Raw genomic sequence first — 144,179 nt, 5'->3', positions numbered from 1 at the left:
GAACTCAACACAAAAAGCCATCAAAGAAAGTCCTGTAAAACATGGAGGTTGAACAACACACTGCTGAATCACGAGTGGGTCATGGAAGAGATTAGAAAGGAAATTCAAATGTTCATGCTATTCAACAAAAATGAACACACAAATTACCAGCTCCTCTGGGACACATCAAAGGCAGTACTCACAGGCAAGTTTATAGCTCAGAGATCTTACATCAACAAATTGGAGAGATCTGAAACCAAACAATTTAATGAGATATCTGAGCCTCCTTGAAAAAGAGCAGCAAGAAAAACCCAATCCCGTAGATGGAAAGATATAATTAAAATTAAATCAGAATTAAATGAATTAAAATCCGAATAAACCATAGAAAGAATCAACAAAACAAAGAGTTGGTTCTTCAAAAAAATTAACAAAATTGACAGACCCTTAGTAAACCTTATCAGAAAAAGAAGAGAACACACCCAAATAAATAAATTCAGAGATGAGAATGGGAACATCATCCCAGAACAATCAAGATTCAAAACATTATAAGGGAATACTTCTCAAAACTGTATGCTAATAAGTTTGAGAACTTGGCAGAAATGGAACTTTTCCTAGCAAATATTGACATGCCGACACTAAACCAAGATGAGTTAAACCATCTTAACAGGCCCATATAAAGCAATGAAATAGAAACAGAATTATGAAACCTCCCAACTAAGAAAAGCCCAAGAGCAGATGGATTAACAGCAGAATTGTACAAGGCTTTAAAAGCAGAGCTCACTCCAATACACCTCCAACTCTTCAATGAAATTGAAAGAGAAAGTTCACTACCGAACTCATTCTATGAAGCTATCAAAACCCTCATCCCAAAACCAGGCGAGGACTCACCAAAGATAGAGAACTATAGACCCATTTCTTGGATGAACATTCATGAAAATCTCAACAAAATATTGGCCAATCGACTTCAACAATTCATCCAAAAAGTCATACACCACGATCAAACAGGATTCATTTCAGGGATGCAAAGCTCGTTCAATATATGGAAATCAATTAGTATAATTCATCACATCAACAGGAGCAAGGATAACAACCACATGGTTATCTGAATGGATGCAGCTAAAGCATTTGACCAGATCCAACACCCCTTTATGATGAAAGTTCTGAAAAAATTAGGAATTAATGGAACATTCCTCAATACAATAAAGGTTGAACATGACAAACCTACGGCCAGCATTATCCTTAATGGTGAAAAGCTAAAACCATTTTTTCTTAACTCAGGAGCGATACAAGGATGTCCACTCTCTCCACTTCTCTTCAATCTAGTATTAGAATGCCTACCTACAGCAATAAGACAAGATGCAATCATAAAGGGGATCCAAATAGGGAAAGAAGAAGTAAAACTCTCCCTCTTTGCAGATGACATGATCTTGTTTTTAAAGAATCCCACAGACTCCACTCCCAAATTACTCAAGCTGATTCAAAACTAGACCTCAAAAATCAAAGGCTTTTCTGTATACCAACAATGAGAAAAGTGTGGCTGAAATTAGGAAAGCAACTCCATTCATAATAGCCACTCAAAAAATGAAATACCTAGGAATTACCTTAACCAAAGAAGTAAAGGACCTCTATGATGAAAATTAAAAACCTGAAAACAGAAATCAAAACAGAACTTAGAAAGTGGCAAAAACTCCCACGCTCCTTCATTGGAAAGTTTAACATCATGAAAATGGAAATACTTCCCAAGGCTATCTACAAATTCAGTGAGTTACCTATCAATATTTCAACCTCATTCGTCAAGGAAATAGAAGAGGCAATCCAAAAATTCATATGGAAAAATAAAAGATCCGAATAACAAAAACAATCCTCAACAGGATACGCACAGTGGAATTCTATGCCTCCATCAGAAAGAATAACATTGCCCCATTTGTTAGGAAATGGAAAGACTTAGAAAAAATTATATTAAGTGAAGTAAGCCAAGCCCAAAGAAACATAAGTCCCATGGTTTCTCTCATTTGCAATATTTAGTGTATGTATGAGTCAAGCAGAAAAGGTCAGATAAGGTGATGTTAGGAAAATGAACCCTAAGATATGTATTTAAATGTTTTTTTTTCTTTCATGCATTTGTTTCTAACGCATTTATATGATTATTTCTTTGTTGCTTAGTTTGTCCCTCCCCACAGCGTAACCCCTCCTTTCACTGTATTTGATGTCAGTATAATTTGTGGAGGGGAAGGGGAAAAACAAGTCGTTTAAATAGGGATATAGGTGGACCCGTTGAAACAATGAGAATTACAAGTTGTCATGTCAAAAACGAACTTTACAACTTTTGTGAAGGAGTGGGGGGCAGAATGGGTGGGGGTGGGGAAACCTGGAAGGGTTGGGAAGGGTAAACAAAGGAGGAGGCTACAATGCTTGATAAGAAATGTACTCAACATATAATTTGTGGACGGGAAGGGGAAAAACAAGTCGTTTAAATAAGGATACAGGTGGACCTGTTGCAACAATGAGAAGTACAAGTTGTCATGTCGATAATGAACTTTACAACTTGAGGGCGGAGGATTGGATGTGGGGGGAAGGAGGATGGGAAGGGATGGGAAGGGTAAACAAAGGAGGAGTCTACAAAGCAATTCAGATCTATTAACCATCAGGTACAAGCTAAAGTGCTTTTAAAATAAACGTGTTCATTTTATTAAAAAAAATGTATTCATTATGTTGCCCATGTAATTGTAATCCCTCTGTACAGTTTTTTACAATTAAAAAAAAAGAAAGTTGAAGTTCTGAAATGTGCAACTATTTTGTTCATGTGTTCTTGATGAGCTGAGAACATATCTTCCGCTTCTGTATAATAAGGCACATTTTGGCTGTGTTTTATGTAATAAACCTACCCAGAACCTATTGTCTCTAATGATTAAGATTTGCTAGGTGATGAGCAGGTGTGTAGATAGGAATTCAACATGAAATCCCCTGCTTTCACTGTATTTGTTGTAAGTATAATTTGTGTAGGGGAAAGGAACAAATAGTTTAAATAGGAATACTGGTGGACTCACTGCCACAATGAGTTGTACAAGTCGTTATGTTCAAAACGAACTTTGCAACTTTGGTGGGATGTGAGGAGGATTGGGAGGGGGCGGGGGGAGAATGGGAAGGGAGTGTGTCAACGTCTAGTGTGTTAGGGTCCCTGGGTAAGGGTCACGAGATCACCAGGACACAGGTGATGCAGAATGCAAACAGCAATTGCCACTGCATGCTGTGCTTTATTGTTAGTGGGTATTTAAAGACAAGCTAGCATGATCTTTGCCAGGATTTAGTCAGGAGACATTCACAAAAAAAATTTCAACAGATACATTGTTACTTAACCTATGAGACAATGTCTTGGTATATTATTATCTAAACTATTAAAGAGCAAGCTCAAACCATTTCTCCAATCTCAGGAAAATGCTTGACCAGCCGTTTGTCTATGCTCAAGCAAGCAGAAGAACTACTTCCTCAGCTCCCAGGAGTCTGTGACATGTGTTTTGAGATAGGGAGAGGGAATATTTTCTTTCTCTAGCTAGGCATGCCAAGAGCTTTCCATATAGTCAAACATAGTCCTCAGATAATCCTGAGGCTGGAGCCTGCATCATTTTGCCCCTTCAACACAGACCTTGAGTCTTCACAGGAGGGGAAGGGGAAACAAAGGAGGGGGCTACAATGCTTGATAAGAAATTTACTCATTGGGGCTGGGAAGGTGACTCAGTGGTAGAGCTCTTGCCTTGCATGCATGAGGCCCTGGGTTCGATTCCTCAGCAATACTTAAGGAAAAAGAAAAAAGCTGGAAGTGGCGCTGTGGCTCAAGTGGTAGAGTGCGAGCCTTGAGTTGAAGACCTGAAGGACAGCGCCCTAGCCCAGAGTTCAGGCCCCATGATCGGACCCAAAAAAATAAAAAAAGAAAGAAAAGAAATGCACTCATTATCTTGCCCATGTAATTGTAACCCCTCTTTATTGTATTTTCACCATAAAAAAATTAAACAGCAAAAAATAATAATATAGGACATTGACTCATTTTTCATTAACACTTTTTTGTTTTGAAACATGATATATAATTAAATGGAAGCATTGTCATGGTCTTCACATTTTTAGAGTCTCTCCCAAGTATGAGCTTTGTCTTCTGTATCTTTGGACACCTTCCTATAGAGATTTCTTTAAATGATTTATACTCAGAATCCTTTTCTTGAGGATAGGTAATTTGAGGAATAAAATTGTAAGGATGGGGTTGGAAATGTGGCTTAGTGGTAGAGAACTTTCTCAGCATATATACATGCCAGGGTTTGAATCCTCAGTGACACATACAAAGAAAAGGCAGATGCTGTGGAGTGGCTCAAGTGGTAGAGCGCTAGCCTTGAATAAAAGAAACTCAGAGACAGTATCGAAGCCCTAAGAGAAAGTCCCAGAACTGTCAAAAACTATCAGCCAGATGCCAGTGGCTCACAACTGGAACACTAGCTTCTAAGCAGGCTGGGATCTGAAGACCACAGTTCAAAGACAACCTAGGCAAGGAAAGCCTGTTAGACTCTTACCTTCAATGAACCACCAAAAGACCCCATGTGGTGCTGTGGCTCAAGTGGTAGAGTGTTCGCCTTGAGCTGTAGGGCTCAGGGACATTTCCGAGGCTTGAGTTTAAGACACACAGCTGGAAAAAATGAGGGTTAATCAAAATACTTTTCCTATTTGATATTTAGGAGAACATTCTGTGGAAAATGAATCTTGATGTACACTAGAATTGGAGTCAGAGCTCAATGTTCTAGTGTAGCACATCCATATGACCAGACTTTCAGGCTCTAGCATTATATCCTTGAGTCCTACAGGGTTCTGAAAGGTCCAATATTGAAAGGCTTAATATGCTCCACAAGCCCTTTGTGATAAGCATTTGACTTGTATTGTTAATGTCATTACAGTTCTGAACCTAGCAGAGAACCACTAGCTCACGCCTGTCACCCTAGCTCAGGAGGCTGATGTCTGAGGATCACAGGGTGAAACCAAACAGGGAGGGAAAGTCTATGACACTCTGACTTCCACTGCTGAAAGGTCAGATGTTCAAGAGCTTCCTGGGTTTTCCTTGGTGATAAGTTACTTGTACTCTAAATGTTCTTAGACTTCTTGAGCTATAGAAGCAGGAAAGAAACATTGTTTACCCATCCTGGGTTCAAATGATATTCTCAGGATCCAAGCCTTACCCCCGTTAGCAGGAAGAACTCCAGTGTAACACTGTATTTGAAGGACAGTAAACAGTTTCAAAACCCAGGCTGGGTGAAGAGACCCAGGCCTGCAGGATTAGGAGGCAGAATGTACACACTAAACAGGGAAAAAAATCACTGCAAAACCCCTTCAATCATTCCAAGCACGCCAGCAATGAGAGGAAACCTGAAACATTTGTTAGAGTTACACCAGGGTCACGCTCTACTCAGTCTCTTCAAACAATTACTAACTAACCTTCCTCCCTCGGGTGAAGGGAGCCTCAGGCTCTCTTTAGGCTAACAATAGAGAGCCAATTTATTGGGGGATAGGGGAGGAACAGAATACAAAAACCCTGCTCTCTGGTCTTAGGGAGTGGGTTTTTGACTCTGTCAGATTTGAAGGCCCTTCTTCTACCTCTGCCAGCCCATTCTCCTTCCTTCATTCTCCACATAATTAATGCAAATCCCCAGTCCAAAGAGAGTCAGGGCCCTTTCTCTACTGACTCCAAGCACCTGAGTTAGAACCTGGCTCTGCCCTCTTGGCTTTGGTTCCTTCGGCTGCCTGAGAAGTGGGACAGAGTCAGTCGTCCTGCTCTATGTTTGTGTGAAGGCGATACTAGTGTCCTGGCACACTGCAGAAGGCCTCATGACTGGGAATTGTTCCCTTCTTTCCTCCTCCAGGCCATATTCATCTATCTATCTATCTATCTATCTATCTATCTATCTATCTATCTATCTATCTATCTATCTATCTATCTATCTATCTATCTATCTATCTATCTATCTATCTATCTATCTATCTATCTACCTATCTATCTATCTATCCATCTATCTATCCATCCATCCATCCATCCATCCATCCATCCATCCATCCATCCATCTATCTATCCATCTATCTATCCATCTATCTATCCATCTATCTATCTATCTATCTATCTATCTATCTATCTATCTATCTATCTATCTATCTATCTATCTATCTATCTATCTATCTATCTATCTATCTATCTATCTATCTATCTATCCATCCATCCATCTACCTACCTACCTACCTACCCACCTACCTAACTAGCTATGTCTTTGCCAGTTCTTGTGTTGAACTCAAGGCCTGGGTACTGTCTCTAGCAGTATGCTACTTGAGTCACAGAGTGAATTCTTGTGTTTTTTGTGTATGTGCTACTGAGTAATCAAACCCCAGGCTTCTTGCATGCTAGGAAAGCACTCTCTAATCCACATTCCCAGCCCCCTCATCTTTTTCTTAGTGGTAGTTTTTACATAAATATGCTACCACCTTACATCTCCAAGTTTAATGTTCTGAATACCGGTTATTTATACGAAACCTAACCTTCTCTTCCCCTACCTGATTTGTGACTGTACCGGCCTTGGCATCATAATAAAATATAAATAAAGACTGCTTAGAGTTTAAGTGCATCATATAAGGACACAAGGCTGGAACCCTAGAAAAGAAAAGCATTGGGCCTGAAATGAAGAGAATGGTGTGGTATGTGCAACAAGCATATCTGAAAAATAAATCAGTAAGTAAAAGCACAAGCATTGCATATGGTCTGTTTGCACTCAGGAAGGTAATATACACACATAAGTAGGTAGAGCACTGATACATAACATGGCCATCTCTTTTTGAATTTTTATGGCCATCCCAGGGCCTAAAGTCAGGGCCTCATATATTCCTCAGATGTTTTGCTCAAGGCTGAGGCTCTACCACTGCCAGAGCTCCACTTCCAGCCATCTAGTCATTAAATGGATATAAGGGCCACCCAGGCTTGCCTGATCAGGCTTGAATTTCCTGCTCTGCTCTCTCAAAGCTGGAGCTCTACTGTTTGGGCTACTGCTACACTTCTGTTTTCTAGTGGTTTATTGGAGATAAGAATCTCACAGACTTTTCTGCTTGGGCTGGCTTTGGATGGCGATCTCCTGAGGAGGCTTCAAGTGGCTTTCCTCAGGGATTCGCCAAGGAGCCGCTCCACACAAAACTTTAGACTAAATCTCGGGAGGCACTAGAGAAAAACAGAAACATGAAGATGTTTCTAGTGTGTTCTAGATACTTCAGGATGGAGACACATAACATTCATAACTATTATATCATTTTATAGGCAAAAAAAACAATGAAGACAGTGTAAGGATCACTCCAGCTTTGGTCCTCTCATCCAGAGACAATAAATTTACTGCAGCTCAAAGCTAAGTGACAGAGCTGGCATGAAATATGGACCTTAGCTCCCAAATCCTATGACACTCATTTCTCACTTTTGGCTTCTAACTACCAGAGGGGAAGATGAGGATAGCAGATTCTTCTCAGAGAAAGCAGCTATAAAGAACATTGGGTAGTTTATTTATACTCAAACCGTTGGAATAACCCTGTGAAGAAGTCAGATTGTCCAGATTAAAAAATGAAGAAGAAAAGAAAGGTAGGTGCCAGTGTCTGCTGACTATACTTCTAGCTCCTCAGACGTATGAGATGTAGAGATTATCAGTTTGAATCCAGCCCAGGCGAGAAAGTCCTTGACATGCTTATTTCTAAGAAATCACAGAAAAACCCAGAAGTGGGACTGTGATTCAAGGGTAATGAGCTACCCTGGAGCAAAAAGAGCTCAGGGACAACCCCTAAGCTCATAGTTCAACACCAGGACCTGCCCCACCTAAAGAGCCTGTACCTCCATGTCTTTGTGTATGTATGGATGCATTCCTATAGTTGAATCTCCAGAGCAGTTTTTGTGAATGTCACCAAGCTAGGAAATTTCTTCTTAATACAATGATTTCATAGCACAGAGATAGCCTTCATGACCATGTGTGTTCTGGGGCTCCCCTCACTGGGCCCAGTGTAGCTTGAGGGTTTCTCTGCACCCCAGGCCTGCTGGAAGAAGTCTCTCAAATTGTCTGAAGACTAAAGGCCTCACTCCTGTACAGCTATGTAACAAACAACTCCATCTGGGCCAATTAGTGAGAATGAGTGCAGGCCGACTCTGAATGTAAGGAGAAAAAGGCCTCGTTGTACCCCCAAGCTCTCTCCCCAGTGCTTTGTTTTGACAGGAAGCCTTCATTTGTGCCACCTCCCATGGCAGGCCAAGTTCCCTGCACTTATTCTGCCTTTGTGAGGCTATGTTCTCGTGTTCATATACAGTGCTAAATGTAATTCAGGAGTCCTTCAGGAACACAACTAGGGCACGGAACCTAAGGAAATGTTTCATTGCAGATGATGATGGGTCTATGATGCCTCTCCTAGTTTTCCAGAAGCTTGGGAAATCCAAGCACATGTCAGATATCACAATACTTCCTGTCATATTGGGCTGGTGAAGCTCATCAGGTTTTGAAACAATTGACATCTCCTAGTTTTGCTGTGGATGGCTAGGTTTGATTGTGAACACAGGGCCTGGGGGCGGACCATGAGACCAGAGCAGAAGACTAGTGCTTTACCATTTTGTGTCACAGCTTCACTTCTGCTTTCTCTCTCTCTCTCTCTCTCTCTCTCTCTCTCTCTCTGTGTGTGTGTGTGTGTGTGTGTGTGTGTGTGTGTGTGTGTGTGTGTGTGTGTGTGAATACACTAGTCCTGGAGCTTGAACTCAGGACTTGAGCACTGTACCTAGTTTCTCTTGTATAAGGATAGCCCTTTCCACTTTAGCCACAGAGCCACTTCAGGCTTTTTCTGGTAATGTGGTACTGAGAAATCAAGCTCACAGTTTCATATATGCAAAGCACTCTACCCCTAATGCACATTCCCAGCCCTCTACTTCAGGTTTGTTAATTTGTGTTTGTCTTTTATTGTTGTTGTTGTCGGTTGTAGGAGTTGAAGTCTGAGCCTGGGTGCTGTCCCTGAGTTCTTCAACTAAAGTCTTTTGCCTTACCATTTGAGCCAGAGGCTAGTTCAGGATTTCTGGTGGTTCATTGGAGCTAAATGTCTCAAGGATTTTTCTGCCCAAGCTAGCTTTATACCATGATCTTCAGATCTCATCCTCCTGAGTAGCTAGGATGACAGGCATGAGCCACAAGAACCCAGCTTCCACTTTAGTTTTCTTAGTGGTGAATTGGAGATATAATCTCATGCGACCTTTTGTGTCTGGGATAGTTTGGAACCCTGATCCTCAGATCTCAGCTTCCTGAGAAGGCAGGATGACAGACTTCAGCTATAGACCCCTAGGCCATGGCACTCTGCTGCAAGGGGGTCCTTGGCTCCACGTGGTAGAGTGTTATCCATGAGCCCAAGAGGTAAGGGTCAGTGCTGAGGCTACAATTTCAAGGTTCATGTCTGAGAAAAACAAAACAAAACAATTGTCTGCAGGAGACAACTCCCCCACTCTTTAGTAATACATAATTTTGTCCCTGCTATGGGGACATATCTGATCCTCAATATTCTTGTCTGCATAGTCACCTCAATTGTGGAGCTCTTACAAGGACCAGATGAAAGAATGCACCCTGTGAAGGACACAGCACATGGCACTCTTTGAAGGACACAGCACACAGCATCATGTGATAGACACAGCACACAGCACCCTATGAAGGACTCAGCACATAGCTCTATTCCACAAGCTGTTATTAGAATTAATGTGCTTTCATCAGTATCACCATTCTTTGAGGAACATTTCATAAACCACACAAGTTCACATCACATGGTTTAGTGGGATGGTTTTTCTGGGGGGATTACCCATGGGGCTTGTACTCAATGCATGGGGATACTGTTCTAATACCATTTGTTCAAAGCTAGAGATTTACCACTTCAAGCCACATTTCTAGGAGTCTCACAGACTTCCTGTCAGGGCTGGGTTTTAAAGCCCCCTACTAGCCAGGATGACGGAGGTAAACCAGCAGTGTCTGGTTTCTTAGAGCTGGGTTGCAGCGGTTTACATCTGGCTAAGTCAGATTAGGTGGCAGCTGTCAGCACCAGACTCCTAGCCTGCTCTGTGGTGAGGTATTTGAAGTCCTGGCCTTTTATAGTTGCAAATAGAACATTCTACCTTTTTTTTGGCAGCAGCACTGGGCCTTGAGTAAGGGCTTAGATACTGTCCCTAAGCATTTGTGCTCCAGGCTAGAACACAAATGATTGAATGACAGTAGAACTTCTGGATTTTCTGTTTATGTGGCACTGAGGAATTGAAGAGAGGGCTTCTTGCTTACTAGGGAAGCACTCAACCACCAAGCACCAGGAGTGAACGAAGTATAAATAGAGATTGTTATATATAAATATTATGTACACAAAAAGAGAGATATCCCTATATTATTAACTTATAGATATTACTGCTAATTATTAGATATTAAATAATGTCTCCACTTAATGATGTGTCCCAGTTGAACAATTAATAAAGCATTAATTAAAATTACTCAATATCCTGTTATTGTTTATCATATGTGTACATATATACATACATATATTTACATATTTTATAGAATGAGACAGATGTCTATATATAACTAAATTATGCATCATGTGTCACTACCAAATATTAGGTATTTAATTATGACTCCATGCAATTTTTATTGTTAATGCTTAATAAAATAATAATAAAATTTAATACACATCCTATAATTATAAGATCTAATTTTATTTACAATGATACACTAATTCAACCCTTCATCATTTATTGTAGTGACAATATTCCGCCTATGACCTTTATTACATTTATGACATCCTATTATGTAGCATATAGATTTGCACCCGAATTATACATCCTACCTGATACAGAGCACTTTCAAAGAAAAAGATAACGTGTCATGCTTGGCTTCTCACTCCAAGATTACATTTTTGTCAGTGCTGGAATCTAAACTCAGGGCCTAGAAGTTCATGAATGGGTGATTTTCAGTGCAGCAGCCTCTAGCCAATTCAGCTCCTAGTCAGTTCAGAGGCCCTGAGATCGAGCCCCATATGTTGACTCCATATTGTGCTTAGTGTAGTTATTCATTTTTTTATTCAAGTATTTACCATTTATTTTATTGACTGTTATTACACATGGAATATTTATTACATTTATTACAGAGGATATAGATTTGCCTATGTATGAAACTTCACACCTGACACCCAGGACTTTCACAAAAAAGGAAAACATGTCACCATGGGCTTCTTACGGCATGATTCATTTTTTGTGAGTGCTGGCATCTGAACTCACGGCCTACAAGGCTCAATGCATGAATGGGTGATTGTCAGCACTCCAGCCTGGTGCATATTGAGCTGACAAGTAGTTCCCAGCACCTGAGATCGAGCCCCAGGGGTTGATAAAATAAGAACAGATTGACATGCAGATGGTATTATACAAATAAATATACTTCTTTATAGAGTGCCAGAGATGTCTATACAATATTCAGTTATATATGCTACATTCCTACCAAATCTTAGGTATTTATTTTGACTCCATGTAATTAATATTGTCTTCATCCTTAATGAATTATTAATTAAATCAATCACTGTCCTGGAATTATTGTGTCCATGTAATTAATAGTACTTTTTTATTGTGTCAAAAATATTCAGTAAAATCCATCGGCCTCCTAAAATCACTCTACTTTTATAATAGTATCATTCAGGAACAAGTAATTCAACCTTGACATTCATAACCTTCCAATGGTATTCCTATGAATAAGAATGAGACATTTAGGATCTCCCTCCATTGGTAGGGGTCAGGACCAGGCATCTAACCTAGGGCCTATGTTGCCATGTTGGCCTATGACTTCCCTGGAAGTCTGCCAGCCTTCAGCAATGCCAGGTTACCAACACTTTTCAGCCATGTCATTTAAACCCAGGAAGGTCAACTTGCAAAGAAAAAAAATGTAAAACCTGCATCTATCTTCAAGTGGCCTTTTTTTTTTTCCTGTGTCTTTTTTTTGTGTGTGTGTGAACATACTGTACAGAGGGGTTACAATTACATGGGCAAGCTAATGAGTATATTTCGTATCAAGCATTGTAGCCTCCTCCTTTGTTTACCCTTCTCATCCCTTCCCAACCACCCCCGCCCCTCCACCAAATCCTCCCCCCCACCAAAGTTGTAAAGTTCATTTTCGACATGACAACTTGTACTTCTCATTGTTGCAACGGGTCCACCGGTATCCTTAAATGACTTGTTTTCCCCCTTCTCCTCCACAAATTATACCGACACCAAATATAGTGAAAGCAAGGGTTATAATGTGGGGGAGGGACATACAAAGCAACACAGAAATAATCTTATAATTGTATTACAAACAATTGCATGACAGAAAAAAAACAATTAAATACATATCTAAGGGTTCATTTTCCTAACATCACATTATCTGAACTTTCCTGCTTGACTCATACATATACTAGATATTGCAAATAAGGGAAACCATGGGACCTATGTTTCTTTGGGCTTGGCTTACTTCACTTAATATAATTTTTTTCCAAGCCTTTCCATTTCCTAACAAATGGGGCAATACCATTCTTTCTGATGGAGGCAAAGAATTCCATTACATAAATATACCACATTTTCTTGATCCATTCATCTACTTAGGGGCATCTGGGTTGGTTCCAGATCTTAGCTATGATAAATAATGCTGCAATAAACATAGTTGTGCTGGTAGCTTTAATGTGGTCTTGTTTGTAAACATTTGGGTAAATGCCCAAAAGTGGGATTGCTGGGTCATTGGGGAGCTCTATGGGAAGTCTTTTGAGGAACCTGCATACTGCTATCCAAGTTTACACTCCCACCAGTGAAGTAAGGTTCCCTTCTGTCCACATCCCCTCCAGCATCTGTTGTTGTTAGAGTTCTTGATTTTTGCCATTCTAACTGGAGTGAGGTGGTATCTCAATGTTGTTTTGATTTGCATTTCTTTTATGGCTAGGGAGGTTGAGCATTTTTCATGTGTCTATTGGCAACCCTTCTTTCTTCTTCAGAGAAGTTTCTCTTTATGTCTTTAGCCCACTTATATATTAGGCAGTTGTTTCTTTGAGGATTTGTTGTTGGGGGATTTAATTTCTTAAGTTCCAAGTATATTTTAGATATGAGACCCTTGTCCGTTGTATGGCTACTGAAGATCTTCTCCCAATCCGTAGGGTTTTTATTGATCTTGCTAGCTATGTCCTTTGCCTTGCAGAAGCTCTGCAACCTCATGCAATCCCATTTTCCAACCTTTCTTTGATTTGTTGTGTTTTCGGGTCTCTATTAAGAAAATCTCAGCCTGCGCCAAGGAGACCTACGGTTTCTCCTTTTCCTTCCTATAAAGTTTTCAGGGTGTCTGTTTTGACTCCGAGGTCTTTGATCCATTTGGAGTTGATTCTGGTGCAGGGTGATATATAAGGATCTAGTTTTAGTTTTCTACAAGTAGTTAACCAATTTTGCCAGCACCATTTACTGAAGAGGCTGTCATTCTTCCATTCTATTTTTTTAGCTTCCTTATCGAAGATTAGATGGCTATAGGTCTGTAGGTTCATTTCTGGGTTTTCAATTCTATTCCATTGTTCCTGAGGTCTGTTCTTGTGCCAGTACCAAGCTGTTTTGATTATTATGGCTTGCCACGCCTACTCCGGTGGAGTCTGCTTAGCATGGAAAACCTGCTTTCAGACCTGAGAATGGGGCTTCACAGAGACCTATCTCTGAGAATGGGACTTCACCGAAGTCTACCTCAAAGAATGGGGCTTCAAAGAGACCTACCTCCTGGAAAGGCTGGCAAGCCCCTGGGAAAGATGTGTTGCTGTTCCTATTTTTTTTTTCTTCACTGTATAAGAGGGCCTATTAATCTTTTACTGTTCCTGCTGCTCATTGTACTTACTCATGGTCAATGTTCCCTTATTCAAAGCTCTTTAGAAACATAGGTCCCATGGTTTCCCTTATTTGCAATATCTAGTATATGTATGAGTCAAGCGGAAAAGGTCAGATAATGTTGTGTCAGGAAAATGAACCCTTAGATATGTATTTTAATGTTTTTTTCTTTCATGTATGTGTTTCTAACGCATTTATAAGATTATCTCTTTGTTGCTTTGTATGTCCCTCCCCCACATTATAACCCCTGCTTTCACTATATTTGATGTCAGTATAACTTGTGGAGGAGATGGGGAAAAACCAGTTGTTTAAGGATACAGGTGGACCTGTTGCAACAATGAGAAGTACAAGTTGTCATGTCCAAAACGAGCTTTACAATATCGGTGCGAGGGGCGGGGAGGGGGGGAAGGGGGGGAAGGAGAAGGATTGGGATTAGGGGGCAGGGGGGAGGCTGGGAATGGATGTGAAGGGTAAACCAAAGGAGGAGGCTGCAATGCTTGGTAAGAAATGTACGCATTATCCTGCCCATGTAATTGTAACCCCTCTGTACAGTATGTTCACAAATAAAATAAAATTAAATTTAAAAAAAAAGAGTGTTGACGACTCCAACATCTGATGAGTGTCTGAAAAATATGACTAACTCACCAGAGGTAAGTGCTACCCTGAAAGCCCTTCTTATGGAGGCTAGTAGACAAGTCATAAATAAATATAAAAGTATTGGGGGTTTCACGACGCCACTTCAACAGAAGGAATTGTTGGTAAGAGATTTGCAAGAAGCTGTAGGCGCGGCTAGAGCAGAAAGAATGTATGGCAATTGCCGGGAAAACTACTTAGGAGAAAGAATTTCCTGTTACTCTCTTTCATTTACTAAGAAACTTGCTAGATCTAGGCCTCCTTGGTGCTTACTATTAAAGAAGGAACAGGAAAGATTTTATGGGACAGTTAAGGCCTCTATAAAAAAAGGTAATGGTTAATTGGTGATAAACATGGAAACCCATTGTATTTCTTAAAAATAGAGATAAGCCGGAAACAAGTGACTATCAGGCGACCAGCTGGTGACCACCCAAGAATGAAGCCCTGGAGCAAGATTGTGTAACCTTTTGCCCTTTCTCATGGAGACTTTTGTTATAAAAGTTTGTTATCCTCTGGATTAAATCGCACTCAGCATCCACTCCTCTTGTGTGTGAGTTGTCTGTTTGCCATCTCCCCACCTATTCCAGTTCCTCCACTAGGTGTCCTCCGTAGTCCCGACAGAGCCTGTCCGCGGCAATGACTCGAGTTTGAAATTTGATACTGATATTCCTCCAGCAGTGTTCTTTCCATTGAGGAGTGTTTTTGCTATTCGGGGTCTTTTATTGTTCCATATGAATTTTTGGATTGCCTCTTCTATTTCCTTAAAGAATGATGTTAGAAGTTTGATAGGTATCGCATTAAATTTGTAGATACCCTTGGGAAATATTGCCATTTTCACGATGTTAATCTTTCCAATCCAGGAGCATGGGAGGTTTTGCCATTTTCTAAGTTCTGTTTTGATTTCCTTTTTCAAGATTTTAAAGTTTCATCATAGAGTTCCTTCACTTCTTTGGTTAAGTTATTTACTAGCTATTTTATTTTTTGTGGGGCTATTACAAATGGAGTTGCTTTCCTAATTTCAGCCCCACTTTTCTCATTGTTGGCATACAGAAAAACCATTGATTTTGGGGGGTTAATTTTATATCCTGCTACTTTGTCAAAGTTTTGAATCGCTTGAGGAATTTGGGAGTGGAGTCTATGGGATTCTTTAAATACAAGATCATGTCATCTGCAAAGAGGGAGAGTTTTATTTCTTCTTTCCTTATTTGGATCCCCTTTATGTCTGCATCTTGTCATATTGCTGTAGCTAGGCATTCTAATACTAGATTGAAGGGAATTGGATAGAGTGGACATCCTTGTCGTGTTTCTGAGTTAAGAGGAACTGGCTTTAGTTTTTCATCATTAAATATAATGCTGGCTGTAGGTTTGTCATATACAGCCTTTATTGTATTGAGGCATGTTCCATGGATTCTTAATTTTTCCAAAACCTTCATCATAAAGGAGTGTAGGATCTTGTTGAATCCTTTTTCTGCATCTATTTAGATAACCATGTAGTTCTTATCCTTGCTCCTGTTATTGTGATGAATAATATTAATTGATTTGCGTATATTGAACCAGGTTTGCAACCCTGAAATAAACCCTGTTTAATCGTGGTGTGTGATTTTTTGGATGAATTGTTGAAGGCGATTGGCCAACATTTTGTTGAGAAGTTTTACATCAATATTCATCAAAGAAATGGGTCTATAGTTCGCTTTCTTTGATGAGTCACTGCCTGGTTTTGTGAAGAGGGTTATGATGGTTTCATAGAATGTGTTCGGTAATGAACTTTCTCTTTTAATTTCATTGAAGAGTTGGAGGAATATTGGTGTGAGCTCTGTTTTGAAGGCCTTGTAGAATTCTGCTCTAAAACCATCTGGTCCTGGACTTTTCTTAGCTGGGATGTTTCTTACTGCTGTTTCTATTTCAATGGTTGATATGGGCCTGTTAAGATGGTTTAACTCATCTTGGTTTAGTTTTGGCATTCCAATATTTGTTAGGGAAAGGTCCATGTCTGCCAAGTTCTCAAAATTATTAGCATAAAGTTTTGAGAAGTATTCCCTTATAATGTTCTGAATCTTGGTTTTTTCCGTAGTGATGTTTCCATTTTCATCTCTGAGTTTATTTATTTGAGTGTGTTCTCTTCTTTTTCTGATAAGATTCGCTAAGTGTCTGTCAATTTAGTTTATTTTTCGAAGCACCAACTCCTTGTTTTGTTGATTCTTTCTATAGTTTTTTTGGATTCTAATTCATTTAATTCTGATTTAATTTTAATTATTTCTTCACGTCTACTGCATTGGGGTTAATCTTGCTGGTCTTTTTCAAGGAGGTTCAGATGTCTCATTAAATTGTTGGTTTCAGATCTCTCCAATTTGTTATGTAGGAGCTCAGAGCTATAAATTGCCTCTGAGTACTGCCTTTGCTGTGTCCCAGAGGAGCTGGTAATTTGTGTGCTCATTTTTGTTGAATAGCATGAACATTTGAATTTCCTTTCTAATCTCTTGCATGACTCACTCATGATTCAGCAGTGTGTTGTTCAGCCTCCATGTGTTACTGGGTTTTCTTTGGTGGCTTTTGGTTTTGAGTTCTAATTTTATTCCGTTGTGGTCAGAGAGAATGCAAGGTATAAATTCAATGTTTCTGAATTTGGACAAGTTTGCTTTGTGGAATAAAATATGGTCTAATTTAGAAATGTTCCATGTGTTGCTGAGAAAAACGTGTACTCTGATGCTGCTGGGTGAAATATTCAGTAGATATCTGTTAAATCTAGTTGATCTATGCACTACTTTGATTTGCGGTTTCTCTGTTGAGTTTTTGCCGAGTTGATCTATCTAATGGGGAGAGTGGTGTGTTAAAATCCCCAACAATTAATGTCTGGATCTATGTGGGATTTAAGGGAAAGTAGTGTTTCTTGGATAAATTTGGGTGCTCCATTGTTTGGCGAATAGATATTTAGAATTGTAATATTTTTGTGAAGGAGAGATCCCTTAATCACTATGTAGCGACCTTCTTTATCTCTTTTCAAGAATTTTCATTTGATGTCTTTTTTATCTGATATTGGGATTGCAACTTGTGCCTGTTTAAGGGGGCCGTTTGTTTGGTAGATTTTGTTCCAGCCTTTAACATTAAAATATGTTTGTTTTTACGGGCAAGATGTGACTCCTGAAGGCAGCACATAGAAGAATCTTGTTTTTTAATCCAACTAGAAAATCTATGTCGGTGAATTGGAGAGTTAAGTCCGTTAATATTGAGAGATAGGACTCAGAGGTATTTGGGTGTTCCTGCCATGTTATCCACCTTCTTGGGGGTTGCGAAACTTGGGTTCTTTCTATGGTTTTTAGATTCTCAGTTTGGGTACAGTTTCTTGGCCTTTATTGTGGTCTTGTTGGTTTTCTATGTGTAGGACATCTTTAAAAATCTTTTGTAGGCAGGTGGTTTAGTGGAGATGTATTGTTTCAATTTTTCTTTACTATGGAAGGTTTTTATTTGGCCTTCAGTTATGAAGGAGAGTTTAGCTGTGTACAGTATTCTTGGTTGATAGTTGTTTGTTTTTAGAATATGCCATACATCATTCCAGGCTCTTCTTGCTTTGATTGTCTTTGCTGAGGAATCTGAGGTGATTCTAGTTGGTTTCCCTTTATAAGTGATTAAACTTTTCTCCTTGACAGCTTTCAGGATCTTTTCCTTGGTCTGAGTTGATCCTGTGTGGATTATAATGTGACGGTGGGATGTCCTATTCTGGTCTGGTCTATTTGGCGTTTTAAAAACTTCTTGTATCTCAATAAGCCTATCTTTTTGCATGTTTGGGAAGTTCTCTGCTAAGATCCTGTTAAACAAATTTCCTAGACCATTAACTTCTGTTTCTAGGTGCTCCTCTACACCCATTATTCTTAGATTAGGCCTTCTGGTAGTGTCTTCCAAGTGTTGGATAAATCTATCATGTTTTTGGACTTGTCTTGGATGCTTGTATGTTCTTTCTCCATAATATCTAGGATGTCTTCTATCCCTGAGATTTGATCTTCTGCATGGTCTAACCTGGTGTCAAGACTTTCTACTTTGTGTTTTATTTCTTTTCCTTCTAATTAGTCAGCTTTGATTGCTTCACATTCTTTGTTGAAGCTTTGTTTTAGATCTTGTATGAACTTCTGTACTTCCTTAATTTGATGTTCAGTGTTTATTCTCAAATCACTTAGTTGATTGGTTATGGTTTCCTTGGGCTCCCATTCCTTCTGTTGGGTTCCATTCAGCATTCCCTGTGTGGTCTCCCTGACTTCCTTCAGCTCTTTTTTAATGGATCCCATGAATGCCTGTAGTGATCTTTGTGTATTCTCATACTGCTTTCTCAATTCCTGTAATACTCTTTGCTTAGCTTCCTCCCGCTCATGCCATTCCTGTAGTTCTCTTTGAGTGTTCTCACCCTGTTCACGCCATTCCTGCCTTTCTCTTTGAGTATTCTCAAGCTGCTCACGCAAATCCTGTATCAGTTTTTGTGTAGCTTCCTCACACTCATGATATTCCTGTATAAACCTTTGGATTGCCTCCTCTCTCTCCCTATCACACTCACACCGAGTCCTTTGTATGTTTTCAATCTCTTCATTTATCATGTTTGCCAGAAGTGTTTGTAGAGCTATTTGGGAACTCTCCTCTGGATTATTCATTATCTGTTCTGGCCCATGATTATCTTGAGTGGAAGTTGAGATACCCGGACTTGCCATTTTTTTTGTGTTTTTCTGGCTTATTCTGCCCATTTGGTATGAAAATAACACCAGTTTTGTGCTAGAACACTAACTTAAGGCAAGCATCAACCAACGTCTGTATTTTCACAGTCAATAGTCTGCTGATACAATCTAATTCAACAGATATATCAATTCAACCTCAAACAACTGTATGTTAATGGGCTACATACTACAAAGAACAACTTGGAAAACCAGAAATTATTAGGTTTAGGGAGAGATGTGGGTAAAAAATAGGAATTGAATGATGTCGGAAGGCATAGGGAGAGTTAACTAAGTCCTAATCTGAAAGCAGGAAATAGGTTGGATAGGATGAAAGTAGAGAGAAAAAAAGAAGAAAGAGAAAGGGGAAAAAAAGAGACCAGAAAGAATAGAAAAGTTAAAATTAATAATATTATGCAGAATCGAAGACAAGCTCTCGAGAAAAGAACATGAATATAATGAGAGAAGGGGAAAGATATAAAGGAGATGTGAAAAACTTAAAAATAAAAATACTTAAAATATTATATAGGTATAAAGAGGTCGTACTTCTATTAAGGAATTTAAGTCTCAGAGGTTTTGAATTATGTAATGAATTTGTGGATTAATTGTGTACACAATGGGGAATAGAGACTAATAATCAACTACGGGTTTATCTGAAGATGTGCAGAACAACAATAAAGTCACATAAACTAGAACGAAAAAGAAAAGGTAAATAGGATAAGAAAGAAAGAAAAAAAGATCAGAAGTTCAGTAGAGGTAAACAAAAAACAAAAATAAATTTTTTTTAAAAAAAGAAAGAAAAAAAAAAGAAGAAAAAATGCACACACATATGTATCCCTAAAATAAAAACTATAAGAGGAAAAAAAAGTTACTGGAAAACAATTTTTTTTCAAAAAGGTAAAAATTAAAAATTAAAAAATTTTAGAAAAGAAAAAGGAAATTTTTTTAAATAAAAGGTACAAAAAAAAAGTTCTTTGGTTTTTTGGAGAGGGTTGGAAAAATTCCTGTATCTCCCTTCTGTCTGTAACCAGCCTCTTGTTGGAGTGTCTGTTCTGCTGGTGGTCCTGTGTCTTGGTTGGTTTCGTAAGTCAGTTTGTTTGAACAGGCAGAAAAATGATCTGCTTTACCCAGGATTTTGCGGTCCTCCTCCCAGATTAGTTCAATGGGAGGGAGATCTGCTCTGAGTATCACATTAGAGGGAGATGGCTTTTTCCTCAAGTTTGGAGATGCTGTGATGAAGGTAGGTTCTGGGTAGAGTTGAGACCTTTCAACAAACAGTAGCTTTTCCCGGGGGCTACTTTATGAGAAACTCACAGAGCCCAGCCTGGGTTTATGTTTACTGAATTTCAATTGATTGTCAAGGCTGCTAAAGGGAGGGGCAGAATCTGGTTCTGATTACCCAGTGAAGAATGCCACTCCTAGGGCTGGCGCCCGACTGGGTGACTTTTCCCTGGGTGGAGCTGAGTCTGGCAGGTCAACTTAGGTTCTTGTGACCTGCTAAATGACTCTAGTTATCTTCCAAGGCATGAGTTGGAGCAAGCCACTCCGCTGAGCTTTGTCGGCATCCAAAATGGAGATCTCCGGTACTGGGGGGGAGGGAGGGGTGGCCTTTCCTCCTCTGCTCCCTGAGAAGGGGTGAGGACGTCCAGCTTCTACTCATGCCGAGTCTTGGTTCGGGGGTCGTCTCTGGTCTGTGAACTGCAGGATGAAGATGTCTGCTCCTTGTTGGTTCTTGCTGGTGTTGAGTAGAATCTGCTCACCCGCTTCTTCAGGCTCCTTCATTCTGGACTCTGTGATTCAGGTATGGCAGGTTCGGCCACTGCTGCCACCAGTGCCTCACCGGCAGTGGCTGCTGCTGGCAAGAGCTCAGATCTGTCTCCTTGCCTGGATTTTCCCTGTCTGTCCTGTGATGGCACACTTGATGTGATTCTCTGGCTAAGCACTGTTCACTGGAACTCTAAAACTGCTTTCTATGAGAGCTTGTTTAGCCTCCAGCTTCTCCTCCACCATCTTGAACTCATCCGCCTCCTGTGTCGTTTTATTATTATTTTTTTCCTGTCAGCCTTTGGGCCCCAGGATCCAGGTTCGGCTGTGGGTCTAGTGGCTGCAACCTAGACTAGATTGAAGCTGAGGCAGAGTTGCCATGATCTGAGTTCAAGCCCTGTCCTTGACAAAATAAAAATATATACATACATACATTTATACATACATACACCTAAAATATTTAAAATTTTTTGAGGCTCCTTGTCTTGGAATTCATGCCATTCTTTTTCTGCTAGACATGGGATTTGAACTCAGGGTCTAGGTAAATCTGTAGCATAGTGGGGGATGGTATGCTCACCATGCCTGGAAGAGAAGAATGTCAGACTTGTTCCCAGGGTCTGAATTCAAGTCCTAGCACTGGTATATATTTTAAATACATGGTTTATATCTACATATACATGTTTACTGCATATTGTAGTTAGTGTAGTTAATTCATTTTATTTTGTGTTTTATTTATTTATTTCAAGAAACCAGAGAACTGTAAAATAACCTGCTCAAGGTTATTTAGAAGATTAAGTGTCAGTGCAAGGGTTTTAACCTGAGTCAGGTTAACTACAAAGCCACCTTCCTCCTGCTTTGCTGCTTTATATCAGAGTTGAGACCAAATTCCGTCCCACACATTGGCATCTGGAAATTGGTAGAGCCTTGACATCTGGTCATGGGTCCTTTGAAGGTGCTGATTTAGTCACTGGATTTGGGGAAGAGAAAAATCCACAGAAAGTCACACGAGGCAAGAACTTATGGTTCACACCTGTAACCCTAGCTATTCATGAAGCTGAGATCTGAGGCTTGTGGTTCAAAGTCAGCTCAGTTAGGAAAGTCCATGAGACTCTTATTTTCAATTAACCAGCAAAAAACTAGAAGTAGAGCTGTGGTTCAAATGGTTGAGCACTAGCCTTGAGCTTTAGAGCTGAGGGACAGCTCCCAGGCCCAGAGTTCAGGACCCATGACTACCATCAACAACAAAAAACTCAACCTAGATATATCAGTGGTAATAAAAGAAGTATATAATATTAGAATCTTTAAGAACTAATAATATAATTTATGTATCATAATAATGTATAAGGTAAAATGTAATATTAGAGTTTCTAAGAATTACATGAATTTTAAGAAATACATTTGAGTACCTACATACAACTAGAATATTGCCACTTAAAAACAGGCTTTTAATCAATTTACCATTATAGGATTAACAATTAGCAGAAAAGCCAGAAGTGGAGCTGTGGCTCAAGTGATAGGGCACCAGGCATGGGGGAAAAATATCTTAGGGACAGTGCACAGGCCCTAATACTAGCACACTCAAAAATAGCAGCAACAACAAAAACCAAAGAAAAAGCATAATGTGAATAATGTTATACATATACACTATATTAAAAGGTTATATACACTATTATTAAAACAGTTAAAAGGTTATATATATATAGTATTATTAAAATAAGGTTATGAATAATATATTATTTTAAAAAGTAACAAGTTTGGTAATGCATATCTATAATCCCTGCACTCTGGACACAGGAGGATTAAGAGATCAAGGCAGTCTGGGCTACATTGCAAGACCCTGTCACAAAAAGAAAACCCAAAACAAGAAGCACTAAAACTACACCAAAACCAAACAAGATATTATTCTTCCTGTATTATTATTATTATTGTTATTATTATGATTATTCCTGAATTCCATTACATATAGAAGTCTGTTTTCTTTTCTTTTTGCCAGTCCTAGGGCTTGAACTCGGTCTGGACACTATTTCTTTTTTCCTTCTTTTAAATACATTTTTTGTAAAAATACTGTACAGAGGGGTTACAGTTATAGAAGCCAGGTAATGAGTACATTTCCTATTGAGCATTGTTACCTCCTCCTTTGTTTTTCTCCTACCATCCTTTCCCTCCCCACCTCCCCAACTACACTCTCTCCCTCCCCCCTTCCCCGCTTAAGTTGTAAAATTCATTTTTCAATATAGTGTCTTGTACATCTCATTGTTACAATGGGTCAATCTGTATACCTATTTAAGAATTTTGCTTTTTCCCTTCCCCTCCCCAAGCTAGAGAAGTGTATATATAAGATGCAGGGACCGACGTCAAATACAGTGAAAACGGGTTATACCATGGGGGAGGAACATAGAAAGAAACAAAAAAAAAAAAAAAACAAAAAAACACATGTTTCTTTGGGCCTGGCTTACTTCACTTAATATATTTTTTCCCAAAGTCTTTCCATTTCCTAACAAATGGGGCAATATCATTCTTTCTGATGGAGGCATAAAATTACATTGTGTATATATACCACATTTTCTTGATCCATTCACGTACTGAGGGGCATCTGGGTTGGTTCCATATCTTAGCTATGGTAAATAATGCTGCAATAAACATAGCCCTGCTGCTAGCTTTAATGTGGTCTTGTTTGTGAACATTTGGGTAAATGCCCAAAAGTGGGATTGCTGGGTCATAGGGGAGCTCTATGTGGAGTCTTTTGAGGAACCTCCTTTCCTGCTTTCCAAAATGGTTGAGCACTCCCACCAACAATGCAGTAAGGTTCCCTTCTGTCCTTATTTGCAATAACTAGTATATTTCTGAGTCAAGCAGAAAAGGTCAGGTAAGTTGATGTTAGGGAAATGAACCCTAAGATATGTATTCAAATGTATTTTTCTTACATGTGATTGTCTCTAATACATTTATAATATTATTTCTTTGTTGCTTTGTAAGTCCCTCCCCCACAGTATAACCCCTGCTTTCACTGTATTTTATGTTGGTATAATTTGTGGAGGGGAAGGGAAAATACAAATCGTTTAAATAGGGATGCAGGTGGACCCATTGAAACAATGAGATGTACAAGTCGTTATGTCGAAAACGAACTTTGCAACTTTCTTAGGGGGAAAGGGGAGAGGAGTATTGGGTGGGTGGGGGGAGGATGGGAAGGGATGGGAAGGGAAGGGGAAACAAAGGAGGAAGCTACAATGCTTAATAAGAAAGGTACTCATTATCTTGCCCATGTAATTTTAACCCCTCTGTATAGTATTTTCACAATAAAATAAAAAAATGGAAAGAAATCACATGGTACATTTTAAATACATTAGGAACAATAGCAAGCAAGAAAAAAAAAAAACTTCTGTCCCTATCTTGGGGTTCATTTCGCTTAGACTCCACATAGAGCTTCCCTATGACCCAGCAATCTCACTTTTGGACATTTACCCAAATGATCACAAACAAGACTATACTAATGCTACCAGCACAACTATGTATATTGCAGCTAAGTTATGGAACCAACCCAGATGCCCCGCAGTAGATGAATGGATCAAGAAAATGTGGTATAAATATATCATGGAATTCTATGCCTCAATCAGAAAGTTAGGAAATGGGAACTTTTGGAAAAAACTATATTAAGTGAATTATGCCAGGCCCAAAGAAACATAGGTCCCATGGTTTCCCTTATTTGCAATAACTAGTGAATGTATAGGATAAGCAGAAAAGGTCAAAAGCTCTGTACATAGGACCAAATAAGATGATGTTAAGCAAAATGGACATTTTCTGAGCTTCTTTTGCTCAAGGTGATCACTCTACCACTTGAGCCACAGCGCCATTTCTGACTTTTTTGAGTAGTTAATTGAACATAAGATTCTCCAAGAGTTTAAAGCCTGCCTAGGCAGGCTTTAAATCATGATCCCCAGAGCTCAGCCTCATGATTAGCTAGGATTACAGGCATGAGCCATCTGCACCCAGCTGCTTATTCTTTTAATGGTACCTGAGAGAGTGTGGACACTCCACATGCACATGCAAGTTTTAGAATTGTTTAATTGTGCATAAGCTGACAATTGGAAGAAAATTGTTGGAATCATTAAAAATGTGTTTCTTCCAATGGATCTTTCTCCCCCTCCTCTTTCTCTCTCCTTCTCCCTCCCTCCCTCCCTCCTTCCTTCCCTTTCTCCCCTCCTCCTCCCTCTCTATCTCCCTCCTTCCTTCCTCCTTCCTTCCTTCCTTCCTTCTTTCCTTCCTTTCTTTCTTTCTTTCTTTCTTTCTTTCTTTCTTTCTTTCTTTCTTTCTTTCTTTCTTTCTTTCTTTCTTTCTTTCTTTCCTTCCTTCCTTCCTTCCTTCCTTCCTTCCTTCCTTCCTTCCTTCCTTCCTTCTTTCTTTCTTTCTTTCTTTCTTTCTTTCTTTCTTTCTTTCTTTCTTTCTTTCTTTCTTTCTATCTTTCTTTCTTTCTTTCTTTCTTTCTTTCTTTCTTTCTTTCTTTCTTTCTTTCTTTCTTTCTTTCTTTCTTTCTTTCTTTCTTTCTTTCTTTCTTTCTTTCTCTCTCTCTTTCTTCCTTTCTTTCTTTTGTTCTCTCTCTCTCTGTGCCTCTGCCTCTGTCTCTCTGTCTCTCCTCTCTCTGTCTTCTCTCTCTCTCTGTCTGTCTCTCTCTTCCTCTTTCTTTTTGCAAGTCCTTAGGCTTGAACTCAGGGTCTGGACACTGCCCCTGAGCATCTTTTGCTCAAGGCTCTACCACGTGAGCCACAATGTTACTTCCAGTTTTTTCTGTGTATGTGGTACTGAGCCATTGAACCGAGGGTTTCATGCCTGCTAGGCAAGCACTCTACCACTGAGCCACATTCCCAGCCCCCTTTTTTTTCTTTTTTTGTGAGTAGACAGCCGTTTTGCACTTTTTCAAAAAGGCCACAGAGATGAAATGCTGGAAATATTAGAGAAATTATTAGAGACATTGCTGGGTAGAAAGAGTGCTCCAAATGGGAAGTTCTTTGATGAGCCCCATGACATTTCAGGGTTGCTAAGGAAATTCTTTTTTTTTTTTTTTTTTTGGTCTGGTCATGGGACCTGAACTTTGAGCCTGGGCACTAGCTCTTCAGCTCAAGGCTAGCGCTCTACCACTTGAGTCACAGCGCCACTTTCGGGTTTTTTTCATTTTTGCTTATGTGGTGCAGAGGAATTGAACCCAGGGCCTCAGGCATGCAAGGCAATCGCTGTATCACTGAGCCAACTTCCCAGCCTGCTAAGGAAATTTTTGTAGCAGGTTTTTTGCTTCCCCACCCCATCATCAGTGAAATAGTCAGTAAATGAAACAATGCATCTGAGCATACTCAATTGCTAGGAAAACAAATCAGCTGTATAAAGGACTTCTCTAATAAGAAGCAGAAGAAAGATGACAGAGCTGGGTTGTGTTCTGTTCCCTCGGGGGAAATTCTTTGGTGATGAGCTTTTCCAAGAGCCCAGGGCTGATAAACGTCTCACCTCAGGAGTTCCTGCCCAGGCTGTGGACATTAAAAACCTGACACAGAGCAGAGACCAGTCCCACTGGCTCAGGCAGAGACTGCAGGGCAACAAATACAGATCCAGTGTGATATAGGGACTTTTTGAACACCTTTAAGTCTAAAGAACTGGCAACTATTCCTGAAATAATAACCCCAACTTCTTTCATGAGTTGAAATTACTATAATTAAAAAACCGCAGCATTTTCCCTACTGAGGAATCAATATTATTTCAATTAGTTTAATTCTGTCTTTATTCTTGCAAAAAAAAAAACCCCAAACCTTCAATGTCAATAAAATGTGACATACTAGGTGGGAAAGTTAAAATATAGAAATAAAACTGTAAGTAAAACTACTACAGCCTGACTACAGGGTACATGAATGCAGAGTTTCCATGATGTATTAATTTACCATTCCCTTGTAAGTCTCTATTCTACTAAAATTGCTGCCATCGGTTTTTATGGGTACAGTTAGTGCTAGAGTTTGGGTTTGGAGTCGTTTAGTTTGCTTTTTTTTCTCCCACTACCCTCATAGCTTTGCCTATCATTAGGTTAATGTAGAGAGTTGCCTGTTTGAGGAAGTTCATGATGCTCATCCATTAAGGAGTATGTCTTATATGAGATTCATCTAAGCGCAGCCCAAGTTCTCTAAGCAACAAAAGAAAAAACTGATGAAATTCAAGGAAGATTCTGGAAGTATGACTCAATGGATTGTTAAAGCTACTAAGTGATTCACTATTGTAGTTAGGAGGTAAATCTTCCCTTCAAAGTTCATGGATACCATGGGACAAGTGCAGGTTTTACACAAACATGAGTTCTAATTGCTCTGGAATAAAAGATCTTATATATCAAGTCCTAGAAAAGAATGGTGTGAAACATGCTCTCAGGAAAAACAACTAAAAAGACACCATGCTTCTGTTTAGTGTTTAGCAATGCTGTGAATAAATTAAAGTTTTTATACCGTTGGTAAAAAGAGTTTTAACCAAGTTGTTTATTTTAGAGAGTGGAAATTTGATGATTGGTGGTGGGGGCGTGGAGAACATGATGTGACTCATCCTGTCTGGCGTTTATTTCTTCCTCTGGTTCTTTTTAGTCTCTCTCCTACCCAGAATCTTATAAATTGCAAAAATTTTTATTTGCATTGCAGTGGTTCTTATTTTTTTATATCTCTCTATAGCTTTGGGTCATTTTAACTACTTTATACTCACAAGTGATCCCTAGATATCTACGTATCTTAATGAGCCACCAAAATGGTGAAAATAGATGTGTAACTCATGTAGTAGAGTGCCAGACTTGAGCAAAAATCTAAGAACATGAAGCCCTGATTTCAAGCCCTAGTACTGGAACAAAAGTATCTTTCAGTTAGGACTGATTTATATATATATACATATATATATACATATATATATACATATATATATACATATATATATACATATATATACATATATATATATATATACACATATATATATATAATGGATTATTATATAATTACAAAATATGTATAGTTTATTTAGCAATATAAAGTTATCATAGATTATATCCATATTATATTAAATATTATATCTATAGTAATTAGAGTTGTATGTATTTATTTTATATTATTAATTACATTACAGATTGTATCTATAATATCTGTATTATATCTATATATGTCATAGGTTATATCTATGATATATAATATTACATAACATATACTATATATTATACACTATATATATTATTATATAATCTATATCATATTATATCTATAATATATAAATTATATCATAGATTATATATGGCATATAAAAATATAGATTATATCGATGACATATAATACATTATAGGTTATCATAGATTATATATATGATATAGTATAATTGTGTATACATAGTATATACTATAATATGTATAATATGTAGCATGAGAGAGAGCTTTTCTGCAAAGATTATATTTTTTTATTTAAAGCTTCAGTGTTTCAAAAAATCATGTGCTTCTTTAACTATAGGCATATATTAATAATAATAATATTTAATTTTGTAATGAAAACCTGCTGAGGTGAGAATCGGGAGTCAGTGGAATGCTTTACATTGCTCTGAGGAATGGAAGTTGAAACATCATTAAGTTCTAGAATCATGGTTCTCACTATTGGCCAAAGGGAAAATGTGGGTAAGCTGTTCACTAAAAATATCTACAAGAATGTTTATAGAGCACTATTCAAAACAGCTAGGAATTAAGTACCACCCAAATATCAATTACTTTACAATGGATGAGTAGAACAAATATATAACTGAATAGTACACTGCAATAATATTATATAAACTATCAGAATACACAGCAATATAGATGATCTCAGAAATTTAACTTCGAACAAAACAAGGTCTTATTATATAGTTATGTTTATATATGACTAAAATACTGACCAAGCGCTTTTATTGGTACCTTATGCCTATAATCCTACCAACTCAGGAGGCTGAGGTCTGAGGATGTGTTTTGAAGCCAGTCTGGGAAGAAAAGTCCATGAAACTCATTTTTTCTGTTTGTTTTCTTTTTTTGCGTAGTCCTGGGGCTTAAACTCTAGACACATCACATTTTTTTTCTGTGATTAATTGAAACTAAGTGTCTCACAGACTTTGCTGCCTGGGGATGGCTTTGAACCATGAGCCTCTAAGCTCAGGCTCCTGAGTACCTACCATGTACTTGGCTCCATGAAACTTATCTTAAGTACCATAAAAGTAAGAATTGGAGCTATGACATGGCAATCAATGAATAGAAAACAATAAAGAAGGAGAATTTTCTTACAATGAGAGGGTCAACTATAGACAGGAGCTGGTGGTTTATACCTGTAATCCTAGCTACTCAGGAGGCTGAGCTCAGGATGGAAGTTCAAAGCCTGGACAGTATCAGGCCCTGAGTTCAAGCCACATGAATGACAAAAAGAAAGAAAGGAAGGAAGGAAGGGAGGAAGGAAGGAAGGAAGAAAGGAAGAAAGGAAGGAAGGGAGGAAGAAAGGAAGAAAAAAGAAAGAAAGAAACAGAAAGAAAGAGGTCAACTATAATAATATAATTATAATCTTTTCCAATTGAATATGCTATGAAGGAGTTTAAATAGTTAATAACCATGTAAAGACGGGAGCACTATTCTAAGTAGAAATTCCTTACCTTTCTGTGTCTTAACTAGTTTATGTTTTAAAGATGTACATCACTGACATAATTTATTGTGTGTCACAAGAATGTTATCTTACATGCAATTAAAAAGGTTGAATGGTATAAAGGAGAGAAAATCATACTGCAATGAGAGTGGGTTCCTTAAGTATACACCACAACACTGCGCCTGACTGGAAATGCCTTGGGTAGGAAAGCAAAGGGGTAAGTGATCACAAATGAAAGAGACCTTAGAAACTGACAAATTTGATGAATACCCTGTGCAAAACTACTTAAAGAATAAATAAGATGAGATGTACAAGTCATATGTAGAAAATGAACTTTACAATTTTGGTGAGGAGGGAGTGGGGGTGGGGAGGATTGGGTGGGAGGGCGGGGGGAGGATGGGAAGGAATGGGAAGGGGAAACAAAGGAGGAGGCTACAATGCTTGATAAAAAATGTACTCATTATCTTGCCCATGTAATTGCAATCCCTCTGTACAGTATTTTCACGATAAGAAAAAGAAAAGAAAACAATAAAAAGGAATCTTAACCATCCTTTTTGCAAGTGAGAATGCCAAGACTGAATAATTTTAGGGGTTATGTTTGGTAATAAAACAATGGAGTTTCAAGTTTTGTTTCTTGTGATGTATTAATGTGAATATATTCTTGGACCTGGATTGTTTATTTTGTCCCTATATAGAAGCACATACTTATTTAGGGAGGTATCCAATAAAACACTTAGGGTTGATCAGAGCTTGTTAGCAATAAGCTCTCAAATGAACTCAGGAAAATTAAAACGTCTTCACCATTTCTATCAATTATCTCAGATTGTTTAAAATAATCAATTTAAAAAAGACCATATACTGTAAGAAGCAAAATGAATAAAATAAAGATGAACTGTGTTTGGGGGGGAGGGGTTTGCACACACGTGCGTGCATGCCTGGGGCTTGAACCTCAGAGGTCTAGGTGCTGCCCTTGAGCTTTCCCTCTCCATCTTAATTCTACTGCACCATCACTTGAGCCTGACCTTCATCTCTGGCTTTTTGGTGATTAATTAAAGGTAAGAGTCTCCTGGATTTTTCCTGCCTAAGCTATATTTGAACTACAATTCTTAGATTTCAGCCTCCTGAGTAGTTAGAATTATAGGTGTGAACTACTGGCACCAAGCTAAAATCAACTATTTTAATTAAACTTGTGCTTTCCATTTGAAACTAATGTACAGCAAGTATATATATTTCAGACCAATGAAATAAATAACATCAGAAAATAGGAGAATGGGAGAATGCTACCAGCTGTACATTCAATAAGGGTCTAATATCCAGAATTGAAAGATTATGAAATTAGAAGTCAAAGAATTAATAACCCAATAAATAAATGGGCAAAGGAACTAAATACAGATTTCTTAAGAAGAGAAGTAAAAAAGGAAAATAAATATATCAGGAATTGCTGAACATCTCTGGTCATGAAGTAAACGCAAAAAAGAACAAAGTGAGACTCCATTTCACCCCAGTGAGCATGGTCATCATCAAAATTACAAACAACAGATGCTAATGAGGATGAATTATTTGTGAGAATATAAAATAGTGTAGACATTATGGAAGGCAGTTTAGGGATTCTTAAAATAACCAATGTAGAATGATCCAGCCACTCTTGGGAATCTATTCAAATGTTTACAAGTCATGATATGGTAAAGATATTTGCACACCCATGTTCATCGCTGCACTATTCACGGTAGCCAAGTTAGGAATCAGCCTAGATGCCTTCAAATGGATCAAGAAAATATGGTATAGATCCACAATGGAATTTAATTCATCCATAAAGAAGAATATTATTGTATAATTTCAAGGAGATGGATGGAAAAAATCATGTTAAGTGAAGCAGGTATAGCCCAGAGATACAAAGAACATGTTTTCTTTCACATATGGACGTTAGATTTAAAGTATACATATTTATGAAAACACATACAGGGTCATATGCATTTCTTACTAACTGAATAATTACTGTATAGTATATACACCGGAGGATTTCAGTGGTGTAACTGTTTTGAGTAATTTTTACAGTTTAAGAAAATAAATATCAGGAAGATGGAACATGTGTTGTTGGTGAGTGGTGGCAGGATGAAGTCAAGGGAAAGGAGCAAAGGCATGGAGAAAGGAAGAGTGGATAAATGCAATCATTATACTCAATGTACATATTTTAAAAAGAGCTAGGTAGATTGAGGTGATATATGATGTTGAAAGAAATGTGATCCCAGCAGTGGCAAGAAGCTGGGCAATAAAAATTAAAATTCTTGCCACAGTAAATTTCAAATCTTGCCTGGTAATTGATGTCTGATAGGAAAATGTAACATATGCCTAGAGACTGAATTTACATTTCAATCTTCCATGCCTAACTAGTTAACATGTGTGTGTCTGGGCATGTAAACACTTGTGTGTGTGTGTGTTTGTGTGTGTGTGTGTGTGTGTGTGTGTGTGTGTGTGTGTGTGTGTGCATGCTAGTACTGATGCTGAAATGGAGGCTCTGTGTACTATTCCTACGCTCAGACCAGGGATCTACCAATTGCAGCTTTTTCATGGTTAGTTGTACTTAAGAGTATTACAGGAATTTTCGGGACAGTCTGGTTTCATACTCTGAGCCTAATATCTCAACCTCCTGAGGAGCTGGGATTATAGGTATGTGTAACCACTGTGGAGCTTTAGTACTCCTTGATATTGACTTATTGACCAAATTTGTTGTGGTTGCTGCTAGTTACTAAACCATAATCTAAATCCACATGGATTCAATGGACGACTCTACTTTCCCCAGTTCTCCTTAGACAATTATTAACACACTATCGCAGAAATCAGCTTTCACTGACATGAGCATGTGCCATAGGGAGATCATATCTGGCAAAGATCCTCTGATTTAGAACAGAGAGAATCTTCATAGTCTAAGTGCTCATGGTGTGCACCAGCCCAGATACCACAAGGGAGTGTCTATGGACCTTCTGCAGTTGTCAGATGTGGAGGTTGAGTAGAGTATATTAGTGAAGCTGGTGGAGTGAGGGGTGACCCTAAGGCCTGGCTTCCACTTTGATATGATAAGCCATTGCTACCATGTCTAGAGGACATAAAGGGTCCACTCAATGGCCCAGAGATATTGGATACTCCCAGGTATGGCTCTGCCACCAGCATAGGGTACATCTTGACTTTGCACTTGCTAGCTATAGTCCCAACAAGTCTTCACACATTCATATATGCAAGGAGAGCCTTTAGGCTGGATTTTCCCTTTCTTAGACAAAATGAATCCTTTGTTTTCTTCATCTTGGCTCCAAAGATTTCTTCCAATTCTCCCTCCTCTGTTGGTCTTCCTTCCAGGCCAAGGATGTCATTCCAGTCCCAGTGCTTCCACTTCAGCATGTGTAGGTGGGTAGGCTTGCACAGTTAGAGCCTGGTAGTCCAGCCTCTAGTCTAGTCCTGAGAGCATGGGATCATATCCAGGCAGACACAGATTCCAGTCAGGACTACCTAAGTGGAAAATGACAACTCTCTATGGTGGCTAAGGGAGTACCCAACTAGCAACCAGCTAAGGGCTGCTAAGCAGATAATCATTCACAAGCAGCTTGAATTAGAGGACAATCTGGTTCAATGTCCCAATATCAACCCAGGACTGTGAGTAATTGGTTTCTTTTCCTGGACACAACTTTTCTTTTATGCTGTAAGAAAAACAATTCATCTTATAACTCTCTAGTATAAAAACAAACAGAAAAGAATTTTCTTCCATATTATTCTCCATGCTTCCGAGGTAACCCTGGGGACTATCAGGTGATTGCCACCATGTAAGAGCAGTGCTTTAAGAGCTGCAAACTTAGACTTCTTCCATCATCCAGCTAGCCTCTTCTCTTCCCACATTCAGAAAAGGTTCTACCAATGTGTGCTCTCATTTCTGTAGTTGGGCACAATTCATTTATAGGCAAAATAAGAGTCGTTATCAAAACACAGTCTCCAAGGTTAGTTTGGAACGTCCACATCCTAAATTGTCCTGAAATCTCCACAGTAGACATATTTTTGCTCTTAACATTTTTGTGCCTAAGCTAGGGATTAAACTCAGGCCCTGGATGCTCCTGAGCATTTTTTGCTCAGGGATTACACCATATCTCTTGAGTCACTGCTCCACATCCAGAATTCTGGTGGTTAATTTGAGATATGAGTGTGGTGAACAATACTGCACAGACTTGTTCCCAACTGTAGTCCTTAAAGCATAAGTAGCTAGGATTAGAGGCATGAGCTACCAGTGCCTGGCTGCTGCAACTGTTTTTATGTTACCCATAGTGAGGTCTCAAATAGCAATTAACTACCGAGTCCACCATCACTTTTCTTGGTTTCCAAACCCTTGAGAGAGATGACCTCTAATGGAACTGCCTCCTCCATCCCATTTAAGTTTGAAGCTAACCTGTTAAAGCCACAATTCTGACATAAGACCATTTCACTCATGTGTTCCTAGCCTTCTGTCAGAATGGCTTCTCCCAGAACAAACCCTTTCCAGACTAGAGAAGCCTCCTGTGATATTGTTTTGGGACATTTATTCATACAATTCTAAGGATTCATAATTCCAGTCACAGAAAAAGGAAAAAATCCAAAAGAAGGTGACATTACAATGAATCTTGATAAATAAATACCACCAATATATTGAGTACTGCCTCAAAGGCTGGCATGAGAATTTCATTCCTTTGGTATTGGAACAGGGTTTGAAGTCTTTGGAGTTGCAAATTTCTAACACCTTTTGGTTTATGTGTTATGTATTACATAACTCTGATTATAGAAAGAGTGTGAGAGTGAAGTGTTTGTCATTATCTATTATATTGTATACACACACACACATTTTTCAGTTCCTCTGGATATCAAACAGATATCCATTCCATTCCTTTATGTTCTTTGTATTTTTCTCAGAAATTTCAGGTAAGTGTTCTTTAGAGCTGATACTCTACATGCTTTATATTGTTCTTGGCCTCCTGAAGAGCCTCCGGGTTTCAGAAAGGACCAAGTGAGCTCAGAAAGACGAGGGGTTGGAACATATAACAAGAGCTGTTATATGTTCATGTGTGCTGCTGTTTTCAAAGAAGATGAATGAAGGGCAAGCCCATTGCTGATAGGAAGTGCTGCCATCAGAGTTTTTTTCCTTTTACTCAATGGAAAAGTTGAGGAATCATCTCTCAAATGAGGGAAGTGTCTCATGAGTCAGCTAAATGTGGACAGGTGGTGGCCAGATTCAGAGGGTTTGTGATCTGGTGAGGTAATAAGACCTCTACACAGCATCTGAAATCACTACCTGTGATTTCAAACCCAGTACAAAATCACCAGAGACTCAGTCTCCAGCTCACCTGCTCAGCAAGATGCAGTGAATGGAAACCCTTCAGCTGTGAGAACAGTGCTCTGCCCTTCATAGCCCCACCTAGCCAACTGCTGCTACTTTCACCTTAGTCCCGCCCCTCTCTGACCTGCCTAGCCAACAGGAACCACTTTAATGAGGCTCTGTTCCCTTCTTTCCAGAATGCTTCATTTTCTCCAGGGTTTCATTCCTCTCTACCTCCACCCCCTGAGCAGGTGCGACTTTAGCAAGGCTTCACTCCTTTTCCTATCTTTTAAAATTCAAGATGTACTCATATCATGTTACTCAACTGTTTTGTGGTTAATGTTAATTTCTTTCTTTTTCTCTATTTTTTTGAAAAAAAATAATGTGATAACTCGTAGACACATTTGTTTGCACCAATATTGATGAGCTTCTCTGATACTTGAGTTTAAAACCATTTCCCTTTTTTTCCTTTGGCCTGTTGAGCCAGGTTATCTCAGAACTTCCTCAAAACAATTTACTGTGGATCTTCCTAGTCAGGCTGTATGGTCAGATCAATTTTGTTGATTTTAGGCTCACATCACCACTTCCATTGATAAAAGTTTTTCCTTTTAAAAAGCAGAAAAATTAATAATTAGGTCCTTTGACCCAGGTTCACATTAGTTACATTAAATGAAAAAAGCAAATAATTTAATTATAATTTAATTTAATTTAATTTTGGGTCCAGTCGTGGGGCCTGAACTCTGGGCCTGGGCGCTGCCTCTCAGCTCTTCAGCTCAAGGCTAGCGCTCTGCCACTTGAGCCACAGTGCCACTTCCAGTTTTTTTCTTTTTGCTTATGTGGTGTTGAGGAATTGAACCCAGGCCCTCATGCATGCAAGGCAAGCGCTCTGCCACTGAGCCACCTTCCCAGCCCCAAAAGCAAATAATTTTAGATTATGGTAACAATTTTTATGCATTACAATGAAAGTACTTTAAATGTATTTACACACACACACATACACTTTTGCACAAAAATTTTAAACCATGATTATTTTTTTAAAAAAATGAAAATCGACCATAAGTTCTTCAGAATTCTAGTGGCAAAATACATTTTGGCCATTTTATGATTAAACCATGGACTCAATGCTAGAAAAACAGGTAACACCAAACAAAGTAAAAGTCAAACCTTTAAAACAATTTTAATAATAAGTCATACTATCACATTAATTGACCTTTAAATACTTGCTAAAAGTGTGGGGTTTTATAAAAACCAACCACATGTCCAAGATGGCAAAAAAATGTCAGGATGGTAAGAAAACTTGGTGGAACATTAAGTAAGTAAGCAAAGAGAAGCAGGCAAACAGGAAGCAGACAAATATATAAGCAGAAAGACAGAAAGACAGATCACACAGTAACACGGTAACACAGTGTGGATGTACTCGAGGAGAGATAGAGAAAGTTTTAGCTAAGAGAATTTAAGTCAGGATGGCTTGCCTTCAGAGGGAACCTAGAGGAGGTTCCCTGAGACCCTGTCCGCACTTCACCTCTCAAGGGCACAAGCAGAGAGGCAAGCAAAGAAGGGAGGGAGGGAGGGAGGAAGGAAGGGAGAGGGAGAGGGAGAAGAGAGCGAGAGGGAAAGAACACATAGTGGATTTCCTTCCATTTTCTCATGCACTCATGGAAATTACATAGGCTCCATAAAATATTGGGAGACCTGGACTCATTTTTCAGCAAATAGTGGGGCCAGGCTTGATGAACTATGTGCGCTAGCCCATAGGCTTGAGCTTGGGCAAGACCTTGCGGGCCTCAGGCTGTGTAAAAGACAAGCTCGAAAGGAATGTTGAGTAATTTGGGGCTGGTCCCTCCCGCTGATTGGCCCGTGGCACTGCATCTGGCAATCCACTGGCCTGTCCAGGGATTCCAGCCACCCTTAATCAGTAGGGGGGGAGTGGTTTTACAATTGGGGCCCAGGCCCGAGAATGCTCAGAACTTGGTACCTAGATTCTCCACTGAAAATCAAAAACACAGACTCACAGCCCCTGGCCTAGAGAAGTGGCCAGTCGCCCAGAAGAGGGGGGACTGGAAGCTGGGGATGTAGCATGCACAGTCGTGGGGTGGGGAGGGTAGCCTTGGAGGTCCTCTGTGTGGGTCTGAGACCAGCACAAGGTCTGGGGGGAGCTGGAATTCCCAGGGGGAAGAACAAGAGCCACGGGGGGGACCAAGATCAGGGTTGTGGCACCAATGAAAGCTCAAGCCCAAAAGACCCCCCGGAAATCCAAGCACATATGGCAAAGCTTATTGTCAGCAATTGACAGACACCACTGTCAGGGGGTGCAGTAGCCTGTTTATGTGCAGGGGAGTATTATTAAGGGTGCAGGGGTAGAAAGTTCCCCTTCGAGTGGGGAGTGTTCTGTGATTACAGAGGGAAGTTAAAGGTAACAAGCGACCCCGGGAGGGGACTTTGGGGCAACGGCTGTGGCTAGGACTGCTGAGTCACTCAATCTGGGAGAGAGCAGATGACCTAGGGTGCAGCAAGTCAAACCCCAGTGGAGGGAGGTGTGCTAACAGATAGCAGAACACCCCAGAGGGGCAGCTTACAAGAGGGGGAACAGGGAGAGCAAGCTGGAAACAGGCAGGGCTGACACCTGCTGTGGCAAATCTCTCTATCCTGCTGGGGTAGGGACCCCTGTCAGAGAAGGGAGGACGGTTGCTGGCACTGGGCATTAAGGATCTGATTTGCCTGGCTTGTCAGTCAGTGTACAGGCCTGGGCCAGTATTGGTTGCCAATCACAAAGGCTAACTGTCCAATGAGAAAAAGGGGCAGTGAAGCAAGGCATGGCAGCGCCCGGTTCACCTGTTGCTCCATGAGGCCCAAGGTGGGGACAGCATGGAAACTGTTTCTCTGGTAACTTTGGGAACCATTAGGGGAGACAACATAGATGAGAAGACCATGGCGCCTGTGGGTGGGAAACTGGAGGACTGGCTGTGACCCCTGCAGTCCCCTCCGAGGGACCTGAGGCCTGGGTCCTCCTGCCCAGGCCTCTACATCTCCAGACAGGAAATGGGGCACAGGGGGACTGCACTTGCATAGGACAGGAGCTGGGAGAGACTTGAGGGCTCAGTGCCTTCCCTCTCTTCCGTAGGGAGGCTTTGATTGTATCCCTTCAGGATTTGCTGATGGAGCCTCTGAACTTCATGTTTGCCCACATTGCTACACATGTGGCTGAGGACGGAGTGGGAAGAGAGGGGCCCCTCTATGACCGCTTAGCCCCAGTGACTCTCTACAGACTTTTAAAAAGATACTAATTAATATCAGATGCTTGAATGTGCAAAATCAACTCTCCGTCTATAAAAGATTTTCCTTATGATCATCTTGTTTTTAAGGTGACCCTAGAGGGGCTGGGAAGGAGGCTTAGGGGTAGAGCACTCACCATGCATGCATGAGGCTCTGGGTTCGATTCTTCAGCACCACATAAGCAAAAAGAAAAAAAGCTGGAAGTGTTGCCATGGCTCAAGTTGTAGAGTGCTCGCCCTGAGCTGAAGAGCTGAGGGACAGTGCCCAGGCCCAGAGATCATTCCCATGACAAACAACAACAACAACAACAACAACAAGAAAAGAGGATACAAGAGTTCATGTAACTTTTTAGGATGTTTGCTTTCTCCATTATGTCTTTAAACAGAAAGGCTGAAGTCAGAGCTCTGTATCATAGCTACTTATCCAGATGGACTACAGCATTTGGGAAAAATATTTCACCTGTTGTTTTGTCTTCAGGTAGTTGGTCAGACAGGGTAATTCACTGCATTTGAGAAAGGTTGAGAAGGGGCAGTCTGAAAGACACCTTTGGTTCTGCCTGATGGAGAAAGGTTTTGTGTGTTTGAGTGTTGGTGTGCGTGTACAATATGTTTCCTTTTGTTGTCTGTTGTGGGGCTTGAACTCTGGGCACGGTCTCTTATCTTTTTGCTCAAGGCTAGTTCTCTACCTCTTTGAACCATAGAACCAATTCTGTACAGTATGAATGTTAAGGACTGGTCTATGTGCAAGGTCTATCATGTTTGAACAGGAGCATCTTTGTTTTACATAATCACCTTCCAGCCTGTTGATAATTGAGGTTAATGAGGTGACTGTGGTGCAAGACCTCTGTCTTCAAGATTATTGGTGACTACACAGAGTGAACACATGCTTTGCATTGGCTTCTGCCCTGGAGAGAGTGTGGCAGGGCTGAGATCTGAACTTGTGTGGACTGCGCTAAGTCTAGGTGGTGTCAGAATTACATTGTGGGCCATTCAGTTGGGGTTGAGAACAAGTCGTTATGTCGAAAAACGAACTTTACAACTTTGGTGGTGGGGGGTAGGTTAGGGTGAGGAGAGTATGGGAAGGGAAGGGAAGGGGAAGCAAAGAGGAGGCAACAATGCTTGATAAGAAATGTACTCGTTATCTTGCCTATGTAATTGTAAGTCCTCTGTATGGTATTTTCAGAATAAAAAAAGAAACACCACAGGTTTGGCATCAGAACTGTTGGAAGAAAAAAAAAACATGCCAAATCATTATTTCAGTCTCTCTCAGAGACTGATGGCTGTTTAATTTAGTCTGTGTGAAAGAGACTTTTTTTTTTACCATCTTTCATGGTTTTACCTATCTTGGATTCTGAGTTATTTTTTGGTTTTTATGTACTCATGCAGAAACAGTTTACATGCCATAAACTTGCACATTATGGAGAATGTTAAAAGACATTTTCAGGTTGTTTTATTGGTCATTTCTCTCCATATGTCTTGATTTGTTTCTTTTTAAAATAAATTGACTATGCTATTTATGTTGTCTGAAATCTCATTGCATCATAAATTACGTTAAGGAAACATCAATTGTGTAATGATTATGGATGATTCAAAATTAGTAAGAAAATTTGGTAGTACAAACATTTCATCAGAATTTTTAATGGTTGTTTGCATGGAGCTTAGTTCCTATGTGTACTTTCATATTTGAAAATGTATCTCTCTCCTGTCTTTATATTGTATTCTCTTTCTGTCCATTGTCTCTCCATTCCTTCTTTTCCTTACCTCTTAGTACTAGTATTCTGTTTTTAATTTGAAGTTTATATTTTATAGTAAATGAAGTCAAATGATGCATCTTTTTGTATTAGTCTGGTGTTGTATGATACTGCTATCATCCATTAGTTCCAGGAATGTTCACACATGGTATTGACTATATAGACAATAATGCCATATGAGAACAAAGATGTTTTTCTTCTCAAAATACGTGTTACCATATATTTTGACACTTTTTTATGGTGTTGTACATAGACTCTATGTCCTCGAGCATACTAGCTATTACATTAGCTCACTACTAGTAGCATATATTTCTGCCCCTGCATACTGTGGAATTCTTAACTTTCTCTGAAGTCTTCCCTTTAATGTGTGCAATTTAAAATTTGTGATGACTTGTTTCTTCAGATATTTTAAATATGTTGATTTCCATTTTTATTTCAGGATAGCTTGAGAGCATATCACATTTACAAAAGTTATAGCTGTTAGTGTCTATTTGTACATCAGGACATCATCTATGCTGATGAGTGCACTATGTTATTTCAGTAGATTACGCACATTGCAGTTGTTGACATGAAGTGTTCTGTAATGTCAAAAGACTTCAGTAGATGGAGTATGCTGTGAATTGCCATGATGTAATTACGGGTATTCTTGGCTTTCTAATCTATTACTGATCTAGATGCGTCAAAATCTCCACATACAGTCTGGATCTTGATTTTAGTTTTCTATTCCTTTTGTGATTTGATGGTCTCTTTAGCATAATACTTATTAGCATCAAATAAATTAAGGACAATTATACCTCTAGGAATAAAACTTGAGCTTTTAGTCCCTTTATTCCCTTAGTCTTGTTTTTTCTGAGGTATGATTTGAATAGTTTCACATAAATATATTTTTATGCCTTTATGTTATCTATATATCTTCATATTGATTTACTTTTAAAATATCCATATCTATTTACACATAAAAATGTAATACTTTGATTATATAGACCATAATGTTTTGAAATATGTAAACTTTGCCGAATGGACCAGGCAATTGATGTAAATATGAGCTCTTGTCTGTCATTCTGCTGTGGTAAGGTGACTTAAAACCGAATTCCTTGGAGATTTTCCTAGTGCCTTTCAATGTTCTTAACTGTGGTCATCATTTTTTATTATAGATCTGTCACTCTGTTTTTTGTATAGATGAAAATTTGAATCCATTGAATGGTATCTCCAGAACTACTCCACAGCGTGTGTCTTTGTATTTAAAATGGTTTTTCTTGTGTAGCAACAAAATTTTGTCCTTATTTCTAGTTTACTGTCTCTATATTTTAATTATCATATGTAGGTAATTCAAGTAGAAAGTTATCATTGATCTACTGATATTATTATGCATAGTTGAAAGTTTTCTATTTGTTTAGTCCTTACAGATTATGTATAAATTTCTAATGCTTTCTGTGCACTCATTATAATTCGGTGCTTTATGTGTTTTCTTTGCTCCCTTCAGAAATCAAGTATATTTTGTATACTGTTATTGATGTCCGACTTACAGACATATGTATACAATTCATCTAAATGGTCTTTCCTATTACAGTGTACTGTGTCAGTGTAAGTATCTTGGCATGTTCCCAACTCCTGGTGTCCATCCTTTAAATAAATGAAATCATTCACTTTATATTATCATTACTATGAACTCCTTCTACATTGTTGAGGTTCCTATCTTGTCAGAAAACATTTTTTGTGAATACAGATTTGAACATAAGAAGTTGATTATTTTGCTTCACATTCATGTAAGTATTCTTAATACTGCACTTTTGTACTGAGTTCTTAGTATACATTTTCTTTCTATCTAGAAAATTCCTATTAATAGTTCTTGTAATGTGGAAGCTGGTGATGGAGTCCCTTCCTTTTATTGTTTTCTTCAGGCTGTATGATTTCCTTAATTTTATCTTCATGACTTTTTTTTTATTCCTCTTACTCTAGTGACCCATTGAGCAAATGTAATCATGGCTTCCTTTAAGTGACTTTATACATGCATAATTTCTCTGTAATCTTTTTGGTAATTTCTGATTATTTGTTGATATTTCATATATAAACGTATTTCCCCCTTGTTTCTAAGGAATTTTTCATTGTGGTGCCTATGAGCCCTTTCACTACACTTCATACTTGCTAGTGAGTGTTTTCTAATAAGTTTTGTGTCCGAGATTTGTGGGAAATTGTTTCATTTCCATTGACAAATTATTTCCCTGTTTCATTGTTCATATTTATATTATTTCCATTGATATTTTATTTTCATATTTTATTTCTTCCTTGTCATTGGAGAGTGAACATTTGCATAGTAGAATGGTAGAAGTTCAGACCTCAGATTCACCTTTTTCCAGTATAGAAATCTTTGGTTGTATACATGTCGGAGGTGGTTAGGCATTTAGGAAATATTTGTTGTTGTGACATGATACAGGTTGTTGTGTTTGTTTTCACTTTTTCAGTATAAAACTTTTAAAATTTAAACAAACGACTGTTTAAGACTATGTGTTGCAATATCTCAGAAAACATAAGATTTAAAGTCCTATGTTTGAAATCAGTGTAAACTAAGTATCTAATCTTAGGCCATAAACTCAATTTTTTCCTATTTAAATGTGAAAATCTTTTTTTCATCCCAAGGAATCAGTGGCTCTGGATAAAATATTCTCAGTAAAGTCTTTATTAAAAGTTAACCATAACTAAAATTGTTAGACTAATGAGTGCAACGTAGTAATACTGTATTTTAACCTATTTCCTACAAAAGCTCTTTGTATTTTAAACAGCCTTTTCATGTCTCTCTTCTAAGAAGTCAGTGTTTTAGTTTCAGTTCTATGTTTAGAAGGGTAGGCTATCACATTGGAGCAAGGAGGTACACTTCACATGTTTCTTTCAATCTAAAGGGAGAAGAATTGAGGCAGAAGAGGTGACACTACATTTTTGCAATTGTTAAACATAAGCAGATTTTTTGTCACGATACTTAAATAAATAGAAGTCTGTCAGAATGTATTATTTACTTCCAGATTATAAATGTGATGGGTAAATTACTTTTACTTGGCTATTTAAATTTCGTCTTTCAAAGGATTTTGTTTGATTTTCATCAGCAAGCATCCTTGTGTGGACATTTTTTTAGTCAAGAAAAGAAAAGAGAGAATACCTAGCAATAGCAGGTCTGGGAACTTGAAGGCCAATGAGATCCAACGATTATCACATTAATTCAATTTTGGACAAATAAGTGAAAGATTAGGCTTCCCAAACAGATGCCTGGTGATGGACTTCATATGTACCTGTTCTTTTGTAAGTTGATTTGTGTGTGTGTGTGTGTGTGTGTGTGTGTGTGTGTGTGTGTGTGTGTGTGTGTGTGAGTGTGTGTGTAGGTCTTAAGGATTGGAACAAGAGCCTGAGTGCTGTCAGCTTTTGTTCTCAAGGTTAGCATTCTACCATTTGAACCACAGTCCCACTTCTGGCTTTATTTTTGGGTAGATGGAGGTTAGTTGGACATAAAGGTGTCATAGGCTTTTCCTGCCCAAACTGGCTTTGAACTCAGATCTCAACCTCCTGAGTAACTAGGGCTAACAGACATGAGCCACCAGCACCAGGCTGAGTCTTGTTTTTATCACCAATATGTATACTATGTATTGCATTTGATCTTAATATTCTGTCTCTAAAAGAGTTGTTGATTTTAACCTCCTTTGCTTTTTCTTGTGTGTTTGAGAATCTGGTCTTCTGTACCCTCCAGCAAGAACTGTAATGTAAAAGTGTGTGACTTCATTTAATCATGATTGTAATGCAGCGTCACTCTTTTTTGTGACTCACATGAAATTAAGGTGATCAAAATCCAGGGACATCATCCTATGGAACTGTGAGTGGCCTCAGACCACTCATATCTCTGCCTTTGTCAGTGAATACTCACTATAGACATGCATAAAATACATGTGGGAAACTTGCTACCAGTTTGAGTGGCCTGCTCATCTCATGACCTATTATTTAATTGAGTTGTAAGCATTTGAATGTTCTCTTGATTTTTAATGCCTTATGATCACTAATGTTAAAGCCAGAACTTAACCAAGATGATGATGGTTGCACAACATTGACAGGATGTCTTAAGGACTGTCTCTTGTCTCTTTTTCCTTACACGGAGTTAATAACTTGCTGATGGCTACCAGGCACTCTCACTTCTTCATAGTTGATATTGAGGAACTTGTATGTTGTGATGATTGTTAATTGATTGCTACCTAATGGGTAAGCAGTGCTTTAGACAGCAACAGTAATCCAACCACATTGATGAAATCATTCAAATCAAGAAAAAAAAATATAATATGAACTGCAATAGAAATGGGAATATTTTACCATCTCTTGATAAAACATTAACAATTTATAAATATTTGCTAAATAGTATCCCTGTATAAAGGAACATACAATTTTAGCCAATACATTATCATATTTCCAACTTAAAATTAAATAGAAGTCCATTGTCAGTATATAATCACTTGCCTATTAGAAATACAAACTTCTAAAGGTTAAATGAGCAATAGAAAAGAGCTTGAAAGACTGCCATTATGCAACCATGTCTTAAATAGTCTTGTGTTCCTTAAAGATGTATAGAACCAAATAATTCAGTCTGTTAAAAATAATGTATAATGCATTTCTTCTAAAAATAAAGTGTTGGAAATATAACATTTTTGTTATCAAGAGATATAACAACATCAATTGATGATATAAAATGACAAAATGTGTATACATCCTGTATGTTTAATATTTTAAGTGATTAAACAAGAATAAGTTGAACAGTATATCCCGCCATGGATAAGCAAACTATTAGGAATCTACACTTCCCTCAGCTATTATTCCTAAATCCAATTATTTTGATATACAGTTGAAGTGTGTTTTTGTAGAATATGCACTACATTGTTGAAATTCTACGACCTTAGAGAGAGGGAGACAAAGGAAAGGCTGGGGACCGGCCACCACCACAGCCACCTGGGCAGACGGTGGCCACCTGCAGCCCCCAGTCTGCTGACACACGGTGGATGGCCGTGAAGTGAGGCCTTCAGAAGACACCTCCAATGCGAGGAGAAGAAACATGCCCCAAAACAGCAGTGAAGCGCATTTGGCAAAAACCCTGAGAACCAATAAGCAGCAGATAGAAAACTCAAACAGGAAGTGATGGTAGAAGCTCAAAGATGGTCATCTAGGATCCAGAATGCCAAAAGTGGCTGCATGGAGGAGGAGGAAGAGGAAGTCATTCTGACCGAGTTGTGCATTCTGGAACCCAGATGCTGGCTTCAGGGATGTTTTGGTGGAAGGGACCCATTTTCATTAGACCTTTTTGAAGACCCATTTGCTGAACTTTTGGGGACCAAATGGGTCTTGGAGGAAGTGGGAAGCAGGGTGAAGGCTTGTGTTACTCTGCCTTCCCGGTTTCCTTCACCTGGGTCAGTGGGTCATGGAGGCCTCTCCCTCGCCCCCGTCTCCTCCGTGTCATTTGGCCATGGTGGGATGGGCAGCTCCAAGTCCACACCAATGTCCACTAACACAGTTAACGGCAGGGAAGGAGCTACCAAGAAGAGTAGAAGAAGAGTAGAATGGCCAAGAAGAGTAGAAATTGAAGAATATGGTAGGACAAGTCCTTGCCAATACAGAGGTCAAGGTGGGGCAAGAGGAAGAAGCAGGAGCAGAATAAGGAGTCGGAGAAGAGGAAGCTGACCACAGGAACCGAGAGCCCACCTATGCGCCCTGGGTCACAGCTTCTGCCTGACTAGATGGCGATGGCTAGCACGCACTCATGGATTGGCCGGGTCAAGGCATTGCAGGTGGCCTGGTAGATGTTTGGGACACAGCCTCGACTCATTCCTTAGATCTTCTCCAGCACTAAACCCACGAGCGTGTTCTTTGAGTGTCGCAAGGTTCTGTCTGGTACTTTTTGGCTGAGATTTTGTAGTGGTGAAGTTCAGGAAGGTACAGCCGGAAGCCGGCCACATCTCCGCACCTGCACCTTACCCGTGGTGGCATGATGTTATGGCAACTCACCCCGTAACTTAAGGGTAACATAAATCATCAGTTCTTCTTCTTGTCCACAGTAATATGACAGCACACTGTTGGCTATCTTAATTGCTTCACTTGTAAGATCATTCCTGTAGTTGTCACTCTCTCCAACTCCAAATTTGACTGCTTAATTTTTGCTAAATCTCATCTTTCTCAGATGTGTAATTGTTCTTAAGAAGGTTTTACTCAGTGATTCTGTCTCTAGCTTTTACAGGTATGGCTTATGCTGGCGAAAACCAAGCTGGTTATTCACACACACACTCACAGGCACACACACACACACACACACACACACACACACACACACACACACACACGTATGCAAAATAACCAGCCGTTGGGCAGATGCTTGACCTGAATGCTTCAGTTGCACACTTAGGTCCCTGAAGAGGGCCTCTCACTCTTGCACAGTCTGCTGAGCTCTGTCCTTGACTCACTCCCAGGGCGTCGCTGCTTCCCCTCTTTTCCTCCAAGCACCAGTGGCTGTGTGTGTGCTCCCTCATGCCTGTCCCTATCCACACGGCCTGGGTCACTCCACGTGTGCTTTTTCCCCTGGGAAGTGGTGACGGCGTTTAGCGTGTCGCACACCACCATGGGGAGATGCTATGATACCCCTGTGGTGGAGGTCCCGGCTGTGCCTGGCTCCATTGGACGTGGTAAGGCAGTCATGGTGGGGCAGGTCGGTATTAAATACATGTGGAAAATGTGACCTTCAAGGCACATGAAGAAAAATAAAAGTAAGAGAGAGAAGGAAAGAAAACCGAAACAAAACATATTGAAGAATATTGGCAAAAAACACACGTAGGAGTGTAAATACACAATTATCAAACAAAGTATGCTCTACCAAGTATATAAAAGCCTGGAACTTCATCATGAGAACAATATTAATGGATTTCATTGAGGATTAAACAGCATAGTGATGTGTAGGCAAGAAGCTAATGTTCTTTAAAATTTAGAAAATACTATAATTCTAGCTACTCTAAGAGCTAAGATGTGATTATCACAGTATGAAGCCAAACTGGGCAAGAAAGTTCATGAAAATGTTATCTCGTTAACCACCAAAGAGCCAACAGTGGAGCTGTGACTTAAGTGGAAATGCCACAGTTTTGAGTAAAGAAACACAAACAACAAAATCAGAGAAAGTACCCAGAATTTAAGTTCAAGCCCCAGTACTGGCACCAAATAGGAAATTTTAGGCAAATGGTTAAGAAAGCAATATTAGAAAACATGTCAGCAGAGAAAATATAGTAGTTGACATGATGAGATAATAAAACACATAGAGAATAAATTTCAAATTTACTTGGCTCTGGCTAGAAAAATGAGTAAGAGTCATTTATTCATCGAAGTTATTACAACAATATAAACTAATATCTGATGGAAAAAGGAATATATTTGACCTAACATGTAAGTTTCACCTTAAGAGGGTGTATTTCTCCCGGCATGACTTCTGTCCCGGAAGCCAAGCAGAAAATTTCTATCTGGTCTTAACAAGATAATGTAGCACTTGGGGGCAAAGATACACCCCAGTAGCCCTGCACTAGACACCAAGATGGAGAAGATCTCTACAGCCACCATGACCTCCCCCTTGGCACTGTGGTAGACAGGCAGAAAAGTGAGCCAGACAATGCAGAACAACAGCATGCTAAAGGTCAGGAACTTGGCCTCATTGAACGTATTAGGCAGGTTCCTGGCCAGGAAAGCCAAAGTGAAGCTGACCAGAGCCAGGAAGCCCAGGTATCCCAGGACACAGTAGAAAGCAGTGAGGGAGCCTTTGTTACACAGGATGATGAGGTGGCCATGTTCAGAGTGTGCATCTGTGTCAATGAAGGGAGGAGAGGTTCCCAGCCAGATTCCACAGAGAGTCACCTGGATCAGGGTGCAGATGGGGATGATGAAGTTAGGAGCTCCTGATAGCATAAGCCACCTCATCCTTCTCCCTGGAGAAGTGACCTTGAAGGCCAGAACCACAGTTACAGTTTTGGCCAAGACAGCAGAAACAGCTACAGTGAACACAACTCCAAATGTGGTCTGTTGTAGAATGCAGGTGCTGGTGTTGGGACGGCCAATGAAGAGCAAGGAACAGAGGAAGCAGAAGATGAGGGAGATGAGTAGGATGTAGCTGAGAGCTTGATTATTAGCCTTGACAATGGGAGTGTTCTTGTGTTTCACAAAGACCCCAAGAACACCTGTTGTGAGTGTAGATAAAGAAAGAGCCATGCAGGCCAAGGCCATCCCTAAGGGTTCTTCATAAGTCAAGAATCTTGCAGCTCTTGGGAGGCACTGGTTTCTCTCTGTATTGGCATACTGATGATCTGGACACCTCATACACTGCTCCATATCTAGTGAAGAATTCAAATAAACATTTATCCATTTCCAATACTTAAAAGGAAATTAGAAAGTCCCTCTCTAGAGACAATACTGACATGTGAATACTTAGTAGCATAAAGTAAATATTACCAAGTATTACCAGACATGTTCACTATTATTTTTATGTCTTCGTCATGTTCCCACACTCATTCCCATATTCTCATATTTTAGTCTGATTGAAATTCTTTTGCTTGTAATGACAATCACAAATATTGTTTCTTGCCATTTCTAATATCCTATGAATAATTTTCTGTGCCTCTTCATGCTGCCATAATTCTCAGACATGTGTGCACAAGTCAAACCTCTTATTCAAAATTGTGGGTAGTAAAATTTTGTAACTTCCTCTATATTCGCTGTACAATATAAATTGGACAACTGTGACCCTTCCTTGAAGTTGTTATATTTGTCTCTTCTACTCACCTATAGAGGATGGAGAAATCACTCTTTGAAACTATAAAGTCATGCTATGCACAACACTTTTGCCTGCTTCTTACACCAAACCAAACCCAGAGTATTTTCTCCATTGCAAGAACAGTTCTAAGATCTAGGAAATAAAGATATACAAGATCTGTGTTTTCTTTGTAGTCTGAAAGTAATTTTGAAGAAGATGGGGCCCTAGTGCTTAAAAAGATTTGCACTTACTATGATAGAAGTTAAGCTTACATTACTGAGTATTTGAATAAACATATATACAATAGACCAGAAAAAAATAATCTTATGCATAAATCAGAGTCCATGATGTTTTTTTTTCAAGAAGAATCAACCAGTGTCACAATTAGATGATTAAGTGAAGGAAGGAAGAATTTGATTCTGTAATCATAATATACAACTTTTGCATTGGCTTGCATGGATTGGGGATACCAGCAAAGAAAATGAATTTTTCACTATGGCATGAACTTACCTGACCCATTAGCAATCTCATTCTCTGAGCACGGTGTGCAATCAAAGCAACAGGCTGCCTTTTCTTCCTGAGGGGATTTCCTGAATCCAGGACTACAACTCTCACTGCAGGCAGATTGAGTAGGCTGAGGACAAGCAGATATGTGTCAGTAATTGTTTAGACTTTACATAATGCTCCAACAATCCATAGTTTTAAAATATTGAATTATTAGAACTGAATCCAAAGGGGGGACTAAGTTTGCGACTGGGCAGTAGGGCAACACCACAACTCTCCCCAACCAAAAAGAGAGTTCAAGTTCCATCGCTTAATCTCCCCAAGAGACTGGCAACAACAAAAAGACAAACACCCAGAGAAAAACCCAAGGAGGAAAAAAACAGAATAAGAGAGAAAAAGAAGAATTTCAGACAAGAGAAAAGCGAAGACCCCTCCCCAAATCTTTACTGGCCACACTGCTGTGTGTGAAGCCGCTGCCACCCCAGCCCGGTGGGGGCTGCCAGAGACCTAGAGACACAAGGGTTTGTCTGCAGGTCACCCACACAGAAGCCACCTGAGGTACCGATGTTGGACTTGCTGATCGCTATGAACAGAGAAACCTCTGAGCCAGGAGCTTGCACAAAAATCCCACCCCCACCCCTCACTGTATATCTGAGCAGAGAGGTTCCATCCCATCAAAGCCAGTCTGTACGACTCGGGGAACCCCAGAGCTACACTGGACGCCCACAGAACACCAGAGCAGAAGACCTGCAAGGAACCAGTGCTGATCCAGAGAGCACAAGCAGAGATAAACCCCAGTGCTCAGTGCACGGAGGCCCCTCCCCTACTTCTTGGGCAGATGCTGGAGGCCCACCCTATGGTGCAGACCAGAAAGCATCAACTGAGACAGAGACAGAAGAGAAACATGCAGAGCGACCCTGCCCATCCCAGCCCACAACCACCTCAACTGAACTCTGATTGCAACAACAACCAATGACCTACATCACACAGAAACAGTTACTAGCTCCAGGGTGAGTACCGTACAAGGGACAGTGTATACCTCAAGGGAGACCACAGCTGGTGGGAATCCCCAGAACCTGACCCAGCCTCCCTATCCCAACATCTGGACCCCAGGACCCACTAAAAATGGGAACTTTTCGAGAGCTCCATCAGCCCATGGAGCACACTCAGCTGGCCAGGCTAGAGCAAGAGTGCCCCCGGAAGGGACCTTAAATGCCCAAGCCAGGAACACCACCATTGTGTCAAGACACCCAACAGTGGAAGAAATTTGAACTGTGTATTCCAGGCTGAATAACCTAGGCAGGATACACAACAGCACAGGTCCAACCGGCTTGCCTCAGGGTAGGGGCTGGGACCAGGCCTGGGAATCCAGTGCCTGAGCAACACAACCAATTCCTCCCAACAGAAATCAGAAGCTGAGCATATGCCTCAGCAGAGGGGAGAAAAACAGGGAACTGCACCCCTTGGGAAGCACGCCTGTGACAGAAAAAGACCCGAGGGGTCAGGACAAGAGAAGCCCAATCCGCACCATAACCTGACCCATATATTTTAGGCTGGGAATTGGACAACACAGGCCACGAGCATCTGATAATAGTCATGATCTTAGGCTGGTAAGGTGGCTCAGCAGTAGAGTGCTTGTCTTGGGTGCATGAGGCCGTGGATCTGATTACTCAGCACCACATAAGCAGAAAGGGCCAGAAATGGTGCTGTGGCTCAAATGGTAGGGTGCCAGCCTTGACCTGAAGAGCTGAGGGACAGCACCCAGGCCCAGAGTTCAAACCCACAACCGGCCAAAAAAAAAAAAAAATCAGAAGCCCATAGCAGACTCCAATATCTGGAAGAGTGCATCCAGCACATCCGATCTCGCCAAGAGCATCTGTAGGAGCAAACAGGAGCAGTCTAGGCCGTTCAACCTTCTAAAGGCGGGAACTGCCAGTGATCTACAGCAGAGAGCCGAGAACCCCTATGTGGTTCAGACCAACAACTGGAGGTTGGCCCCCAACAGAACCGAAATCAGGTACAGACTCTCTCTACCAGCACAGAAACAGCAACCAAGCAATGACAAACACCTATTGAACAAAACAAAATTTCAGATTAGTTTCCAATAATCCCTGAATCACCTGCAAAATCACAGAGAAAAATTACAAGGTTTATCAATACCCAGGATAGCAAGCTATCTCCAAAAGCAAGCAGCCATCCAGGGGAGAGCTCCAGTGGGAGCAAACAGGAATGGAAGACAAAAGCTATATCCAAGAGATGCTGTGGGCAATGACTCAAGAAATAAAGCGAGAAATAGACCAGAAATTGAAAGAGCACAGGGTCGAAATATTGAAAGAGATGCAGGATATCAAACAGGAGATGTAAGCAAAAATAGAGGCAGACCACACCTCACTACGAGGTGAGATTAGTGCCAAAATAGAGGCAGTACACTCCTCATTAAAAGGTGAGATTAGGACTTTGAGAATCAATATTGAATCCATAAATGAGTCCATTTCCTCCATGCAATCCACAATGGAAGCCACAGATAACAGAGAGAATGAAATGAAATGTAGAGTGTCAGATACCGAACACAGAATATACCAACTGGACCAAAAATTTACAGATATGGTAAAATCACATAAAATATGCCGAAGGGAAATTCAAGAGTAAGCAGATAGTGCCAAGAAATTTAACTTTCGTATAATTGGAGTGGACGAAGGTGAGGAATATCAAAGCAAGGGAATGCAACACCTATTCAACAAGATAATCAGTGAAAATTTCCCCATCTCAAAAAAGAACATCTTACCTACAATACAGAAGCATATAGAAAACTTAACAAGCAATAACCCAGGAGAAACACTTCTAGACACATTATAGTAAAAATGATAGATCTGAATAATAAGGAAACAATCTTGCATGCAGCAAAAATGAAAAAGGAACTATACTACAACGGGAAAAATTTAGAATCACTGCAGATCTCCACACAAACACTGAATGCAAGAAAGGCCTGGGAAAGTACCATACGAGCCCTGAGAGCAAACAACTGCCAACCCAGACTGATGTACCCGGCAAAGATAGCATTCACATTCGATGGAGAACTGAAAATTTTTAATAGCAAAGAAAAACTAAATGAATACATAAACATTAAGCCAGCATTACAAAGAATACTAAGAGGGGGCACACAACCTGAAGAAAGCAACCTGGAACAGGGACCTGTACCCAGACAGGCAGTAATAGACGTCTAACTGAGCAAACACAGGAGGAAAGGAAAGAAGAAAAACTTAGGAAAACAAGGAATGACAGGGACCACAATGCATCCCTTTATACTGTCTTTTAATATTAACAGGCTTAATTCGCCAATCAAAAGAAAAAGAACTGCAGACTGGATCAGAAAACATGACCCATCCATCTGTTGCCTTCAGGAGACCCACTTCTCAGCCAAACATACAAACAAACTCAGAGTGAAGGGTTGAAAAGGATCTACCAATCAAATGCCCCCAGTAAGAAAGCAGGTGTAGCAATAAAGCAGGTGTAGCAATCCTGATATCTGACAAAATGAACTTTTCATTGAATTCAATGCACAAAGACAAGGACGGACACAACATACTAATACAGGGAACAATCCAAGAGGAGAATATTACTACCATCAACTTACATTCCCCAAACATTAGTGCACCCAAATATGTTAGGCAAATACTCTCAAACTTACAGAATAAAATAGATCCCAATCTGATAATACTAGGAGACTTTAATGCCCCACTCTCACCAAAGGTTAGGTCTACCAACCAGAGGATTGGCAAAGAAGCTACCGAGTTAATTGAGGCAATACTTCATGTGGAACTAACTGACATCTACCGAGTATTTCACCCTGAATCAACAGAGTACACATTCTTCTCAGCAACTCATGGAACTTTCTCCAATATAGACCATATCAAAGTTCATGCAAGGAACTTAAGCAAATACAAGGTGATCAATATAATCCCCTGTATCCTATCTGACCACAGTGGAATCAAACTAGTTCTCAATAAAAAAGCATACCGCAGAAATTACTCAAATACATGAAAATTGAACAGTACACTTCTAAGCAATGCCTGGGTAATGGAAGAGATCAAAGATGAAATTTAAATATTCCTACAACTCAATGACAATGAAAAACCCATCACAAAGAAACTTGTGGACACAGCAAAAACAGTCCTGAGGGGCAAATTTATTGCCCTCAGTGCCCACATCAAGAAAATGGAGACAGACCAAGTAAATAATCTCATGTTGCAATTAAAACAGCTAGAAAAAAAAAGAAAAAAAATGGAACCTAAAGTTACTAGATGGAGCCAGATAACCAAACTAAGAGTGGAGATTAATGAAATAGAGAATCGGTGAATCATAGCCAAAATTAACCAAACAAAAAGCTGTTTCTTTGAAAAAATAAACAACATTGATGGACCACTGGCAAGATTAATTTAAAAAAAGAAGAGAGGAAACCCATATTAACAGGATTAGGGATGCCATGGGAAAAATCACAACACATACCCAAGATATCCAAACAATTTTAACTGACAACTTTCAAAAGTTATACTCTCTAAAGAAAGAAAACGTGGCAGAAATGGCTGCATTTTTAGAGTAGCACAAGTTGCCCAAACTGAGCAAAGAAGTAAATCAATTAAATAAGCCAATATCCTACAACAAGATACAGGAAGCAATCAGAAGTCTTCCAACAGAGAAAAGCCCAGGACCAGATGGATTCACAAGAGAATTCTTAAAGACCCTTAAAGAAGACCCTTAAGATCCTTAAAGAAGAAATAATACCCATACTCCTCAAGCTCTTCAGAGAAATAGAGAAGGAGAGAGCTATCCCAAACTCATTCTATGATACTAATATCACACTTATCCCCAAATCAGACAAAGACCCAACTAAAAAAGAGAATTACAGGCCAATTTCCTTGATGAACAGATGGAAAGATCCTTAACAAAATTCTAGCTAATAGAATCCAGAAAAACATTAAAAAATCATACACTACAACCAGGTAGGCTTCATCCCAGAGATGCAGGGATGGTTAACATATGTAAGTCAATAAATGTAATCCAACACATCAACAGAGCCAACGTCAAGAATCAAATGATTATCTACACAGATGCAGAAATGGCCTTTGATAAAATTCAACATTCATTCATGCTAAAAGCTCTGGAGAAAATAGGAATAGAAGGAACTTTTCTTAAAACAATAAAAGCCATTTACTACAGACTAATAGCCAATATTATACTTAATGGGGAAAAGTTACAACCAATTCTCCTAAAATCAGGCAAAAAGGCAAGTATGCCTTGTCTCTACTCCTCTTCAATATAGTCCTGGAACCCTTAGGCAAGGCAATAAGTCAAGAAAAAGACACTAAAGGGATCCACATAGGAAAAGAAGAAGTTAAACTATCCCTTTTTGCAGATGACATGATACTATACATTCACGATCACAAAAACTCCATCCCCAAACTCTTAGAAATCATAAATCACTTTGGCAAAGTAGCAGGATACATAATCAACCCACAAATATCAGTTGTCTTCCTGTACACTGACAATGTACAAGTAGAGTGGGAAATAAAGGAAGCAACCCCATTCACAATAACATCCCCCAAAATGAAATATTTAGGAACTAACCTAGCCACAGATATAAAAGAACTATTTAATGAAAACTATTAAAAGTTAAAGAAAGAAATTACAGAAGACACTAGGAAATGGAAAGACCTCCCATGCTCTTGGATAGGCAGACTTAATATAGTGAAAATGGCAATACTGCCAAAATTAATATACAAATTCAATGCAATTCCTATTAAAATCCCAATGACATACATCTCTAAAATATAGAAAATAGTCCAAAAATCCATGTGGAACAACAAAAGACCTAGAATAGCCAAAACAATTCTAGGGAATAAAGATAACATGGAAGAGATATCCATGCCAAACAAATAACAAAGACAGCATGGTACTGGCATGAAAACAGACCCGAAGAACAATGGAATAGAATAGAAGATCCAAAAATAAAACCACAGGCCTCCAGTCAGCTGATACTTGACAAAGAGGCCAAAGACATACAATGGAAGAAACACAGTCTCTTCAACCACTGATGCTGGGAAAACTGGGTGGCCACATGGAGAAGACTAAAAGTGGACCCCAGGCTATCATCCTTCACCAATATCAGCTCAAGATGGATTAAAGACCTTAACATTAAACCAGCATCTCTGAAACTACTGTTGCAGGACAGAGTAGGAGAGACACCTGAACTTATAGGCACAGGAAGGAAATTCCTGAACAGAGTCCCAGGGTCACAACAAATTGGAAAAAGTCTCGACAAATGAGACTACCTTAAAATAAAAAGCTTCCGCACAGCTAAAGCTATAACAACCAAGCTAGAAAAGCAACCATCTAATTGGGGAAAAAATATTTACCAGCAATATATCAGAGAAGGGGTTAATATCCAGTACATACAGGGAACTCAAGAAACTAATCCCTTCCAAACCAATTACTAAATGGGAAAGGGAACTAAAGAGAGACTTCTCAGATGAAGAGATAAAAATGGCAAAGAAACACATGAGGAAATGTTCACCATCGCTGGATGTGAAGGAAATGCAAATAAAGACAACACTGAGATGTCACCTTACCCCAGTCAGAATGTCCCAGACCCTCAAGGCAGCCAATGACAAATGCTGGAGGGGATGTGGAGAAAGAGGAACCCTATTATACTGCTGGTGGGAATGTACACTTATACAACCACTTTGGAAAGCAGTCTGGAGGGTCCTCAGAAAGCTAAATATTGACCTCCCTTATGACTGAGTCAAACCACTTCTAGGCATCTATCCTGAACAACAGGAACCACTATACAAGGACACATGCACCTCCACGTTTATTGCAGCACTGTTCATAATAGCCAGGATATGGAAACAAATCAGATGTCCCACCACAGATGAATGGATCCAAAAATTGTGGTACCTATACACAATGGAATATTATGCAGCCATTAGAAATGACAAAATAATGGCATTTGCAGGGAAATAGATGGAGCTAGAAGAAATCATGTTGAGCGAGGTAAGTGAAGAGCAAAGAAACAAATGGTACATGGTCTCCCTGATTATGGCTGATAAATCCAAAATGTTAGGTGATATGACAAAATTAACAGGACTTAAGAAACAAAGGACTTCCACTCATCTGGGCGAATCATTACTAAATAACCCCATGCTGCTGATCACATGTATGGTATATTTGTCTACACTGGAGGGGAACCAGGACGACGACACGGACTAGATGGAATCAGGAAAAAAAAAACATGTAACAGGGATCCATCAGCTGCACTGGACATTGACAAAGTGAACTAAACAACTTAATGGCAGTGATTGGAGGGAGAGAACAAGTGGGAAAGAGGGAAGAGCTGATGCTATGCAAAACAAATGAAATGTACATACCACCCAATGTGGAAGAAATAACTGTATCGCAAAGCTCATAGAACTCATAAATGTTATAGACTGTGATAGACAATTTGCTCCAAGAAAGTTAGAATGTGTTTGTGACTTTAACTGAGCATCACTATCTCACAATACTATGAAATTTGGGAAATTATGTAACCACTTAAACACAATAAAAATTTTGAAAAAATATTGAATTATTAAGTGTTTTATTTCTATACACATAAATATAATCAATGATTTAAATGCTGTTATAGATTGCCAATCAATTAATTACAAAAGTACTATGTGCTACAGCCTTGATCTATAGCCTGTGGAACTATTGAAAATGTGAGACCTTTAAATGTAGAGCTTAATGGTGAAAAAGTATGTTCCAGTGTCCAACCCTATGGAACTTCCTTGAAGTCATGTTATTATATTTTGTCTCCTACTCATCTGTGAAATTGTGAAGTGCAAGAAGGAAGAATACTCTTTGAAGCTTTAAAAGTGTGCTGTAAGATAGGGCACAGACCTCCCCTTTATAGGTTATGTGAACTCCATGCACATAGAATTGTCTTAGTTTTCCAGTGCCCATGAAGTGAGAATCTTCTCACATAGCGTAATAGAAGGACTCCTCTCACCAAAGATGCTTAACCAAATAACCATTGAATGAAACCTCCACAGAAGGGAGAAAAATAACCCTTTCATCACACTAAGTGATTCCTTGAGTACTTTTTCATAATGTTAAAAACTTGTAAAGAAATATGCATTTTATGAGAGTTCCGGGAAGATGGCAGAGGAGAAGCTGGAGTCTAAACAAGCTTTCACATATAGAAAGCAGTTTTAGAGTTCCAGTGAACAGTCCTAAGCCAGAGAATCACACCAAGTGTGCCATCACAGGACAGAGAGTCAGACCAGAGAGGGGAAATCCAGGCAAGGAGACACATCTGAGCTCTTGCCAGCAGCCGCCACGGCAGTGGAAGCGGTGGCGGCGGAGATCACAGGCGCCATACCTGAGCCACAGAGAGTCCAGGGCGAAGGAGCCAGACGCAGCGGGCACGGGGATTCTACTCAATACCAGCAAGAACTGACAAGGAGCAGACATCTTCATCCTGCAATTTGCAGACCAGAGACGACCCAGGAACCAAGACTCAGCGTGATTAGAAGCCTGACGTCCTCACTCCTTCTCAGGGAGCAGAGGAGGGAAGGCCACCTCCCCCCCCAGTAGCGGAGATCTCCATCTTGGATACCGACAAAGCTCGACGGAGCTACTAGCTCCAACTCAGGCCTTGGAATAAAACTAGAGTTATTTAGCAGGTCACAAGAACTTAACGGTGTGACCTGCCAGAATCAGCTCCACCCAGGGAAAAGTCACCCTGCTCTGGTGCCAGCCCTAGGAGTGGCTTTCTTCACTGGGTAATCAGAGCCAGAGGCTGCCCCTCCCTCTAGCAGCCTGAACAATCAATTGAAATTCAGTAAACACAAACCCTGAGAATGGCTCCAGGCTGGGCTCTGTGAATTTTTCACAAACTAGCCCCCGGAAAATCTACTCTTTGTTGAAAGGCCTCAATTCTTCCCAGAACCTAGCCTCATCACTGCATCCACCTCTTTTGTGATACTCAAAGCAGATCTGCCTCCCATTGAACTAGCCTGGGAGGAGGATCGCAAAATCCTGGGTAAAGCAGAGCATTTTACTACCTGTTCGAACAAACTGACTTAAGAAACCAACCAAGCCACAGGACCACAAGCAGACCAGAGACTCCAAGAAGAGGCTAGTTATGGACACAAGGGAGATACAGGATTTTTCCCACCACTCCAAAAAAATCAAAGAACTTTTTTCTTCTTCTTCTTCTTCTTTTTTTTTCTTTTCTAAAACTTTTTTTAATATTTAATTTGTGCCTTTTTTGAAAAAAAAAATGTTTTCCAGTAACTTTTTTTTCCTCTTATAATTTTTATTTTAGGGATACGTGAGTGTGCGTTTTTCTTTCTTTTTTTGTTTTCTTTCTCTTTTTTTCTTTGTATATTATCTTTTTGTTTTTTGTTTAGCTATACTGAACTTCTGATCTTTTTTACTTCCTTTCATATCCTTTTCATGTTTTCCTCTCTTTCATTCTTCTTTATGTGACTTAATTCTTTTCTTGCACATCCTCAGATAAACACGTAGTTGAGTATTAGACCCTTTCCTCCATTGTGTACACACTTAATCCACAAATTTATTACTCAATTCAAAACCTCTGAGACTTAAATTCCTTAATAGCAGTACTACCTCTTTATACCTCTCCTCTTCATACAGCTCCTTTACATCCCTCCCTTTCTCTCCATATATTCACATTCTTCTCTAAATAGATTGTTTTCGCTTCTGCATAATATTATTAATTTTTACTTTTCTATTTTTTCTGGTCTCTTTTCTTTTCCTTTTCCCTTTCTTCTTTTTTTCTCTCTCTCTACTTTCATCCTACCCAACCTATTTCCTGCTTTGATATTAGGAGTTAGTAAACTCACCCTGTGCCTCCCCAAATCAATCTATTTCTATTTTTTACCCACATCTCTCCCTAACCCTAATAATTTCTGGTTTTCCAAATTCTTTGTGGTTCGTAGTCCATTAACATATAGTTGTTTGATGTTGAATAGATGTATTTGTTGAACTAGATTGTATCTGTAGACATTGACTGTGGAAATCCAGACTTTGGTTGATGCTTGCCTTAAGATAGTGTTCTAGCACAAAACTGGTGCTATTTTCATCTCAAATCAGCAGAGTAAGCCGGAAAAACACTAGAAAAATGGCAAATCCGGGTATCTCAATTCCCAATCTTGATAATCAGGGGACAGAACAGATAATGAATAATCCAGATGAGAGTTCCCAAATAGATCTACAAACACTGCTGGCAAACATAATAAATGAAAAGATTGAAAACATACAAAGGACTCAGTATGAGTGTGAAAAGGAGAGAGAGGAGGCAATCCAAAAGTTTATACAGGAATATCATAAGCGTGAGGAAGCTACTCAAAAACTGATACAGGATTTGTGTGAGTAGCTTGAGAATACTCAAAGAGAAAGGCCGGAATGGCGTGAGCAGGCTGAGAACACTCAAAGAGAACTGCAGGAATCCCACGAATGGGAGGAAGGTAATCCAAGAGTAATACAGGAATTGAGAGAGCAGGAAAAGAATACACAAAGATCACTAAAGGCATTCATGGAATCCATTAACAAAGAGCTGAAGGAAGTCAGGGAAACCACAAAAGGAATGCTGAATTGAACCCAACAGAAGGAATGCAAATCCAAGGAAACCATAACCAATCAACTAAGTGATTTGAGAATAAACACAGAACACCAAATTAAGGAAGTAAAGAAGTTCATACAAGATCTAAAACAAAGTTTCAACAAAGAATTTGATGCCATCAAAGCTGACCAATTAGAAGGAAAAGAGATAAAAAATAAAGTAGAAAGTCTAGACAGCAGGTATTGAAGACAGCCTAGATATCATAGAGAAAGAACATACAACCATCCAAGACAAGTCCAAGAAATATGATAGATCTGTCCAACACTTGGAAGACACCATCAGAAGGCCTAATCTAAAGATAATGGGTGAAGAGGAGCACCTAGAAACAGAAGTTAATGGCCTAGGAAATATATTTAACAGGATCCTAGCAGAGAACTTCCCAAATATGCAAAAAGATAGGCCTATTCAGATACAAGAAGGTTTTAGAACCCCAAATAGACCAGACCAGAATAGAACATCCCACTGCCCCATTATAATCCAAACAGTACCAACTCAGACCAAGGAAAAGATCCTTAAATCTGTCAAGGAGAAAAGATTAATCACCTATAAAGGGAAACCAATTAGAATCAGCTCAGATTTCTAAGCACAGACAATCAAAGCAAGAAGAGCCTGGAATGATGTATGCCATGCCCAAAAAACAAATAACTATCAACCAAGAATACTGTAACCAGCTAAACTCTCCTTCATAACTGAAGGCCAAATAAAAATTTTCCATAGCAAAGAAAAAATGAAACAATACATCTCCACCAAACCAGCCCTACAAAAGATTCTTAAAGATGTCTTACACATAGAAAACCAACAAGACCACAATAAAGGCCAAGAAACTGCACCCAAACTGAGAATCCAAGAACCATAGGAAGAAACCAGTTTTCCCAGCCCCCAAAAAGGTGGGTAACATGGCAAGAATCCCAAATATCTCTCAGTCTTATAGCTTAACGTTAATGGAATTAACTCTCCAATTAAGCAACCTAGACTGTCTAGTTGGATTAAAAAACAAGACCCTTCAATCTGCTGCCTTCAGGAGTCACATCTTGGCGTAAAAACAAACACATTTTCAATGTTAAAGGCTGGAACAAAATCTACCAAGGAAACGGTCCCCATAAAACAGGTGGGAGTTGCAATACTAATATCAGATAAAATAGACTTCAAATTAAAATTTGTGAGAAGAAGTAAAGACGGTCAATACATACAAATTAAGGGATATCTCCTTCAGGAGGATATTACAATTCTAAATATCTATTCGCCAAACAATGGAACACCCACGTTTATCCAAGAAACACTATTTTCTCTCAAATCCCATATAGATCCAAAGACACTAATTGTTGGGGATTTTAACACACCAATCTCCCCACTAGATAGATCAACTCGGCAAAAACTCAACAGAGAAACCGCAGATCTAAACAGCTGCATAGATCAACTAGATTTAACAGACATCTACTGAACATTTCACCTAGCAGCATCAGAATACACATTTTTCTCAGCAGCACATGGAACATTTTCTAAAATAGACCACATGTTACGCCACAAAGCAATCTTGGCTAAATTCAGAAACATTGAAGTTATACCTTGCATTCCATCTGACCACAAGGGAATAAAATTAGAACTCAACACCAAACGCCACCAAAGAAAGTCCGGGATCACATGGAGGCTGAAAAACACACTGTTGAATCACGAGTGGGTCATGGAAGAGATTAGAAAGGAAATTCTAATTTTCATGCTATTCAACAAAAATGAACACACAAATTACCAGCTCCTCTGGGACACAGCAAAGCAGCACTCAGAGGCAAGTTTATAGCTCTGAGCTCCTACATCAACAAATTGGAGAGAGCTACATCCAACCATTTAATGACACATCTAAACCTCTTTAATAAAGAGTAGCAAGATAAACCCCAATCCAGTAGACGGAAAGAAATAATTAAAATTAAATCAGAATTAAATGAATCAGAATCCAAAAAAACTATAGAAACAATCAACAAAACAAAGAGTTGGTTCTTCGACAAACTTAACAAAATTGACAAACCCTTAGCAAATCTTATCAGAAAAAGAAGAGAACACACCCAAATAAATAAACTCATAGATGAGAATGGAAACATCACCACAGAAACAACCAAGATTCAGAACATTAAAAGGGAATAGTTCTCAAAACTTTATGCTAATAAGTTTGAGAACTTGACAGAAATGGACCTTTTCCTAGCAAATATTGACATGCCAAAACTAAACCAAGATGAGTTTAACCATCTTAACAGGCCCATATCAAGCATTGAAATAGAAACAGCAATAAGAGACCTGCCAGCTAAGAAAAGTCCAGGACCAGATGGTGTTACAGCGGAATTTTACACAGCCTTCAAAGCAGAGCTCACACCAATACTCCTCCAACTCCTCAATGAAATTGAAAGGGAGAGTTCACTACCAAACACATTCTATGAAGCCATCATAACCCACATCCCCAAACCAGGCAAGGACTCATCAAAGAAAGAGAACTATAGACCATTTCTTTGATGAACATTGATTCAAAAGTTCTCAACAAATTTTGGCCAACCAACTTCAACAATTCTTCCAAAAAATTATACACCACGATCAAACAGGATTCATTTCAGGGATGCAAAGCTGGTTCAATATACGCAAATCAATTAATATTATTCATCACATCAACAGGAGCAAGAAAATAACCATATGGTTATCTCAACAGATGCAGAAAAAGCATTCGACAAGATCCAACACCCCTTTATGATGAAGGTTTTGGAAAAATTAGGAATCCAAGAAACATTCCTCAATACAATAAAGGCTGTATATGACAAAGCTACAGCCAGCATTATACTTAATTTTGAAAAACTAAAGCCATTTCCTCTTAACTCAGGAACAAGACAAGGATGTCCACTCTCTCCACTTCTCTTCAATTTAGTATTAAATTGCCTAGCTTCAGCAATAAGACAAGATGCAGACATAATGTTGATCCAAATAGGGAAGGAAGAAATAATACTCTCTCTCTTTGCAGATGACCTGATCTTTTATTTAAAGAATCCCATAGATTTCACTCCCAAATTACTCAAGCTGATTCAAAACTTTGGCAAAGTAGCAGGGTATAAAATTAACCGCCCAAAATCAATGGCTTTTCTGTATGCCAACAATGAGAAAAATGGGGCTGAAATTAGGAAAGCAACTCCATTTGTAATAGCCCTACAAAAAATAAAGTACCTAGGAATTAACTTAACCAAAGAAGTGAAGGACCTCTATGATGAAAACTTTGAAATCTTGTAAAAGGCAATCAAAACAGAACTTAGAAAATGGCAAAACCTCCCATACTCCTGGATTGGAAAGATTAACATCGTGAGAATGGCAATACTTCACAATGGTATCTACAAATTCAACGCGATACCTATCAAAATTCCAACCTCATTCTTGAGGGAAATAGAAGAGGCAATCCAAAAATTCATATGGAACAATAAAAGACCCCGAATAGCAAAAACGCTCTTCAACGGAAAGAACACTGCTGGAGGAATATCAATACCAAATTTCAAACTCTACTATGAAGCCATAGTAATCAAAACAGCTTGGTACTGGCACGAGAACAGATCTCAGGACCAATGGAATAGAATATAAAACCCAGAAATGAACCTACAGACCTATAGCCATCTAATCTTCGATACGGGAGCTAAAACAATAGAATGAAAGAAAGACAGCCTCTTCAGTAAATGGTGCTGGCAAAATTGGTTAACTACTTGTAGAAAACTAAAGCTAGATCCTTATATATCACCCTGCACCAGAATCAACTCCAAATGGATCAAAGACCTCAGAGTCAAACAGACACTCTGAAAACATCACAGGATGGAATAGGAGAAGCCCTAGGTCTCCTTGGCCCAAGCCGAAATTTTCTGAATAGAGACCCGGAAACACAACAAATCAAAGGAAGGTTGGACAAATGGGATTGCATGAAGTTGCAGTGCTTATGCATGGCAAAGGACATAGCTAGCAAGATTAATAGAAAGCCCACAGATTAGGAGAAGATCTTCACTAGCCATACAACAAGACAAGGGTCTCATTTCTAAAATATACTTGGAAATCAAAAAATTAAAACCCCAACAACAAATCCTCAAAGAAACAACTGCCCAATAAATAAGTGTGCTAATGACTTAAAGAGAAACTTCTCTGAAGAAGAAAGAAGGATGGCCAATAGACACATGAAGAAATGCTCAACGTCCCTAGCTATAAAAGAAATGCAAATCAAAACAACATGGAGATACAACCTCACTCAAGTTAGAATGGCAAAAATCAAGAACACTAACAACAACAGATGCTGGAAGAGATGTGGAGAGAAGGGAACCTTACTTCATTGTTGGTGGGAATGTAAACTTGTTCAACCACTTTGGAAAGCAGTATGGAGGTTTCTCAAAAGACTTCACATAGAGCTCCCCTATAACCTAGCAATCCCACTTTTGGGCATTTACCCAAATGTTTACAAACAAGACCACACTAAAGCTACCAGCACAATTATGCTTATTGCAGCATTATTTACCATAGCTAAGATCTGGAACCAAACCAGATGCCCCTCAGTAGATGAATGGATCAAGAAAATGTGGTATATATACACAATGGAATTCTATGCCTCCATCAGAAAGAAGGACATTGCCCCATTTGTTAGGAAATAGAAAAACTTGAAAAAAATTATATTAAATGAAGTAAGCCAAGCCCAAAGAAACATAGGTCCCATGGTTTCCCTTATTACAATATCTTGTATATGTATGAGTCAAGTGGAAAAGGTCAGATAATGTGATGTTAAGAAAATGAACCCTTAGATATGTATTTTAATGTTTTTTCTTTCATTCATTTCTAACGCATTTATAAGATTATCTCTTTGTTGCTTTGTATGTCCCTATCCCACAGTATAACCCCTGTTTCACTATATTTGATGTCAGTGTAACTTGTGGATGACATGGGGAAAAACAAATCGTTTAAAGATACAGGTGGACTTGTTGCAACAATGAGAAGTACAAGTAGTCATGTCGAAAACGAGCTTTACAACATTGGTGCGGGAGGGGGGTGGGGGGACAGATTGGGTGGGGGGGGAGGCTGGGAAGGGATGTGAAGGGTAAACAAAGGAGGAGGCTGCAATGCTTGATAAGAAATGTATGCATTATCCTACCCATGTAATTGTAACCCCTCTGTACAGTATGTTCACAAAAAAATAAAATAAAATAAAAAATAAAATAAAGAAATATGCATTTTATGACACTATTCTAAATCACCATGTAGAGACTGTGAATGTCTATTTTTTTTTGTCCTAGTCCCAGGGTTTGATATAAGTACATGTTCATTTTCCTTGGGCTTTTTTCTCCTAAAGGTAAGCACTCTACCACTTGACCTGAGGTTCCATCTGAGGTTTTTGATGGTCAATTGAGAAAAGAGTCTCAAAGACTTTTCTGCCCAGTTGGACTTTCAACAGATATGTAATCTTAGACCTGAGGATATCTTTCTCCTGAGTAGATAGGTTTACAGGCATGAGTCAATAGTGTCCAGCCCTGCTTTTTTGGTGGTTAAATGAAAATAAGCCTCTCAGAGAAGATCCTGCTTGGACTGCCTTCAAACCACAATAATTTTATTTCAGTCTCCTAATTAGCTAGTATTACAGGAATAGGTTGCTGGCATCCAACCAGATATACATTTTAAGGCTGAAATTTTCTTATATGTTATCCAACCAGATATACATTTTAAGGCTGAAATTTTCTTACTTATATGTAATTAAAATCATTGCACTTAAACCCAACCCACCTCTGTAGTTCCTATGGCCCAGTGTACCATATCTTCAGATAAAGACAGTTGATGAGCATATGGAGAAAACTTTCCTACTTTCACCTCAAGTTCAAGACCTTCTGGGAAATTCCATATGTTTACAATGTCATAGTCTGCTTCCAATTTCCTTTTCTCATCCAAAGTCACTTGATCTCCAGCAGTATTGTGAAACTGGATGTTCTTCAGAAAAAAGTGCAGCTAAAAGACATACATCATCTTATGGTGAAGTACATCCCGAGTTACGAAAGAAAACCTGAAGAAAAAAAGTTCCTGATTGCCTTTAAATTTTGATGTAGAATGAAAGAATAGTAGAACCACCTAATGAAGCATTCCAGAAGAAAATCTATGGAGGTATGAAAATAATTTTGCCAAATCTTGGTCACTCAGCAAAGGGGTAGATGCAATCTTTTCAAAAGAAACCAAGTCTAGAGAGTCACAAATAAGATGACTCTCAGTCGTCTAGCCATTGTTTCCCACAACCACTAATTTTATGCATGTTGCTAATATGAACTTGGTAAAATTTTAATATTTAAAGTAGAATAAAACTAGGTTCCTTATGCAAAATGTGGATAATTCTTTTCAGCAGGTCATTCTTTTGCTATAAGAAACTCATAGGGAAACTCAAGGTGCATTTATAGTTTTCAAAACATCTGCTATAAGGTAGGGGCCAAAGCAACAGCAATATACACAAGACAATATTTTGGAAATGATCTGTACAATTTTAGGGGGAGGGGGAGGGAAAGTAAGAGAAAAATGAATGAAGGGGTAACAAGTTTGACAAGAAATGTACTTACTATCTTACTTGTGTAACTGTAACTGCTCTGTATATCATCTTGACAATAAAAAATACGAAAAACTATCTGCTATGAATATGTTGAGGCTATTTGTAATTAAAAGAATTTATGAAACATGGAACTCACTTGATCCTTGTTATGGCTTGCTTTTCCTGAAGAGCACAAAAATACGTCCAGAGTACTTCACAGACATTTAAACAAATATTATTTGTTGGTTTTTGGAAAACATACCAAAAATGCTTAAATTTTATATGGCATGAAAACTATCTAGGAAGTGACATTGCGTATGGGGTATGTCATCTAACACAGAAGGCCTTACCTGTGCAGGGGAAGTCACTGCCCCTTCCCTCTTTCCCACTGTTTGTGTTTCTGTTTGATGAAGAAGCAGCTCATGGAGAGCCTGGGCCACAGCATACACAGCATTGTATATATGGTAACTGTCTCCAGACATAGTCGTGTCAAAAATGTGTCCAGGCAACAAATCCAAGGAGGCTTCGTGAGGACAGTTCTCCCACGTTACACAGTCTGACTCTGAATCTGAACAATTAAAAGACAGAAACCATAGCCTCGCTAGGAAAAAGTCTTCTGGATATTTGAAAGGGTTAACTGCCTTGACAAAATCTGTGAATCCCAAAATATCTGGATGATGGTGTGAAAAAATGAGAGGTACATGTAATGAACATAATACAAAATATTTCCTCCTCATGGTGAACTCTAGCTGTGAGTTCATGATACAAACTTTTCCTTTTACTAAAAATTGCTCAATACATCTTACCATATCTAGTAAGGCTTCATTATCACCATGTATGATGAGGACGTTTGCTGAAGATTTATTAATCTGTTTATAAAGTGCCATGACTTTAAAAACATATGCCAAGCCAGAGGTTGGGATTGCTAGCTCAAAGTCTACACAAATTCTATTCTTGTCCATCTCTTCTTTCAATTCAGGAAGAATCCACAAGCCATTCTCATCTTGTGAGGTCAATAGTCCAACCCAGTTCCAGCTGAAATGAAGGAGTAAGGAGATCAGGGCAATGGCTATCGATGTGTCCTTTGAGGCCATCTGATACAGAGCAGGAAAGTTCTTATGGTCACTCAGAGCATGATCAAAAGGCCCAAATGTAAACTAAAGGGAATGAAAATTGGATGCTCCATGAATGAGAAGATTTCTATCCATTATGATCTCACTTATGATATGTATTAAATAACCATTTGAAGTAGGTGGAAGGTAGATTTTTCTTAGTTTAAAAAAATGTTTTTAATAGTTGTACATTTCAATTTGTTCCTACAAAGCTCCTTGATCTTTGTCACTATTTCCATCAACTCATTCAATCTATAGCAACTCTACCCATTCCTTGACTTTCCTAGGTCCATTTTCACACACACATCTGAATATGTATATATATCTAAATATCTATATATAGACATATACATACATATATGTGATATGTTGTATTTTCCCACCCATCTACTCCATATTTCTCTGCCCCTTTGCACATCCCTCTAACAACTTTCCCCAGACAAGTTATGCTTCAATGTTCTAGTGTTAGTTATTTATATCTGTTAGTTGATCAGAAATGTTATACCATGGGATTCCACCTCTATGTGTACCATAGTTTACAGATTAATCAAATCTATTTGTAAATGGATATGTGTGTGTCCTATATTTGTTTTATATTACATGTTCATATTTTAGATTTAACTTTCACATATGAGAGAATACATGTCCCTTTCCCTTTGTGAGTCTGAGTTACATCATTCAACATAATATCTTACGTGCATGCGCACACACGTATGTGTGTGTGAGAGAGAGAGAGAGAGTGTGTGTGTGTGTGTACTATTGTAGGGGCATGAACTCATGGCCTCGTGCACTTCCTTGGCTCTCTCCCTCAAAGCTACCTCTCTATCACTCAAACCACACATTACTTCCTGCTTTTTGTTGGTTAATTAGAGATGTCTCCTTAGTAGCTAGGTTTGCAGTTAGCCATCAGGACACAGCTCAACATATTGCTATACTTTAAAGTCATTTTTCCATTTCCTGATTTTTTAAGAAAATTATTGACAAGGCTTAAAAGTCCAAACAATCTCTTTGTGGCTCTCACTTTTCCAGTACCTTTCCTAAAAATGGTAATGTGGATCTCTATTACTTTGAATACTTACTCTTGATATCACAAAATTTGATAGGTTCATAAATCCAGTATCTTCCTATAATTATCTTCTAACAGCTGAAATGGCACCAAATTAGATACTTTTTTATATCCCTTCACTCCTCCCACTCTCACCTGGGGAAACCTTTACAGGTTCAGCAATATACCAATCTGGGCAGATAATAATCCTGATGGTCCTGTCAGTACTGCTATAGACTTGCTCACTCTCACACAGGAGTAGTTTGGAAGGTTGTCCTTCCCAAAGAGGCTCGTGAAGGGATTTTTAAATGTTTTCCAAGTTTCCATGTGAGCATTACAGATATTAAATCCTAGTGTCAAGTTATGTAAAATATGAGGATTTTCATTGATCTCTTCAATAGCAAAAGCCAAGGCCAAAACAAACTGGTAGTTGTTGAAGATAAACCTGCATAATGAGCATAGAAATTTAAAACATCAATTTGATGGACTAAATACTTGCTTCTCTGCCAATGAATATGTTAAAGCATTATCCCAACTATGATGGAATGCAAATATAGTCTTTTATGCTTGTCTATGGGTTTAAGGACATGAAGGGAATTTGTCATGCATAAGATTAAGAAACTTAAGAGAGAGCTTGCTTATTCCCCATTATCACATGCACCACAGCAAACACTAATGTTGCCCGTTAAACATAGAATAGTCTTTCATGAGACACCAAATATTATCTTGCTTTTTATCTTCGAGTAACTAGCTCCACTGTGTGAAAAATCTTGTGTTTTCGGTCACCCAGTTTATCTTATGTGGTTATAAGGCAGGCTGGACTAAGTAATACATCTTCAATAGTTATTTAAGGAAGATTCTATATTAAGTTTCTCTAACTAACAGACCTGACATATTGAACAGCTCTTCCTGCAATATCAGCCAGAAGACAGCTCAAATACCAGGTGAAGGAATTTTATTCTTATTTATGTAATAAAACCAAGGGGATGAATCTAACTGCAAGCACATCATAATGGAGAAAGAAATGTCCAACATGAAGAGTAATGAAAGAATTGTAAGCTTTACATTGAAATCCAAAGATTCAAAGCCACCATTGTAAAATGCAGTAATCTCTATTGCCTTCTCAATATTGTTAGGTTGAGATTCTAGAAAGACTACAGAGGAATAAAGAGAATCAACACTTTGCTCTCTCTCTCTCTCTGTTATGTCTGTGCAATGGTGTGAGTATGTGTACACACACATTCTAAAGAAATAATATTGAATCAATACATGTTGTTTAAAAAGGAAATAATGGAGTCAAGAAAGAAATAAAAATGTGAGGTTTAACTTGTTTAACACATGGTATACACATACTTGAAATTTCAATTTTAGAAGCCTATCATGTTAATGATGTCTTCTAAACAGAAACAAATAGTAAGCTTGAATAAAGTCTAATTGAACATATGCATATGTAGGAGGAACCTGAAAGTAAGAATGAAGACATGTGGAAAATGATTGGTCAAAAGCTGACAACACTATTTTGAAAAAGCAAATATTAGTGTATTGAGGATTTAAATTTCCTAATGTAGACAATGATAGAAATATGAGATATCTAGAGATGAAAGCTTAATCAAATGTTTAACCACAACACATACTCGTGTACAGAAGCTATAAATGGAACTCATAACACATAAGTATTCCTCTGTTTTCCTAATGGCTGACTCCTCATTAAAATCCATAGAATCCTGGAGAGCACGGCAGACAATCTTTAAAATATTAGGGACAAAAATGGATAAATTGTGTACTAAGATTACTGTTGCCAGCAAAGATATCCATTAGAAGTGAAGGATAAAAGGGTAAAGATATTCCCAGACAAGTACAATTAAAAGAATATACTCCCACACACCTGTTCCACAAAAAAAAAGTAAACAAAGTATTCTATTTGTCATCCAAATTTAATGCCCATGTAACATGACCACTTTGTGAGAAAATCAGAATGGGTTAGACAGCTGTTTGAAGAAGTTTTTAAATGGGAAATGTTTAATGTTTATGGAACCAATGTATACAAAAATAAACAGTTATTTTTACATAGTTAACAGAAAAGCATTCTGTCCAAAAGATTGAACCATTGATGAGTAATAAAAATATTCAAGAATGTATAAAACCTACTAGTCAAAGTGGCTATAAAACTAGTTGAAAATACTCTAAAATTGTAAATGTGCTAGCAAAATCACACACACAATTTTTATGCAGAGGGAAAAATTGTTAATATAATTATATCTTGTAATTACTGTAGAATATAAAATTGGATATCCAATATTACAAATGATAAGAGGAATATAATGCAGTTGCAGTTCCTGTTTGTCTTTAACATTTCATCTTAATATATTAAATGAAAGATTTAATTTAAAATTAAATTAAAAGATTTCATTATGACATTTCTGAACATTCATTTATGGACTTTGATCATAACCCTCTATTGCTTGTATGTTTATTTTCTCTTTTTATTTCATCCTCCTCATCCCAAATAGTTGTTATTCCAAAATAGCTTCCTGCCATCTATTTTCAGCCCAGTAATTACCAGAAAATATATAACAGCAAATGAAAGCTCATAATCCAGTAATCAAAAGACATTACTATTGAACTTCCTTCATAACCACTGAAGGAGAGAAAGAGTTGAAGAAGTTCAATTAACATAGAGAACAAATTACATAATAGCAATAAGGAGCTGTGACCTGTCAACAATGACTGCAAATGTAAATGCATGAAATTCTACCAGTAAGAGCTAAAATGGCTGAATGAATAAAAACTCAAGGCCAAAGGAAACGTTGATGCCAAGAAACTCACTTCACCATCAATGGCCCTCAGTGAGTATAAGAAAGGTCAGTAAATACAATTGAAATACAAAAGAAAGTAGGAGTGTCTATAACATATCCAATAGACTTTAATCAAAGCAATGAAGTGATATTTTGTAATGTAATGATGAAGATATCAAATTTACAAGATGAAGTAGCAATTCAAAATGTGTATTTACATACTATACAATCACTAAACTATGTTAAGCAGACTTTGATAGTCCTCAATATAATAATAGCTGAAGATTTTATGGATGGATCATTCAGACAAAATCAACAGGGAGGCAGCAGATCTAAATTTCACACTTGATCAGAAGATCCTCACATACACCAGCAGAACACCTCATTCAACTTCTGAGTAAAACTTCTCTCCAAGCAAACAATCATGGGTTGGGACACAAAGCCATCCAGATTTTTAAAATGTTGAAAGTATATTGAGCATATATACAAACACATATAGTAAGGATAGAAATTAACAAGGAAAATAAGCATATAACATGAAAATTACATGAATTATCCATTAACCAAAATTAAGTGGTAAAATAATAATTAAGATTATTCAATTAAATTAAATGATTAATGCATAATAAAGTGAATTGTTTTCAAGGCAAATTTCAAGAAATAAACTGTTCCTTGGAACAAATGAAAATGAAAACCATATGGGTATAGAAAAAGGGGAATAAAAGGAAAACATAACCTTTCCTATAAATCAAGAGAACAGATAATTAGCTGAAGCACCTGCACTGCATCTGAAGGAACTAGAAACAAAGTGTTTTTTTATTGTACTGTTTTCTGTTCTTCTTTTTCCTCTTTTTCCATTTTTTCCTTTCGCCTTTTCTTTGGTTTAATCCCCTCTTGTCCTGTTTGTTATTCCTCTACCCTCTGTTTTGCATATAAGCTTATCTAATTTGTGGAAGAGAATGGAAAAAAGAAAGGGTGAGACAAAAGGTGAAACAATTAAGCAATGATACACATTAGACAATATGGCAGAAACTATACCCCTTGTCAGGGAGAGTAGTCGGGATAGGAGAAACTGAAGGAGAATGAAGGAGGGAGTGACACTGTTCAAAAAGAAATATACTCACTAGCTTAATTATGTAACCCCTTTGTATATCTTCTTTACAATGTAATTTTTAAAAATTGAAAATAAAATAATGAAGATAAAAGAAAATTAAAAAAAAAACCTATGGCTATAGAAAATTTAGGAAATGGTAAAAACTTCCGCAAGTTAGTAAAAGGAATGAAATAATCAAGTAGAAACAGTGAGACAAAAGATGTGCCAATTTAACAGTAATACTTACTAGACACTGCTTTGGAAATGAATTTTACATCTTGGAGCGGAAGAGGAGTCAGGAGATTAAGAAGTGGGAGGAAACATGTGGAGGAGTAACATTGTTCGAAAAGAAATGTATTCTTTACCTGACTTTCATAACTATAACCTCTCTATAATCATCTTTATATTAAAATTAAATTCAAAATGAAAAGGAACTAGAGTGTGAAAACACAGTAGCAATAATCAATCAAGCAAAGAGGACGTTCTACAAATCAAAAGGTAGATAAAACTGAAGTAAATATCACGAAGAGCTTACCATCATAGAAAGAAGAATATACTTGGATGGAAACTAGATTTCTCTCTTACTTGTAGGCAGAAAACCGCTCAAAAGTAGATGCGAGATAAAATAATGAAACTGAGGTGTTTCTCTAGCAAAAGGATGGGATGTCAGGGTAGAGAAGACAGAGAGCATACATGTGTACACTTGGAGTTACCATTGCCCATCCTGAGAACAAATTAGTAAATGGAAATACAATGATGAGTTACTTACGGCTTGTTCTGTCCATCTCCAGAATCATCACTTTGACTGCGATCTGTTCCCAAAGTGTAGAGAGGGAAAAACCCAGCAATCATTACATCTCCATCCATGTGTGCTCGTTGCTTCATAGTAGAAAAGCAGCCAGTGCCAGCACAGGACCTGATAAGGAGGGGAAGCTGGAGAAGAACAATTGTGAACATCAAAAGGCTCATTTTTGATGCACCTGCCTAGGTGAAATTCTGGCTGTCAGGTATATATATTCATAAATCTTTTTATTGGTGTCTATGTGTCTTTTATTGACAGAGAGGTACACTCTAGCGCATCTTTCATTAAAGCCTCTGTGAATCCTCAGGAAGAATGGGTAAAACTTCCCTGGGGCTCTGCATCTGCGGCCCTGAATGCAGAGTAAAACATGAATTGAAAACATGTTTGCAGATTCTCCTTCTTCATCCTAAGTAATGTGATTTCCTCCAGGACCTCAGATAGTGATGCCCCAGGGATGAAGTTGTCTTTGATGTATTTGCTCTAATATCTGTGTCAAGGAAATATTTGCATCAAAGTTATTTGGGATGACGCAATCGGATTGCATCAGAATATGCCATTTCAGGTGCATGGTGAAATGGCCAAAAAAAAAAATATGCCAGTGAGATGTCAATGAAAGATATTATTGCATCATACCCTGATGGTAAATTCACACACCTATTATCTAAAACAGCTACAGAACATTGCTGGTTGATTCAAGCAGGTTACAATCCAGATTCAATATACAGAGGTCTCTACAAATGCATCCATTTACCATTGCATAAGGAAGCAACAATGTTCCTGATCTATTGATTGTTTACTTTGTTGTGCTAAAAGTTTTTAGTTTGATATAATCCCAGTTGGTATTTCTTGTTCTTATTTACTGAGCTATTTGGAGTATTAATCAGGAAGTTACTACTTAAAAAAATGTTCCATTTTTGTCCATATTGTAGTGCTTTATCTCAAGTTTTAGCTCTTAAACATCAGGGTGCTGAAAAACAAAGATCATTCACAATATTGGGCATCCTTGGTACTTGGACAAGGTGTCCAGGGAAGATGGCGGCAAGTGTGTGCCTAAAGAACCTCTGTGAAAGGCAGCACTTAATCAGCACATGGGCTGGCCTTGTGTGTACACATGTGGGGTCTATACACCCAGGGGCATGGCTGCCTGGCTCTCTCTCTCTCTCTCTCTCTCTCTCTCTCTCTCTCTGCAGACAGCAATTGCTTCCAGGACACTGAGTAAAGTCCTACAAAAGACAAATTCATCAAAAAAGGACACAATGGAATTATATGCTTCCATAAGACAGAATAATACTGTGCCACTCAGAAGGAAATGGAAAGATGTGGAAAAAATTATATTAAGTAAAGTAAGCCATACCAACAGAGACATAGGTTGCATGGTTTCCCTCCTTTTTTCTAACTAGAATATTCATATAAGTTAAACGTAAACACGCTGGATGTTAAAAGACAAAAAATACACTGGATGGAAAAAGACAAAAAAATACACAAAAACACATGATAAATTATACTGGACTCCAATCATTCACACTGTGAGACCCAAGGAGGATATTCTAAAGAGGGTCATGAATCCCAATAAGTGATTGCATATGAGCATATAAAATGATATTTATAGAAATGAACTCAAAGACTTGGAAATGAAGGTTTCGATATTTTGTTTATGTTTTCTTTGTCTTGTTTTTATTTTCTGTACATTTTGTCTTATATGTAAGTTTAACTCTTTTGGGGAGTGTAAAGGGGGAGCATAGAAATTGTAGGACAAAATGCAGCAGAGATAATCACTAGACACTATTTTGAAAATGATCTACAACTCGTGAGCAAGATTGGGATGGAAAAAATGGAGGAAGAAAGGGTAGGGTTGATGCTGTTCAAAAAGAAATGTATTCATTAATTGACTTACTTAACAGTAAGCCATCTGTTCATCACTTTTATCATAACAATAAAAGAATAATCTTGTAAGATGAAGTATGTATCCATTAAGTGTTTGTAAGAATTAAGGGGATATTGAATTGAATTATAATTGCAGATGGTCCACATAAACTAATGGCAAAAATAGGGCATTTCTGCTCAAAATGAATAGTACAACAAAGATTTTACCTGCTATTTGAGTGAAAGATAGAGTATCTCTATGCCCCTAGAATCATTGTATGTATGGTTTGTCTTCCCTAATGCCATTAGGATATCAAAGTACAACACATTGTCACTGTGACCTGGACAGGGTTAAGTCTTTTACAAGGTGTTCTAGAACTTGACTTCACAGCCCACCCTTTCTGTACACCTACCATAAGTTAGCTAACACCCAGCAAATACTGAACTATCTGTTCAAAAGGTGAGTGCCAATTGTAATACCATGGGACTCTTTATCTGCATGATGAACATAAGGAATAGGCTTGTGAAGTATGTGCTCAGAGAAGCATCCTTTTTGGCTGATGTCAGAACCACGTGTCCATAAACAGTGGTGGTGCTAGCTTAGGCTGGTCCTGTGAAGTGTGCTGTCCACAGATGTGGAAACTTTTCTGTGCCTCTCTTTCCTTATAAGTATAACATTCTCTGCATTTAGTTTCAGTTATATGAGGCAAAAAACAAAGAAGACATTTTTATGAAGAGGACACCAGATTCTATCTGGAAGAAATTTCCTAACCTAGATATATACAGAGCAAGGATAGCAGAGATCAGACTGAGAAGACTCTAGTCACACAGACATATCTGGGGTTGGTTGTCCATATGTATGGAGCACCTACAACATAAAAGCGTTATTTCTAGAAACTGAGCATAGTTTCCTAAGATGATCAGGAAACCCATGCTCTGCTGGGCTTCAGGAAATAGAGAATTCTCTTTAACACTAGAAATCCTGAAGAGTTCAGTAGGTGTGAAGTCCTCAAAGACTCATCTAGACAGAATGAAATTCTCAACTCCAGTTTGAACTTCATATCATAGGACCAACTCAGAAAGTAAGAGTGCTTTGGTTTCAAGGGAGGATAATTTTCTTCAGCATGTTGATGTGTGTGTGTGTGTGTGTGTGTGTGTGTGTGTGTGTGTGTGTGTGTGTATGTGTATGTGTGTGTATGTGTGTTGGACATGGGCAAGCACTAGAGGCCATAAGTGTTGTGATGTGCCCAAGAACCCTGAGGATTTGGTCTTTTTCTACAGGAAGAAGAAGACATAGAATGGTGGGTATTGTTTTCAGCTCTGGATGAGGCTGTAGCTTAAAGTTCAACTCTGTGACAAGTCATTCTCATGACAGAGAAAGGGCATCCTTTCAGAAAAGAATACAGCTACTAACAACATTTTGTCTCTGGCTTCCTCCCTAGAGTTTATCGTCACTACATACTTGCCTCCTCCTCTGTTTTCCCCCTACCATTAGTTCCGTCCCACCTCAACAACTACCACACACCCCTGCCGAAGTTGTAAAGTTCATTTTCAACATAATGTCTTGTACATCTCATTGTTACTATCGGTCAACTTGTATCCTTTTCTAAGCATTTTGTTTTTTCCCTTCTCCTCCCTGAATTAGAGAAGATACAGGCCAACGACAACAAATACAGTTAAAATAGGGGTTATACCATGAGGGGAGAACATACAAAGCAACAAAAAAATTACATGGCACATTATAAATACATTAGAAACTATAGTAAGAAAGAAAAAAGATATTTGTGTCCCTATCTTGGGGTTCATTTCACTTAATATCATCATATATGGTCATATGTACATAGCTTTTGGCCTTTACTGTTTGTCCTACATATGTACTAGATATTGCAAATAAGGTAAACCGTGGGAACTATGTTTCTTTGGGCCTGGCTTACTTCACTTAATATAATTTTTTCCAAGTCTTTCCATTTCCTAACAAATGGGGCAATGCAATTACTTCTGATAGAAGCATAAAATTCATATATATATATATATATATGAATATATATATATGAATATAACATTTTCTTGATACATTCATCTACTGAGAGGCATCTGGGTGTGTCCCATATCTTAACTATGGTAAATAATGCTGTGATAAACGTACTGTGCTGATAGCTTTAGTATTGCCTTGTCTGTGATCATTTGGGTAGATGCCCCATACTGTAATTTCTGGGTCATAGAGGAGCTCTATGTGGAGTCTTTTGAGGAACCTCCATACTACTTTCCAAAGTGGTTGAACAAGTTTTCACTCTCAAAACAATGCAGTAAAGTTCCCTTCTATCCACATCCACTCCAGCATCTGTTGTGATTAGATATTTTGATTATAGCCATTCTAACTGGGGCGGGGTATAATCTCAATGTTGTTTTGATTTACATTTCTTTTATGTCTAGAGAAATAAAGCATTTCTTCATGTGTCTATTGGCCATTCTAATTTCCTCTTCAGAGAAGTTTCTCTATAAGTCTTTAGCCCACTTATTTATTGGGCAGTTGTTTCTTTGAGGATTTGTTGTTGGGGGATTAAATTTTTTGGGTTCCAGGTATATTTCAGATATGAGACCCTTGTCTGTTGTATGGCTAGTGATGATCTTCTCCCAATCTGTGGGCTTTCTATTGATATTGCTAGCTATGCCTTTGCCATGCAGAAGCTCTGCAATTTTATGCAATCCTATTTGTCTAACCTTTCTTTGATTTGTTGTGTTTCTGGATTTCTATTAAGAAAATTCCAGCCTATGTCAATGAGATCTATCGTTTCTCCTATTTTGATCTGTAATGTTTTCTGGGTTTCTGCCTTGACTCCAAGGTCTTTGATCCATTTGGAGTTGAGTCTTGTGCAGGGTGATATATAAGGATCTAGCTTTAGTTTTCTAAAATTGATTAACCAATTTTGCCAGCACCATTTACTGAAGAGGTATTTTTTAGCTCCTTTATGGAAAATTAGATGGCTATAGGTCTGTGGGTTCATTTCTGGGTTTTCAATTCTATTCCTTTTGTTGTGAGGTCTGTTCTTGTGCCAGTACCGAGATGTTTTTATTATTATGGCTTGGTAGTAGAGTTTGAAAATTGATACTGATATTCCTCCAACACTGTTCTTTCTATTATCATTTTTGCTATTTGGGGTCTTTTATTGTTCCATATGACTTTTTGGATTGCCTCTTCTATTTTCTTGAAGAACAAGCTTGGAATATTGATAGGTATGGCATTGAACTTGTAGATAGCCTTGGGAAGTATTGCCATTTTCACGATGTGGATCCTTCCAATCCAAGAACATTGGAGATTTTTCAACTTTCTAAGTTCTGTTTTGATTTCCTATTTCACTTTTTTTTCCCTCATAAACATCCCTCAGTTCTTTGATTAAGTTAATTCCTAGTTATTTTCTTTTTTGTTGGGCTATTATGAATGTAGTTGCTTTCCTGATTTCAGCCACACTTTTCTCAATGTTGGCATATAGAAAAGCCATTGATTTTTCAGAGTTAATTTTATACCCTGCTACTTTGCCAAAGTTTTGAATCAGCATGAGTAATTTGGGATTGGAGTCAATGAGATTCCTTAAATACAAGACCATGTCATCTGCCAAGAGGGAGAGTTTTATACCATCTTTCCCTATTTTGATCACTTTTATGTTTCCATCTCGTCTTATTGCTGTACATAGGCATCCTAATACTAAATTGAACAGAAGTGGAGAGAGTGGACATCCTTTCCTTGTTTGCGAGTTAAGAGGAAATGGCTTTAGTTTTTAACCATTAAGTATAATGCTGGCTGTAGATTTGTCATATGCAGCCTTTATTGTATTGAGAAGGTTCACTGGATTCATAGTTTTTCCAGAGCCTTCATCATAAAGTGGTGTTGGATCTTGTCAAATGCTTTCTCTGCATCTATTGAGGTAACCATGTGGTTCTTATTCTTCCTCTTGTTGATGTGATGAATTATATTAATTGATTTGCATATATTGAACCAGATTTGCATCCCTGAAATGAAACTTGTTTGATCTTGGTGTATGTTTTTTTGGAAGAATTGTTAAAGTCGATTGGCTAAAATTATGTAGAGGAGATTTGCATCAATGTAGATCAAAGAAATGGGTCTCTAGTTCTCTTTCTTTGATGAGTCCTTGCCTGGTTTTGGGATGAGGGTCATGATGGCTTCATAGAATGAGTGCAGTAGTCAACTTCCTCTTTCAATTTCATTGAAGAGTTGTAGGGGTATTGGTGTGAGCTCTGGTTTGAAGGCCTTGTAGAATTCTGTTGTAAATCCATCTGGTCCCGACTTTTCTTAGATGGGAGGTCTCTTATTGCTGCTTCTATTTCAATGCTTGATAGGGGCATGTTAAGTTGATTTAACTCAACTTGGTTTAGTTTCGGCATGAAGATATTTGCTAGAAAAACTTCCATTTTTGCCAGGTTCTCAAACTTATTAGCATAAAGCTTTAAGAAGTATTCCCTTATAATGTTCTGAATTTTGGTTGTTTCTGTGGTGATATTTACATTCTCATCTCTGAGTTTGTTTATTTGGGTGTGTTCTCTTCTTTTTCTGATAAGATTTGCTAAGGGTCTGTCCACTTTGTTAATTTTTTTTAAAGAACCAACTCTTTGTTTTGTTGATTCTTTTTATGGTGTTTTGGGATTCTAATTCATTTAATTTTGATTTAATTTTAATTATAATTATTTCTTACCATCTACTGGATTGAGGTTTATCTTGCTGCTCTTTTTCAAGGAGGTTCAGATGTCTTATTAAATTGTTGGTTTCAGATCTTTGTAATTTATTGATGTAGGAACTCAAATCTATAAACTTGCCTCTGAGTACTGCATTTGCTGTGTCCCAGAGGAGGTGACAATTTGTGTGTTCATTTTTGTTGAATGTCATGAACATTTGAATTTCTGTTCTAATCTCTCCCATGACCCATTGGTGATTCAACAATGTGTTGTTCAGCCGCCATGTGCTACAATACTTTCTTTGGCGGCTTTTGGTGTTAAGTTCTAATTTTATTCCCTTGGATGCCATTTCCTAGCCTTTACTGTGGTCTTCTTGGTTTTCTATGTTTAGAACATCTTTAAGTATCTTTTGTAGGCCTGGTTTGGTGGAAATATATTGTTTCAATTTTTCTTTGCTATGGATGCTTTTCATTTGATCTTTGGTTATGAAGGAGAGTTTAGCTGTGTACAGAATTCTTGGTTGACAGTTGTTTGTCTTTAAGGCATGGCATACATCCTTCCAGGCTCTTCTTGCTTGAATCATTTCTGCTGAGAAATCTGAGGTGATTCTAATGGGTTTTCCTCTATAGGTAATTGATCTTTTCTCTTTGAGAGCTTTAAGGATCCTTTACTTGTTCTGAATTGATGCTGTGCAGATTATAATGTGACGGTGGGATGTCCTGTTCTGGTCTGGTCTATTTGGGGTTCTAAAAGCTTCTTGAATCTGAATAGGCATATCTTTTTGCATGTTTGGGAAGTTCTCTGTTAGGATTCTGTTAAATAAATTTCCTAGACCATTAACTTCTGTCTCTAGGTGCTCCTCCACACCCATTATCCTGAGATTAGCCCTTCTGATAGTGTCTTCCAAATATTGAATAGCTCTATCATATTTCTTGAATTTGTCTTGGATAGTTGTATGTTCTTTCTCTATAATATCTAGGCTGTGTTCAATCCCCGAGATTGGATCTTCTGCATGGTCTAACCTACTGTCAGTCTCTCTATGTTGTTTTTAATTTCTTTTCCTTCTACTTGGTCGGCTTTGATGGCTTCAAGTTCTTTGTTGGAGCTTTGTTTTAGATCTTTCTGAACTTTACTTCCTTAATTTGGTGTTCCGTGTTTATTCTCAAATCACTTAGTTGATTGCTTATGTTTTCCTTGGACTGCCGTTCCTTCTGTCGGGCTCCATTCAGCATTTCCTTTATGGTCTTCCTGAATTCTATCTGCTGTCTGTTTATGGATTCCATGAATACCTTTATGGTTCTTTGTCTATTCTCATCCCACTCTTACAATTCCAGCAATACTCTTTGATTAGCTTCCTCATGTTTTACACAACTCCTGTAAGGCTCTATGACTGTTCTCAGCCTGCTCACGTGATTCTTGTATTTCTCTTTGACTGTTCTCAACCTGCTTACATAACTCCTGTATTTATATTTAAGTAGCTTCTTAATGCTAAACAAGATTCCTGTATTAATTTTTGGTTTGCCTCCTCTTGCTCCCTATGCAAAATTTCAATAATTTCAATCACCATGTTTACCAGTAGTATTTGTAGAGCTTTCGGGGAACTTTTCGCTGGATTATTCATTAACTATTCTGTCACCTGATTATCATGAGTGGGAGTTCAGATACCTGGACTTGCCATTTTTCTTGTGTTTTTCTGGCTTGTTCTGCCCATTTTGTATGAAAGTAATACCAATTTTGTGCTAGAGCACTATTTTAAGGCAACCATCAACCAGAGTCCTATAGTTGCACAATCAAAATGGCTGAAGATACAATCTAGTTCAATAGACACAATCTATTCAACATCAAACAACCATTGATTAATGGGTTAAGAACAGCAAAGAAGGATTTGGCAAACCAGAAATTATTAGCTTTAGGGGGAAATGTGGGGAAAAATAAGACTAGAGGCATGTGGAGAGGTAAAATGAGAGGAAATTTAACCAAGTCCTAATCTTTGAGAGGGAAATGAATTGGACAGAATGATAGGAGAGAAATTAAAAAAACAAAAAAAAATGGAAACACAAAAATTTAAGTTTAAGAAGTGAAACACTTAAAATTACATAAGTTTAAAGAAATTATATTGAGAAGAAAATGATAGGAGGAGAGGAGAGGAGGGATAGAAAAGAAACATAAATTTGTGGAAGCAAGGAAAAAAAACAAATCGTTTAAATAAGGATACAGGTGGACACATTGCAATAATTAGATGTACAAGTTGTTATGTCGAAAAACGAACTTTACAACTTTGGGGGGGGAGTTGGTGGGGGGAAGGGAGGGATGGCAAGGGATGAGAAAGGGTAACAAAGGAGGAAGCTACAATGCTTGATAAGAAATGTACTCATTATTTTGCCCATGTAATTGTAAACCCTTTGTTCAGTATTTTCACAACAAAAATATATTTAAAATTAGTTACTTGAAAATTATGTAGTTATAAAGAAGTAATACTGCTATTAAAGAAATTAAGCCTAAGAGGTTGTTGAGTAATTTCTGGATGACGTATGTACACAATAGGGAATAAGGTCTAATAATTGACAACAGGTATATATCTGGGCATGAGCAGAGCAACAATTAAGTGATGAAAAAAAGAAAGAGAAAAAATGTAAACAACAAAAAAGGACCAAAAGATCAAAAGAGTTTAAACACACACACACACACATACACACACACACACACACACACACACACACACACACACACACCAAAAATAAAAATTATGATAATAAAAAGAGTAACAGAAAACACTTAAAAATAAAAATTTTAAGGGCTGGGAAGGTTGCTCAGTGGTAGAGCGCTTGCCTTGCATGCCTGAGGCCCTGAGTTCTATTCCTAAGCACCACATAAGCAAAAAGAAAAAAGCCGGAAGTGGCGCTGTGGCTCAAGTGGTAGAGTGCTAGCCTTGAGCTGAAGAGCTGAGGGACAGCGCCCAGGCCCAGAGTTCAGGCCCCATGACCGGACCCAAAAAAAAAAAAATTTTAAAAGGTTCAAAAAAGTTCTTTGCTTTTTTTTTGATTTTTGTTTTGGAGGGGGGGAATGGGAAGACCCTGTATCTCCCCTGTGTTTGTAACCATTCTGGAGTTTCTGGTATGTTTGTGGTGTTTGGTTTTCTTATGGCCTGATTGGTTTCTTAAGTCATTTTGTTTGGGCAGGCAGAAAATGCTCTGTGTTAGGCAGGATTTTCTGATCCTCTTTCCAGGCTAGTTTAGTGGGAGGGAGATCTTCTTTGAGTATCACAAAAGAGGGAGTTGGCTGTTTCCTTTAGTTTGGAGATGCTGTGATGAGGCTAGGTTCTGGGTAGGGTTGAGGCCTTTCAGTATACAGTAGCTTTTCCCTGAGGGGCTAGCTCCTGAGACACTCACAGATCCCAGCTTGGAGCCATTCTCAGGGTTTATGTTTACTGAATTTCAATTGTTTGTCTAGGCTGCTCCAGGGAGGGACAGACTTTGGCTCTGTTTACCCGGTGAAGAAAGTCACTCTTCTTAGGGCAGAGCTATCTCTAGAGGCCTGGGCTGGGTGACTTTCCCCTGGGTGGAACTGAGCTGGCAGGTAACTTCTAGTTCCTATGACCTGCAAAATGACTCTTTTGCTTTCTTTCAAGGCCTGAGTTTGAGCTAGCTACTCAGCCGGGCCTTTGTCAGTCACAAAAATGGAGATCTCCAGTGGGGAGGGGGGGGCAAGGGCTGACCTTCCCACCTCTGCTCCCTGATAAGGCGTGAGGATGTCAGGGTTCAACTCAAGCCAGAGTCTTGATTCCTGGGTCATCACTGGTCTGTGATCTGCAGGATGAAGATATATGCTCCTTCTCAATTCTTCCTGGTGGTGAGTAGAATCACCTAGTCTTCTGTGTCAGGCACCTTTGTCCTGGAGTCTCTCTGTTGTAGGTATGGAGGCTACAGCTACCACTGCCTCTGCATCTGCTGCAGCCACGGCTACTGGTAAGTGTTCAGATCTGTCTCCTTGCCTAGATTTTCCCTCTCTGGCCAAACTCTCTGTACTGTTATGGAACACTTGGTGTGATTCTCTACCCTAGGACTGTTCACTGTCACACTAAAACTGCTCTCTATGAGAGAGCTTGTTTGCCCTTCAGCTTTTCCTCCGCCATCTTCCTCCAAAAAAACCCTTAACAATATTATGACATGATATTGTGACATCACATTGACATTGTGATATCACTGTGCCATTCTGTTTTCACAATCCTTTTTGGAAATCACATGTTAGAAAATTCATGGGTTTTAGGACTTCTAGCTCCTTCCTTGAACATTTAAACTCATTGTGAACTAGTAGCAATAGAAATCAGACATGTGATTATAATATTACAAACTAGTAGTGACATCACTATTCCATAGGTGACCTCATTACCACCGTGATATCACTAACCTCTTGCGTCATCACATTGCCATTCAGACATTTCAATCGTTTATGACCTCTTAGCACCTTTGAAAAAGCATATGGCCTTTGTGACATCAAAATTCAATTCTTTTTTTTTTGTTTACCCTTCACCTCCATTCCCAGCCTCCCCCTCCCCCCCCACCCAATCCTTCCCCCCCTCCCCCCCACCGACATTGTAAAGCTCGTTTTTGTCATGACAATTTGTACTTCTCATTCTGGCAACAGGTCCACCTAAATCCTTAAATGACTTCTTTTTCCCCATCTCTTCCACAAGTTATAATGACATCAAATATAGTGAAAGTGGGGGTTATACTGTGGGGGAGGGACATACAAAGCAACAAAGAAATAATCTTAGAAATGCGTTAGAAACACAGGCATGAAAGAAAAAAAACATTAAAATACATATTTAAGGGATCGTTTTCCTAACATCACATTATCTGACCTTTTCCGCTTGACTCATACATATACAAGATATTGCAAATAAGGGAAACCTTGGGACCTGTGTTTCTTTGGGCCTGGCTTAATTCAATTAATATAACTTTTTCCAAATTTTTCCATTTCCTAACAAATGGGACAATGTCATTCTTTCTGATGGAGGCATAGAATTCCATTGTGTATATATACCACATTTTCTTGATCCATTCATCTACTGAAGGGCATCTGGGTTGGTTCCATATCTTAGCTATGTTGGGAGAAGATCTTTACTAGCCATATAAAGGACAAGGGTCTCATATCTAAAATATACTTGGAACTCAAAAAATTAAATCCCCCAACAACAAATCCTCAAAGAAACAACTGCCCAATAAATAAGTGGGCTAAAGACTTAAAGAGAAACTTCTCTGAATAAGAAAGAAGGATGGCCAATAGACAAATGAAGAAATGCTCAACATCCCTAGCCATAAAAGTAATGCAAACCAAAACAACTTTGAGAAACCACCTCACTCCAGTTACAATGGCAAAAATCAAGAACTCCTAACAACAACAGATGCTGGAGGGGATTTGGACAGAAGGGAACCTAACTTCATTGTCGGTGGGAATGTAAACTTTTTCAACCACTTTGGAAAGCAGTATGGAGGTTCCTCAAAAGACTTCACATAGAGCTCCCCTATGACCCAGCAATCCCACTTTTGGGCATTTACTCAAATGTTTACAAACAAGACCACACTAAAGCTACCAGCACAACTATGTTTATTGCAGCATTATTTACCATAGCTAAGATATGGAACAAAATTCAGTTCTTTACTCATATAATCATTATGGTCTAACAATTGAGATCAGCTACACCATTGTTATATTACAAACCCTTGGAGGCAGAATCACCAGTGTGACATCATTAACCGGTTCTTTCCTCATAACTTTGTCATGATGCCCTTGTGATACATAGGCCCTTTGTGATCTCATAATGTTTTTGACTTCATATTTCTAGTATGACATGTGATATTAGAAATACACTCTGATATCTTGAAAATTGTGTCATCACTGTCAGATATCATGAGCATTTTGTCACATTGTGACATCACATACCTGTTGGGAGTTCATCACGTTTGGGCCAATGTATGACTTTGTAGATCTCACAATCCCATTCTGAATTCATATTCTCATTCGGGAGTTAATGAAAATTGAAGTCAAGTATGCCATTGTGACATCATCAATCCACTGGGATATCATAAATCTATTGTGACCTCATCACCATTATGGCATCACCAACTAATTATGACATCAAAATATTATTATGACTTAATATTGTGATATCATATTGCCATTGCAATATCACCTTCTCATTGGGTTTTGCAAACCTATTATGACCTCAACATTTTAAAAAATTCGTGGCCTTTGAGACCATTAACGTGACCTTGTATACTTATGACGTATAAAACAAGACAATCCAATGAGACACATTGAAGAAAACATTATTTACACTAGAAATGGGCCTGCATTTACCTTGTCCTGGGCTGTACACTCAGTGACAAGCCAGCACCAACCACCAAATCCCAGATCTCCAATGGGCAGCCGCACACATAGTTTGGTCTGCAAACCACCACCCCCCCACACACCCAAATTGTCTCCAAAGCTCCAAACTTCAATAGTTAAGGCTTTCTCCTTTTTCCTTACACAATCCTCTTTAGAGACCTTTCGTAATTTACATTTTTTCCTTCCATCACTTACTTCTTCTCTTTAGGCCTCTCCATTATCCATAGGCCTACACTTCTCTGGCCTGGTGGCCTATTGGCATCTTTCCCTTCCTGCTCTCCCTCAAATTCTTCTCCCAGATTTTTCACCTCTTGCTACCTCATCACTTCCTTTCTTCCAGATCTTCCCTTGATTTTCTTCAATTCCAATGCTCTGACCATGCAGCCTATATATAGGTTGAACCCCTTCATCATTCTAGTGGGTCTCCTGCCTAACAGTTTTCAACCATCACTTCACAAACTGCTTGTCCCCCAATCACTTCTTCACAGCTCATCATGTGAGGATGACATCCTACCCCCTCCAGCAGCATGCCCTGACCCTTTGGTGGCATGCCCCGTGCACTCCAAGGGCCAGGACATGGGGCAACATTGATTTCTGGGCCATGCTGAGTATTATGGCCCAGTTGTTTTATACATCCCCCACAGGTTTTCATGTGCAATCAAATCCTTGATTTCTTCTTACCAAATGCTAAAAATTCCCTTCTCTCCACCTAATGAACAGGCTTAAAATGTAAATTTAGTAGAAAACAGAGAAATTATAGAAACACACGTGTTAGCACGAATTAACACTTAGAAAGTCTTATCCTTAAAGGGATCTGCTGAGTGTCTCTGAACAATCCATCTTGCAGCCTTCTTTGTATCTTGGTCCACTGTCTGTTTCACTTGAGACTGATGGATTCAATGCTGTTCTCGAGCTAATTTAATAGGCGACAGTGAAGTTAGACCCACCAAGTAAGGTCCTTGTCACTTTGGTTCCAATTCAGGAGCATGATGCATTTTTACCCACACCAGGTGTCCAAGCAAGAAAGAGTGGGTGGAGTTATTTTTTTTCTTTTTTAAAGTCAACTTCTTAGTTAATTTCACTTACTTGAGGTCTAGCTTTTGAATTTATTGCTGAAGTGAGACTTCCTATAGAATAAACTGCATTTATCACCCCAAAGAAATTTTCTTTCTAATCTTTTTTTGTAGGAAGATGGCGGAGGAGAAACTGGAGGCTAAACAAGCTCTCCCATAGAAAGCAGTTTTAGATTTCCAGTGAACAGACCTAAGCCAGAGAATCACACCAAGTGTGCCTTCACAGGACAGAGAGTTAGGCCAGAGAGAGAAAATCCAGGCAAGGAGACAGCCCTGAGCACTTGCCAGCAGCCACCGCAGCGGTGGCAGTGGTGGCGGTGGGGACTGCAGCCGCCATACCTGAATCACAGAGAGTCTGGGACGAAGGAGTCAGACACAGCGGGCGAGCAGATTCTACTCAACACCAGCAAGAACCAACAAGGAGCAGACATCTTCATCCTGCAGTTCACAGACCAGAGACGACCCAGGAACCAAGACTCAGTGTGAGTAGAAGCTTAATGACTTCACTCCTTCTCCGGGAGCAGAGGAGGGAAGGCCACCCCTCCTCTCCCATTACTGGAGATCTCCATCTTGGATACCAAAAAAGCTCGGCGGAGCTGCTAGCTCCAACTCAGGCCTTTGAATAAATCTAGAGTCATCTAGCAGGTCCCAACAGCTTAACCTGACCTGCCAGACTCAGCTCTACCCAGGGAAAAGTCACCCAGCTCCGGCCCCAGCCCCAAGAGTGGCTTTCTTCAGCGGATAATCAGAGCCAGAGCTGCCCCTCCCTTTAGCAGCCTTGACAATCAATTGAAATTCAGTAAACAGAAACCCTGAGAGTGGCTCCAGGCTGGGCTCTGTCAGTTTCTCACAAACCATCCCCTGGGAAAAGCTACTGTTTGCTGAAAGGCCTCAACCCTACCCAGAACCTAGCCTCATCACAGCATCTCCAAACTCGAGGAAAAATCCATCTCCTCCCATTTTACTAACCTGGGAGGAGAATTGCAGAGCATTTTTCTGCCTATTCAAAGAAACTGACTTAAATAACCAACCAAGAAACAGGAACACAAGCAGACCAGAGACTTCAACAAGAGGCTGGTTATGGACACAAGGGAGACACTGAATTTTTCCCACCCCTCCCAAAAAAATCAAAGAGCTTTTTTTTGTTGTATCTTTTATAGGAAAATTGTAACCCCTCTGTACAGTATGTTCACAAATAAAATAAAATTAAATTAAAAAAATTGTTTTTCTAAATTTTTTTAATCTTTAATATTTACCTTTTTTGAAAAAAATTATTTTCTAGTAAATTTTTTTACTCTCAGAATTTTATTTTAGGGGTATAAGTGTGTGTGTGCGTTTTTCTTCTTTTTTTGTTTTTTGTTTTGTTTTGTTTTCTGATTAGCTCTACTGAACTTCTGATCCTTTTTCTTTCTTTCTTATCCTTTTCACCTGCTCTTCTCTTTCTTTATTTATGTGACTTAATTGCTGTTCTGCACATCCTCAGATAAACCCACAGTCGATTATTAGACCTTATCCCCCATTGTGTACACACATACTCCACAAATTTATTACTCAATTCAAAACTTCTTAGACTTAAATTCCTTAATAGAAATACTACCTCTTTATACCTATATAATATTTTAAATATTTTTATTTTTAAGTTTTTCACATCTCCTTTATATCCCTCCCCTTCTCTCATAATATTCATGTTCTTCTCTGAATAGTTTGTTTTCGAATCTGAATAATATCTTTAATTTTTGCCTTTCTATTTTTTGTGGTCTCTTATTGTTCCCTTTCTCTTTCTTCTTCTTTTTCTCTCCCTCTACTTTCATCCTGTCCAACCTATTTCCTGCTTTGAGATTAGGACTTAGTTAAAATAACTCTCCTTGTCCCTTCCCACATCTCCCTATTCCTATTTTTTACCCACATCTCTCCCTAACCCTAATAATTTCTGGTTTGTCAAATTCTTTGCAGTTCGCGGACCATTAATATATAGTTGTTTAATTTAGAATAGATGTATCTGTAGAGATTCTATCTGTAGACTATTGACTGTGCAAATACAGACTTTGGTTGATGATTGCCCTAAGAAAGTGTTCTAGAACAAAACTTGTGTTATTTTCATCCCAAATGGGCAGAGTAAGCCAGAAAAACACAAGAAAAATGGCAAGTACGGGTATCTCAACTCCCACTCATGATAATCAGGGGACAGAACAGATAATGAATAATCCAGAGAGAGTACCTAAACAGCTCTAGAAACACGGCTGGCAAACATGATAAATGAAATGATCGAAAACCTACAAAGAACTCTGTATGAGTGTGAGAGGGACAGAGAGGAGGCAATCCAAAGTTTTATAAAGGAATATCATGAGCCTGCAAAGCTACTCAAAAACAGATACAGGATTTGCGTGAGCAGCTTGAGAATACTCAAAGAGAAAGGCAGGAATGGCATGAACAGGCTGAGAACACTCAAAGAGAACTACAGGAATCCCACAAACGGGAGGAAGCTAATCCAAGAGTAATACAGGAATTGAGAGAGCAGGATCAGAATACACAAAGATCACTGAAGTCATTCATGGAATCCATTAAAATAGAGCTGAAGGAAGTCAGGGAGACCACAAAAGGAATGCTGAATGGAACCCAACAGAAGGAATGGGAGTCCAAGGAAACCATAACCAATCAACTAAGTGATTTGAGAATAAACACTGAACACCAAATTAAGGAAGTAAAGAAGTCCTTACAAGGTCTAGAACAAAGTTCCAACAAAGAATTTGAAGCCCTTAAAGCCAACCAATTAGAAGGAAAAGAAATAAAAAAAACAAAGTAGAAAGTCTTGACAGCAGGTTAGACCATGCAGAAGATCGAATCTCAGGGATTGAAGACAGCCTAGATAGTATAGAAAACAGACATACAACAATCCAAGACAAATCAAAGAAATATGAGAGATCTATCCAACACTTGGAAGACACCATCAGAAGGCCTAATCTAAGGATAATGGGTGTAGAGGGGCACGTAGAAACAGAAGTTAATGTTCCAGGAAATTTGTTTAACAGGATCCTAGCAAAGAACTTACCAAACATGCAAAAAGATAGGCCTAATCAGATAAAGAAGCTTTTAGAGCTCCAAATAGACCAGACCAGAATAGGACATCCCACCACCACATTATAATCCACACAGGATCAATTCAGACCACAGAAAAGATCCTTAAAGCTGTCAAGGAGAAAAGATTAATCACGTATAAAGGGAAACCAATTAGAATCACCTCAGATTTCTCAGCAGAGACAATCAAAGCAAGAAGAGCCTGGAATGATGTATGCCATGCGCTTAAAACAAACAACTATCAACCAAGATTGCTGTACCTAGATAAACTCTCCTTCATAACTGAAGGCCAAATAAAAACCTTCCATAGCAAAGAAAAATTGAAACAATACATCTCCACCAAACCAGCCCTACAAAAGATTCTTAAAGACGTCCTACACATAGAAAACCAACAAGACCACAATAAAGGCCAAGAAAGTGCACCCAAACTGAGAATCCAAAAAACATAGGAAGAACCCAGTTTTCGCAGCCCCCAAGAAGGTGGAAAACATGGCAGGAACTCCCAAATACCTCTCAGTACAATCTCTTAACGTTATCGGACTTAACTCTCCAATTAAGTGACATAGAGTGTCAAGTTGGATTAAAAAACAAGATCCTTTCATCTGCTGCCTTCAGGCGTCACATCTTGCCTATAAAAACAAACACATTTTCAATGTTAAAGGCTGGAACAAAATCTACCAAGCAAACGGCCCCCATAAACAAGCGGGAGTTGCAATACTAATATCAGATAAAATAGACTTCAAATTAAAATTTGTGAGAAGATATAAAGATGGTCGCTACATACTAATTAAGGGATCTCTCCTTCAGGAGGATATTACAATTCTAAATATCTATTCGTCAAACAATGGAGCACCCAAATTTATCCAAGAAACACTACATTCCCACAAATCCCATATAGATCCAAAGACATTAATTGTAGGGGATTTTAACACACCACTCTCCCCACTAGATAGATCAACTCAGCAAAACTCAACACAGAAACCGCAGATCTAAACAGCTGCATAGATCAACTAGATTTAACAGACATCTACCGAATATTTCATGCAGCAGCATCAGAATACACGTTTTTCTCAGCAGCACATGGAAAATTTTCTAAAATAGACCATATTTTAGGCCAGAAAGCAAACGTCCAAATTCAAAAACATCGAATTATACCTTGCATTCTCACAGACCACAAGGGAATAAAATTAGAACTCAACACCAAAAGCCACCAAAGAAAGTCCCGTAACACATGGAGGCTGAACCACGCACTGCTGAATCACAAGTGGGTGAAGGAAGAGATTATGAAGGAAATTCAAATGCTCATGCTATTCAACAAAAATGAGCACACAAATTACCAGCTACTCTGGGACACAGGAAAGGTAGTACTCAGAGGCAAGTTTATAACTCTGAGTTCCTACATCAACAAATTGGAGAGATCTGAAACCAATAATTTAATGAGACATCTGAACGTCCTTGAAAAAGAGCAGCAAGATAAACCCCAATCTAGTAGATGGAAAGAAATAATTAAAATTAAATCAGAATTAAATGAATCAGAATCCAAAAAAAATATAGAAAGAATCAACAAAACAAAGAGTTGGTTCTTTGAAAAAATTAACAAAACTGACAGACCCTTAGCAAATCTTATTAGAAAAAGAACAGAACACACCCAAATAAATACACTCAGAGAGGAGAATGGAAGCATCATCACGGAAACAACCAAGATTCAGAACATTTTATGGGAATACTTCTCAAAACATTATGCTAATAAGTTTGAGAACTTGGCAGAAATGGACCTTTTCCTAGCACATATTGACATGCCAAAACTTAACCATGATGAGTTAAACCATCTTAACAGGCCGGTATCAAACATTAAAATAGAAACAGCAATGAGAGACCTCCCAGCTAATAAAAGTTCAGGACCAGATTGTTTTACATTGGAATTCTTCAAGGCCTTCAAAGCTGAGCTCTCATCAATACTCCTCCAACTCTTCAATGAAATTGAAAGAGAATGTTCACTACCGAACACATTCTATGAAGCCATCAACACCCTCATTCCAAAACCAGGCAGGGATTCATAAAAGAAAGAGAACTACAGACCCATTTCTTTGATGAACATTGATTCAAAACTTCTCAACAAAATTTTGGCCAACTGACTTCAACAATTCATCCAAAAAATCACACACCACGATCAAACAGGATTCATTTCAGGGATGCAAAGCTGGTTCAATATACGCAAATCAATTAATATTATTCATCACATCAACAGGAGCAAGGATAAGAACCACATGGTTGTCTCAATAGATGCAGAAAAAGCATTCAACAGGATCCAACACCTCTTTATGATGAAGGTATTGGAAAAATTAGGAATCCATGGAACATTCATCAATACAATAAAGGCTGTATATGACAAACCTACAGCCAGCATTATACTTAATGGTGAAAAACTAAAGCCATTTCCTCTTAACTCAGGAAGAAGACAAGGATGTCCACTCTCTCCACTTCTCTTCAACCTAGTATTAGAATGCCTAGCTTCAGCAATAAGACAAGATGCAGACATAAAGGGAATTAAAATAGGGAAAGAATAAATAAAATTCTCCCTCTTTGCAGATGATATAATCTTATATTTAAAGAATCCCATAGACTCCATTCCCAAATTACTCAAGCTGATTCAAAACTTTGGCAAAGTAGCAGGGTTTAAAATTAACCCCCCAAAATCAATGGCTTTTCTGTATGCCAACAATGAGAAAAGTGGGGCTGAATTTAGGAAAGCAACTCCATTTGTAAAAGCCCCACAAAAAATAAAATACCTAGGAATTAACTTAACCAAAAAGTGAAGGACCTCTATGATGAAAACATTGAAATCTTGAAAAAGGAAATCGAAACAGAACTTGGAAAATGGGAAAAACTCCCATGCTTCTGGATTGGAAAGATTAACATCGTGAAAATGGCAATACTTCCAAGGTTATCTACAAATTTAATGTGATACCTATCAAAATTCCAACCTCATTCCTCAAGGAAATAGAAGAGGCAATCCAAAAATTCATATGGAACAATAAAAGACCCTGATTAGCAAAAACGCTCCTCAACAGAAAGAACACTGCTGGAGGAATATCAATACCAAATTTCAAACTCTACTATGAAGCCATAGTAATCAAAAGAGCTTGGTACTGGCACAAGAACAGACCTCAGGAACAATGGAATAGAATTGAAAACCCAGAAATGAACCTACAGACCTATAGCCATCTAATCTTTGATAAATGAGCTAAAAAAAATAGAATGGAAGAAAGACAGCCTCTTCAGTAAATGGTGCTGGCAAAATTGGTTAACTACTTGTAGAAAACTAAAGCTAGAACCTTATATATCACCCTGCACCAGAATCAACTCCAAATGGATCAAAGACCTCAGAGTCAAAGCAGACACTCTGAAAACATTACAGGATGGAATCGGAGAAACCCTAGGTCTCCTTGGTGCAGGCCAAAATTTTCTGAATAGAGACCCGGAAACACAACAAATCAAAGAAAGGATGGACAAATGGGATTGCATGAACTTGTAGAGCTTCTGCATGGCAAAGGACATAGCTAGCAAGATCAATAGAAAGCCCACAGATTTGGGAGAAGATCTTCACTAGCCATACAACGGTCAAGGGTCTCATATCTAAAAATATATTTGGAACTCAAAAAATTAAATCCCCAACAACAAATCCTCAAAGAAACAACTGCCCAATAAATAAGTGGGCTAATGACTTAAAGAGAAACTTCTCTGAAGAAGAAAGAAGGATGGCCAATAGACACATGAAGAAATGCTCAACCTCCCTTGTCATAAAAGAAATGCAAATCAAAACAACTTTGAGATACCAACTCACCATAGTTAGAATGGCAAAAATCAAGAACTCTAATAACAACAGATGCTGGAGAGGATGTGGACAGAAGGGAACCTTACTGCATTGATGGTGGGAGTGTAAACTTGTTCAACCACTGTGGAAATTAGTAGGGAGGTTCCTCAAAAGACTCCACATAGAGCTCCCCAATGACCCAGCAGTCCCACTTTGGGGCATTTACCGAAATATTTACAAACAAGACCACACTAAAGCTACCAGCACAACTATGTTAATTGCAGCATTATTTACCATAGCTAAGATGTGGTACCAACCCTGATGCCTCTCAGTAGATGAATGGATCAAGAAAATGTGGTATATATGCACAATGGAATTCTATGCCTCCATCAGAAAGAATGACATTGCCACATTTGTTAGGAAATGGAAAGTCTTGGAAAAAATTATATTAAGTGAAGTAAGCCAAGCCCAAAGAAACATAGGTCCCATGATTTCCCTTATTTTCAATATCTAGTATATGTATGAGTCAAGCAGAAAAGTTCAAATAAGGTGATGTTAGGAAAATGAACCCTAAGGTATGTATTTTAAATGTTTTTTTTTCTTTCACTCATTTGTCACAATTAAAAGATTATTTCTTTGTTGCTTTGTATGCCCCTCCCCCACAGTATAACCCCTGATTTCACTGTATTTGATGTCAGTATAATTTGTGGAGGGGAAGGGGAAAAACAAGTCGTTTAAATAATGATACAGGTGGACCTGTTGCAACAATGAGAAGTACAAGTTTTCATGACAAAAATGAACTTTACAACTTGGGGGGCGAGGATTGGGTGGGGGGAGGGAGCCTGGGAAAGAGGAAGCTACAACATTGTCACCCATCCATCGTAACCCTTCACTTCTCACACTTTTTGTAAAAATTGAGTTAGGTGATTACATATATTTCACATATTTCATAGTATTGTGGAATTGTGATACTTAGTTAAAGTCACAAACACATTTTAACCTTGATAAGGCAAATTATCATTATCATTATCATGGTCTAAAGTTTGTTACTTCAATGTTCTTTGACAATGCAAATTATTTTTTCCACCTCAGGTGATGTTTACATTCTTTTCCTTTTCCTCTTTCCCTCTTTCCCTCTCATTCCTCCCTTCCCATCACTGTGTTTGGGTTACTCAGTTATTTTTCTTTTATGTCCAGTGCAGCTGATGGGTCCCTTTGTTGTATGTTGTTCCATTTCCCACCTATTCTGTTCCTCCTCTTGGCTTCCCTCCATTGCGTGCACATTTCTACCGTCTACATGGTCAGGAACATGGATTCATTAATGTTGATACAACAAAATGAGTGGCTGTCCTTTTTTCCTCGTGTCCTGTTTACTTTGTCATACTTTCTTGTATTTTGGCTTTACCATCAATGTATCTTGTTTTTTGCTGGGGGGGGGGGGGGTTCTGGTGGTGGGGCCTGAATTCTGGGCCTGTGCGCTGTCCCTCAGATCTTCAGCTCAAGGCTAGCGCTCTACCACTTGAGCTACAGTGAACTTTCGGCTTTTTTTCTTTTTGCTTGCGTGGTGCTGAGGAATTGAACCTAGGGCCTCATGCATGCAAGGCGAGAGCTCTACCACTGACCCACCTTCCTAGCCCATCATCCACGTATCTTTGTTCTTACCTCACTCAAATAATTTGGTCTAGTTCCATCCATTTCCCTGCAAATGCCATCATTTTGTCCCTTCTAATGGCTACATAGTATTCTATTGTATAGGTACCACAATTTTTGGATCCATTTATCAATAGTGGCTCATCTGGTTATTTCCAAATCTTGGCTATTGTGAACAGTGCTGCAATAATCATAGAGGTGTGTGTGTATTTGTATAGTGGTTCCTGTTGTTCAGCGTAGATGCCTAGGGGTAGTATGGCCAGTTCATAGGACTGGTCGATATTTAGCTTCTTTCTTTTTTTTTTTTTTTTTTTCAGTCGTGGGGCTTGAACTCTGGGCCTGGGCGCTGTCCCTCAGCTCTTCAGCTCAAGGCGAGCACTCTACCACTTGAGCTACAGCGCCACTTCCGGTTTTCTGGTGGTTTATTGGAGATAGGAGTCTCATGGTCTCTCCTGCCCGGGCTGGCTTTGAACCGCGATCCTCAGATCTCAGCCACCTGAGTAGCTAGGATTACAGGCGTGAGCCACCAGTGCCCGGCTCGATATTTAGCTTTCTGAGGTACCTCCAGACTGCTTTCCAAAGTGGTTTTATTAGTATACATTCCCATTAGCAATGCAGTAATTTTTTTCTCTCTCTGCATCCCTTCCAGCATTTGTCATTGACTGAATTTAGGATGTGGGCCATTCTGACTGGGGTAAGGTGCTATCTCAGAATTGTTTTTATTTTCATTTCTTTTACAGCCAGGATGATGAACATTTCCTCATGTGTTTCTTTGCCATTTTTATCTCTTCTTCTGAGAAGTCTTTCTTTAACACCCTTGACCATTTCAAGATTGGTTTGTTAGGTTTGTGAAGGGTTAGTTTCTTGTGTTCACCATATATAATGGTGAACTTCTCTTATATATATCTAGTAAATATTTTCCCCAATTATTTGGATTTCTTTCTAGTTTGGTTGTTATTTTTTATCTGTCCCATTTATCAAATCATTCTCCAATTTGTTGTGACCCTGGGAATCTGTTCTGGAAGTTCCTGCCTGTGCCTATAAGTTCAAGTGTCTCTCATACTATGTCCTACAGTAGTTTCAGAGTTTAAGGCTTGATGTTAAGGTCTTTAATCCATTTTGAGTTGATGTTAGTGCATGGTGTTAGGCTAGGGTCCACTTTTAGTTTTCTGCATGAGGCCAGTTTTCCCATCATCAATAGTTGAAGAGGTTTTGTTTCTTCCAAAGTATGTCTTTTGCTCCTTTGTCAAATATCAACTGACTGTACATATGCGGCTATATTTCTGTGTCCTCTAACCTGTCTCATTTATTTTGGGGTCTCTTTTTGTGCCATTACCAAGCTGTCTTTGTTATTATGGCTCTATAGTAGAGCTTGAAGTCCTGTATCATGATTCCTCCTGCATTCTTTCTTTTGCCTAAAATTGTTTTGACTATGCTAAGTCTTTTGTTGTTCCATATGAACTTTTGGAATATTTTCTCTATTTCAGTAAAGTAGGTCATTGGAATTTTGATGAGAATTGCACTGAATGTGTTTATTAATTTTGGCAGTATGGCCATTTCCACCATATTAATTCTGCCTATACAGGAACATGGGAATTCTTTCCATTTCTTGGTATCCATTATGATTCGTTTTTTAAGGCTTTTATAGTTTCCATGAAATAGACCCTTTACATCTTTGTTTAGGTTAATTCCTAGATACTTTTTTTGAGGTTATTGTGAACGGGGTTGTTTCCTTGATTGCCATTTCTGCTTGTACATTGTTGCTGTACAGAATGGCAACTGTTTTAGGTGAGTTAATTTTGTATCCTGCTACTTTGCCAAATTGGTTTATAAGCTCTAAGAATTTGGGGATGGAGCTTTAGGGATCGTTAATTTATAAAATAATGCCATCTGCAAAAAGAAATAGTTTGTCTTCTTCCTTTCCTATGTGGATTCCTCTAATGTCTTTTTCTTGCCTTATTGCTCTGGCTAAGAATTCCAGAACTATGTTGAAGAGGAGTGGAGAGAGTGGGAATCATTGCCTTGTTCCCGTTTTTAGGGGAATTGGTTGTCGTTTTTCCATATTAAGTATAATATTGACCTTTGATCTGCCATGTAAGGCTTTTATTGTCTTATGAAATATTCTTTCTATTCCTATTTTTTTCTGGAGCTTTTAACATGAGTGCTGAATTTTATCAAAAGCCTTTTCTGCATCAGTGGAGATAATCATGTGGATCTTGATCTTGGATCTCTTGATGTGATGGATTACACTTATTGACTTACAAATGTTAAACCATCCCTGCATCTCTGGGATGAAGCCTATTTGGTCATAATGTATGATTTTTTGATATGTTTCTAGATTCTGTTGGCTGCAATTTTATTGAGGGGCTTTGCATCTGTCTTAATTAAAGTGATTGTTGTGTAGTTCTTTTTTGTTGTTGTTGGGTCTCTGCCTGGTTTGGGGATGAATGAATGAATGGGGATGAATTCATAGAATGAGTTTGAGATTACTTCCTCTGTTTCTATTTCTCTGAAGAGCTTGAGGAGTATAGGTATTAGTTCCTCTTTAAAGGTCTTATAGAATTCTGTAGTGAATCCATCAGGTTCTTGTCTTTTCCTGTTGGAAGATTTCTGATTACTTCCATTATCTCATTGTAGATTATGGACATGTTTAATTGATTTATTTCTTCTTGGTTCTATTTGGGAAATTTGTATTTCTTTATTTTCATGCAGGAAAAGAAGTTGATTTTCTGAACTGCTGTCCCCCACCATGCATGGTGGAGAAGCATGCCTGAAAAGGAAGGGGGGATACCTACCTCTAGGCCAGGACTTATCTAAGGCAGGGACAGGAAGAGGTGTGGCCTAGTGGGAGAACGGTGTGGCCACAGTGGATCTTGATGTGATCTCAGGGTCTCGGATCCTCCTAAGGTCAGGTGGTAGACATGTGACCAGAGGTGGCCCAGGATGTGACCTAGAAGGAGCGGAAGGTTACTGCTTCCAGGTACGCCAGTTAACTATGTAACAGATACTGGGAGAAATTTAGGCAAGAGTGAGGGAGGTGTCCCTGTTCAGACCCTACATTCCAGCCTTTTGATTATTAAGAAAAAGGTCGAAGATTCTCTTTGGCTACTTCCTGTTTGCAAGGGGCATCGACATTAGGTGTAAAAGGCTGAGATGTGGTCCCCTCTGGGAGAAGGCAGCATACAACAGCTGTCACTTGGGCATTGCATCCTTAGATGAAGTCTGGAGGAGGCAATTCTCTTGGACAAAGTCTGGAGAAGTCTAGTGAGGAATTGACGGACTGACAAAATACTAGAGAGCAAATAAATGGCAAGAGGAAGGACTTGGGGCTGAAAATATTGGTAGAAATGTCCCTAGCTACTTCTGACTTCTGGAAACTAGGTAGAGAAGACGTCAAGTGACAAAGGCAAGAATATAAATTCCTGTCCAGTTGAAAGGTCTACAGGTACAGACATTAGATGGGCAGTCTTCTTACTTGTATTGACCTCTGGGCTCTGTTAATTTTGAAAGGGCAGGAACAAAGTGGTTAATGTGGTATCATCTCCTGTTACTCCACTCCATGATCCCTTGTTTCCCAGACGGCTGAGGATAGGTTCTCATTGCTGGGATGGATTGTCCCAGTTTGTATTCAAGGAGGTTTGAACTCAAGGCCTTGGCACTGTACCTGAGCAGTTCTGCTCAGGTAGGCTAGCACTCTACCACTTTGAGTTATAGTACCACTTGCAGTGTTTGTTGGTTAGAGATAAGAGGCTCGAGCCATACTTCCAGCCTGGCTCTTTGCAGTTTAGTTGGGAGATGGAGTCTGAGGGATTTTTCAGCCTGGGCTGGCTTTCCACTGCAATCTTTGCCACACTTTGGTGGCACTTTGTTATTTCCAATTAAAGCAACAAGGAGATCAAATAGAATAAGTAGAGCTTACCTGGTCCTTATCAGGAATTGACCAAATATCCTATAATGACAAAACTCGTTAGATGTGAGATTCTTAGCACAGATATTCCCAATATTTTACAATCACATAGTCAGTACTAGACTACAAAACACAAAATAAAAAAGGCAAAACTCAAAACCTACAATTTTTGACAACAATGTTTAGACATCTTTGCTAACAAAGCACATTAGATGGCTCGGCCTCAGTTACCAGGGTCTGTGAAAAGAGCAACTTGTTAGCAAGGTACATTAGAATAGATGAATGGAGGAGTAGTAAGCTTGGTGGAAGGGTCAGGGTTGGATGGGGCCAAACCCTTAACCCACCTTGTGGCCAAGATGGCAAACTCAAGATGGCAAATTTCTGAAAAAATACAAAGAAAGCCTGAACAAAAAATCAAGCTTGGCTAGCCTTTGAGAGGGAACCTAGAGGGGGGTCCCTAGGACCCAGTCCACATCACACTCTTCAGGGCACAATTGAGAAAGTTGTAGAAAAGAAAGGGAGAGATATAGAAAGTTGGACATGAATAGCAGAGATCAAAAAGAACCCGTTAATTTCTGCCATAGTGTCCTGTGAATATCATTGTTGCAATGGGTCAGCTTTTGTACTTCTTTCAATATTTTGTTATTTCCCTTCCCTTCCCCCAATCAGATAAATGCATATACAGGATGCAGGGTACCAGAATCAAAGATAGGAATTGCCATGGATAAAACCAATAGGAAAAGAAAAATGAAATAAAGTAAGAAGAAAGAACTAGCTTCAGTACACTACCTACATCAAGCTTGACAACTAAACAAAAGATGACTTGCTGTTTCTATGTCTTGGAGTTCATTTCAATTAGCATCATTTTGTATGGTCATATATATGCTCATAACTCTTGAGCTATTATGATCCACTTTCAGGAATAACAGGCTAATGCTAACCATTGCAAATGAAGGAAATCATAGAGTTCATGTTTCTTTGGGCCTGCCTTGCTTCACTTAATGTGATTTTTTCCAAGTCTTTCCATTTTCTTGCAAAAGGGATGCTGCCATGTTTTCTGATAGAAGCATAAAATTCCATTGTGTAAATATACCACATTTTCTTGATCCATTCATCTATTGAGAGGCAATTGGGTTGGATCTGTATCTTACCTATGGAAAACAATGCTCTAATGAACATAGTTCTTCTGGTATCTTATTGTACCGTAGTTTGAGATCGTTTGGATAAATGCAGAGGACTGGGATTGTTGAATCTCCAGTAGGAAGACCCCTACTCAGGCAGGCAATCTCACCTAGTCATCCAGAATGACAGAACCCACCACAACAAAGTTGTTCACAAAGAAGCAACTTTATTGAGAATGTTCCTACACTGACCTACCTGTCAGGGCCACAGCACAGGCTCAGGAGCTGATACTGCGACCCCTAGCGGTCCACGTACTTTGTTTTTAAAGGCAAAATTCAGGAAATCAAGCCTGGTCAGGCAGGGTGACCAATGAGATTGTCACACACACAAAAGATTGCACAGTCATACTAGACCACACACAGGTAGTCAATGAAGTTACAATTTGTCACATAATGGATGTTTAAACCAGCCTATCACTTTTGGTTTAAATGACTCACAAATTCAGTGAGTAAGGCGAAGCACACGCAAAAGGCAGAGTTTATGGTAAGCATACACAAAGAAGGAGTTTAATGGAGTTTACCATAAGCACGTGAAATACCTGGAGTTTATGGTAAGCTAGAGATATTGCCAGTAGGAGCCAGATTGCAACCGATCTGTTTTATAGGTCAGGCGGTAACAGAACAATCAAGGTGGGTTAGATAGTTAAGGTGGGGGGGCATAGGGACATTCTTTCCATTCCAGGAACTGGGCTGCTTGGAGCCAAGGTCTAGTAAACATTTTTAATTTTTTTTTTCTCTAATATCCCTAAAACAAAGGCAAATCCTGTACCAGCTGAAGTCTCCTCTCAGGGCTTACTTCAGATCTTAGGGGAGCTCTGTTTAGTCTTTTGAGCAACCTCCATACTGCCTTCCAGAGTAGCTGAACCAGCTTACATTCCTACCATCAGTGTAGTAGTGTTCCCATTTACCCACATCCACCCCCTCATCTGTTACTGTTTGTTCTCTTGATAATGGTCATTCTACCTGGGGCGAGTGGAATCTAAATGTGGTTGTGGTTTTGATTTGCATTTCTTTTATGACTAGTAATGCTGAGCATCCCCCTTCTCTTTCTGAGAGGCCACACTATTTCAGGTTTGCAGTGTCTCAACAGAGGCATAGAAACTTGTATTATTGTATGCTTTTTGTTGTACATTCACTTCACTTGAAGCTTCCAATGACTCCTATAACACATAGTAAAGGTTTATATTATTTCCCTTACTGAAAAAAAAACACCTATTTTCCAAAATCATAGAAAAAATCCCTTTGTCACTGGTCTCAGTGAATTCTAAGGAAGATGCTTTACTGGGAAATTTTATTTGGTTGCTTGTTAGTTACATAACTTAAACACATGTTGAATTTGGGGTTTCCCCACCAAATCTTCAACAAACCAGAAACTATGTTGCCTCATTGGATTTTGCTTCAAAAGTTACAAAATATTTTGACATATTTTTGATTTGGTGTTTTGGAGGTTTTTGGCTTTTGGAGTGCTAGTGGCTAGTACTCAGGCTTGAACTGAGGGTCTGGAGCTCTTGCTTAGATTATTTTACTCAATGATGTCACTGTGCCACTCGAACCACATCTCCACTTCTGGCTTTTTGCTACTTAATTGAAGATAAGAATATTGTGGATTTATTAGATTGGGTTGGCATAAAACTGTGATCCTCAGATCCCACCCTCCTGAACAACTAAGATTACAAGAATGAGCCAGAACCTGGATATGCTGAGGTCTCTATGAGACTTAAAGAAGGGCACATAATTCTGAAGCATATATGTATGGTTATGTATTTCAAAATTAGTTAGAAAAATACACCCTTAAAAAAGAAATCTATAGCCCTCTATGTGTGTGTGTGTGAATGTGTTGAGGGAAATGAGGATGTATCTACTGATTTTGAGGAAAGATTTCACCTAAGGCTTTTCACAGACTGAGCTACGCTCTACAGAATGCTTGAGCCTAAAGTGAGGTAAATGATGCCATCATCCATTCATCTACATCCCTTGCTAACATATGCATATACTGTAGTGTTGTCATGAGTATTTCGTGTATGAGAGCCAGTACAGGGGCATGAATTCAGGGTCTGGATTCTGTCCCTTAGCTTTTGTTTGTGATGCTGTCACTCTACTATTTGAAGCATAGCTGAGCTTTTTTCATTTAATGTTTAATTGGTGGTAACAGTCCGTTTTGCTCAGTTGGCTTTGAACTGAGTTTCTCATATCTCAGGGTTCTGAGTAGCTAGTTTTACAGGCCTGAGCTTCCAGTGCCTAGCATGTGATTATTACTTTCACAAGATACATGTTCACACAAATTCCTTGCATTGAAAGACCTCACTGTTCAGGCTGACTGACAAGTTGTAAGGAAACATGGTTGAGTGGATAAGTTACCAAATGGGCCTCTAGCCCCATTAACATCATTCTGGTCAGTAACTTATCTTTCATTAAGTAAGTACATATTTCCACTTTCACTCTGCCTTTGTTAACAGGAACTCATGAAATGTTTTTGATACAATTTTTAAATATTATATCCCAAACAGGAGATAATATATGAATGTATTTGATAATATTTCAGATAAGGGTGGTCTTTGTATCTGGATGTCTATGGGCAGAAGCCGTCCAACTGGGCTTCAGGCCCAGAGCTAATGCTTCCTGTCTGCTGGTTGCAGAGAAGAAGGTTTTCTTCCTGGCCAAGCTTTGAATTGAGATCCTTTCATCTTAGACTTCTAAGTAGTAGGATAACAAGCATGAACCACCACCAACTGGCTTGTTTTAGAAGCATTAATTGCTTTCCATTCATTGCTTTTTTTTCCTGGAAGGTTGATCTAGACAGACTACTTGTACCTCATGATAAGGTGATTTGAATAATACCCTTTGCCTCTGGCATTTCTGAAACTCATTTCCTCAGTTGAGGGAAATGAATTGGTCTAAAGCCAATAGCATTTTCCTTCTGAGATGTTAGGTCGCTTATTTAAATCTCTTATCCTTTTCTTTGGCAAAACAATCGGGATGTTTATGTAAAAGCCTACTTCTTGAGAGTATTATAGTTAGAAGTTATCATGTGCACACTTTCATATAGTCTCTCCTTTTATAATCATGATTGGGTGATGACTATTGAATTAATTTGATAACCACTCTAGAATTGTTCAGCTTTAATGCTTATTAACTCAAAGGATGATTAAATATATTCAGAATAGTGGAATGTCGCTACTACTCATTTTATATATGTGGAAAGATTATCAGAATTCTTATGATTAACAAAATATATCTTCAAATTTCCAGTGGTAGACTGCTATGCTAACTGGGAGGAGAAAAAGGTGATGCCAGGGCTTTGAAAGCTGGTAATGAAGCAAAGTATCCTGGGAGAGCATTTTCTTTTCTTTTTTTTTTTTTATTATTGTACAGAGGGGTTACAATTACATGCTGTACAGAGGGGTTACAATTACATGCGCAAGATAATGAGTATATTTCTTATCAAGTATTGTAGCCTCCTCCTTTGTTTCCCCTTCCCATCTCTTCCATCCTTCCCCTCGCCCCCCCACCCAATTTTCCCCGCCCCACCACCAAAGTTTTAAAGTTTGTTCTCCACATAACGACTTGTACTTCTCATTTTTGCAATGGGTCCAGCTGATGATAAAATTTCCAAGGTTCATACCAAATATATTGAATTAGAATGCTAAGTGATGAATGACAGCACCAAATTTTATTTGTTGGCTTCTCTGTTTTGTGAAGTCCTGGGATTTGGACCTAGGGACCGAGTGATGTCCCTTAGTTTTTTCCTCAAGGCTAGTGCTCTACCAGTTGAATCACAGCATCATATCCATATTTATTGGTGGTTAATTGGAGATCCGTCTTACCAAATTCCATCTTTGGGCTTGCTTTAAACCTGATCCTCAGATATCAGCCTCCTGAGTAACTAGGATTCCAGTTGTGAGCCACCAGAGCCCAGCTTGAATCACATTTTAAAAGTGTTCTTTACTGAATCAGATGTGTCTGACTACTGTTTTAGCACTTTGGTTCCAGTGGGTCATGTCAGATTTAAACTAAAATAGAACTTTTCTTCTTATAATCGGAAGCATCTAATATCTATCTAATTTATTCTTTCTTCAGTTCTGATCTTTTTCTTCTTTGAACCTTTCCATTCTTATTTCACAAGCAAGCATGTCAGTGCTGTTTTCCTTTTCTGAGGAAGTCAGATCCATTCCCATCAATGGGGGATGTACTTACTGGTTTTACTGCTTGGAGTACCTGCATCTAGATAATTGCTTGGATGATGGCTCTCATATCAACATCCCTCCCCAATGTGAAGTTGTTGCCACAAAATGACCAATTTCAGGTCTTTGATATAGAGAGGTTATCATTAAGATTTCTGTTTTTCTTTCCAGCCTGAAATTGGTAAGGGGGGAGCCACATTCACTTCTTTTTCTCCAACACTCTGTAATAGTGCCTAGTCCTTAGTGCTCAGGAGCCTTACATGGAGATCAGCCTTCTCCAATTCAATTGATCCTAGCTTCTGGTCAGGAGAGCTCTTCAGGCTGAAGTTGATGGCTAGTAGTCATTCCTAGTCATTCCCTCTCATTCTTTCTGCCTTTTGGTGTTGTTGAGTCCACTTCAGGGCAAAATCAGTGCCTGACACCTATTTGCTGCTATGGCAAAGGTGGCTGTGCCATCATAGAAGTTATGGCCATTGTATTGTGAAGCTGTGTGAGGACACCCACCCCTCACAATTTCCCCAAGATATATGTCTCCTTTGCCCAGGAGACCATTCAACAATTCAGCACCCAAACTATCACCAGTTCCTGATAAATTCAGAGTATGTGTCCATTTCCTTTAAAAACAAAAGAAAAAATCAAGACATACCTTTGATGATTTGTCATTGAATTACTGAAACAGAGTATATAATTTTATGTATTTGTAGTCTTTGACCATCTCTCTTGAGCCCTTGCCATATTTCTATGTGTTTGCAACTTGGGAATGGAAAAAAGTTTTAATTCAATATAGTCAGAGACTATAGTGCAGAAGGCTCTTTTTAGAACCTTTTGGAGGGACTACCAACTTTCCATTTGATTTTCTACAGGTGGCCTTCTTGGTACAGGAACTGAGATGACTGTCATAAGATCAGAGGCATGTCCTGATTTCTACTGACTTTCCTCTGGGTTCGGGGCATGTGATCCCACTGCATATGTGTCTATTTGCTACACTGGAGTCACCAGGCCTTCTCTGAAAATCTACGGCTTGGGGTAAGAAATAATAGAACTCAGAACCCAGCTTCCCACATCACTAGGATTACAGGCCTGAGTTTCATGGACTCAACTTTTTTATACCTATTATAGTCAGTTTAATAATACTTATTTTCATTATATTCACTTCTTAGACTGATATATACAAATAAAAGTATATAATTATTCATCTATTTATAACCAGTGTTATATCTAGAAACACACAAATATATTCATATAACTATAATCAAATTATATCACTTCTTTCCCCAATAATATTTACACTAATATTTTATGCAAAAAATACTGAAGACTAAAAAGTTAAATGCTTTGTAATTTGAAAAATCATATTCAATCTTATACATCATATAAAATACTATATATAATATAAAGAATATAATGTGTTTACATATAACTGATTTAATTGTCGAGTTTGTTCTTCTTGATTTTGTGTTTTTTCACATCTGTAAGCCTTCTGTTTTCTATTGATGATGGTTTATACTTTCCAGTATACATATCTCCTATATATTTTGTCAAATATTTTCAGACCTAAGTAGACTTTTTATATTATTGGGGCCAAATTTTTTTCCATATTCGCCCAAATCACAATGAAGATGTTTACAGATTGGAACTCACTGTTGGAAGAGTGTCCCAAATACCACTATAAGTATTGTGGCATTTATACCAATTGATAGATTAGTTTTCTACAACATCTGATCTGCTATGTCCTAGATCTTTGATAGACACCTTATCACCCCCATCCTGGCATGGCCTGGCTTCATTTCCACTCCCTGTGCATTTAACAGTTTGCATTATATCCAGTAGGATCTCTTGTACAGCCTCCTGTCACTCTGTGTTTTCCCTCCCACAGAACACGTATGCACGATGCTTCAGATTGTAAGTTTAAGAGGAAACATATTTAGGATTCAAGAATTCTAGAATATGTCAAAAACATTGACATTTTAATAAAGTTCAAAAAATAAATACAATGAACCTTTTACAACAATCAGGACAAAAAGAAAAATAAGGATTTTCTCAGGAAGGGGAGAAGGAATCTCGAAATCTAGATTGGTCTCTAAGTTGCCTTCAGGCAGAAATTCTGCCTCAGAGTCCTCAAAGGGACTTCCTCATTAAAGACGACAGGATTATCTTCCTGAGTCCAGGTAGGGACAGATTCTAATTTCTGAATTAGAAATTCGATCCCCTGCAAGAGGACAGATTGTTCTGGGTATTCTGTGAGGAAAGATTCCCTGACCTCAACTGAATCAAGATTTTGGACCTCACTTTTTGTTTTTTCTGAAAATAGACCGGGGTCATTTTCCATTAGCACACATTTACCCTGAACATCATGACCTTTTTCTTTTGACTGGTTTGGAGCTGATCTAGCTGGATTGTGAAAATCAATGGGAAACATTCTGGATCGTCTTCTTCTTTGGTGGTATGTGCAGGTACACCTGCATCACATGTGGGTTTCAGAATCAGTGGGATGTCCACAGGAGTCAAAATCTACTTGTGCCTTTCTACAAATTGAAGAAAAAAAAACCTCTACCTTCGCATACTTTCTGAGATCAGTGATGGATTCTGATCTCCATCAGTCACCATAGACGACATCACTGATGGGTTCTTTATCTGGAGTTCTGCAGGAGCTGATCTATGATGATGCAAACCTGAGAATGGAAATAGGTACAGGAGTCTTAGAGTAGACCTTAGACGTTAAGGTGTGACTAAACTTCCATGAGAATCGAATGGGGGAAGCTGTAGAATTTGAGTTTGGACTGATAAGAAGGTAGGGTGTTTTAAATGAATGGCTAATTCCAAGTTCTTTCAAAAGGAGAACAGATATTACCTGGCATGGAATATCCATAAAATGAAATTTTTGCCAAGCTGGGGAGTACTAAGGGCTCTTGACCAACCAGGACCATACCTAGATATGCAGGTTCTATCCCTACTCATGAGCTCTGAGAAATCTAAACAAGGTCTTCTTCCTCTTTCTCTTGGTCTCATGGATCATGGGTTCCTCCACCTAGTCCAGAAGAATATGTAAACAGAAGAGCAGGTCTGAAGAGGGCATGTTGAGTTTGACATACTGTGTAAGTTCTTTCAGGGTGTCATGGTTCTTGGGCTCATAGAATTCATCAGGTTAGAAGTCCATCCACATAGGGAGGATGGAACAAACCATGCTGTGGGAAGATTGATGACAAGGAAAATGAGAGCCCATCTTCCCCATTCTGAGTCTTGTATTATAGCCTCTGTCTGGCAGGACTTGCATGTTGGGAAGTGGGAAGAAACTCCTGCAAGGAGGATGCTCCTCACAACCCACTTCTAGAAATTTCGCAAATATAATCCCATAAAATTCTCCCCGTAATAAGAAGAAAATGTTGTTTCCCCACTGGATCGGACTTGCTATATATACACAACCCTCCCTGTCATCCATGAAAGTCCAAAACCGCAAGCACATCCACAACTATGTAATCTGCTATCCTCTGAAGTGCCAAGCCTCAACCCCCTGGTGAAAATCACAACTGGTGAGCAAAGAAGAAAGTTGACTTTGATTTAGAAGCCTCAAATATACCAAGTTTTCAAGGACAAAACTTGTCTTTGTGCCAACTTTTTCACTTGCTCATCTTCCTCCCAGTTACAGTAAAAGGATCTGTACCGATGGGAGGAGAACAGGAAGTTAACTCTATGCTTCTCCTTTTCTGAACTAACAGGACACACATGGGAATGGCTAAGTCCCACATGGTAATGTAAACATGACAGACAAAAAGTAGAGTTATGTCTATACAATTTCATGGAAATTCTGTGAGGATGCTTATATGCATCTATCCAAATAAATACATCATGGCTCATGCCTCTAATCCTACTAATCAGGAGAGTGAGATCTGAGGATCACAGTTTGAACCCACTCTAGTTTGTAAAATTCTAAAGACACTTAACTTCAATTAACCAGCCAAACACCAGAACTAGACCTTGAGCTCAATTGGTGGAGTGCTACAAATTGGACAACACTCAGGCCCCAAATTCAAGTTCAATTTGCATCCTTTCTTCTGTCTATATTCCTTCAAAGGCCTCTAAGATAGTGATTTCCTAGGTGAGGGTGAACGTTGGTTGCCACTGGCTCATTGCTTTAATCCTAGTCTCTCAGCAAGCAAATTGCTAAGCTTCCACTAGTTTATGAGGTAAATGAAATGTTCTGGCAGCCCAGTCCTAAGGAATCAGCCGGGGAGTGCACTTCTTTGTTTCAAGCCACGTTCCTTTGATAAGACCCCAGTGAAACAGTCTCAGGTGGTAATCATTCCAATATTCTGCCAGGGGGTCTCAATAACCCTCGGTTTGTTGGTCATGGGGCTTGAACTCTAGGCTTCGGTGTTATCCCTCAGCCCTTCAGCTCAAGGGGAGCACCACTTCCAGTTTTCTAGTGGTTTATTGGAGATAAGAATCTCATGGACTTTCCTGCCCGGGCTGGCTTTGAACCGTGATCCTCATATCTCAGCCCTTGACTGTAGTGCTCTACCAATTGTGCCACAGTTCCACTGCAAGGTTTTTAGTAGTGAACTGGAGAGGAGAGACTCATAAAATTTCCTACTCAGGCTATCTGAACTAAATCTCAGGTCTTAAGCCCCTGATTAGCTAGTTATAATTTTGAACCTCCAGAACCTTGTGATAAAGCATTGTTACTGGAGACAGTGGGGTTGCAACTTTTAGTCCACCTTCACAACACTCTATATCATAAAACAACAACAGTTGTAATTAGAATACAATTTAGTGATATAGTCTGCTAACATAACTTTCAGGAAATCTTGGTCTTAATGATTTAGCATCACAAAACCAAACAAAATGAGATAATTTCAGTAGACTCTACAAATTTTTAAATTCCATCTTAATAATTTCAAAACATTATTAGAAACAGGAAAACATTCACATTTATAAGGAAAATGTAAAAAAAGATGAAAGATGGCAGATTATGAAATGGAAAACGTTACACTGCAGGAAAATTATTGCCATGGTGAATATATGGTGGTATTGTCATGGTGAATAAATGATAATGTTCCTCAGAGCAGCAATACATAAATATATATTTACTACACAAAGTCTCACTTGTCTATCTCTATCAACTTCCAATCTCCTAGTGCACATTATCAATGTATTCATGTTTATTGTACATTCCAAAAAATAACTAGCAGAGTCAGGAGGTTACCAAAATACATTAGCTTTAATGTTTTAGGAGATAAACGTGGTAATTATATTGACTATTCTATATCTTAAACATGTAGTGTGCTATCATTGTATCTCTAAGTATATACAAACACTAATTCAGAAACGGAATACAACAACAATGTTTTGAAGGCATATGCCTGTAAAGCTACCTATGTGGGACATCATTTCAGTGTAGTTTTACCTGCAATGCTCCCCAACCTCTGGCACTGCGTGATGGAATATGTCTATCATCCCAGGTCCATGGGGAGCTGAGAGCAGGAGGATTTCAATTCCATGCCATTCTAGGCAAGAACTTCCACATGGCTCCATCTCAACCAAAGAAGGTTCAATACTAACACCTATCTCCCCCACCTAGGTGAAAATAAAAATAAGAGCTTTGTAGTATAAGAAACAAACAATATTAAAAGAAGCCAATAGAAACCATCATGAACAACACAAGCCTAGTGTTTGTTTCTCATACCTGTAATCCTAACTATAGCTAGGACTATATATGTGAGCAAGAGGCACTAAGCAGTTCATCATATTAAAAATGACTATTTGAGTGCTTTGACTCCGAGGTCTTTGATCTATTTGGAGTTGGTTGTGGTGCCGGGTGATATATAAGGATCTAGCTTTAGTTTTCTACAAGTGATTAACCAATTTTGCCAGCACCATTAACTAAAGAGGGGGTCTTTCTTCCATTCTATGTTTTTAGCTCCCTTATCGAAGATTAGATGGCTATATGCCTGTAGGTTCATTTCTGGGATTTCATTTCTATTCCATTGTTCCTGAGGAAACTTCTTGTTGCAGTACCAAGCTATTTTGATTACTATGGCTTTTTAGTAGCGTTTGAAATGTGGTGTTGATATTCCTCCAGCACTGTTTATTCTGCAAAGGATTGTTTTTGCTATTGAGGTCTTTTATTGTTCCATATAATTTTTTGGATTGCCTCTTCTATTTCCTTGAAGAATGAGGTAGGAATATTGATAGGTATCACATTGAATTTGTAGATAGCCTTGGGAAGTATTGCCATTTTCACGATATTGATCCTTCCAATCTTGGAGCATAGGAGGTTTTTCCACTTTCTAATTTCTGTTTTGATTTCCTTTTTCATGTTTTTCAAAGTTTTCATCATAGAGGTCCTTCACTTCTTTGGTTAAGTTAATTCCTAGGTATTTTATTATTTATGGGGCTATTACGAATGGAGTTGCTTTCCTGATTACAGCCACGTTTTTCTAATTGTTGGCATACAGAAAAGCCATTGAGTTTTGAGGGTTAATTTTATACCCTGCCACTTAGCCAAAGTTTTGAATCAGCTTGCATAATTTGTGAGTGGAGTCCATGAATAAGAGAAACCCTAGGTCACCTTGGCACAGGCCAATATTTTTGTAAAAGAGACCCAGAAACACGATAAATCAAAAAATGGTTGGAGAAATTGGATTGCATGAAATTGCAGAGCTTCAGAAAGGCAAAGGACAGAGCTAGCAAGATCAATAGAAAGCCCACATACTGGGAGAAGATCTTCACTAGCCATACAAAGGACAAGTGTCTCATATCTAAAATATACCTGGAACCCAAAAAATTAATCCCCCAAAAACAAATTCTCAAAGAAACAACTACCCAATAAATAAGTGGCCTAAGACTTAAAGAGAAACTTCTCCAAAGAGGAAAGAACGACTGCAAATAGACACATGAAGAAATGCTCAACCTCCCTACCCATAAGAGAAATGCAAATCAAAACATCATCAAAACAACAACCACCTCACCCAAGTTAGAATGGCTATAATCAAGAACTCTAATAACAATAGATGCTGTAGAGGATGTTGTAAAAACGGAACCTTACTGCATTGTTGGTGGGAGTGTAAACTTGTTCAAAAACTTTGAAAAGCAGTATGGATGGATGTTCCTCAAAAGACTCCACATAGAGTTCCCCTATCACCCAGCAATCCCACATTTGGGCATTTACCCTAATGATCACAAACAAGACAATACTAATGTTACAAGCACAACTATGTTTATTGAAACATTATTTACCATAGTTAAGATATTGAACCAACCCAGATACCCCTCAGTAGATGAATGGATCAAGAAAATATGGTTATAAAATATGTATATAATTCCATTATATACATAATGGAATTCTCTGCCTCCATCAGAAAGAATAATATTGCCCCATTTGTTAGGAAACTGAAAGCCTTGGAAAAAAATTATATTAAGTGAAGTAAGCGAGGCCCAAAGAAACAGGTCCCATGTTTTCCCTTATTTTCAATAACTAGTATATGTCTGAGACTAGCAGAAAAGGTCAGATAAGTTGAAGTTAGGTGAAATGAACCCCAAGATAAGGATTCAAATGTTTTTTTTTCTTTCATGCGATTGTTTCTAACATATTTATGAGATTATTTCTTTGTTTCTTTGTATGTCCTTCTCCCACTGTATAACCCCTGTATTTGATGTTGGTATAATTTGTGGAGGGGAAGGGAAAAAACAAATTGTTTAAGTAGGGATACAGTTGGACCCATTGCAACAATGAGGTGTACAAGATGTTATGTCGGAAAATGAACTTTACAACTTGCCTGGGGGGGGACTGTGGGGTGGAGGGGTGGAGAGGTGTGTGTGGGTAAGATAAGAAGGGATGGGAAGGATAAACAAAACAGGGGGCAACAATGCTTGATAAGAAATGTGCTCATTACCTTGCCCATATAATTTTAACCCCTCTCTACGGTATTTTCACACACACACAAAAAAGACAATTTCAAGCCAGGTGCCAGTGACTCATACCTGTAATCCCAGCTACTAATGAGACTGAGATCTAAGGATCACAGTTCAAAAGCCAGCCCAGGAATAAAAGTCCCCATAAGACTCTTACCTCTAATTAACAACTCAAAAGCCAGAAGTGGCTCTGTGGCTCAATTGGTAGAGTGATAACTGACTTGAGCACAGAGTCTCAGGGACAGTGCCCAGGCCCTGAATTCAAGCCCCACAAATGACAAAAAAATATAAATAAACATTTAAATGTCTGAATTTCTTTTGAAATGGTAACCTCACTGTACATACCTTAGTAACAATTACATTTTTAAAAAGAATCAGAAATCCCAAAGCCATGGGTACTTATGATGTGCATCTTCTTTCCAGAATTTCAAAGTCCCATAATCTGAGCTGGTAGCACACAGGTTGTAGTCCAGGGTGATGAGAAAATATGAAGCCAGAGATCCTTTCAGATTGTCCCAACAACTCTTTTATTACTTTAAACAAAAAACAAACAAAACAAAGGAAAGCAAACAAAATAGACTTTATGATTAATTAAGGTGCTATTAAAGATTCCAGGCAGAATTATATTGTTAAATGATGAGTCAGTACATATGTTTTGTAGATACTGAACTCACATGTGTCACAAAAGTATCCATGGATTCATAACTAGAAACGCTTAAGTGTGAAGTATATTAGTTAGGCGAGTTTCATTAAGTAGTCAATGAAAGAACACCACATGGTATTCAGTCAGGTATACTAGTTTACTTACTGAACTGCTGCCCATGCTATACATGGTAGAAAGGCATGTACAAAAAATGGGGCGACCCATCCTCGGGCGAGGACGTATCTAGGTGAAGAACCGGATGAGGTGTGGCCAGGTCGGAGAAACTTCTGGCCACACTGGATATAGATGTGTCTTTAAGGCCTGGGACGCACCTCTGGTTAGATGGAAAGTGTTACCAGAGGCTGAGCGGGTTGTGACTTAGCAGGAGGGAGAGGTGCCAAATACCTAGGTAACACTTAAAGGGTGGAAACTTAGTCAAGAAGTGGGAAGGTGTCTGCAAAGGGTTTGCATAGCCTGGGGCAGACTTAATACAAAATACAGGTAGTACCTCTGCCATGTGATTCCTGACTCCGAAAAATTCATTCTCAATAATTTTCTTTCTATCTTTCTCTTTCTTTTTTCTTTCTTCCTTCCTTTCTTTCTTTCTTTCTTCCTTTCTTTCTTTCTTTCTTTCTTTCTTTCTTTCTTTCTTTCTTTCTTTCTTTCTTTCTTTCTTTCTTTCTTTCTTTCTTTCTTTCTTTCTTTCTTTCTTTCTTTCTTTCTTTCTTTCTTCCTTCCTTCCTTCCTCCTTCCTTCCTTCCTTCCTTTTCTCTCTACCCTCTCTCTCTTTTTTTTTCGTTGGTTGTAGGGTTTGAACTCTGGGTTTGGGCACTGTCCCTCAGCTCTTGAGCTCAAGTCGAGCGCTCTACCGCTTGAGACACAGCGCCACTTCTGGTTTTTGAGTGGTTTATTGGAGATAAGGGTTTCATGGACTTTCCCGCCCAGGCTGGCTTTGAACTGCAATCCTCAGATCTCAGCCTACTGAGTAGCTAGGATTACAGGTGTGATCCACCGGTGCCCAGCTCTCTCTCTCTCTCTCTCTCTCTCTCTCTCTCTCTCTCTCTCTCTTCTCTCTTTCACCCACCCTCCATCTCTCCCCTACCTCAGTATTCTCAACTCTCAAATAATGAACACTTGCTGAGTTGAACTCACAGGCTGGGAGAGCAGCTCAATTGGCATATTAATGTTTCCTTATACTTCTACCACAGGTCACTGGAATCAAATAATGAACACTCAACACATGGCATCTCAAGCTGTTTGGAGGAGGAAAGCAAGCATGCTCACTGCATTCTGTGAGGTCCACCCTGGGCAGGTGGGGCAGACTCCTCCCTCCTCTTGCTAAATCTCAGCCCACATTCTGCATCTGTAGAGGTGACTGCCTCCAAGAGTCCCAGTTACTCAAGTGACACAGTTACAAGGCAGAGACTTAGCTTCTTGTGGTACTGAGATTAATGGCATGATTCAACATGATCCAGTAGTTTGTTGAGATTGGGACTTCTTAAATTTTTGGTTAGGCTATGTTCAAATTGTGATCTATTTATTTCTGATTGCTAACCATGATTATAGATGTGAACCAGCACATCAGACCATTCAAAGTTCTTTATCCCTCATGGAATACATGAAGTTTATTTTACCAAATGACATACAAGTTGACAGACAATGAAATCAATCCTTAATTCTGGTCAAGATGTGTTACTAATGTGAAACAAAATTACTTAGCAAAATATCTGACTACTGCGATTATACTTTCAATCTTACCCTACACTTTAATATCAAATCACTTATATTAGCCAATGATTCACTCAAATAACCTGTAGTCCTTTATGTCTGTCCTATCTTCTAGAAGTAGGGAGAACTGGAGCTCACACAATTAAATAAAGTGGTAGAATTTGAGAGGATCACAGTTCTGAATCAGTCTAGGAAGGAAAGTATCACCCATATCAACCTACTAGGTAGGGATATTAGAATGCAAACATGATCCCTACTTTTGGGGCTGGATGCAAAAATTGCTACTCTATGAGTAAAGTAACTTAAGCTAGAAAGGATTGGTGGAGTGACTCCAGTGGTGGAAACACAACATCAAAACTCAAATCAACTTCCTAAAGATAAAATAAGACAAGGAAAGAAACAACAACTTATACTGAGCATGTGTTCAATGTAAAGATTTACACTAAATTACTGTAGTTATAAATGCCATCATTTATTTCTAGGAGCACACACATTTTTGTCAAGACTAAATGAAAAAATAACACCATATATATAAAGCTTTGTTAAAATACAGGTCTAGCTTACAATGGTGAACACTTAAGTTTGCATGTGCAGTGGTCTTGCAGGGTTGTTAAGGTTTATGGAAGTCCATCATTTTGACATGATGAAATTACCTAAACATGCATAACCATACAGTTCACTGGATAGATACTGCTGATTTATATATATATATATATATATATATATATATATATATTGCACACACATGTATGCATTTATATATTAAGTGACAGGTAAATAAAAATAAAAAAAATTATAATGAATAAATTTAGTGAACAGATAACTTTTCCAAAGTATTACTTTACATGAACCAGTTCATCTCTTAAAGTCTCCAATGCTATATCACACTTACATGGTTGCTGATCCCCTTCAGCTTTTTTATATTAGTTTTTTTTTGTTTTACAGGTGAAAAGCCTGCCAATAAATATACTTTCATGACATTCCTTTCTTTAGAAAATGCAAAGTAAGTTGTGTTATCTGGCTTTTTATGTATCATCAATATAATTTTTTTATCATTTCAAGTACATATTGTCTAAGATCTCACTCATTCTCTTCCAATAGTACCTGTAGGAAGGAGAAAATGAAGGATTATTCTGTTACTTTGGGAGTTTTTGTTATTAATAACTGCAATAAATATGAAAATGAAACTCTGAAATTACTTAGAGAGGTAACTTGAAAGTTACCTTTCTACACACTTATGTTACTCCCTCAACTAATTCACAGAACTTAAAATAAGTAATATTTTTAGCTGGGTGCCAGTGGCTCATGCCTGTAACCCTAGCTACTCAGGAGCTGAGATCTTAGGATAGTAGTTCAAAGCTAGTCCTGGCAGGAAATCCATGACCCTCTTACTTCAAATTAACCACCAGAAAACCAGAAGTAGCACTGTTGCTCAAGTGGTAACATGCTAGCCTTGATCTGAAGAGCCAGGGACAGCGCCCAGACCCAGAATTCAAGCCACTTGACCAAGAAAATTAAAAAGGAAAAAAGGGGGAAAAGTAATATTTTAAAGCTAATGTGAATATATACACAAAATTTGTCTAGAAATAAAACTATAACAGCCCCTGGACTGGCAAAAAAAGATTAAAGTAAAATTGCCTTCAATAATTCATTTAGACGATCTATACTGAGGGCAGGCTACTGGAACTCACATCACTAATTGAAGAGGTAGAATTTGAGAGGATCACAGATCAGAATCAGTGTGCAAGGAAAGTAATAAGAGTCTCATATCATCCTAAAGGTTCGCATGTTGGAATGCATTTGTGATCCCCGCTACTTGGCAGACAGAGGTGAGGAACTTAGCCTGTGATCGGCCCTCAGCAAAATGGATAACCTATGAGCAAAGTAAATAAATTGAAAAAGGATTATTCTAATGGTAGAATACTTGTTCAGCAAACAAAATATCAAAATTCATACTTATTTCCTAAAAGAGGAAAGAAAAGGGAGAAAGAAAGAAAGAAAGAAAGAAAGAAAGAAAGAAAGAAAGAAAGAAAGAAAGAAAGAAAGAAAGAAAGAAAGAAAGAAAGAAAGAAAGAAAGAAAGAAAGAAAGAAAGAAAGAAAAAGAAAGATAGGGAGGAAGAGAGAAAGAAAAAGAAAGATAGGGAGGAAGAGAGAAAGGGAAAAGGAGAGGTATAAATAAAAACCTCAGCATGCATTAGATGTTAACAATGACCCTAAATCATTTTAGCTATAAATTCTGGGCAGAGACATTTTGTATCAAGCCTGAAAAAAACCGTAGCATACCACATACAAAGCTTGGGTTAAATACAGGTCTGCCTTACACTGTTGGACCAATAGAAATGTATGTCTAGTGCTGTTGCAGGTGTGCTAACGTGTGTGGGAGTTTATCATCCTGATGATCTTGCAATGATGAAATTGACTAACTACACAATTACCTTGGCAGATCCCTGCTGAGACCTGTATTAAGTCACAGGTTATCAAAGAACAATATATACAATGAAATATATTGAACAACCAGGCATTGTGTCCAAAATTATTTTTACCTGATTTAGTGTATTTTTACATTCTATATCACATGTACAAGTTCCTCATTCCCTTCTGTCTCATTATGTTGTCTTTCCTTGGTTTTGTTTTGTTTTCAGAACCGTGGTATAGGAGGGCATTTCTTATATTTTTGTCTTCTAGTCTTCAGAAAGTCTGCAGTTAAATATGCTTAGGCTCCTTTCATTAGAAAATTTAAACCACATTGGGTAGGGTCTTCATCATGATTTTGTTATGATCTCAAATACGTTTTTATTTCTGGCATTCTACCTGTATAATCTCACTTCAATCTTTTCCAAAGGGCACTTTAGTGGAAGGAGGAAATTCAAAGGGGATTCTGGTAGAGAATTTCTGTTACTAAAATCTCTGGTACATAGTAAAGTAAGCAAGTCCAAAATTATTCATTAGAGAGAAGATTTGAAAGTCATCTTTTTACATCTTAATACTCTTTCCTCAACCAAACCAGAGGATTTAAAATAACTTATATTTTTAAGTTAATGGATACAAATGTGGATGAAAATTCTAGAAATAAAATGATCGCTCATGAAACCTTACTGATACTTCAAAGTATGCTTTCCAGTTAGAGGAATAATCTTCACACATATTCACACAATGTGAATCTGCCTGTTAACAGAACCCCAAACTAGACTAAAGCATCTACTAATAGCTATCTAATTTTTGTTGTCTTTTGTCAATACTGCTTTCTTATCATATTGACTAGTATGAATTCTGTGACCATTATAAAATCACATTTGTAATAAAAGTTCCTATGTGGGAACTTCAAAGATGAGGTGGTGTGGCGTTTCTGGTGGAGCCTTGTCTGGTTCAAGGGAGGAGTTGGTATAGGCACAGCTTCTGTGGTAAAGCAGGTCGGGGCTTTGAGGGTGAAAGCCAGTCTGTGTAGGGCTTTGAGACAGCAGGGAGGAGACAAGAAAGACTAGACTTGTTAGGAGCAGGGTCTCTTGTGGAGTAGGTGGGACTTTAGGATGGAGACTGGCAGTTCGATGGGTTTTCTGTGGAAGAAGGTAGGGTCACTGGGGAAGAGGCTGTTTGGGGCAGAGCTTTGAAAAAGAAGATCAAGGCTACAGAGGAGGAGGTTATTTAGAGGAGGGATTGTGGTGTAGCGGTGTGAGCCCTGGTGGGATATGTAGGGTGAGGTTTCCCATAAAGCAGGGAAGATAATGAAGGCAAGAGGCTGACAAAAGGTGGGGATTCTGGTGCAGAAATGCGGAGCTATGAGGGAGAGGCTTTTCAAGGTCTGTGAGAGGGCAGACTGGTGCTAGGAAGAAGTGGACTATTAAGGGGCGGGGTTTCTGATGGAGAATGGCAAGCCTTTGGGAAGTGTGTTAGGGTGGAGGTGGGGTTTCTGGCAGAGCAGGATGTACTAACAATGTATGGAGGAATTTTTCAGGACCAGAGCTTTGTGAGAGCAGGGATAGTATCCAGTGCAATAGATTAGTTAGGACAGGGTTTCTGGGTGTAGCCAGGAGTAAGGTTGGGTGGGGATTTCAGTGTTGCAAAGCAGGACATTAGACTTTGGACAGTGTTTCCAGTGGGGCAAGGCAACCTTCAAAAAGAGACTATGAAGAGACAGGGATTTACAGTTGAGCCTGGTGAGGCTTCCAGAGGGAGGCCAACAGATACAGTGGTTTGCAGTGGAGCAATGTGGGTGTCGAGATATGGGATAGTGTGGTGAGGGTTGTCTAGTGGGGGTTTTCTAGAGCAGGTCAGGGCTTGGAGCCCTGGGGTTAATTGGAAGAGGGACTTTGAGAAGGAGCGGAAGGTCTACAAAGGTGTTGAGTAATTATGGTCAGGGATGAGTAGGGTGTGGATTTGTGGGAGGAGCCAATAAGGGGAGGATTCATCACGGGAACAATGCCGCCATTGAGAGAGTAAATATGGGAGGCAGAGAATCCTGTGGAGGAGCAGGGTTGGCTTTCCAAGCAGGAGATGGGCTGTGTGAGAAGCTTCTGTTCAACTAAGGTGGGGCTATAAGGGCAGTTATAGAGACGTGGAAGGTTTTGGGTGTAGCATGAATTGAATTGTGGGAAGAGGTAGGTTCAGGGCTGGGTTTGAAACGTTAGGCCACTTAGACTAGTTATGGATGGAGATTCTGATGAAACCAGGAGGGGTCGAGGGAGAAGTTTGGTTGGGAGTGGGGTATGAAAGGGATGGGAGGAGCTTGGAGGTAACAGAATATGGGAGCAATGGGAATATGAGGGAATAGAGTAGTTAGGGACAGGGTATCTTGTGGTGAAGTTAGGATTAGAGGGAGGAGCCCAATGTAGGCGGGGTTCTTGGTGCAGCAAGGCGGATCATAGGAGAAGATATGGATGTGGCGTGGTTTCTGGTGGTGCAGAGCAGGGATTCCAGGAAGGGGCGGAGTGGAAGAAGGCTTTCCCTGTAGCAGAGGAGGACTTTCAGGAAGGATTCTGGTTGCAGTCAGGCCTTTGAAAGTTTATAGCAGAACTACCAGGGGGTAGGTTAGTTAAGGTTTGGTTTTTAAGGATGAGGCTGACTGGAAGTGGGTTTCCAGTGGATCCAGTCAAGTTTTATGGGAAGGGGAGATAGGAAAGGGACAAGACTTAGTGAAGAGTGGGGCTACAAAAAATAAACAATTACTCTAATAGGAACACCATTTTCAGTCAGTGTAGAATTATATTACTTTTATGTATGCGAGATATATTGGAGAAAGTAAGCAAGTAATAATTCCTTCCTAGTGAAATTTTTCTTTATTCCTGTTGAGTGAAAATAAAACCACAGGTCACATCAGGCTCAGAGGCCCACATTAGACTAAGAAATATGAAGCACTGGACTGGATTCCCCAGCACAACCTTTAAGGACTACAAATAAATATTTTAAAATATCTCACTTGGTCATAATGGACACTCTATAATCTTAAAATTGTGAATGAATAGAACTTTTACTCTGACCATTTTAGAAATCCTAAAACTAAGTAAGTGATAATGTTTTAACTTTATATAATATTGGGAAGTATACTAAAATAATTAGGAAAATATAAAATTGTTCACAGAATATTTGTTGTCCACCATCAATTTTTTATTTAAAACCAGAAAATTGCCATATAGTGAGATTGCAGCATGGTTTCTTTTCAGTCATCAAAATGGTGACTTACAGAATGTGTCTTCATCATTGGATGCATCGATGTTAAAACATATCTAAAAAAGTGAAGCACTATACAGACCCTGAAGAAACTCAGAGGGATCTGTGAAATAAGGTTGGAATAAAATTAATGAATAATTACAGTAAGAATAGATCTTCACTAGGCCCATAAATATTTTCCAGAAGAAAAGACTACATTGAAAAATAAACAAAACAGTGAAAAGGAAGTAGGCAGGCAGACCTTGAAGTAAACATTATCCAATGAACAATATCTATTGAAGCATGATTGCAATAATCTTTTACCTAAGTTACAGTACTGATCTATGTTCTTCCCTTATGCCAAAAAACAAAGCCATGAAAATGAAGTAATAATTTTCAAGACATTAGACTTTACAGAAGGAATTCCATGAATGTATCTCTAGAAAGTAAAGATAGATGTCTGAGATAAAGAGTAAAGCAAATATCCCCAGGTTCTGGCCCTTCGAGTTGAGAGGGGTACAAGTCAAAGCACAAGGAGAATGGAGAGAAGTACAGTAATGCATACCAGTAGTTCCCAAGATGCAATGATGAATGTAACAGGGGAGAAAATCAACATGACCATCACAGGACTTAGCACTGGAGATTAGAGAGAAGAACAGTGAAAATTCATGGAGAATCACAAAGGATGCCCTTGCATATTTGGCAGAAGTGTGCATTGCATGGCATTGAGGTCTAAAATATGTATAGGTATTATAAAAACTATTTGTGATCATATGGCTCCTCAAGTAGTGATAAACTTATTATTTACAGGACATTGAGTAATAATAAAGGTCCTGCTTCAGTAGTGTAGAGTTAAACCTTGATAAATTCTGTTTTTAAACAACTAACACCCTATAAAACCAAGACAAGAAGATTCAAATTATATATAAGTGACTTGACTGCAACAATAGAGTTAAAAAATCAAATCACATAATGTGGATGCAAAAGGATTACATTATTAAGGTAATCTTTAAACAACACACATTTTATGTGAATAGTCCTGAATATAAATGATTTGTTTTCCATACAGATTTTGGATGCACAGAAACAACAAAAATAAAACAAAACAAAACGAAGAAATGACACTTGGCAATAGAGCTAGATGCCATTATCTCATCTCATGAGGCTGAGATTGGAAGACCATGGTTCACAGATGGCTGGGGTAGCAATCCACGAGATATTTATGTTCAATTGTTCAATCAAACACAGAGTGAAACCTTGGTTAAAATAGTACAGATTCAGTCAGTCATGAGTGAAAAAAAAACAAGCAAGATTTTGAGGCTCTGAGTCAGTTTCATTAATGCACACACACACACACACACACACACACACACACACACACAGAGCGAATATTAAGAGTGTAAAAAATGAACCTATCTGCCAGGTCTATCCTAAGCATATATTAATTAATAAAAAGGAGGGAAACAATAGAGCCTATGTTTCTTTGATTCTGGCTTCCTTCACAAAATGATTTTTTTCCAAGTTTTTCCATTTTCTTAAGAAAGGGGCTATATCATTCTTTCTCATAGTAGCATGAAATTCCATTGTGTATATATATATAACACATTTTCCTGATCCATTCATCTATTGAGGGGCATCTGGACTGGTTACATATCTTAGAAATGGTAATAATGCTGTAAATAACATACTTGTGCTGGTAGTTTTAGTGTTTTATTTTTTGGAGTCCGGTCGTGGGGCATGAACTCTGGACCTGGGTGCTGTCTTTCAGCTCTTCAGCTCAAGTTTAGTGCTCTACCACTTGATCCACAGCACCACTTCCGGCTTTTTTCTTTTTGCTTATGTGGTACTGAAGAATCGAACCCAGGGCCTCTTGCATGCAAACACTACCACTGAGCCACCTTCCCAGCCCGAGAGAAAATATTTTAACTTATTTTCTACACATAAATTAATATTAAGCAAAGCTAATTAAAATAATTACTTATTTACTCTTTAGAAGATGAGAATATTACTCTTGGATATCTTTGAGGAAAAGACTTTAGAGTCATTACAACTGATGCCTTGCATTGAAATTACAGGCTAAACTTTCTTCTTCATTGAACAAAAGCTTCAGTACTTTCATATTAGAATTATAAAATCATAATACCTGAATGTTGATTTGTTTTCCTTTGCTATTTTCAATTCCATTTTTCATCCATTAGCTATCTAGACATAATTTCAACAAATGCCCATGAGTGGGATTGCTGGCTCCAGAGCTATGTACATTTGACCATACAAAATGATGTTAATTGAAATGAACTCCAAGACATGGAAACAACAATTACTTTTTTTTTCAGATATCAACCTTGATGTCGGTAAAGAAGTGTAACTAGATCTTATTTTATTTCATTTGTCTTTGATTTATCCCTGGACATCTCTGTCTTGATTCTGGTACCTTCCATCTTGTATATACATTATCTGATTTGGAGTAGGAAAAGGAAATAACATAATGATGAAAGAAGTGACCCATTGCAACAATGATATTCATAAGACAATATACCGGCAATGAACCTTACAACTTTGGGGTGAGGGGGTAGGCTTGGGGTTGGAAAGGATAGGAGAACAACAATGGAGTGGGTTACAATATTCATCAAGGAATATACCTTACTCATGTAACTGTAACCACTCTGTATAGTACCTTTAAATAAAATAAAATTTAAAAAAGTGAACCTACCCTAGAAAAAAATATCCCTTTCAAAATAACCCATCTGTAATAGTACTTGTGAGGGATTCTAGAGTCAAACTGTTATACCTGGAAAGGGATATATTGGGAATCCATCTCAAACGGCAATCAAAAGGCTGAGAGCTGTGCTCTGGAAAGGTCAAACAGTTAAGGGAAAACAGGGGTATGGGTTATTACCTCAAAAGTATTTAAGTTAGAGCTGTTGGACACTAAAAGTTTAAGACTTTGGAGACAAGATGGATGTCTTTGCTATGGTTGTAATGACTATTGCTCCCTTCTGCTCCTTAAAAATAAGGGATTCAATTATCACTATGTATACAAACAATACCTCAGTTAATAGTTGTAACCACAAACTAGATTGATGCCTCAGTTTGTGGACATACCTGTAGCCACTCATTACCCCACCCCTGTATTAGAATGAATATAAAACATTTTAAACAGGATTTGGGGATCCAGAAGCTGGCAATGAGGCTTTGGGTCCTATCGTGTCTTCTTTCCTATCACTTCCTGTGATTTCTCAGTTCTTTGGCCAAGTATCCCATCATCTTTGCTGTTCCATGGTTGTGGTTAGTGACAGTACTGATATTCTGAACACCTCAAAATAAACTATGGAAAACTCTGCCTCAGAGAAGATTCACAAATGTATAGGAGCACCTGGAAAGAAACCAAACATCAGCAGTCATTCTGTGACCCTCTAACAAGAAAGAATAATTCAGGTTTATCTTTACTTCTGATAATATAAGAGATGGACAATTGTCCCTTTTGTACATTTGGTATTTGGTATTGCATAAATGTTCAGAAACACATATACATTGTGAAATAATGTTATTTCATAGGTCACAAACCTTGTCACTGGAGTGATGACCGAAATGTCTTATCTCAGTTGCCTGATTCAGACTTAGATGAGTGTGAATTGCATAATTATGAACATTTCTCCATGAAACTTAACAACACAGAATGAGGTTTGAGGGTCAGGCCACTCCATACCTCAAAAGATTTTACATATATTACAGTAATACACACCTAAACTGATCAGCACTCACAGCACATTGGTGTGTTATAATTGTCTTCAGATCAGAAATACTCTAGAGTTTAAAGTAGAATGATGGGCTGTACATTTTCAATGCAAGAGTGATGATCACCCCCTGCAATTATTCTCAGTGGAAAATCCTTCCTATACATTTTACTGACTTAGCTTCTCCTCTGTGCTTTACCATTACCAGGGAGGGTCACACTGCATAGAGCTACAATACTGCAGCAACCTTAGCTGCCTTTGAATTTTACCTCTAATCTTAATACCAAGGTCAACTCTGCAACTCTAATCACATCATTAGTGGACACCTGAACTTTCCAAACTTGGTTAAAAATTCAGCTATCATTGCTCATTGCCAGTGTTGAAGATCTCACTCCATTAGATTTATTGTGTTTCTTCTTGTATTTCCAACACTGCCTTAGATGTTGGTTTTTGATATAGAGCTTTTAGTTAGCATTTGATTTATGGAAGTGTTAGTAATGCCAGTTGAACTGCATATATTATAATGTAAGTAATTTGATGTTTAGACATATGAATTTAATTTTGGCAATTGAGGAAGTCAATACACATCACTCACAAAAGTTTCTTTATATGTACTGGTATTGCTTTATTGTGAACTTCCTAAAAGCCAGTCATAGGAGCACACGTCCTAATCCCATCACTTCTGTCACTGAGACGAGGCTTGAAAAGTCCAGACGACTTGGCACTTCATAGTGAGAAAGTTTCTACAATGAAGGGTGAGAGAATAGAAAAAAGAGCAAATGAACCTTCCAACTGTTTTGTTACATGTTCTTTACGCTTAGCCATTAAGACACCATAATAGTATTTTTATGACTTCTTACCTACTTTTTTCCTGTTCTGAGATGTTTTATTTATGGATCTCTAAGAAATCATATAAGAATCATATAATAAATCTATAAATCATATAAGAAATCTTAATAAATAGTTTTTTAGGGATATATAACCTAAAAGGAATAATTTCAGGAAAGTATTAAGCACATAAAATGTAATGCACACCTAAAATTGTCTATTTATTTAAAACTTCAGCAGTTGTAGTTTATTTATTCTAATAACAAAGATTATAAACTAAGTTACAATAGTATTCCAAATGGAACACAGAACTAGAAAAATGAAGGGTAGCACTAAAGAATGCTACTGCTACCACTAATAGAGTAAGAATAAAATTTAGGCAAAACTCCTTCCGGCTAAAAGTCATAGGACAGCCCCAACATTACTTTAATTGTTTCATATGAAGAAAAGACCTTTTTTGTAAAGATACGTTTTCACAGATATTAACATCAGTTGGGTATATATTTCTTAAGGCCTTCAGGAAGGATGCTGTGACAATGTTGATGGAAGCTGACCTCTTTGGGACCTACTACACAATGTGCAGACCCCATTCCAAGCACTACACCTGCATTAGGGTAATTTTAGTGCTCATGACAGTTCTTCCAGTTAGGAAATGAATTAAGCATTTTATTAAAAACAGAAGTAGGCAACAAGACCAAACAAATTTCCCAAGTACTTAATACGGACCAGCTGTAGACCCATAATTCAAATCCAGGTTTCCACCAGGCATATCTGAGGATATTCTGTAAGTTTCACCTTCATTACCTTTCAAGATGTATGGAGCAGATGAACCCACATTTTCTTCCTAATTATGGTTATAATGACAATAACATTGCTACAGAATATACATTTTTTAAATTAAAAGGGTGTGGGTAATGACATTGTAGGTGATCTTTATACCAAATAAAGACTGAGCCAAAAAGAAAAGGAAGGGGCTGGGAAGGTGGCTCAGTGTTAGAACGCTTGCCTTGAATACATGAGGTCCTGGGTTCAATTCCTCAGCACCACATAAGCAAAAAGAAAAAAGTTGAAAGTGGTGCTGTGGCTCAAGTGGTAGAGCACTAACCTTGAGCTGAAGAGCTGAGGGACAGAACCCATGCCCAGAGTTCAGGCCCCACGACCGGGCCCCCCCCCCCAAAAATAAAAAAATAAAAGAACCTAGGCCCCAAATTTTAGTCATAGTTCTAGCACTCATATACCATATATATATGTATATATATATATGTATATATACATATATATATGGTATATGAGTGCATATATATATATATGGTTCCTAATTTGTTGAAACCTGGTCATAGATTAAATATGAGGTGTGAAACAGTATGTAAGTCTGAAATGACAGTTGGGATATTGGATGATTTAACTGCATTGAATTGATTTTTATGAATCAGTTAATCAGATTCTTCATACCATATGATGTTACTAGACTGTAAAATGCATGCTTATTGCATTTCCTTTGTATAACATATAGTATGTTTTGAAATTTGGTATAAAACATTCGTCTTTTCATTTATTTATTTTTAATATGGATTACTCTAGTTCTCAAGAGTAGGGAAATGCCCTGGACCTTTGTAATTTGATGTCATATATAATTTAATTTTTTTATTCTTATTTATTGTCTATTGCAGCACTGGCTATATGTAATTTAAACTGTAGTTTTCTTCAAGTGTATCATCCTACACTGAAGGTTTTTCTTACAAGCTTTCTAATAAATATGTAATCTATTCAATTTTGAAAAATACTGCTGTACCTCCCACATATTCGTGGCATTTCTGAAATCCAAGTTCCTCGGTGTGTCAGGGTGGATACTTTTGCCTGTAACAGTTTTGTTATTGAATACATAACATCTGGCTACTTAGGTAACAAAGGACGTGAAGCTACAGTATTCTGATAATGAACTTCCAGGACAATACAAGGGCAACTCATGTACTCTCTGTGTAGGTGAATAGGAGCATAGAAAAGAAATTCTTATACATGAAAGTGACTGGGAGTGTGTGAACATAGGTGTTCACTTATTTATCTGTTGTTATAGTTTTACATATTCACTATTATTAAACGATATTTCATATATATATATGATCCCAATTTCCAAAATCCAGAGAACCACATCCATGGACATTGCTTTCCTATGCTGCTCTTTGGGTAATAAGAATGAAACCTGGTATTGTCCTGTGGTAAAGAAATAACTCAGAGATTCAAACATTTTTCTTTCAATATGTTGCCTGTCACTACATCTAAAATTAGGAAGTCTGTTAATACATAATACATGTTATAATATATTTAATATACTATACAATGTATACTATATTCTATATTATAATATTTATTATATAATATATTTTATTATGTATAATAAATTATATTATAATTATATTATATAATAACTGACAGTATTATATATTTATAAGGAAAAATACAACAAACATATCGATGTCCTTTCCTAGCCATGATTAGGTTCAGTAGAGTTAGGTGCATTACTTCTCAACAGGAAAAGTCTACTGAAGTTCTGATGACCTTGAGTTAGATAAGGAGAATTTCTGTAAAAGGACTCTCTCTTCAATTATGAGAAAAGATAAGTTTGGAAGGTTTTTCTTTTGTTTTATTTTTTTGTTTTAATTTAGGCTGGACAAGGGGCCTGAACTGTGGGCCTGAGCACTGTCCCTCACCTCTTCAATTCAAGGGTAGTTCTCTACCACTCGAGCCATAGCAGCACTTCTGGCTTTTTCTGCTTATGTGGCACTGAAGAATTGAACCCACGGCCTCATGCATGCAAGGCAAGCACTCTACCACTGAATCATATTCCCAGCCCAAGTTTGGAAGTTTTTGAGAAGAGGAATTTGGCATTTGCTTTGCATCCTTGATTAGTAAAAAAATAGATATCATTTTGCTCCAAATTTTATCTCCTTTTATGTTTTCTAAACATTTACACATGATCATCATTCCATCGCATATCTTTAAGTCCTTCTTTTATTTCTTTTATCATTATTGTTTCTTGTTGTTTTGCTGATCCGAAAGCTTGCACTCAGGGCCTAGGCATTGTCCCTGAGCTCAAGGCTCGTGCTCTACCACTTGAACCAAAGCACCACTTCTAGCTTTTTCTGCCTGGGCTTGCTTTGAATCATAATACTCAGATCTCAGCCTCCTGGGTAGCTAGGATTACAGGTGTGAGAGCCACCAGTGCCCAGCAAGTCCCTCTCTTTTACATATTATTCTGAAAGCCTCCTATCCAAGGTCACACCTAAGATAGTAAATGGACCTTTGCCAATAGTTCCTTCATACTCTCATCTCCTGTTATGGTTATAGTGTGTCTTTTCCATTGTATCCTGAACCTACTTCACGGTTCTCTTCCTAATCCATGATTCTAGATGTATTACTAATAATTACCTAAATTTTGTTGCTATAAACCCTAAATTACTCAACTATTAATTTAATTTAATTTTTTCAATATGATTGTTGTTCTGTACAAATCTGAGCTTATATTCACCTCTTGCATCTACCTCTTGGCATGAGCAGAGCCTGGGCCTATTCTACCTCAAATGCAAGAGGTTAGCCAAAGAATAGCCTACAGTATTCCTGCCTAGGAGTCAGGACAAGTACTTGAGTGCCTGAAAGAAGCAATGCATTCCTGACATGAGAAGGGGTGAGAGAGACAACAGCCTAGAGAGCAAACAGGCAGTCACAACATTTAATAACCTCCCCTTTGGGGAAACTGACATCCTGCAAAGTGGCAGTGAGATAACTTACCTAGTGAATTTTCTTATATGAAGGAAGTTGTCATGTCTCACTACACAACTTCCTTGTAGTCAAAGAGAGGGTCATTCTTTTGTCTTCTCGTTAGGCCCAGACTCAGTTTATCTCCATCTTAGATTTTGCTCAGACTCTATTCCTACCAGAAGGTCCCTGATGAGGAGGAAAGTGTGATCTCTTGACTTCTGACTGGCCCTTTGGGACCTGAGGCCACTTTTAGTTTTCAACCTGTTCCTTCTGACAATGGGAAAGCTCATTCTCTGAATTGTGCCCTAGTATCAAATCTCTTCAGAGAAAGTCAAGGAATGACAGATTCTGCCTGAGGGAGTGAGTTTTTTCATTTCCAAAGAGGCCAATTAATAGCTGATTCTGAGACCCAGTTGGAAGTCCTTTACCAGATCCTCCAAGCTGGAGAGGATGTTAGCTCAGACTCCAAGCCATGCTCATATTTCTACAGCTCTTTCTCATGAACCAAAAGGTTACAGGAGTTTAGTTCAGAAACAAAGGAAAATCAGAGTAGCAGAAGAACCATTGGCAGGGTGAGGAATTAGAAACTTTGTATGAAAAAAAGGGCTCAGAAAATCTAGGATCAGGAGGCTGGGAAGGTGGCTCAGTGGTAGAACGCTTGTCTTGCATGCCTCAGGCCCTGGGTTCGATTCCTCAGCACCATATAAGCAAAAAGAAAAAAATCTGGAAGTGGTGCTGTGGCTCAAGTGGTAGAATGCTAGCCTTGAGTTGAAGAGCTGAGGGACAGTGCCCAGGCCCAGAGTTCAGGCCCCACGATGGGACCAAAAAAAAAGGAAAAAAAAAAAGAAAATCTAGGATCACTCACATCATTTGGGAATCACATCATAAGATTAGGGAATAAAAGTAATAAATTACTACCTAAATTAGTAACTCCACTACTTTACATTACAAGTGTTCTGTCAAAAGTTAGCTGTCCTAGCTCTATTTTGATCAGGTAAATGGAGCACATTCTTTCCTCACAAAGTTCTACTAGGTATCTTTATCCATAGCCCAGGTTGTTCTTACTCTCTACTTCTCTTTTACTTTGCTGGATTCAATCAACGACACTTGAAAGTGTTAGCATCTTCAGACATGTAATTACACTTTCTTCTAATCCATTTGCTATCAAATAAAATAAATTATGTGGAAGTATATGTCTATGGTAAATTGTTTATCATGGCATATTTATTTGATGTTATGAAGTATTATTTTAATATTTTTGTTAAAACTTGAGGAAAATGTTTTACTATTAACAGTAATTAGTTGCACATTTTTTTTATTTTTCCATGTCTGTGTATTTGTTAAGCTTCTAACATTGTCTTTTTCCCCAAATGTTTTCTACTTAAAATTGCTTCAAATTATAAACTATATATGATGGTCCTCTATGTATTCATTGATATTTTTAAATTTTGATCTAATATCCACATATTATAGGATATCTTCAACCTATTGTAACTGGTCTGAAAATCAATATGGACATTCCCCATTAAAGCAAAACACAATGCCACAAAACCTAGTGAAAGTAAGATTAGGTATATATTCAAAATATTTAACAATGATACAGTAGAAACATTCACTTCTCATATACCAGAACATGTTTATAGCTATGAATAGCACATTTTCTTCATTTCCTCTTTCTGGTGCATCTAGGTTGATTACACAGCTTGGTTGCTATGAATATTGCTGCCATGAATATGGATGTTCATGTTGATTTATATTCCTTCAATATGTATCCAATTGCGGTAAAGGTCATCAACATATCTGTCTTTTTGGTATTGTGTAAACTTCCATTAAGATATCCCTATGGGTTGCACTAGTTTACAATGCCACAAAACCAAATATAGTTCCTCATTTATTTCAACCTCTCCAGCAGTTTATTTATTTGAGTGGTGATAGCTATTCTGGTGTGTAAGATAGGATCTCAGTGACTTTCCCCTTTATTTTCTTTTGTATTTGCTATGTGGATATGAATCTCAAATATTTCATTTATTTATTAAACACTTACATTTGCACTTCATTCCTGATTAGTGTCTTTCCTTTTCTTTTGGCATTTGATGGAATTTTTAAGATTTATAACGTTTGATTTTTTCCCATTACAAATACTCATTTTAGTTAGTAAAAAGATTTTTTTCTACAGTGGTGCACAATTAACTAAAAACAACAGATTGTAAATTTATATCACTGCATGTTTTTGTTTGTATTTACAGCCAGGAAATTGTTTCAATAAAGATGCTGAACTTCTTTCACTGATATACTGAAAGTATAGTATCTAATATTGGCTTAAACTAATCTCAGAATTAACAGTCACAGCCTGAGCCACCACAGTCTGGGCTAACTAAAACCACTAACACAGCACAAACTGCATTTAAAGAGAGCATAGGGCTTCATAAAATTTAGAAGAAAGGCATCACCTTCATGAAGCAAATGTTGAAGTTCATAAGCTGACCTTAGGAATCTGAATATCAAGAAGATCAAAGGATAAAAGTATTTAGGACAACTTTGGATCTCAGAATTGGGGAGGTGGGACAAACAATAGATACCAAAACTCAATGCTAATTGGAAGGAGTATTTTACTCCAAACCTCAGCTGTGTCTGTCTCTCTCACAACACACACACACACACACACACACACACACACACACACAACTAGTGAGAGGCATTTGCCAAAGTGCAGGCATTCTGGACTTAGACTCTGAATACTCCGAAAGTATCCATTGTGAAGACCTTTACTGAAAGTACCTATTGTAAGTAGACTTTTACTGAAAGGTAGAATTCAGGTTCCTGGAAAACCGTGAAATGTCACAATAACGTTCTGCCTATAACTCCCCTAGCAATAGCCATCAGCAGATGACAAGAAGTACCTAAAGCTACCGATATTTTTTAATTTTTTCCTTTTTTATTGTGAAAATGCTGTACAGAGGGGTTACAATTACCTGGGCAAGATAATGAGTACATTTCTTATCAAGCATTGTAGCCTCCTCCTTTGTTTCCCCCTCCAATCCCTTCCCATCTTCCCCCCCCCGCCCCTCCATTGAATCCTTCTCCTCCCTCTCCCCCACCAAAGTTGTAATGTTTGTTTTTTCTCCGTAAGAATTTGTACATCTCATTGTTGCAATGGGTCTACCTGTATCCCTATTTAAACGATTTTTTTTCCCATCTCCTCCACAAATTATTGCTTAGCCTTCACTCGCTAGCCGATAAGATTGTTATAAGATTACCCAGTTAACTGAAGGGTCGGGGCTGTCAACGCTGACCCACTGCAATGGTGACAGTTGTGAGTCTAGGCTCGAGCTTGCAATAAATGACTCTAATTTGGTAGCATGAGAACTAGCTCCGTGGTGGTCTTTGGGGATCCTTAACTAAGCAAAAGACTAATGTACGCAGAGAACCCCAGGGCAGCTGTTTCTGGGACAATGAAGCTTTTTTCCTATTCTTTTTAGAAAATCAAACATGATGTTGCAGTTGGATCCACAGCTGCTCCACACCTGAGCAGGAGGAAGGAAAGGATGTCTTCGACTCTAGAACGGCCTTGTGTACCCCTGGCTTTCTTTGTAAGAATGCAGTTCATGGTCCTCTAGGCAGGGGTGGCCAAGCTGAAATGGGGGTACGCTTTGCCTGGAGGATGGCACCATGTGAGCCCTGCATGCATGGTGAAGCAGCCTAGAAAGCCCTGTGAGCATCTCTGGGATGGCCTCTCAGTGGCGTGGAGAAGTTGACTCCTGTGGTTGGACATGGCAGGAGGCAGGAGGAGAGCCAGGAATCCAGAAGATGGGAGAGGCACAGAAGCAAATGCACTTCTCCATTGAGACTCCTCGGCCATTCTAAGGAGGTTCACAACCCACACGTGGCGGCCACTGCACAGTTCCCCAGAGGCCCTACTTGGCCGAGGAGCAGTGCCTGGTCCTGATCCAGAGCTGGAACTTCCCAAGTGGCCCTGAGCTTGGCTGGGCTGGAGCAGAGCCTACGAGCCATGCTTCCTCTGCCCTGCTGTGTATAGCCTCCTAGCAGCTGCCCAGGCTACAGCACTCACAACAGGCCAGCTCCATGGAGCAGGCTGAGGCTGTGCTGACAATTCCTGGTGCCTGCTTGAAGGCAAGAGCGAGGCCTAGCCCACAGCAGAGCTGGCCCTCACTTCCAAGGCATCGAGAGATGCATGACAACCACAGGCCCAGCCTTGCTGCCCTCACTGCCCGTAGAGGTTACCTATAAGTCCCTGCCTTTGTTCTTGTAATTCTTCAGCCATTGGTTGTCTCATTTTTCATTGTATGTTTGGGTGGGACTCGAGACTTCTTCCTCTCCTCACCAAGCAAACAGACCCTAGCAAATCCACCCAAATTCCACACCTCACAGACACTCCCCAGAACCCAGCTGCCTTTAGGGCTGCTGCTGCCTCTTCCTCCCTTCACAGCCTCCGTCAGGGCCTCCCCACCATCATCTCCCCACCGCCCTCAGCCCCAACCAAAGCTCGGCCTCCCCTGTGGCCTCCTCACTCTCCACAGAGCCCCCATCCCCAACCCCAGCAGGGCTACTGCTCTGAGGAAAAGAACTGTGGGCCTGGCACAGCAGAATCAAAGGTGTCACAGTGTGCAGCCTGCTGTGAATTCGAGGCAGCATAGGTCTCTGATCACTGTCTTTCACTTCACTTACACATGTATTATTTGTATTTATTTGGTATTTAATATTGGATGTCATAACTTTTTTTAAGCCTTTGCAGAATAGCTGGTAGAAATATAGTCCCAGATTGGTATTGTCTCTTGTTTAATTCTTTCGAGATTCAGAGATATAACTATCATAAATTCTCATTTACATAACATAGTGTTATTCAGAAAATATTTCTTATGCATCTGATATCAATTATTCCCAAGACTAGAAACTATTAAAGTTCCAAATATTATAGGAAGATTTTTTATTCATGTTGAACGGATGTAAGTTGAGCTGTTGCATACATTCATTTGTGTGTGTGTGTGTGTGTGTGTGTGTGTGTGTGTGTTTTGGGGGGTTATATGTATCATTGAAATCAAGGACAAGGAACTTTTTTCCTTTTTCTGAGATATGCATTATGGTGTTTCTTTGTTGGTTGTAGGCTCTAATTTCTTGTTTTTGCCTGATGTGCACATTCCAGCTCAATTTTTCAATTAAAACTTCTTATTTAATATTGAGCATATAGTGCTCTGATATTGCTTTGTCTTTAGTTTGTCATCTAGGATCTTCTTTTCATCTTTAACTATTAACATTCAGTATAAATTTTACCTCCTGACTGTTTTTCCCCTTTAATTGCATCTTGAAATAAGAATTATAAGACCTTTGATCTCTGTATTCATGAAGAAAACACATTTTGAATTTTCTGTTTAATGTAATAACACCTGGAAACATTTGTTAGCAACAAGATCTTAAAATTTCTTTTGTAGTTTTAGTTTAAAATACCCTCCTCTATTTTTAGTATGGGGAGACAAACACTTCTTAGTATCAATGATAACAGTTTTATTCATTAAAATATCAGATAATTCATAATTTTGAATATGTCTAGTGGCAAATGAATACATTTGCTCAATAGATCTGCTTGATAGACCCGTTCACAAACATACCACTCAAAGGGGCTGAGAAGGTGGCTCAGTTTTAGACAGCTTACCTTGAATGCACGAGACCCTGGGTTTGATTCCTCAGCAACACCTAAGCAGAAAAAGGTAGAAGTGGTACTGTGGCTCAAGTGGTAGAGCACTAGTCTTGAGCTGAAGAGCTGAGGGATGGCAAGCAGGCCGAGTTCACCACCACCAACAAATTAAATCAATAAATAAAACTCATACTCAAGTACATTAGTTTCAAAGATTAAATGCCATTTTATTTAGGGGCAGGATGCCAAGATATAGCAGACCTTTGTCACAAAGCTTTAAGAAGGATTCAACACCTGACAAGTACTAAAAACAAAAAGTAAAAATTTAGCTTTGACAACAACGTGTAGAATCGCCACTCAAAGAGAAAGAGGTACTAAGAATGAAATACTTTTCATAACATTTCTTAAGAGATTCTGTCTCTACATTAATTATCATATAATGTGACCTTCAACAACTCCAGGTGAGCCTGAGTCTTAAGGGCCTCTACAAAAATTGGCAGAGAGAATCATCAACCTGGATTTTTCAAATGGTTTTGGTTAAGGTAGTGTACATACGGATCACCATTTTATAAGTCGCTAATGAGTTCACTTCTTGTTTGAGAATCTCATCACTTTGTTCTCTCTCTGATTTTCCCTCCTGTCCCTATCCACAAGTATAGCTCATTGTGAATATAATATCGACAGAGTACAACGGCTGCATTTGTTTCCCTGTTCTCCTTGAATTTCTGTGGCTCCTTCAATGTCCATAAAAGGATAAACAAGAACACAAAAATCCCTCTTGTTTCCAATTCCTGGAATTAATTTCCAGGAATGTCCGCACATCCTGAACACTTTTATTTCCTGCAGCCAGTCATAACTCCCACTGGATTCTAAGGTCCACAAAGTAATTCTTTTCACTCTCCACACAGGAAGAAACTGAGTGTCAGAAAGATTAAGTAACTTACTGGAAATACTGGGCTGAGCATAGCGGCTCAGATCTGAAGATCATAGTTTGAAACTAACTCAGGTTGACATATCCATTACATGTTTATCTCCAGTTTGAGACAACCTGGATATCAAAGTAATCCATCTTAGCTACAAGTGTCTGGCTATCCAGAGCCACAGAGAGAAGTTGGAAGATCATCAGTAAATGCTCTTACCCAATTCTAGGGAGTGGCTTGGTGCCAGCTTAGTAAGGAATAGCTGCAGCAGGGAAGGGGAGCAAAACAGGAGTGTTTATTTTAAAAAGGACTGGTCTGAAGCCCCAGTCAGTGTGGACCAAAAAGTCTCTAGCATGGAGTTCTTTTTAAGTTAACAAGCACGATTTTAGATTTTTGCAGAGTGGGATGGTGTATAGTTACAGGTAATGTCTGCTATATCAGGTAATCCAGTCTGTTCTTTCACATGTTACCCAATAGTCAGGTTTCAACACAAAAGACTACAATGAGATTGTTCAAATTATACTGTGACTTTTACCTCTCATGAATCAAAATTCTGTCAAATGATTTCTGACTTCCAGATGTTCACACAACGTTTCTCATGATCTTTCTACTATTTTGTCTTCTTTTTTTTTAATTTTATTTTATTTGAGAACATACTGTACAGAGGGGTTACAATTACATGGGCAGGATAATGCATACATTTCTTACCAAACATTGCAGCCTCCTCCTTTGTTTACCCTTCACCTCCCTTCCCACCCTCCTCCCTCCCCCCCACCCAATCACATCCCCCTCCCCCCCCCCACACCGACATTGTAAAGCTGGTTTTGACATGACATTTTGTACTTCTCATTGTTGCAACAGGTCCACCTGAATCCTTAAACGACTTGTTTGTCCCCGTCTCCTCCACATGTTATACTGACATCAAATATAGTGAAAGCGGGGGTTACACTGTGGGGGAGGGACATACAAAGCAACAAAGAAATAATCTTATAAATGCGTTAGAAACACATGCATGAAAGAAACAAAAACATTAAAATACATATTTGAGGGTCAGTTTTCCTAACATCACATTATCTGACTTTTTCCGCTTTATTTTGTCTTTATTATTGATGTTCATACTACTTTTTTGTTGTTGTCTTATATGTATATGAAATTTTTAGGGCTTGAACTCAATGTTTAATGGTCTCTGTTGTATTTTTTGCTCATGGCTGATGACACACTATTCCTTGAGCCACATCCTCACCTTCTGCTTCCTGCTACATAATTGGAGATAAGTTTTCACAGTTTTGTCTGTTTCGACTGATATTGAACTAAAATATTCAGGTCTTAGCCTCCTGAGTTTCTATGATTCTACACATGAACAGCTAACACCAAACTTTCTTATACTGTTATTTTAATTATGTGTTAGAAGAAAGTAGAAGTATATTTGTGTTAAGAGTGCAATTTTCAAATACAAGTTTGAATCAACTTGATATAATGTAATTGTTATCAATTTTAAGTTAAATCAATGAGTATTACACATTCCAAAGAAATATAATTGAAAAAAATGCAAAATCATTTTCTTTAAACAAGTAATGTAACTATGAATTTCTTTCACTTTACAATTCATGTTTTATACAACTTTAATTAGCAGACTTCCATTACTAAAAGTAAATATATTAATTTTATACTACAATAAGCAAAGTGATTATAGTTAAGAATACATATTTCATCATAGCCAGAAGATAAGTTTTTGAGCATTCTCACTATAAAGAAATGTTACATGCAGAAATTAATGGATATGATGTAGCTTGATCATTGAGCAACATATAAATGAATGGGATTACCATTCCATACTTCATAAATGTGTAAAAAATAATTATGTAACTAGGCGCCAATGGCTCATGCTTGTAACCCTAGCTACTAAGGAGGCTGACAGGTGAGAATCATATTTCAAATCCAGCCTTGGCTGGAAAGTCTGTGAGACTCTTATCTCCAATGACCCACCAGAAAACTGGCTGTGGCTCAAGTGGTAGAGCACTAGCCTTCAGCTGAAGACCTGACAGACATCGTCCAGGTCAAGATTTCAAGCTCCATGATCAACAAAAACTAAAAATAAACAGTTACATACAAACAAATATTTTGGCATAAATGTTAAAATATATATTATAAAACGTTTAAAGCCTCACTAGATATAATACTTTATATAAATGTAGAGAAGTGTTTTCTGGTGTTAGTTGTCATTGAATCAATTGTGTAAATCACACATTTCTCACTCAATTCATATTTGTGTGTTTATATACTTATGTGCCATAAGTATAATTAACTGATATGTGATAGGCAGTGCTCCCTTGACTTTCTAACATTAATCCTTCTACACTAAAATAAATATGCCCTTCAGCCTTGTAAGAGGTTTCATCTCATTGAAGCAGAAAATAATAAACCATAATCATTTTTTGGAACAAGTGTAACATTGTACATGCATTTCACTTAGTTTAAGAACCAAAACATTCAAGTCATCTTAACCGTACCAGTAATAACAAAATGTCTTCTGAGCTTTTCAGTCTCTTAAAAGATGCAAAGGTTTAATTATACATCTATTTTTTTCTGCCTGACATCCTACTACTTAGGAAGATCTTTTGTGTAACCTTATGTTCCTGATTAGAAGACAGGAACAAAGGCAATAATGAAATTAGCCAAGGAAAATATTTGAAAACAATTATAAACAATCGCAGACACTCCTGTAATCAACAGTTTCAAAGAGAATATAGGTTAAAGTATCACATTTTTGTTATCATTTAAAGAGCAATAATTAAACTTTAATTAGCAGTGAAGAAGGGAACAGAAAACTGAAGACAGCTTGACTTTGAACAATCCAACATAACATGGATTTATCTTGTTTTCCTATGAAGTTGCCAAAATAATAGAGAGCAACACGCAATGGCACGAAAACACCTAAGCCAAAGCAGTAAACATTTGTCTATAAAATAATGGTGAGAGTCTGACTCGTTCAAAGTCAGGCTTGCAAAGAGGAAAAGTGTATTTGCTTTAGTGTGAACAATAAAAAATATAAAAATAATTTATTGAAATTTTACATGTCTAGACTAGGACTTCTAATGTTGGAGAAGAGGAAAGGTATGAAAAATTTCAAGATTGTTTGACTATTCCCCACGATCATTCTTCTTTATCAGCTATAGCAATGCAAGTAGCCTTGGTTACTCTCAGTATCATGCTTGTTTATATTTAGAAGCATTATGTGTTGCTGGGTCATAAGCTGCGAACACTTGAGTATTAATAGAGTCATTTCTTAAAGAGGAAAGTTGTTGTGTAAACAAACCTAAAATATAAAGACTTAGCATAGTAGAAACTATTTTCCAGCTCTATCACAATCTGTAGGTATAGATTTTGTTTCCCATTGTTCCATAGGACTCATTTTTGTTAAATTTTTTTTCACCATTTAGTGATCCTATAACATCCTATAGCATCCTGAGATTGCTGTATTTTTACTGGATTCTCTAATTTCTGTTGGAAAGTTAGGAAAGATAGAAAATTGACTTACTGTTTCCATTTTACCTTATTTTTTATTACCTTACAAACTGTAAATCAAAGTGACATGAATCATCTTTATAATATTAGAAGACAGATTTAATTTCTATATTCTTACCCTAGCCTTCTAGATAACTTTGGTACTTAGTGATTCCCAAATGTGAAAATGAAGATAGAGAACTTCTCATTTAAATATTATTTAGAATTTCAAGACTTCATTAATGCAAGGCCTTAGTAGTATGTACATCATACAAGTGTACAAAGCTGGTGGCAACTTTTTCTTATTCTCAGAAACTAGGACATGTGGTATCCTTGTAGTTGCATCAGGAAAAGGCTGTAGTTGAGTTAGCTTACAAAACCAAATCTGCTGTAAAATATTTCTACAAGTTAATTGGCTTGAATAATCTGTATTTATCATTTTACAGTTCTAAAGGACAGAAATATAAAGTAATTCTCACTAGATTAAAATTGAGTTTCCTACAGAGCTCAAATATTTTTCTGATGGTTCTGCTTTCCAGAAACTTCAGAATATGGATTGCTGTCTTTTCCTTTATCTTATAATGTAGCATCTTTACATCTTTCTAATGGTTCTTACCTAATGATGTCCCTTTACAGCTACGACTTTTGAGTATACTTTCCCGATCTGATAATTATTCAAATTTGTGTTCCTTAGGTAATGAAAGGTGATTATTTTCCAAACTTATATATAAAATGTAAATCTACATTTGATGGATTAGATATTTCAGGACTATAGATATTTTGGGAAGGTATTTTACTGCCTACAACAATGAGTGTGTAAGCATTCTTTCTACTATAACCTGTTATCTTTTCATTAATTTTGAACAAGATATTTCTTCAATGAAATATAACTAAAAAAATTTAGTTCTTGAAACCATTTAATCCTGATTAAAACATTGTCATGTACTAGAAATCTTAAATGTCAGAGAGCAGCTCCTGAAGCAGTTCTGGCACTATCACTTTTTGTATATTCTGCTTACAATCTTCTTTTTTCAAGAGCATTTGATTGTTATTATTTTGGAATTATGGTTAATAGTCATTTGACTGATATTTTTAAAGAATGCACCACCAATCCTAGTTCTCTTTTTCTAATTTTTTATGTCTAATCTATTTGTGAAAGCAACACAGCTATTTGAATTACATGAACTACTTATTGAAGTGTGGAGAAGAAAGGAAGAAAAAAATGTCCCTGTGTGTATGTCATGTTGAAAATGTACCTAAAAGCTATTTATCTTAACATCATATATTTTTCATTTTGTTTAGATTCAGATAAAATTTAGCCTTTCAACTCACACAATGTTAATGAAGTATTATTTCTTTTTTTGTATTGTGAACATATTGTACAGAGGGGTTACAATTATATGGGCAAGATAATGAGTATATTTCCTATCAAGCATTGTAGCCTCCTCCTTTGTTTACCCTTCACATCCCTTGTCAACCTCCCCCCGCCGCACCCACCCAATCCTCCCTCCACCCCACCAAAGTTGTAAAGTTCGTTTTCGACATGACAAGTTGTACTTCTCATTGCTGCAACGGGTCCAACTTTATCGTTATTTAAATGACTTGATTTTCCCCTTCCCCTCCACAAATTATACCGACATCAAATACAGTGAAAGCAGGGGTTATATAAGTCCCATGGTTTCCCTTATTTGCAATATCTAGTTTATATATGAGTCAAGCAGAAAAGGTCAGATAAGGTGATGTTAGGAAAATGAAGCCTACGATATGTATGTAAATGTTTTTTTTTCTTTCATGCATTTGTTTATAACGCATTTATAAGATTATTTCTTTATTGCTTTGTATGTCCCTCCCCCACAATACAACCCCTGCTTTCAATGCAGTATTATTTCATGCCTACCAAAAGCAAACAACAAATTACTATATATTAAAAATTTTTTAATGTTAAGATTATTATTTATTAAAAAACAATATTTTAAAAAAATTAGCCAAGGCAAATTGTTTATTAGATGTTTACAGTCTTGCTCAGACTCTATTGTTGAAGACAGAAAGTGGAAAAATCATGCTTTTCTTCTTCCTTGAGCCACCCTGATTTATTACATCTATTTCTGAAAGCATAAAATTCTGGCTTTGAAGTCTTTTGCTTGATATCCACAATGTCTCATTCTTCCTTTATTCATAGGAGAATTTGGAGAAAGAATGAGAATTCTCACTAGAAAAAGGAGAAGAGGAAAAGAGAAGCGAGAAATCTAGATATTTTGTTCTTCCTCATCTCTATCACAAGGTGTGGATAATGATTGTGGATATTAGATACAGTGCTCTAGAGTGATTAAACACATTTATATAAGTGATCACATAGAGAATTCTTATTTATTTAAAAAATGTAATAGCATGAAATAGGAAGTGTTATCTATTTTTTAGTACTTGTTTCGTATTTCTTAAATTCTGATGTGCTGTAGTCAACTATCATAAAGGTATACAAGAATAGTAAGAAACTAATATCTTAATATCATATTCTAATATTAGCTTTATTCTTAGTGTGTTAGAGTTTTACCTCAATTTCACATGCTATATTCTTCCTGTATATAAGTTGAAAGAAGATTCCCTCTGGAGATATGTTGTTTATATAGCTAAGGAAAAACAAGTTAGCTCTTAGACACAGACAATGGGAGAGAAATCTTCCCCTAGAAATAGCCTTTCACCACTTCTGCTTCATTTTGTAAGCCAAATTAAGTCACATGCCCCATCTTGACATTGCAGAGTAGGTAAATCTCACCTACAGGAAGCTGATGCTGGACGGACTAATATGCCAAGATATGCAACCTGAGATGAAGAGGAAAAAGAAGATAACTACAATACAATCAGTCATACATACTATCACATGTCTCTGAAGGAAGGAAGCTACTATGTACATTTGTTTCTAAAACTACTGAGATCTTCAAATAAGGTCTTTTATGCTTGTATATTACTGGCATTAGAGAACATCTTGATACTGAGACAGCATAAAATCTCAAAGAAAGCTGGACTAATCATTTCAATACTGCATTTTGTTCTGCTAGGACATGAAACCATTTTATAGACAATACTTTTTACTAATAACTTTTTTTCCAGAACTGGTTTTGTTAATATTTGTGACTATCTACCAGAATAAGTGTCTTCCTTTATCTGCATCTTGTGCAGACAGCATAGTCAAGTAGATTTGGAAGTTCATCAGTAGCACTTTTTAAAAATGCAAAAAATGTAGACTGAGATCCAATATACATATTTTTCCAACATCACCTTCCACATCCTCTTTCTTCCTTCCTAGGAAACACACCCAATCAATAAAAAGGCTTAGACATTTGGCTCTTGAACTTGCAAGTGGAAACAGAAGGTTATGGATGACTGTTAATGTTTTTTTACATAATAATGTAAAACAATAATGTCACATGCAAGAGCCTTATGAGTCCTGAAGGTCTTAACACTGTACTTCCTTAGTGATGTGATAGTAATGTCAGCCTTACTGGGCTTAGTATTGTTTTCCACTTCCTTTTCTACCACCTAGCCTAAATTATAATACATGAAAAAGTAATGATATCTTAAGAAAGTCATTTAAAGCTCTGGGAATGTGGCTTCATGTTACAGTGATTGCTTAGGATGCATGAAATCCTGGGTTCAATTCCTCAGTAGCACATAAACAGAAAAAAGAAGTGGTGCTATGCCTCAAGTGGTAGAGTGCTAGCCTTAAGCAATAAAAGAAAAATCTCAGGAAGAGTTCCCTGGCCCTGAGTTCAAGCCCCAGGACTGGCAAAAAATTCAGTTAGCTAGTAAATGCCAAAATAAAGAACCTATACTTGATATATATAATTGCTCCTTCTAACTATGACCTAACAATAGTTCTGAATTAATGTACTTTACTCACCGGATCCTGCTTTTTGGAATCTTTATTGATATGGCGAACTCAGGACCAGAATAAAGGAATGGATATCTGACTTTAGCAACAAGAGAATCATCTCAGGAGTTAAATATCCATGCATAAGACATTTTAAAACCTCCATGTCTTTGTTTCTTTGTAGCAGGACACTGTAAAACAATGTTATTTCCTTTTTTTCCATGCTGGCCTTCAAATGGCATATTGTTTCCTTTTCTAATACTTTCAACTAGAAGTTTGCAGAAAAGTTTTACGACTAAAGTGCACACTCGAAAAAGTTAGGGACAGAGTTTCCTTCAAGCTTTGTATTATTTTCTTGTACAATAAAAACGAGAGCACAAATTAGCTTGAAATTTGTCATTTCTCTAGAAACGTCATTATGTAGAAAAGTTAGAAAATAATAGAAAATATTTCCTATAAGACTAGAATCGAGTGATAATTTTTAATATTAGAAAGTCCTCAAGTGAAATTTCTCCAAAAAGCTTGAGAATATTACATAGGTGGGAACAGAGATAGTAAGAAAGTCAAGTCATCATTAATAAAGGGATCAGATCCAGGGAGGAATGAATCAGAGACCCCTTCAGTGCATCTGAAAGTGTTCATATTCTGTGTCAAATGTTAGAACACCTTTAAATATAGTACATGAACAGTCTGAGTCATCAGTCTAGTGGAAAATATTATTGGAGAATTTCAGAATGGCTAGTCTGTATCTAGATTAAATAAACCAACAAACTATGGTAGGACAATGTGCTACAAGCCAGGAATTG

General features: G+C 38.3%; 1 protein-coding gene across 1 annotated transcript; it reads right to left on the bottom strand.

Moving 5' to 3' along the window:
• Nucleotides 1-47,437: 47,437 nt before the first annotated feature.
• LOC122126503 (vomeronasal type-2 receptor 116-like) lies at nucleotides 47,438-107,794 on the bottom strand. Its single transcript, XM_042701054.1, has 9 exons — nucleotides 107,752-107,794; nucleotides 107,531-107,646; nucleotides 73,332-73,495; nucleotides 68,921-69,128; nucleotides 67,317-67,674; nucleotides 66,868-67,085; nucleotides 65,734-65,952; nucleotides 49,290-49,413; nucleotides 47,438-48,360 (listed from the first exon to the last, which is right to left on the bottom strand). Exons 1-9 carry the CDS (start codon nucleotides 107,792-107,794, stop codon nucleotides 47,438-47,440), a joined length of 2,373 nt encoding a protein of 790 aa, XP_042556988.1.
• Between the last annotated feature and the right edge of the window lie 36,385 nt (nucleotides 107,795-144,179).

The sequence above is a fragment of the Dipodomys spectabilis genome, unplaced genomic scaffold (assembly GCF_019054845.1).
Source record: "Dipodomys spectabilis isolate Male_0828 unplaced genomic scaffold, ASM1905484v1 ptg000281l, whole genome shotgun sequence".
NCBI classification, from domain to species: Eukaryota; Metazoa; Chordata; class Mammalia; order Rodentia; family Heteromyidae; genus Dipodomys; species Dipodomys spectabilis.
The sequence above is the reverse complement of the archived record's forward strand: the minus strand, read 5'-3'. Positions and strand labels throughout refer to the sequence as shown.

Bases quoted from the DNA above. Each gene is read 5' to 3' on its own strand.
- LOC122126503 (XM_042701054.1), bottom strand. From the start codon at position 107,794: ATGGTGACTGATGGAGATCAGAATCCATCACTGATCTCAGAAA. The intron at 107,647-107,751 runs GTATGCGAAGGT...CATGTGATGCAG, and splicing joins TCCATCACTGATCTCAGAAA to GTGTACCTGCACATACCACC. The intron at 65,953-66,867 runs GTAAGGCCTTCT...TATGTCTTTTAG, and splicing joins CAGTGACTTCCCCTGCACAG to CTGCACTTTTTTCTGAAGAA.